Genomic DNA, 121,896 nt, shown 5'->3' with positions numbered 1-121,896 from the left:
GAAGATTTGAGAATAATAGTCAACTGCTCTAGGACTTTTCCAGAGTATCTCATTTCCTCTCTCTTTTTGTTTTTTCAATCAATCAAACAAGCAAGCAAGCAAGCAACCACCTGTGTTTGAAGCTTCTCCACTGTGCTAGCACTATAAAGTAATATGGACAAATGAGGCAGAGAAATAAAATACTGTCCTTTTCATGGGAGAACTTAACACTCTTAGGAGACAAGATGTCTTAGGGAACAACCCAAGAAGAAACTGAGAGACAATAGCATCCTATGTTCTTGTGTCCCTCCATCCCCCATTGAGTCACCTGCCTCTGTGCCCTCAGAAGTCTCCGCTCTCATCTCTGCTTTAGCCTTTATCTCACAGAATTGCGGTTGTTCACTTAACTTTTCTGGTTTTCATTTTTGTTTTTATTTCTTTGCCACTTGGCAAGTCAGTGCCTCACAATTTTCTACTCACAAACTTCAGGATTTGAAGCTACTAAAAATATCAAAATGTCAGAAATTCAGAACACGTTAGCGTAAAGAAGTAAAGAAACAGCTTACACAACTCAATACATTCTAAAACACTTCTCCCATCCTGGCCTCTCTCCTACCCTTTCCTTCTGTCTTAAATTTGTAATGACATTTTAATTTAAAAGTTGATAAAAATTATCCAGGAACATTTAACATTTGTAGATGGGGGCTGCATTTTTACTCAGATGGAACCTCCCAGCTTGAATGATTCATTTGTGGGAGTTGTACACAAGAGTTGCTTGCACAGAAAATCTTATGAGTAAATGATAAGTGAAGTCATCCTTTTCAGAAAATAAGAAGAGTTATAACTGGGGTGGAGAAGCACCTGCCCTCATCTCAAGAAGGGCCCTTATGCATGGCCACAGAAGAGTGAGGCCATAGCCCATGATTTTGGCAGTGATCATGCCCTCCCTGGGCATAGCAGGAGCCGTTAGGTCAATCCCAGCATTAACTTGTCTGTATTTGGATAAAACATGAGAATCGATCTTAAGTACTATTAGCGAGACCTGCCTATATTACCAGTAGCCAATGCAGCAGAAGCAGAAACAGCTGGAAAAAGCTACAAATCGGGGCCATGAGGGGCAGATGTAACTTGGCACTCAGGACTACAGAACATGTGGGGAGGGGCAGCAACAGCACCTCCTGTGATTTTTCTGCAAAGATTGAGGACGGACTCTGAGCTAGTATGTAAGTTTGTTACCCCTGTGATTTTCATCCATGCTCTTGATTTTTTTTTTTTTTGAGGTTATATGTCCAGGACACTCTTTTCTTCCATAAAAGAATGGAGCAAGAAAAGATGGGGCAGAAAGAAGGGAGAATGACCTGTTATTGGGAACATTCTGTCTATAGAAAGAACACTGTGATTGGTTAAAACAAAAGCAGCAACAATAAAATTACCAAACACCTCTGTGTTCTAGATAGTGTGCTGGACAGAAGGGACATAGAGACAGTGGGATGAAGTCATATAACTCTATTCGTATATTTATCTTAGCTCTTATATTACAATCATCTACTTGCCTGTCTTTCTAAAAAGACTGAGCTCCTCTAAGGCAAGGATACTGTCTTTTCTATCTTTGTGTCTCCAATGTATACTGTATCCTTGCTGGCTATGAAACTTGTTGTGCAAACTGAGACACTTGTGAGAATGAAATGGGTGCTATAAATGATTACTCCTGGGGGATAGACACAAGCCAGGACTTTCCCAGGCGAAAGGAAGAAGCACTGAACAGAACATGCATTTTCAAAGATAAATGCACCTTGGGCCAATTCTTTGAACTCAAGGCAAATCTTGAAACAGCCTCTGAGCTAGGCAGCGATTGACAACAGAGGGTATTTTGACTCTTTAGTTTTGTGTCAGTTGGGACATCTTACCATTGTGCATTATTGGGTTGTGACTGTGCAGAAACCCAATAAAAAAAAAAATAGGCATGTATGAGACTAGATGTTCCACAGTCATCCAAAGAATGACAAAACCTTTTCAAGAGGAACATGATAAGGTCTGTTGGCAAGGATCTTTCTTGGCATCCTGGGAACTTCTGGGGTGAATGTATGCACTGAGCTCAAATCAGAATATCTGCAGGAAAAAGAAAGGAAGCCAGACCAGGAAAGTAACAGGAAATGGATATCACTGCTGGAGACAATGACTAATTTAAGCAGAGTAGGAGAAAAAAATTTTCTTTTCCTTTGTGCCAGTTCCTTTTACACAACTTCAGAACATTCTATGACAACCCAGTGTGCAACTTGGCACTGTCAGAAGAGACCTGGGAAAGAAAGAAAATGCGGTAAGAAATGAAAACAGAATATTGTTGTTGAGAGCCTGGAGACCATTTCCAGAGTTTTTTACTCAGTGGGGAATAAGAAAATAGGAAAAACCTTTAAAAAAAAAAAAAAAAGAGTAAATGGTAAATTTCTCCCTCATCCCCATCTCTTTTCACTGGAGGCAACAAGGAAAAGAATGAATTTTCACGTTTGTCTTGGATTCTTCCTATGTAGAAAACAAAAAAATCTCAGTCAGATAAAACAAAACACTTTCCAAGACTCATCATGGAGGGGTGGCCTTAGTATGAAGTGATGATGCCCATCAATGGCAGAAAGCGTCTTTTCTTTCTCCCTCAGGTTTGGCCCCCAGTGCCCTTTGTTTGAGTCTCTTTTTTCTATCAACAGGAATTGAGTCTGTAGAGACTATATATAATGGTCTCCCCATGACTTCAGCATTTCTTTTTTCTTTTTTTCTTTTTTAACTTGAAGTTCCAAGTTACACGTGCAGAACGTGGAGCTTTGTTATATACATGTGCCATGGTGGTTTGCTGCACCTATTAATCCACCCTCTAGGTTCCCTCCCCTCACCCCCACCCCCAAAGGGCCCCAGTGTGTGTTGTTCCCCTCCCTGTGTCCGTGTATTTTCATTGTTCAGCTCCCATTTAAGAGTGAGAACATGTGGTGTTTGGTTTTCTGTTCCTGTGTTAGTTTGCTGAGGCTGATGGCTTCCAGCTTCATCCATGTCCCCACAAAGGACATGGTCTCATTCCTTTTTATGGCTGCATAGTATTCTATGGTGTATATGTACCACAGTTTCCTTATCCAGTCTATCATTAATGGGCATTTGCGTTGGTTCCCTGTCTTTGCTATTGTAAATAGTACTGCAATAAATATATGTGTGTATGTGTCTTTATAGTACAATGATTTATATTCAGCATTTCAAACAGCACATTTGAAGTAGACATGTGAGAGTTTCCAAGAGACCACTCATTTATTGCAAATAAAAAAAAGGGTGGGGGACAGTTTGAGTGTCTTTTCTTTTTTGTAACGGAATAGTAGTTCACTCCAGTTCAGTGCTGGACACCCAAGGGTATGCTCAGAGGGTTACAGTTTCTGCTCCCACAATGGTACTGTGGCTTGCACTGGCAAAGATTGAAGGTGAGCACATCTTGTTCTCATGCTTTTTTTCTTGGTTGCCTTCTCTTCTCTCTGCTTGATTAAACACGTGAGCTTGTAGCCTTTCCAAAACTAGTACACATCAGTCTCTTCCCTTCCTCCCATGCTTCTTGCTGGGACTATGGTATGTACATCCTTGGCTTGCTAGGCAATTCTACTCTGTGTGTGTGTGTGTGTGTACGTGTGTGTGTGTGTGTTATGTGGATGTTTTGTGCATACAAGTATATGGTGCATATATGCACATGTGTGTCCCATATATGCTATGTGTGTTATCTAGTGGGTGGATGTATATTGTATGTGTGTTTTACCTGTACTGGATGTGCTGTGTATGTAATGTATGTCTGATGTGCATATGATACATTGTATACATGGTTTATGCATGTTGTATGTGTGTAATATGCATGTATTGTATATGTGTTTGCGTGTTGTGTTGTGTGTGCTGTGTGCTCAATGTGTGTGTAATGCATATGTTGTATATGTGTTTTGTGTGTATTGTGTGTATGTGCATCATCGGAAATGTTGAACTACTTTCTTATGTTCATCACTTTTGTTGGACGTGCTGTAGCTCACCAATGTCTCTTTTCAGCTTTGGGCTGCTGGAACCACATTTCTTCAGCTATCTCTGAGTAGTGCACAAGATGTCAGGACTCCAGATTCACCGTTCCTCTGCAAACAACTGCTGACTTTCTGTAAGTTTATCAGCCATTTTGCATGCACAACGCTCTCCCTGGAGGCTTCATCCTCTCCCGGTTATCACTCACCAGTCTGCACTTTCTCATGGGGTTGTCAACTAATTCTCTCTGCATGCTCCTCCCTTCCCACTCATTCCTTAAACCACAGTGATGCAGCCTTCCTCTGCCATGACTCCACTGAAGATGGCCTCCCTGTGGTTAATGAAGAAGTTACTGCCAAATTCACTGGACATTTTTTAATCCTTATATTATAAAAATCAAACAATTGTAAGCATCGTCAAACTCTTCCTCCTATTTGAAATTCCTCTTGCTGAATTCGGCAGCGGCATATAGCAATTTCTCAAATAATGCTGTTTAATTCAACAATGTTTCATTATAATGTTTATGAAAAAAAATTTGATGCCCAGCTGGGGCCACTGTCTGTATGGAGTTTGCAAGTCCTCCCCAGGTCTGTGTCTGCATGTGTTTTCTCTGAGTACTCCAGTTTCTTCCACACGTCAAAACTGTGCACATTAGGTTTGTTGGTGCGTCTCAGTGGTCCCAGTCTGAAGGAGTGTGGATGTGGGCATGAATGTGCTCTGTGATGGGATGGCATCCTGGCCAGAGTTGGGTCCCACTTGGCTCCTGAGCTGCTGGGACAGGCTGCAGCCCCCCAAGACCCTGTACTAGAATAAATGAGTAAATGATTATCTAACTTGTTTTTATTCATTTTTCTTCAACACATGCATATCTCATATTTATGTCAACGTTTAATATTAGAAGTGTTTGGAGTTTCCATTTAGATGTATAATGATGTTTTTCTGACCAGAATATGGAGTACAAACTTAAGTCTTGTTAATATCAATTAGCCTGTGGAAAAATTGGTTTTGTCACACATCGTTTTGTTTGGAGTTGCCATTTTCAAAAGCCTAACGTTAAGTGAGATCTTTCTTCACTGTCACACTCCCCTTGCTTCTCTAGCAGTTCCTGAATCTTCTCCATCTCATTCTCTTCTTCAGTCCATTTTTTAAATATTAGTCCCAAGTATTCCATTGTAGTCTCCATATTTCAGTCTATACATTTTCCCTGACTGACCACATTCACACACTCAGTCTCATTTTCCTCCTCATGAATGACCCACAAGTGTCCAGGCTCAGCCAAGACCCCTTCCAGGTGCAGACCTGAGTTCTGCCTGCCTGCAGGACAACTCCCTCTGGGTATATCAGCAAGTAATCCCCCAGGATCTGCTCAGAGCCCATGAGTCCTCCTTTGTCTGTCATTGGCATCACTAAGCCTGTGGTCACTCAGGCCAGAAACCCAAGAGAGTCGCTTACCTTCTGGGAAGAGAGAATCCTATTTTCCTCAGAGGGTTGTTGTGGGACTAAAATGAGATAAGCAACACAAGTAAATTTAATATATTACCTAGCTTTTAGTAGGTATCCAGAATATGATTTTTCTTTCTTTTTCTCTCTTAAAACATTATCATGGAAGTTCATTGAGTCAGAGATTAGTTACAGATGGGAGTTTTCAGACACGACTTCAGTAAACAATCAAACAAAATTACAATATTTAAACAACAAATCATGAACAAGGACTGTCTCTGCAGCACATGAATTCACAAAGCGATTCTACAACACCTCCATTATTGATGCCTAGAAATCTGTGGGACTGGAGGACAGGAATTGTACTGTCTACTTTGTAGAAAAGGAAACTGTGCTTCTGATGGATTCAGTGACTTCACCAAAGTCACCCAGCAGGCCAGTGGCAGAGCTGGGAGAGAAATAATCAGAAAGATCAGAATCCAGTTTAAAGAGGTATTCACATAAAAAGCTGGGAATGGCCACCTGGAAAACACAGACATCAGAGAAGTGAAGTCAGTTCTTTGAAGTTAAAAGTTAAGATTTTGCCTATGAAGGAAGAAAACAAACAAAAAAATTTAACAGGATTACAACATTTTCTATACAAGGCTGGTTTATGAGTTACAACAATTTAATTAGTTATAGTTTTTCTTTTCTGTACAACCTGTTTTCATTTCCTTTCCAATTTAAAAGAGTATGTTTAACCTTCCAGTAGACCAGAGGTCCCCAAGACCTGGGCTACAGACCAGTGGTCCTGGGCTACTCAGCAGAAGGTGAGAGTGGTTGGGCAAGCATTACCCCCTGAGCTCTGCCTCCTATCAGATCAGCGGTGGCATTAGATTCTCATAGGAGTACGAGCCCTACTGTGAACTGTGCATGTGAGGGACCTATGTTGCATACTTCTTGTGGAACAGTTTCATCTCGAAACCATCCCTCCCACTCCCATGAAAAAATTATCTTTTGTGAAACTCGTCCCTAGTGTCAAAAAGGTTGGGACTGCTAGATTAGATAATTTGACAGCCGTGGTCTTTGTGTGAGAGAGGTAAGAGGGAAGTTACTGTATAACAAAAATCAACAATAAGAGGGTAGGGGGTCTTCCCTTCCCTGGTGCCCTTTAGTCATTTACATTTTACAAAACACTGTAGGTGAGGGAGGAGGCTAATCCATAGTAAGAAAAACAAAGTTTACAGCTGCCTATGTTGCAGCTGCCTGGCACCTGACTCAAGCCCTGTGATCTTATTCCTTTAAGGCGCAAAATAATTTAAAGTTCCAACAGCTTAGAGTTGGAATTACTTATTTTTACTCCTCCCAAGTGTGTGTTCCTTCTGTTTCTTGTGGCCTGCTAATAATCAGGTGGGTAGTGTCTCTCTACCAAGGTAGATATTACCCAATTGGACAGATTGACAGGCCACCATCCATCTCTGAGTTCAGTGGAGGGGGCAGTGGCTGAATTAAGAGGGTCTAATCACCATAAAAGTCATTGGTGAGGTTGAAGCTTATGATAGTTTTTAAGATAGGGATATAGATTTGGGGAGAGAAGTGTAAGGGGTTTGCTAAGCCTAAGATAGGGATATAGATTTGGGGAGAGAAGTGTAAGGGGTTTGCTAAGACGTGATACATAGAATGAGATAGATGAAGGAGTAGCTTCAGGAATATAAATCTGCCAGACACATGATGTAGATTATTTTGCCTGTCTATGGGTGATCATTTCTGGAAGAGTGAGTACAATGCAGTGCCAGGTGCCACGGCAATTCAAAAAAACTAACTAAGCTCACCATTTTATAGTCAGTGTAGTAGAATCATATACATGATCTGATGTGGACCTTGCAATCACCCTTTGATATTTTAGTTATCATTATTATTATTATTCCTCCTCTATAGGCCAGGACAGTGCAAATCTCAGAGTAGAGAATTTGTAAAAGGTCTTGTTCCAAGGTCAACTAGCAGAGAGACAATAGACAAAAATCTAAGGCTATAGACCTAAAATCTCTTTAACTTGTTTACCATGCTACATCTGGGTCTCAACCTTTGCTCTCATCTTGGGCAGAGGCCTGAACGTAAGCCTCTCACAAATGTAGATACTAATAACCACTCTACCTACCCCATGCCATTGTTTGTGAAATCCAGATTGATGACGTACATGGAAGGGCTCTGTAGAATCCAATGTAGTATTATAGACCTGGAGAGTATTGGTATCAATGGGTTTCCATTTCTGCTGCCTTTCTGCTCCATGACTTTCAGCTTTATCTCACGGAGGGAGCTACCATTTTCTTTGCTGGCAATACAAGGCTGGTCAAATCAATGAGCCGAGCCTTCCTCAGCCATCAGGACAATGTGTGTTCCATTCCTGCACAGGAGGCTCTGGGCTGTTTGCAGTGCTGCCCTCGTATCATGGATGTCAGAATGTCAGTGTGAGATGCCAGATCTCACAGGGTAAGCTCCTCTTTCTGCAAAGGAGTGGACACAGGACTGCAGTGGTGAAGTACAACATGCCCAAGGTCACACAGATGGTTAATGGAAAAGCCATTTCTAATAAACCATCTGTGATTTTCTTTTTGAGACCTTTAGCCTCTCTTTAGGCCCTTTCTATCCACATCACTGTATTCAAACAAAGAAAATAAAAGGCCTTCTCAGCCCCCGTGTTCTACTTTCTGCCTTGTGGTCTAGTTCCAGGAAGTGGGTGGTGGGGAGGGAACACAAATTCATCCTACTACTTTTTGGAGAGTGAGCTGGCTAAGAGGTGATTTTGTTTTGTTGGTATCAGCACTTTAGCAAATGTAACAGGCTTCTGATTGTTTCTGTGAAAGAAGAAGACTAACGGGAGGAAAAAGAAAAGAGGTGAGCAACAAGGTGCTGATGCTTTAAAGGAATAGGTGAAAGTGACAACAGCAATAATAACAATGGTAACTAACATTTGTTGAGCACTCAGTGTGTGCCTAGATGTGTGCTTACAACATTTTCATTAATCTTTGTGAAAACACTATGAGGCAGTTATTATTGTTATATTTACAAAAAAAAAAAAAGGCTAAGTCTACGTGAGGTTCAGTGACTTTGGATAGCATGACAAAATAGTAAAAGGATAGGTGGAACGTGAACTCTGACCATCCAGTGGCAGAGGTTTTATGCCAGGGCATTATGTCACATTGAGGGTAAGACAGTGAGAAGCATTCCTGTTGGGGTGCCAGGATTTTCAGATGACCAATATATCCATGCTGTCTGGGTAGTCTACCCCTAACAGGTAGTACATTCCCCCAGGGTACTACTAACAAGTACTACAGGTACTACCTGTTAGGGATAAAGGTAGCCTTATAGAGAATGATTCAGAGGCCTCAGTCATGGGCTCATTCATTCACTTTTTTTTTTTTTTTTTTTTTCTGTTCAACAGGTGTTATCCTATTGGATTAGAGATTTTAAGCAAGTGAAATAGTGCTCCCACCTATACTTGACATTTCTTGTTCTTTGGCCTTTGGTGTGGCAGGCAGAATTCTAAGATGACCTCATTGACTCTCACCCTTTTCTTATTCTCTCCCCTTAGAGTATGAGTAGAACTTGAAAATGTGATGAATGTGAGACTAGAGAGTGAACAGAGTTGCTTCTGAGTATGCTTAAGATTCTTGATTGTGAAAAGATGGGTAGAGAAAGGGTGATCGCTGGGAGTGGGGACACCAGATACATGATATGTCTAGAGATACAGAAGAGAGAAGGAATTTCGTGAAACAAAATCCCATAAAAATAGCAGATGAGGTGGTTACCATGGGATGGGAGTAAAGAAGAGATTACCCATGAACAGAAGTCTTACTGCCTTGTCTGTATCTTTCTAATAAGTAGGAGTGAAACGAGGGAGAATCTCATCTGCCTAAAGAGAATGGGACATTGTAAGCTTTGTAATAAAATCTGAGGGTTTAATGTTGATGCACATATTCATATACCTGCCACTCATTAGCCTCTAATGTAACCTTAACTTGATGGTATGTGCCTAGTAGACATTCAAATTCCTCAAAGTATTACAGTTTCTGGGTTTTTTTTCTAGGCATCTTGTAAAATTGTACTTCTCTCTTCCCTTGCAGTTAGGCATGGCTGTAGGAGTTGCTTTACCAACCACTTTCGGGAAAACACCTTAGAACCAGTTCTCAATTACTATCTTGTCTTCTCTGCCACAACAATCTGCAGTTATTTTGAGTGGGCTGTTCTTCCAACCTGGGCACTGAAGAGAGAAACAGTACAGCTTCTAGTTTATCCATAATGAGCATTTCAGGACAGTAAGAAACACACATTTCTTGTTTTAATGTATTGGGGTTTGGGAATTGATTGTTACTGTAGCATGATCTAGATCATCCTGACAAAAGCAACACATAAGGAAAAAACACTTGGCTCCCCATTATTGAGATATTCCCCAAATGTATGAATGACACCATGCCATGTGCCGAGGACCATTAGAGCAACAACCAAAAATGGCAACACAACAACAACAGCAGCAGCAAACACAATTGTGTCTCCATGCGTAGCCCTCTGGGCTTCCATGGCAATTATAGTCACTGGGAGGATTGCACTGACTTTTCTAAGAATTCACTGCTCTCTCGAAGCAGGGACTCTATATCCACATTTCCCATATCATTTCTCCACAGCTTGTCCTTAGGGTGAAAGAACAAGGGCTTTTATAACACATTCCATTGGCTGGGTTTATGATGCTCTGCCTCACTCCCTCTGCCCCGAAGTAAAGCTGAATTATAAAATAGGGCCAGTCTTATCTTGGGCAGCCATGCAACAATGGTTTCTGGAGGTGAGTGTTGAAATATATCTTGGGGCTTTGGGAAATGTTTTCAATTCAACATTCTGTGATCCTTGTCCAAAGATCCTTGATAGCATCCTTTAGGCGTCACTGAATACAATCAGCACACACACACAAAAAAACAACAAAATTTTTGCATTCAGATGCCTTAAACTAACAAGTAAAGAAGCTAATATCTAGAAAATATTTTGTAGACTAAGTAAAAATATGACTATAATTACATGTATATATATAAATAATAATAATGTAGTCACGTACATTCATAGATAGTCATATATATTAGGGTTCAGAGTCTTTGAGAAGAATATTGCCCAGGTGTCAGAAGATTTGGGTTTTAGTCCAAGCTTATCATTAAACAAGAAACCTAAAACAAATGGCTTTCCTTACATTTCCTATTTATACAATAAAAACATTGAATATATAAACTAATTGTTCTCTGAGGGCTCTTAAAACTCTGATATTCTAGGATTTTAGTTATTATTATGCCACAGCCTCATCTAATCATAGTAACAATAGCTAACATTTCAGTTCCAACAACTATGGAGGATTGTTGGCAAAGATAGTGACAATTATTCCCTTCCCTTTGTCGTATGAACTTATAGTTCTATCAAGTGGTAGAGTCTAGGCTGGCCTTGTGGTTTTCTTTGACCAATAAAACAAGGCAGAAGTGGTGTTGTGCCAGTTAGAAGCCTAGGTGTCAAGAGTCTTGCATGCTTCCTCTTTTTCTTTTGGAATACTGCTGCTACCTTATGGACAAGTTCAAGGTAGGCTACTGAAAGATCTGAGACATGTGGCCCATGCAAATTCTATCACCCCAACCAACAGTTACCCAACTGCCAGAAAATGTAAATGAGACCACCTAGAGAAACCAACCCCCAGCCAATCCACCAGCTGACCTCAGACTCCTGAGCCAGTCCCGCTGAGATCTACCAATACTAGTTCAGATCAGCAGAGCCATCCAGATTACCTGTAGACTCATAAGCAAAAAGACATTGTTGTTTTAAGCCACTAAGTTTGAGGGTTGTTTGTTACATAGATGTAGTAATAGATAATTTATGCAACATGTCAAAAATTAACTCATTTGATCCTTACAACAAACCAATAAAGAGGTATTATTATTATTATTATTATTATTCTACTCATTCTACAGAGGAAGAAACAGAGACAATTTACTTGCCCTACTAGTGAGCAGATGAGCTGGAATTTTACCTCAGGTTGTCCTGCTCTAGAACCTCCATTTTTCCTATGATAAACACAAACTAGTAAATAATTTCTGCTAATTGTAAGAAATATCTGCCACCCATATACGTCTGTCTGCCAACCCACACTTTCACGTTAAAGTGAAATAAAACACATATAAAAATTTCACAGTTATAACTACCAATGCAATCCCTCCCCACTCCCCCCTCCCCATGATAGGCCCCGGTGTGTGATGTTCCCCTTCCTGAGTCCAAGTGATCTCATTGTTCAGTTCCCACCTATGAGTGAGAACATGCGGTGTTTGGTTTTCTGTTCTTGTGATAGTTTGCTAAGAATGATGGTTTCCAGCTGCATCCATGTCCCTACAGAGGACACAAACTCATCCTTTTTTATGGCTGCATAGTATTCCATGGTGTATATGTGCCACATTTTCTTAATCCAGTCTGTCACTGATGGACATTTGGGTTGATTCCAAGTCTTTGCTATTGTGAATAGTGCCGCAATAAACATACGTAATGACGAGTTGATGGGTGCTGACGAGTTGATGGGTGCAGCACAGCAACATGGCACAAGTATACATATGTAACAAACCTGCACGTTATGCACATGTACCCTAGAAGTTAAAGTATAATAATAATAAAAAATAAATTTAAAAAAATTTCACAGTTTACATTCACATTACACATCTTCATCCACTTTGTCTTTGAGTTATGGATGCCAATAATAATTTCACTTATTATCTCCAAAGACAGTCTTTACAAATCTCCCTTACTTTCATTTATTTCAAAAAAATTATTGAGAAAGAGCAGCAGAAATAAACTCCTTCCCACCCAGAGAAGTTTTTTTCCTGCAGATCTGGAATCTGAGGAGTCACACTTTCAATGGAACACCCATTCACTTACCCTCACCTAATTAAATGTTGCTCTTCTTAAGGATGTTTCATAGACATTTCCACCAACTGCTGCTAATGGCAGAGACAAGGGAGAGACTATTTTAGTGGGTGTTTCTGACCACAGCCCAAAGTGATCCCTTGGGTATGTTGCATTGCATAACAGATTACCACAATAACAAACCTATATTATCTCATCGTTTCCATGGGGCTGAAATCCCGGTACACCTTATCTGGGGTCACTGGATCTCTTACAATCAAAGGGTCAGCCAGTGTTGCAATCATTTCAAGACTCAAATACGGAAGAATATGCTTGCAAGTTCATGCATCTAGTCATTGGCAGGGTTCAGTCCTTGTGGGTGGTCTGACTGAGGGCTTTAGTTCTTTGCTGGCTGTTTCTGACCAGGTGGTCATCTCAGTAGGGCAGCTGACAGCATGAAAACTGGCTTCATCGGTGGGATTAAATGAGAGGAAAGAGAGAGAGAGTGAGAGTTTCTCGTTTTTTTTCTAACCCAAACTTGTAAATTTATTTCTATTAATTTTGCTGTATTCTATTATATTCCCTTTTTAAAAAAATATATACATTCATGGGGTGTAAGTGCAATTTGGTACATTGATATATTTCGTTGTGGTGAAGTCAAAGCTTGCACTGGAGCAATGCACATTGAACTCACCAAGTGACCTCCCATCATGACCCCCCTCCCACCCCAGCACCCCTCTAGGTTTTTATTGTCCATCATTTTACTCTTTGTTTCCATGTTTACACATTCTTTAGCTCCCACTTACAAGCAAGAATGTTTGGTATTTTTCTTTCTGTGTCAGAGTTGTTTCACTTAAGATAATGGCTTTCAGTTCCATGCATGTCGCTGTAAAAGACATTCTTTTTTATGAATGAATAGTATTTCACTGGGTATATATACCTCATTTAATCTAATTTTCCATTGTTGTATACTTAGGTTGATTCTGTATCTTTGTTATTGTGAATTGTGCTAAGAAAAATATACCAGTGCAGGTATCTTTTTATGATTTTTTCCTGCCTTTGGATTGATATTCAGTAGTAGAATTGCTAGATTCTATAATAGTTCTATTTTTGGTTGTTTAAGAACTAGCCATGCTATTTTCCATAGAGATTGTACTAATTTACATTCCCACCAACAGTGTATAAGAGCTCCTTTTTCTCCAAAATTTTGACAAATCTATTATTTTTTGTCTTTTTAGTAATAGCCATTCTGATTTGTGTAAAATGGTATCTCATTGTGATTTTAATTTGCATTTCTCAGATAATTAGTGATGTTGAACATCTTTTCGTGTGCTCGTTGGCCATTTGTATTCTTTTAAAAAGTGTCTATTAATGTCTTTAGCCCACTTTTAATGAGATTACTTGGGGTTTTTTGTTGAGTTGTTTGAGTTTTTTGTAAATTCTGGATATAAGACCTATATTAGTCCATTCTCACATTTCTATAAAGAAATACCTGAGACTGGGTAATTTATAAAGCAAAGAGGTTTAATGAGCTCACGGTTTGGCGGCTGTAAAGGAAGCACTATGCTGGCATCTCCTTGGCTTCTGGGGTGACCTCAAGAAACTTTCAAACATGGCTGGATCAGAAGGAAGAGACAGAGTGGGGTGTTACACACTTTAAAAATGACAAGATCTCATGATAACTCACTCACTATCATGAGGACAGTACAAAGGGAATGGTATTAAACCATTCATGAGAAACCATCTCCATGAACAAATCACCTTCCATCAGGCCCCACCTCCAACTTTGGGGATTACACTGTGACATGAGGTTTGGGCGAGACACAGGTCCAAACCATATCAAGACCCTCATTGTATGTATAGATTGCAAATATTTTCTCCCATCCTGCAGGTTGTCTGTTCACTCTACTAATTATTTCTTTTTCTGTGACTAGGGTTAGCATATACTCAAGGGACAGGAAATGCAAAAGGATGTATATGCCAGGAGGTGTAAATCATTGAGGGCCATCTTAGAAGTCTGTCTATTATACCTTGCAAGCGAGATACGTCTTTGAAGCTTTGTGTTTCATCTTTAAAATGTATGAATATTTCCATTATATGCAAAAGTCATTATGTCTACATTTATTTCAACCGAAGGATAGTATCTGAATTATTTCTTATCAGGAGATGACACCTATTTTCTATTCTGTGACTTTCAGTATGACAGTTTGCAGGCATAAGCTCTGTTTGGAGAAGCATTGCCTGGGTCATTTTCTTATCTTTTCAATTCAAATCAATCTTGTCATTTGTATAAAGGAGAAAAATAAGACCCAAATGGGACAGTGAAGGTCACCACTCTCCAAGGCAATGACAAAGTTGAAACTATATCCTGGGACTCTGGGGTTGGGGCCAGAATAGTTCTTTCAAGACCTTGCTTTAGTTGTGTCTCAAGCACACCTACTAGCATTTAGCACATACTTAATTTGACTTTTCCTAACAGTGCATGGCATGTGTGCCTTGTTCTCCCTGTGATGCTATAAGGTGTTAAACTCAAGAACCAAGTCACATTTGTTCCTGGCACATTGATAGTCACATAAGACATGTTCAGAGTCCATTCCATTTATTCTTTTTTTCTTAATGTGGGAAGTCTTGATAATCAGGATTCTGTTATCTGTCAGAAAACTTTTTTTTAATTAAAATATCTTAGGGTAATCGCTCACTCTCCCCTCATGGCTTTTCTCAGGCCCTCATTTTGCTCTCCTGATTCATGATGACAAACTGCAAACAAGTCCTCTGACACCAAGTTCTTCTTTATTTCTATACATTCTCCTCCCTTTAGCTTCTATAGGGTTTTGAAAGCAGATCTCTTTTTCCTGCTAAAAACCCACCAGTCCTCACATTTTCTTCAAATATATGTCCAATTCCTTAGGTAGACCAAGTAGGGTCTTCATGTCAGGACCCTGGCTTAGCCTACAATTTCATCTCATCCCTCTCTTTGTCATCGGTCCTACTCTTCATCCAAACCATACTCCTTAGATATTCCCTAAAAGGCAGAGTTGTTTGTGCCTCCATGCCAATATCCACGTTGTGTCCTCAGCTTTGAATCACCTTTCCTCAAGCCTCTTCTCTCTCTTACTCATTCTTCAAGATTTATTTTAAGCATCTCCAGCATTGGAAGCTTTTTATGTGTCCTCCTCTCCCAGTCTGTACTTCTTACGAAAGCTCTCAGACATTCACTTCAGCTATTATCATTCCTCCTCTTTACATCTTCAATATCACACCCAAGCACCAATAACTACAAGATTCACAACAAAAACCACACAGCAATGAGCTATTTTCACATCATTTACTAAGCTCTTCTGACACATCAAACACTGTACTATGTTTAGTGTATGTTATCCTCTTTCTCTTATAGTAACTTTAAGAGATCAGTGTGTATGAGCTTTATGAGTAAAGTTATCTCAGAGAAGTTAAGATACACATGGTCAAAAATAGATCTCGGATGCCAGTCTAGGTCTGTCTTGTGTTCTGTTACTATACTTCTCAGATTTATATTATTGAGGCAAATTATCAGGTAAAACTGAATCAGCATGACCTTTAGGGCATTGTCTCCGCAATACTCTTGTGAATACCCTTGTGATCGATCAAATTTGTGCAACATTTGCTAAAAATCAGCAACCTTTGCTTTTCCTAATTGAATTTGAGAATTAGCTTGAAATGGGTCCAGGGGTGTGGCTACTGGCAGCATGGTATTGGTATCACACAGAACTGTTCTCCTGCTTGACTCCGTAAAGTGCTTTTCATTGCTTTTGAAGCCCTCAATGATCTAGTCCCTGCATCTGGATTTTGGGTATCAGATGTTCACAGCAGTGGTTTTTAACCATTAGCATGAACTTGTAGTGCTTGATAAAATACAGATTACTGAACCCCACCCCCAGGGCTTCTAATTCAGCGTTCCGAGGTGGCCCTGAGAATTTGCATGTCTAACATGTTCCCAGATGACGTGGGTGCTGCTGGTTTAGGGACCATGGATCATCTATTGAAAATGATGAGTTTACAAAAATTGTCTGGGAATGCTAGGGGAAGGGAGGCTATGGTCACACTCCACAGAATGCTTAGGCTGGTTACTGTTCCACCCACTTAGAGAAGGTAGCAACCACTCTGCATTCCCTCATGACAGCCGGCCTGCTTTCCTAGCAACTGAGAGTGAGTTTTTATGGTCATTTTCAGATATTTCGATTCACTGTTTCACATTATTATTAAACAAATCTGGATACATTTCTTCTTAAATGAGATAATAATATCTTTATTGTTTAATCTTTATTGTTTACTTAGGACATCTATTATTTGCAGTCTAATGCATCCCAAGTGACATGGCCCTTTTATATGAGCTTCTAAAAAGCACCATCTCACCCTCCAAGCCCCACTCCCTGGAGGTGTGATTATATCTTTCTTTTTTCCTTCTTTTTTTTTTTTTTTATGAGACAGAGTCTAGGTCTGTCGCCCAGGCTAGAGTGCAGTGGCGCGATCTCGCTCACTGCAACCTCCGCCTCCCGGGTTCACGCCATTCTCCTGCCTCAGCCTCCCAAATAGCTGGGACTACAGGCACCTGCCATCATGCCCGGCTAATTTTTTGTATTTTTAGTAGAGATGGGGTTTCACCGTGTTAGCCAGGATGGTCTCGATCTCCTGACATCGTGATCCACCCGCCTTGGTCTCCCAAAGTGCTGGGATTACAGGCGTGAGCCACCATGCCTGGTCAAGGTCTCCTTCTACCTAAGAGTTTTGGTTCAATTTCTTCCGGTCTTGAGGTCCTTATTTCATCATTGAATCATTTTAACACGTGTTCCATCAGCTTCCCCCTCTTTATCTTGCCCTCTTTGGCATATAAACATGCTCAAGTTTTCTACTCTTAATGTAAAATGCTGAGGATGCTATTCTTTACCAATTCAACTTTAAGACTAAAGACACATTTTGGCAAAGAGATTCTTTACAGCCCAGGTATTGTTGACGTTTCTGATAAGAGGTGTAGTTATTGTGAAGAGCCCTAGTGAAGCTCTGCAATGAGATTTCAGACACAGCAATATTGACCTGTGTCTCCTGGAAAGAAACAGAAGAAGTGTCAGAGTCACTAATGTTGGGGAAAGAGAAAGAAACATGCTACTGTTTACATGAGCTGTAGTTTGTAGCTGTACACAGACCACACTTAAAGATATTGCCAGGGACTTCAAGAAGAGGAAGAGAGAGGTCTATGCATGTTCAGTTTTCCACTGTAGAATTTATTCAAGAAAGTCTCACTTGTTTAAATCAGAAAGGTTTTTTTGCTTTAAAAGCAAATAAATGAACAAGTAAACACATTTCTTTAGAGTTTGATTGAAGCCAGGCATTGCTTTTACATTTTACAAGTATGGAATGATAAGGTACTTCTTGAAGGAAATGCGATGGAATGTGAATTAAAATTCAATTGCCTTGATCCACTGAGTCATGTCAATCGTAATTCTCATCTCTCTCTCCCTTTCAGAAAGATTTGACAATGCAGTGTCTCCAGTTTTGATGTCCAATTTCAAATTTGCTGCAATACATTCTCAGTCCACAAAGGCAGCACTGACAGCCTTGGGACAATTCAGAAATTACTTCTTAACTGTCGAATTCAGTAGACTTACATCAGTTCCTCATTTCACCTAATTTATCTGCTTCATTTGACACTATTGACGTCTCTTCTAGAGAAAACGTTATTTGCCCTTTTCTGTTCCTCTTTTCCTTTGGCCTTGAAACTTGTTTTCTTTCTGTTTCCAGTCTTTTCATGCTGTTTCTTACCGTTTCCTATTTATTAAATGTTTGTATTTCACTTGACCTTGTCCCTGGTCTTTTATTACTCTTTCTGAACTTCCTGGGCAATCTTGCCCACTGTGTGGCTTTCACTCCACCAATTAGCTGCCTCCCATTCCTGGATACTTTCTAGGGCAATAATTCCCCCAATGGGGCATTTTGAAAATCTGAGGAGGTGCTTTTTTATTATGATGATGAAGGACAGAAGGGGACTACTGGTGTTTAGAGGGCAGGGCTTCGGTAGGCTAGCTGTCCTATAATACATTATATAGTCCCTCCCACAAAATAGAGAATTATCCCCTGCCCCACATGATTTTGAATGGCCAGCCTGACACTCATGTAAGTAAAAGACCTGATTATAATAGCATGGGCCTAGAACATATGTCTAGTTTTTATAAAATGCCAAAGTATTTTTTTGCTTATTTTTATTATATGCTTGAATTCCAGAAATGTAATGAAGGTACAAATCAGTAAGCAATTGTTGTTTAAGTTTTTCAGAACTTCACTAGAAGTAGTTGATCCATAAGGCAATATTGGATGTGGTGGTTTCCGGACACCCACCTGTGACACTGCGGTGACCAGTCTCCTGTCTGGCCTGAAGTGGATCTGGACCCCACACAGTCCCCATGTACAGCTGATACCAGGCTAAAATGGATCAGGTGGCTGAGGAACTAAGCCAGTGTCAGGTGGCACACCAGGCTGCCAAAGTAAGAGGCTCTACACATACATGGCCTTTCTTCCCTTCTGATGCGCTTGGGTGAAATATGTGGATATACAACAGATATAGATCACATAGATATGATCAGTGCAGCTGACAGTTTATGAGATCTGACCACCTCAGGCAACACCAAAGGATTCATCAGCAGATGCCAAGATCTTCAGATGCATAGGCTGAGGATGAAGAGATGGATGGTCCTCCTTCTCCTCGTCTTTAGGTCAGTCTCTTCTCATTTTGGCTTTTCTACCCAGATCACATCTGTCTCTGACCAGCTTGTCTCTTTGGTAGGTGGAGGCTTGGATGAACACAGGAAGATTATGGAGCAATACTTGAAGCCCAAATGAAGCTCAGGACCCAGAGACTTCTCAAAACTTGTCTTCAATGCTCGAACTCTTCTGTAGCCACCTGTTTCTACTGGAGTTTAGCCAGGTAGGAAGGTGGGGCAGAGTAGAGATTGGGAGCTTCATTGAAAAGCTCTTTATTTCATGTCCCTCTCAAGCTTAAAACCCTTTAGCGACTTCTTTGCCTGCTACATAAAATTCAAGTTCTTTATCTTGGCCTTCCACAGTTTCCACAGCCAGGCAGCACTCAAATCCTAAATTTACCACTTAATAACCATGTGACCTTGGGAAAGATCTTTGATCACTATGCCTTGTGTTCTCTTCCAGAAAATGAGAAAACCAATGTTGGACTGTACTGGACAGGATATATGTACTATATCAGGTCCTCCCTGGCACTCGCTGGCCATATGCATAGAGTCTGTGTCTCTTCCCACCACTTTAAAGACATGGATAAAATACCCTACCACAGGGCATGAGATCTGACATCCCAATTTGCCGCCAGCAAACCTAGAAGTGTGGGAGAGTTAATACTTATGGGGTAAAATTTGACTAATGGAAAATGGGAGACAGCTAACTGCGAGGCAGATAAATTCCCCCTTCTTTCCTTCCTTCCATGAATTGCTGCAAAGTTCCATTTCTCCAAAATAGCACAGTCTATGGGAAGACTTCCCAAGTATCAGGTGGACACAACTGCTGTGCCTCCTCAAGGCTTGTCATGAAGCAGTGCCCAGCCTGGTAATACATCATCTTGTATTACTTCCCATTATTTCTTCTCTTGCTTCTCACTCCTAATGTCTTGAGTTTTTACCTCCCCAAATAAAACATCAGTATTTAGTTTTTTGGCTCTGTTTTCTAGGTGACTTTGATGGTGGAGGGAAAGGAGAACCTTAGACTAGGGCAGAAAAGAATGAATTCTACTCTAACTTCTCCTCCTGCTCTCACCTTTCTCAGCTATCTGGAGTACCAAGTACCAGATATTAAGGGAGTCTATCCTGCCCTGCTGTCTCCTGAGGTTGAGGGGATAATGACTATCCTGGCAACTCTGCCAGATAGTTTAGACCTCATTTCCAGGCTGAGTAGGCTGTTTTAACCCAGAAAACTAATAGGGAGAAAGGAACTTGGCTATGCTATCAAGTGCAGGGCTGGAATCCCAATCAGGATCAGTCTGCTTCAGTGGTTGTCTCTCTCCTAAGAGATAATGTCTTCTGTAGGTGTTTCCTGAACCCACACTGGTGCCAAGCATGGCCGCATGATGGCTACAGAGAGATGAGTCAAATCTGGTTTCTGTGCTTAAGGTACCATCGTGATCTTGGGGCAGAGAGGTCCTCCTAGGTACAGTAGCCATGGAGAAGATGAACCCTAAAGGAAAGAGTCAGAAAGGCCTTCTGAAGGAAATGACCCTTGAGTCCAGTAAAAGAGTGTAACATCTAGTAATCCCTCAAATGTTGAAATAAACTGAACGGGTAAATGAAGAGGAAAGAGGATTCCAGGCAGAGAGCACTGGACCTAGCAACTGTTCAGGAGAGAGTCAGCCTGCAAGTGTCTATTCATTCAGCAGATGTCTTTTGAGCCCACAATACAAGAGCACCAAGGCTATGCGGTCCCATGGTGAAGAGCACCAAAACAACTAAGAAATGTGTCAAGGAATAAAGGCTTCTCAACGAAGTACCTGAGTAAGACCTGAAGGACTCACAGGGGCTGGACGCATCACTCACCCATTTCTTGGACATATGCCCTTGGTCGTGCTCTGTGCTGGACACAAGAATTCAGAGGAGCATGAAGGTACCCTTCCTCTATTGTGGAGCAGAAAGATCATGGACAATAATTGTAAACATATTCAGTGCTGCCAAGGAAAAGAGCCAGACTTCAGCAGGATCAAACGTATTCGGCTCTCTGGAGAAGCTCCACAGCCTTGGCCATGCCTGCTCCTGCCCTCCCACCCCTACCCTGACTTTATCTTGCTTGGCCACCTTTGTCTGTGTCACTAGTAGCCCCAGCATACTTGGGGTGGACGTCAGATGCCTTCCACCTCTCCAGGTGAGAGGAGTGGATATGATTGAAAGAATAGGGGCAGAAGGGACTAATTTGTGACCTGTTCACTGGCTCCAGAGATTGAGGTCGTGGGTGTCCAAAGTCACTTTGATTTCTACCTGGGCACCAGGTCCCTTCCATGGAGCAGGCTATCTTGAGTTCCATGGGCCAGGGCTGATCTCTGTTCCCCAGCCCACCTGTCTCACACACAGTCCTGTGGGTAGGGTCAGCAGACCAGATTGCTTATTGTTGGAATGTAAGATGAGAGATCTGGTTGGTGACCTACCATTTTCACTGAGAGATGGACATGGAGAGTACCAGAGTGAGCAAGGGTGTATGATGTGCACTGTGATGGTGGGCAAAAGAGGCTCCTACCCTTGTGGAGGTCACAATCCAGTGGAGGAGGGATGTTACTAGAAATGTACAAAGTGCTGGGAGGACAAACAGTGGAGACTTGCTGCAATGGGGCCAGGGGCTTAGGAAGGCATTTCTTGGAAATTGTGGTTTGAGGTCAGAGTTAAGGAAAACTAAGCAGACAAAGAAGGTGAGATAGTGATTCAAGGAGAAATAAATCTGTCCTTTATCCAGAGATTACCCTGTGTGAGGCAGTGACTAAGCCTTTCCCAATATCACCCAAAGTCCTGCCTCTGCTGTTTCCTGGCTGTGCGGCTTTGGGCAATTTACTTGTCACTCTGTTGCTTCTGATAGCAAAGGGGATGGAGAGAGAGACAAGTTGAAGAGAGGTAAGGTTTAAAGCGTTTCCTTTGGCTGCTATCCGGAGATTGGATTAGAGCAGGGGTTTAAGAGACAGGAGGGACTTCAGTATTTTTGGTGACAGTCAAGGTGGCTTGGGTCTGATTGTGATAGTGAAGGTAGAGAGAAGTAGAATGTGACAATTAATTAGATTTGCTTGGTGAGGGAGTGGTCAAGAATGACTCCCAGCTTTCTGGTTTGTGTTATTATAAGTAACACATAAAAAGAATGGATGAACTTCATTAATTTATTTTCTATTTATTGTGATATCTAGCATACTTGAAAAACATATTTTCTGCATATTCAATTTAAAGAATAATAATACTACTTATTTACTCCTTAGGTCCCTTGGGGGAAAAAATTTACCAATACACTTAAAGCCTTTGAGTCCCCCATTCTTCTCCCCAGGGGTAACAGCAATCCTGAATTTTTGTTAATCTTGTCTTTCCTGCTTATTGTTTTTATTCATATATAATATATATATTTCTAAATGATATAGTGATTGGTTTTGTATGATTTTGAATTTTACATTTACTCAATTTGGGGTTCATTGAACTTTTTCCAATTCAAAGGTTTATAGTCTTAATAAAATGTGGAAAAAAGTAATCACAATGTTATGTAATTTGAGTCACCAATTTAACATAACTGCATCAGTTTGCATTCAAAGGGATTCTGCTTATTTACACCAATGTGTTGCGTTCTCTTATTTCGAAATGAAAAACAATTTTTAAAAAACCCATTAAGCTGAAAATCAAATGCTGTTAAGTTTTTTTACTCCAAACTGTTACATGCTTGCTTCTCTGCACATTGCTAGCCTTAGACAATAGGGGAGGAATGATACATAATTAAAATTAATAAATATTAGAAACCCCTAAATAGCATTCATTAATTGCCAGGCACTATTTTAAGGATCCGGCATATTATAACTCGATCCTCGCACTAACCCTAAAGAGATTACTATTGTGCCTGTTTACCTACAGCACAGAGGTTGAGTTATTTGCCTACAACACAGAGGTTAAGAAGTGTCCCAAGGACAAATAGCTTGCTGGTGAACCAGAGTCTACACTCTTAAATCACCATTTCACATTAACTCTCGGGAAGGCAGCATCATCAGGAAAGAGCTTTGAGTGTGAGAGATTAATGAAATGTGGGAGACGATGAATATTCGCATTCCAGAAAATCCTAGAGAGACACATCACATTAAAGTATGGCCTTTAAAACCAGTTTGTGCCAGTTGCAAGTGGACATGTACACTAAGAGCCAGGAAATTAGTAACTATTATGAAAAGCTTAAGTCCAAGTTCTTGCCACACAGCCAAGAGCACAGTCTAACATGAAACGTGCCTGTTGCTATGTTTTGCCTACTCCAGGAGTCTCTCCAGGTTCTGTTAATCTGTATATTATCCTTAAATTTTCCCATGACTTGGACTATCCTTCCTAGTTATTAAGGATTGATAACTTGGCTCCCTGTTTATCTAAAGATGGGTTCGGTTTTTCTCGTGGGTTCTACCCAATGGAAGGTCCCTATATTTAACCCACTGTAGTCCATGGTCCTTGCCTGCCCATCCCAGACTTCCAGGACCCCAGCCAAGTTGCAGATCTTCAGATTTCCTTTTAGCTAAGATGAGACAAGAATGCCACCAGATTTTATTCTATATACAACAGAATACAAAGTGCTGGAGTGGGTGTCTCTAAAGATTCTTTCTTGCTCTAATGATGAACACTTTGTTTTTTCTTTTAGTGTGCAAATGGTTCCATAATTTAAGTTAACAGTGTTTATGACAATATGTAATAAATACCATAAAAAGTATAAGTCATTCTGGATGTGTTAGCTCGTTAAAACAAATGCTTGGTAGATTCCATAGTAAGCTTTAGAAACACGGTGCTAACTCATGTAAATTGCCATGACAAATGTGCTTTAGGACCAATAAAGTGTGTACTGACTCATTAATAGTCAAACCCAACATCTCCCTGTTGGTTCCCAAGAAAAGTCAAGTGGAGATCGGTGGAAGAGAAATTGCTGCCTGAATTCTGCCAACCTTCAGGCATTCTGATTAGCATGTGTGATTTGGCGCCTGTCTCTTGTGACACTGTGCACTTGCTATATCACCCTTGTGTTTTTGATCCTGCAAGGTCTAGAAAAGCCTCATAGCTCAACACATTCTTCCTGCCAGTGCCTGATGTGGAGTCTTTGGATTTATGTAGACTCCCCAGGCTCCTTCTGTATCAAAAAAAAAAAAAAAAAAAAAAAAAAAAAAAAAGCTTTAAGGGGCTCAGAAGGGGGTTCTCAGATTAAACTCCACACAGGTGAGTGGAAATGGAACCAGTCCAAATGGTAAACAAGCATGTCTCCTGCCTCAGAAGCACCCAGGAACTACAGGCATAAATATGCAATAAAGCTGCACTGAGGGGAGGCAAGCTCATGTTTTATAATGCATTTCTATCTTACACAACATCTGAGATTCCAGGAACAGTCCAGATCATGGCTGTTTGGGTTTTGCTAGGAAGAAAGCATCTTTTTTGTTACGTAGTAAAAGTATGATTGGGAGTTACAGGAATGACTGTGGAAGAGGTTGAGTATGTTGAAAAATACCTTTGTTGTTCCTTTTGCTGTCAAGCTTTGCTATTTAATTTCACATTATACAAACTGCTTAAAAACAAAGGGTTAAAAGGTTCATTCAACAGAGTCCTATGGTCATGAAGTTCACAGGTCTCTAAACCTCAGTTGTCTGTGGATGGTCTCTAACCTTTTATGCTTTTACAGTTTACAGAGTTGACCTTCTCTATTGCATCCGATGTGGATGATGTGGTTATTGTCTCATATCTGCAAAGCACATTAAAGTTTAATGCACACGTTCATGAGATTTCTTTGATTGAATCCTCACCACTGGGAAAACACTGAGAAAGCATATTTCCCCTTTTACAAGTGAGAAAATATGAGACTCTGGGTAGCTAAGAAAATTGCCCAGTATCTTATAGCAAGGAAGTGACAGACATGGACACTAAATTCATTCCTTCTAATTTTAAAGTCTTATGCTTGACTTACTCCATTAAAGTAAGTGGTAGGAAGAGGGAAGTTTCCTCTTTCCTTTAGTACTTCCACCTCCTGTACCCTCACCTTTTCTTGGGAGTAGATCTTGATGATCAGAATCTGCTCACATTGCCTCTGGTTCATGTAACTTTGTCTTTGCATCAGACAGATACATGCCAAATGACAGTACACAAACAACCAACTTTGATGCCTATTGGATGCAGAATTTACCAGGTATCTGGGAGAAGAAAGGATATATAAAATTGAATTAGTCAGTCAAAATAGTTTATCAAGTGCCTATTACATGCTAGACATATGGTATCTGTCTTTTAGAATGTTTGGAGAAAACAGACTTTTATAAATGTATTGATCCACTCATCTTTCCATTCAATCATCAATTAGCTTAAATCGTTTAATTGCTAAATCATATAGTAGCCCCCTCCAAAACCAGATAAATAAAAGAAGAAGATAAAAAAAACCTCACCAAAGGAAACAAATAAAAACCCTCTGGACCAAATTTATTCAAATTAGGACTAAAGATTGTCTATTTGAAAGCATATCAGCTCCCTTTACATTTTCTCCATCGCAGCAGGAATCAACTACTCACTCAGACATTTATATCCACAATGTAATGTTAAGTTTGTATAATGACCAGAGCTAGAATTGCCTTGGTTTATTGGACTGCTTTCCTTGCATGCTTTTCTCCGATATTTCATGCCAATGAGTATAACTTCCCTGCAGTATATTTCAATTTTTCTTTTCATTCCTAACGTGCACAATCTCGACAAACAGGAAAAGCTTTGACAGTAACTCTGAAAGGTTTTTTTTTTTTTAAAAAAAAAGCTTTTTAAAATTTACTGTTATTTCCAGGTATAGCTATCAGCCTGTACTAGTATACCTATTTGATGTAATTGAATTCTTAGAAAAAATAAAATATACTTCATAAAATGCTGGTGTAAAATCAACTGCAGCAAGCAGTTAAAAAACATCCACCAAAATTTACTAGCATGGAATTTTAAAAAATTTATTCCGTTTTTTATTAGATTTATATTTCAATTTTATGCTTTAATTTCTTATTAAGAGACTGCATAAAAATAAGTATGCAAAGGTCTTAGTTAAACAAATAGTGAACACAACTGTGTGAATGCATTATTGTAAAAATGAAATATTTGCCGAAAATCTAGGAGACAAATAGAAAGAGCTAACATTTACTGAGACCTTACTAATAACCAGACATAAAATACACATGCATTACTAATCCTCTTACCTTCCCAACATTTTTGTTGTTTTGTTTTGAGATGGAGTTTTGCTCTTGTTGCCCAGGCTGGAATGTAATGGCATGGTCTCAGTTCAGTGCAACCTCTGCCTCCTGGCAGTTCTCCTGCCTCAGCCTCCCGAGTAGCTGGGATAACAGGCCCCTGCCCCTACACCCAGCTAATTTTTGTATTTTTAGTAGAGATGGGGTTTCATCATGTTGGCCAGGCTAGTTTCGAACTCCTGACCTCAGATTATCCGCCCACCTTGGCCTCCCAAAGTGCTGGGATTACAGGCGTGAGCCACTGTGCCCAGCCCAACTATTCTTTAAGACAGGCAGCACTGTTACCTCATTTTACAGTCTGACCATTTTGGCATATGGAAATTATGGAATTCCTGCAAGGGCACTGAGCTAGTCCGTGCCAGAGCAGAGATTTGGGAATTCAAAGCCAGCTTGTCTGAATCTGGCTGTTACTATTGTTATCAAGCAGTCTTGGGTCTGTTGAGATTCACCAATCACCTAATTTGGAAAAGGCACTTTCATTTCCCCTTCCCCTAGCTTCTTTCTTCAACAAAGAATGAAACATTTAGGGACTATTTAAAACACATTAGATACAAAACTAAGCTACTAGCTTCCTTGTATCTACGAAAGTATTGAAACAGGTTTTTCAAGAAGGAGTGAGTGAAATGTGAGAGTTGATGGGACCCCTACACATGGCCAAGTTTAAAGACAAATAGAACAAAGTCAATTATTGGGCACAGAAGCAGCATATCTGTGCCCAAGTTAAATTAAAGTAATAAGGGATAGTGGAAAGTAGATGAAGTTTGAATTGAGGTACAGGTGGACTACAAAAGTAGTGTAGAAAGATAAACAGAAAAAAGAAAAAAGACAGGTGGGTGAAGACAACTGCACATATTGAAGAAGCTGAAAACAGTGGGTTAGTGGGCGTAAGGATTACTTTCCTCTAGAAAGAATTGGACTAAGGGAGAAAGTTGTTAACAGATAACCTTCTAATCCCCAATAGGAACTGGATTTCAACTCACCGTGACTTGGCTTCCATTATTTGATGCAGCAGGCCCCCTAAGAGCGGGTTCTCTCCTCCAGCATCTATCATTTTAAATTTCCTAAGAAATTATTTCCTGACTTCATTACTTGGCAGGTGTATTAGTTTCATATTGCTCCTGTAACAAAGTATCACAAAATTTGTGGCCTAAAACAGTCTAAATTTATTGTTTCCCAGTTCTGGAGTCCAGAAGTCCAAGATCAAGGTGTTGGGAGGGCTGATTTCTTCTGGAGATTCTGAAGGAGAATCTGTTCCTGGCCTCTCTCCTAGTCTCTGGTGGCTGTAGATGAACGGCCTTTGGTATTCCTTGGTTTGTAGATGTATCACTCCAATCTCTGGCTCTATCTTCACATGGCCTTCCCTCATTGTGTCTATATGTCTTTGTATATTCACATGATAGTATTCCTGTGTTTCTGTGTCTGTGTTCAAATTTTTCCCTTGTTAGGACACTAGTCATATTAAATTAATGCACAATGTAATGACCTCATATTAATTTAATCAAATCTGCAAAAACCCTACGTCCAAAGAAGATCACCTGTTGCAGGTACTGTGGGTTAGGACTTCAACACGTGTTTTTGGGAGGACACGATTTGACTCCGGACAGTGGGGTGAGATCTGTTGTTTCACTACCTGCTAGTTTTTCATATTTTACATCTGACAAAACCAAGTCTTAAGATATTCAAACATCAGGTTTTATTGGCATGATTTGATCCCAGGCCCAAGTCCTAATGAAATTTTTCTTAGTATACCATTCTGGAAAACTTCTTTTTAGCTAATGCTCATGGGGTCCCCTAAAAAGCCATGGTAAAAGATGTGGTTTAGGGAATGGGGCTAAGGAAGGTGACAGTTGGGGTAACAATTATCTCTATTGGTATCAATGGTACTTTACACCACCTGGTACTGAGTAGACACCCAATATCTGTTTCATCAATGCAGAAAATCACACAAAGCATCAAGGACACTGATAGCAATGAAGGACTGCTTTTGATAATTCAAATATCTCACCAATAATTTTTGCACTCTCCTCCTGGTACACTGTATAGCACACTTATCTGAAAATTGGCTTCCAGATTCAATTTCTCACTAGAGGTCTGCCTTCACTTCACCACTTAATAGAAAGCTCTACAGGATGCCTTACTTTTCTGTTCTAAAGCACTATCTTTAGAACAGAAGCTACAGAATAAAAGAGATCTGGTGTCAAACCCCAGCCCATTTCCTTGCTGGCTTTGTGATCTTGTGTAACATATATTAATCTTTCTTAACCTTGGCTTCTTCATCTATAAAGTAAAGACAAAGATAGCACCTGTGAGGATTAAATGAGCAAATCTAATGTAAAGTGTTAAAGAATAAAACCTGGTCAACAGAATGTGGTATGTTATCATAAGTATTCCATGTACTTGACTTGATACATTGTATGTGATTTTACACATAATGTTCATAACATTTTTGAGGTAGGTGCTACTTTTATCCCCATTTTGCAGACAGGAACTGACACAGAGGGGCTGAGGACCTAGGTTAAGCATTGATGGCTTCAGAGGAGTAGTGAAAGGGACGGGACAGGTCGGGCTTAGGCCTGTCTGACTCTAAAGACTTGTTTTTGAACCTCCTTATCCTAATATGTTGTATTATTTTAGGAAACCCAAAGAAATATGTTTTGGTTTAACACCAGACAGAAAACAGTCTGAATTTAACTTCACAGTGTTTGTTCAGATATTGACTTCTCAGACACAAGTAGAATAAAAACTAATAAATAAGCAAACAAACAAACAAGCCTGCTTTTCCTTAGTGGGAAGTGAACATGGCTAGAAACCATCTGCATCTCACTCCTACCTCAGCTCAACCCCTTCCCCATGACACTGTCAGGACTCTCATCGCCTCTCCTGGGTAAAACAATGGCCCTTTGGGTAACCACCAGCATGCAGGAACAGCAAGGTTCCAAATGGGATCCTGGCTAGTTTCAGTTACAAGGAGATTTTAAGCAATTCAACAAAGCATGATATACATACAGGGACCAAAAACAAGTGGGAAAAGTAGGGTGAAGAATCACTGGCAAACGAGTTACCAAATATGAACACAAGGGATATGTAAAAACGGTTATCCAAATCCAAAAGGAGCTGCAGAAACAAGGAGGGAACTCTGGAGGAAACCATTTGTGAATGGCTTTGATTTAGTTCCCCTGGTGTCCCCTCTGCAGCTCTGTAAAGTAGCAGACCTCAGAGTTTAGAATCAGATATCAATGCGTCAAGGGCATTCACAGGAACCTCAGTTCCAATAGCCAGCTGCTATGGTCTGAATGTCCCCCAAAACGTCTGTGTTGGAAACTTATTCCCAATGCAACAGCATTGGGAGTTGGGTCCTAATAAGAAGTCTTTATGTCATGAGGCTTCCTTCCTCATGAATAGATATTGCCACAGTAGAAAGTGTTCATGGGAGTGGGTTCACTCTCTTCTACTCTTCTGCCATACAAGGACATAACTTTGGTCTCTGCCTGTCTTTGGTCTCTGCCAGCACGTAAGCAGGCAGCAAGAAGGCCCTCACCAGACACCAGACACCACAGATGCTGGTGCCTTGATCTTGGACTTTCCAGACTCCAGAACTGTGACAGATAAATCCCTTTTCTTTATAAAGTTACGCAGTCCCCAGTCATCTGTTATGGCAGCCCAAAGCACACTATGACACCAGCTCTTCCCTACTCACTTGTCTGACCACCTCAGAGGGACAATCAACATGAGGTCAAATGCATTTACCTTGAGGATGCTACAAAACATAAACACTACATACTGACATAGAATGTGTGAACCTACCTTCCCATAAGAAATTAAAGCATTTTGGTCTGCACTAAAAGTAGAATTCAATTATTATATGAAGACCTATGATGAAGGAAGAAAAGAAGAGGTATGTAATGAATACGAGTCACAAGAGTACATTGGTGAACTTGGTTTCAATTATCCCAAGCATCAAGAGAGTTAGGGCTCTGAATTTTGTAAAAACTAGTTTATTGCACATTTTAATGGAGAAGGTGATAAAGGCTGTAAATGTTCTGCATACTTAGTACTACTTACTTTAAAAAAACTTGAAATATAATTTTGTGTATTTAATATAGGTGGATGATTAAGTCAGGAAAAAATTTGAAAGAGGTTCTTTGATCTGCTTTTTCAGATTAAAGAATTTGGTAAATCAGATGACTAAACAACCAACAACTTTAAACCCTCAACTAAAATTTTATACTGTTATGACAGAGATATGGATTCACCAAACTTGAGGCTGTAAAATGACAACATATATTTCAATTCTGCTGATTGGTTTCAGAAAGTAAAGCCACTCAGGAGAAAGCTGGACATGAGGATTGAACAGATGGTGACTTGAGACTGCAGCCAATTCCCATTGCTAAACTACCCTGAAGTCAATGGAATCACAGCTGTCAAAGAATTGTAGAGCTATTCAGTGGAAATGAAAACCTAATTGCATAAACAATTCATAGGTTTGATGGGCATGAATCACACCTTATATTTTTGTGTCTGCCTTTAGGTTCCAACTCTATGGGTATATCTCAGTCATTTAGCATCTGCTCCATCTTTGAGACTGAGTTTCCAGAAGACCTGATTCAACCAGAAGCAAAAGACAGTGGCCAAGAAGATGGCACAGCATAAGAATTTGGGAAATGGATAAAAACATCCCAGAGACACACAACAATTAGTAACCATGTGAACAGATTCTGTAATATTGGGTCTGTTGGGCTCTGCGGGAAGGTATTCCCTTTGGAAATGACTGAAATGGAGATTTTGAACCACTTTCAATGATACAAGTTTGGGGTTAACATGGAGAAGGTGCTTCACAGAATATACCACGTTTCAATAACTGTATTCTTATTGAATTGTTCAAAATTGGCCAGTGACTAATATTAGGCCTCTAAGAACAAAATTCATTAGGTTTATTTAGCCTGTTTTTGTATTACTACTACAAAATCCAATAGCTTAAATAGCTAGCTGAATACTTTTGATGTTAAAGAGCAAAATTCCATGAAGATTTTAGAGCAAGAGAGCTACCGCTGAGAATAAACAATGCAGATTTGTGGTAAAGTGCAATGAATTTGTTGAACTGCCAAGGCTTCTGATCATCACTGTTGAAACAGTAATGCTGACTGCTATCTGAGCTTTCTCATTGCCAACTATTGAGAATGTCTGGATTATCCAGATGTTGCAACACAGTTGCGTTTTTGGATTCACCACTCCCTCTGAGCTGTGATTCTGTTTTTTCTTATTGTTGATGTTCTTCGTTTTTAATATGAGGAATATTTGTGTATTATACTTCAGTTTTAGTTTCCTTAATCACAGACTAGACAAAAGAAAATTGGCTTCGTTTCCATTAGGAAACCACTTAGAAGCCGTTTTCAGAATTGTAGACATTACTGTGAACTATGTCCAGGTGTTGTCATGAACGTATGACATCCTAGAGTGGAAAAGCAACCTGGGTTTCAGAGACTGTTTTACTCCTTTATCTGGAATGTTGTTTTAGCTGCTATGGCTCCAACAGGGCAAGCATAGCATTTTATTTAATCTAAATATCTTTCTTCTTTTTTTTTCTAAGTTATGAAAAGTCAATGACCACATTTCATCTCTAGCCTCTCGTGAGGTTTAAATTATACAAGGAAGAAATATTTACAACGTCAAAAGCTGAAGATTGTTGGGAGTCAGAAGTGATTGTTCAGAATCAGTTTTAATGACAAGTCAGAAATTAGATGAAGAGATGAAATGCTAAGCCCCCAATGTGTTCTGAAAAGTTAAATAACCATCTTACATCAGTTGGTACCTTTTTGAAAGGATCCAGGATGCATAAGTGATAAATTAATAAAAAGCACTTTTAAAAATCAACAAAAACATGGCAGGAAATGGAAGAAAAGAGAAGCAAGGGATTCATTCTAATACATATTAAGAACAAGCCAAAGTGCAGTATTGGCTTTAGGGTTTTACTGTTCATTGTGTCAAAACTGTCACAAATTTTAGATTTTTTTTTTTTTAAATTGGGAATGTGAATGAGGCAGGTAGATAAGTAGAAAAAGTTGTGTGAAACTCTTTAGTACTGAAAATAAATAGTTGTACTTCTCTGTGACTGCAGTTAAAATTATTCAAAGCTCAGTATCCTAGTGGAAGAGTGGAAGTGAACCTCACATAGTTGTTCAACTGTCCTTTGAGTAGGCAAAAATTTCCACACATCATGTTTATTGATCATGATTTTTCTTTTCTTGAACTGTTATTTTAAGATCAGTACACACTTTGCCTCTTACTGCTACAAAAAAGTGTAGGATCTCATGGTCCTGTGTATGTGCTCTATAAAGTCCATGATGAAGGAACCTTGTCTGTCTTTTGTTATACAGCCCAATAGAGAATAGAACCTGACACAGTGGAGTCGCAAAAAGCATGCGTCAAATGAATGAATAAAGAATCAACTCGCTTTATTCTATTTTTTCTAACTTTTTATTCTTCTCTTCTGTTTTTCTACTTACTAGTATTTTATCTTGTTTGTTTTATATGTAATTTTGAAATCCACCTCAAATCAAAAGGACAGGGAAGGAAATTTCAGATTTCAGGTAGCTATAAGTAATACTCCCAAGAACCATTGAGGGTAAGATGCAGGAGAAAGTCTGGGGTAGAATATGACTTTAGGTTTATCATCAAATAGACTTGCTTGTATTTTACCCCCAAATTACACAGACTTATAAACCTAGCCATTGCCATAAATAGGCAGCCACAAGTTCCTCCTGGAAAGAGCTGAGCTGATCCTTTTTAATTACTTCTCACATGTTCACCTCTTAAATAAGCTACTTCTCTTCTGCTGGTGTAATGGCTAATTTTATGTGTCAACTTGACTGGGCTAAGGGATGGCCAGAAAGCTGATTAAACATTATTTCTGGGTACATCTGTGCAGGTGTTTCTGGAGAATGTTAGCATCTGAATCAGTAGATTGAGTAAAGAAGATCACCCTCTCCAATGTGGGTGGGCATCATTCAATTTCTTGAGGATCTAAATATCATAAATTCACTCTCTCTCTCTGAGCTGGGACATCTATCTTCTTCTGCTCTCGCACCTCAGTGCTCCTGGTTCTTGGGCCTTCAGACTCAGACTGAATTATACCACTGGCTTTCATGTTTCCCCAACTTGCAGATAACAGATCATGGAAGTCTTAGTCTTCCTAATCTTGCAAGTGAATTCCTATAATAAGTCTTCTCTTACAGTTACATTTAATAAAATATTCTCTTATAGATATATGTGGAGTATTAATAACAAAAAGGATTCAGACTGATGGGAACACAGGACAGCAAAAAGATAAAGGAGATAAGATATAAATCTATCTTTTTCATGGTCCAGGACTTAGAGCCCTCCCACACAAATAACTCACAATCCTCCTGCACCTGACTTATCACCAGTCCCTCGGCTGATAGAAAAATACAAGGTAGCTCCCTCAACCTTGACATTATCAGTACTGCATATAGCCCTCTCCAGCACAAGCACCATCCTATAAAATTCCCAGCAAGCCTTTGTCTCCTTGCAGTCAGCTCCTCTCTTTCCTCCCTTGCTAGCCTGCCCCTTGCATCCTTGCAATGTATTTTCTCTATTGTTTTTATTTTTATTTTATTATTATTATTATTTTATTATTATACTTTAAGTTCTAGGGTACATGTGCATAATGTGCAGGTTTCTTACATATGTATACTTGTGCCATGTTGGTGTGCTGCACGCATCAACTCGTCAGCACCTATCAACTCGTCATTTACATCAGGTATAACTCCCAATGCAATCCTTCCCCCAACCCCCCTCCCCATAATAGGCCTCAGTGTGTGATGTTCCCCTTCCTGAGTCCAAGTGATCTCATTGTTCAGTTCCCACCTATGAGTGAGAACATGTGGTGTTTGGTTTTCTGTTCTTGCGATAGTTTGCTGAGAATGATGGTTTCCAGCTGCATCCATATCCCTACAAAGGACACAAACTCATCCTTTTTTATGGCTGCATAGTATTCCATGGTGCATATGTACCACATTTTCTTAATCCAGTCTGTCACTGATGGACATTTGGGTTGATTCCAAGTCTTTGCTATTGTGAATAGTGCTGCAATAAACATACGTGTGCATGTGTCTTTATAGCAGCATGATTTATAATCCTTTGGGTATATACACAGTAATGGAACGGCTGGGTCATATGGTGCATCTAGTTCTAGATCCTTGAGGAATCGCCATACTGTTTTCCATAATGGTTGAACTAGTTTACAGTCCCACCAACAGTGTAAAAGTGTTTCTGTTTCTCCACATCCTCTCCAGCACCTGTTGTTTCCTGACTTTTTAATGATTGCCATTCTAACTGGTGTGAGATGGTATCTCATTGTGGTTTTGATTTGCATTTCTCTGGTGGCCAGTGATGATGAGCATTTTTTCATGTGCCTGTTGGCTGTATGCATGTCTTCTTTTGAGAAATGTCTGTTCATATCCTTTGCCCACTTTTTGATGGGGTTGTTTGTTTTTTTCTTGTAAATTTGTTTGAGTTCTTTGTAGGTTCAGGATATTAGCCCTTTGTCAGATGAGTAGATTGCAAAAATTTTCTCCCATTCTGTAGGTTGCCTATTCACTCTGATGGTAGTTTCTTTTGCTGTGCAGAAGGTCTTTAGTTTAATGAGATCCCATTTGTCAATTTTGGCTTTTGTTGCCATTGCTTTTGGTGTTTTAGACATGAAGTCCTTGCCCATGCCTATGTCCTGAATGGTATTACCTAGGTTTTCTTCTAGGGTTTTTATGGTATTAGGTTTAACGTTTAAGTCTCTAATCCATCTTGAATTAATTTTCATATAAGGAGTAAGGAAAGGATCCAGTTTCAGCTTTCTACTTATGGCTAGCCAATTTTCCCAGCACCATTTATTAAATAGGGAATCCTTTCCCCATTTGTTGTTTTTCTCAGGTTTGTCAAAGATCAGATGGCTGTAGATGTGTGGTATTATTTCTGAGGACTCTGTTCTGTTCCATTGGTCTATATCTCTGTTTTGGTACCAGTACCATGCTGTTTTGGTTACTGTAGCCTTGTAGTATAGTTTGAAGTCAGGTAGCGTGATGCCTCCAGCTTTGTTCTTTTGACTTAGGATTGTCTTGGCGATGCAGGCTCTTTTTTGGTTCCATATGAACTTTAAAGCAGTGTTTTCCAATTCTGTGAAGAAACTCATTGGTAGCTTGATGGGGATGGCATTGAATCTATAAATTACCTTGGGCAGTATGGCCATTTTCACGATATTGATTCTTCCTATCCATGAGCATGGTATGTTCTTCCATTTCTTTGTATCCTCTTTCATTTCACTGAGCAGTGGTTTGTAGCTCTCCTTGAAGAGGTCCTTTACATCCCTGGTAAGTTGGATTCCTAAGTATTTTATTCTCTTTGAAGCAATTGTGAATGGAAGTTCATTCATGTTTTGGCTCTCTGTTTGTCTGTTACTGGTGTATAAGAATGCTTGTGATTTTTGCACATTGATTTTGTATCCTGAGACTTTGCTGAAGTTGCTTATCAGCTTAAGGAGATTTTGGGCTGAGATGATGGGGTTTTCTAAATATACAATCATGTCATCTACAAAGAGGGACAATTTGACTTCTTCTTTTCCTAACTGAATACCCTTTATTTCTTTCTCTTACCTGATTGCCCTAGCCAGAACTTCCAACCCTATGTTAAATAAGAGTGGTGAGAGAGGGCATCCTTGTCTTGTGCCAGTTTTCAAAGGGAATGCTTCCAGTTTTTGCCCATTCAGTATGATATTGGCTGTGGGTTTGTCATAAATAGCTCTTATTATTACGTTCCATCAATACCGAATTTACTGAGAGTTTTTAGCACGAAGGGCTGTTGAATTTTGTCAAAGGCCTTTTCTGCATCTATTGAGATAATCATGTGGTTTTTGTCTTTGGTTCTGTTTATATGCTGGATTACATTTATTGATTTGCATATGTTGAACCAGCCTTGCATCCCAGGGATGAAGCCCACTTGATCATGGTGGATAAGCCTTTTGATTTGCTGCTGGATTCAGTTTGCCAGTATTTTATTGAGGATTTTTGCATCGATGTTCATCTTTATTTTTATTTTTGAGATGGAGTCTCTCTCTGTCACCCAGGCTGGAGTGCAATGGTGTGATCTTGTCTCATTGCAAACTTCGCCTCCTGGGTTCAAGCGAGTCTCCTATCTCAGCCTCCCAAGTAACTGGGCTTACAGGTGCCCACCACCACACCTGATCAAATTTGTGTGTGTATTTTTTTCTTTTCAGTAGAGACAAGGTTTTGTCATGTTGACCAGGCTGGCCTTGAACTCTTGACCTCATGTGAGCTGGCCACCTTGGTCTCCCAAAGTGCTGGGATAACAGGCGTGAGCCATCAGGCCTGGCCCTTGTAATGTATTTTCACAATTTCTCCAAAAAAAAATCTGTCTTTTTTTTTTTTTTAATCTGCAACTGTCTTGGTAAATTCCTTTACTGCCCATGCCACAGGCTCCAGTTTGTTGCTACCTATGGCAATGTATTTATAAGAGAAAACTTTGTTTCGCTGGAGAAGGTTAAAGAAAGTTATTCTTCTCTCTAACTTCTCTATATTCATCAGAGAACCCTGATGAATATACCTGGGAAGCAGGGAGAGCTAAAAGAGGTCAACCTTCTTTGGCTAGTATAAGTCCCTTCTTTTGGAAACCAAAGCTTTCATGGGAGTGAAAATTCTTCCAAAACAGGTATACAGAAAGAAATGGAGGAAGAGAGGGAAGAAAGAGAAAATCTTCCAGAAAATAAAAAGACAAAATCAAGTAATGATCTGATTATTCCATCAAGGTAGCTAGCATAAATGGCAAGCCCCTGCCCCTTCCCTAATTCCATTTCAGCAACTCCTTTCTTTCCCACAGGGACTTTGGGTTTCTGTCCCAGTGTCTTTATATTCTTTTCCTCTTCCTAGGACAAGTGACATTTAAAAATTATACCAAAAAGTGACAAGGATATCAAGTCTATCTATCATTTGCAGTTCAAACATTCATTATTCCAATATAGACATAATAACTAAACATCTTCAAGGTCATCAAGGTCAGATAAAATCTATGGTTATCACCGGGAATCTATTCTTGTGCACAAGCAAATTCTAAAACCTTTTTCTTTCTTTCAGATGCTTAAGGTGGGAATAGAAGCTGGAAACCTAGAATTATTTCAACTCAATCACCAGCCATTCACTGACTTTTTACCATGTATAAATCCTGATTGACCTCAAAAGGAGTAATATTAAGTTTGATTCTTACATGTTTTTAAAAAAAGATATCCAAGATACAACTATCAAAAGATGGCCCAGGATCAACTGCCAGATTAGCTATATGTCCCACAGATAATGATAGAGGAGGGAACTTAAAAAACTACTTTCTTGTGCAAAACTTATACCTGTCACAAAATAAAGATAAGCCGGAGCACTAGAATTTATGAGACATTAAAAAGAGCTCATTATTTTCTAAAGCCTAAAAGTTTTTTTAAATTTTTTTATTTTTCTGAAAGATAAAAGAAAGTGAACATGTAAGGGTTAATCAAGAACCTGAGCAAACATTCAACAGATAGTATTCTTTACCAACTTCAAAGTTCATAAGAATATGTTTTTGCTAAGTAGTGAGAGGAGAAAATAAGAATTCAGTTAAACAACGAATAAAGATAACTGTAAGGTAGGAATAAACATACCAGAGGATACAAGAGTATTATGCTTCTTCAAATTTTGCTTCCAAGGTTTTCATTTTTCTGAAAATATAAACCAAGTTCAAGTAAATTAATATTTTTACAATTTTAATATTATTTTTCTTTTAAAAACTGATATTGAGTACTGAATTCCCTGAGACCTAGCAGTCCACACCTGGAAATTAGTTACTACTTAAAGCAAGAACTAATGGCTCCTAGGAGAAAATGCAGACAATAATGTCAACCGGCCTCTAGAGGGCTTACTACAAATCAAATCTAGTTAATGAAGACATACCACACATCACTCCAGGAAGCACTTGTTTTTAAAGGTGATATACAGGTATTTAAGAGATTTTATTTGGAGAGACTCATGCCTGACTTGCTTTTCCAAATGACAAATGAGTCTTCACTAATCTTCAGACATAATTTGACATTTACAAGTCCGTCTTTCTTTCTTTCTTTCTTTCTTTCTTTCTTTCTTTCTTTCTTTCTTTCTTTCTTTCTTTCTTTCTTTCTTTCTTGCTTCTCTCTTTTTGAAAAAATATCTATTGAGTGCTAGGTATTTCCAAATCTTAACTGGGGTTATTTACCATCTCTGGTGCCAACCAAGCTGTGAGTTCCTTGTGTGCCCATTATACCCAGCAACAGACACACAGTCTGGCATAGAAGCAGGCGACCAGGAAATGTGTGTTGCTTTGAATTGATCCTCTCTTTTAGTTCCAATGGTGTTAGAAAATCTTCTCAGTACAGGATGAGGCTGACAATAATAAAAACTCATTTGACTTTTTTTGTAGCTTACAATAATTAACACACACTTTCATGCACATTATCTTAATGAAACCTTAAAACATTAGTGAGTGAGGCTTTATTATCATTTACACTGATGAGATGACTGAATCTAAGGGACTTAATGTATTAAAGTAGAGATTCAAATTTAGTTCTTTTGATTTCAATCTCAATGACCTTTTCATTGACTCATTGCTGCTTCTGATTATACAGATAATGAAGTGAAAAATTAGTAACCTTTTAATAGTTGTCCCTCAGTGTGTAGAATTGTAGAACCTGAGACAGGGAAAAGGCATCAGACATGATTGCAGCTAATTAGTCAAAACGTTGGAAACTAGTTGACTTATGAAGGGAACTGGGAGGTGAGGCCTTAATGTATCAGCTCCTGGAGAGCTCCTTAAGCCAAATTGTTAAACTAATCAGGTGCCAGGAACAGAGATAAGACCCAAAAAGGAGAGCCATCTTCTTGGCTGACAAACTAAGAGAGGTGAAAAGACCACTAGGATGGTACCCAAGACACCGGATGAACCACGTTAGAGCTGAGCATAGAGTTTGATGCGAGAAACCATCATGGAGAAGCACAAGAGGAAGTGAACAAGATGGGATCTGGTAGACATGGAGTTAGCTCCAGTTGACTGGGTCTAACTGCAGAGGCCTAGTTTATTCCACACATACTGTTTCCATCTTGGTGCACTGGTCAAGACTTGTCCTCACTCTCATTCAAATGAGACAGGAGGAGAAAGAGGGAATATAAATTATTAACCTAAAAAATGATTCATTTTCTTTCTACTAATCAGCAGATGCATGGCAGTTAACATGGGAATCATGCCCTAGTAAATGTATGCTTTGATAAATGACCTATCTTCCTATTTGGAAATAAGCATAGGTTGGTGTGGCTATGTAGTGTTTTCCAGAGAAACAGAACCAAAAAGGATGTGTGTGTGTGTTTGTTTATTTATATACATGAACACATTTATTACAAGGAATTGACTCACATAATTATAGAGGCTAAGACCTAGTAAAGCTGATGATGTAGTTTCAGTCTGAGTCTGAGTCTGAAGGCAAGAGATGACCAATAGCCCAGGTCAAAGATAGTGAGGACTTTTATTCTATTTAAGTCTTCAACAGATTGGAGGGGGCCAACTCCCATTGAGAAGGGCAATCTACTCAAGTCTACTGATTTGAATGTTAATCTCATCCAGAAGCATCCACAGACATACCCAAATAATCTTTAACCAATGTCTGGGCACTTCGTGGCTCAGTCAAATGACACATAAAATTAACCATCACATGCTGTTTCTAGACAAAGCAGTGAGGGTGGTATTAAAGGCTGAAATGGATGAATGGTCACAGAGAGGAGAGGATGAGGCCCTGAAGGTGGGTGCCGGTATCTTGCAATTTTGCACTGGGGTTAGAGCTGGTGTTGAGAGCACTGGGAGGGCAATAAAACAGTGGTTAAGAACACGGACTGCCTGGGTTTGACTCTTGTTTCTAATACTCACAAGCTGCATGTTCTGAAAACCTTTTCTAACCCAATTTTTTCTTTTTTCTTTGTAAAGTTGTGATAATGTAGTACCTGCTTCCTGGGTTGTAAGTTTTAAAATATTTAAATAATATATATGATTCACTTAGAGTTGTAAATCTCCAATAAATTTTGAATTTTTTATGGGAGAAGGATTTGGGGGGGAAAAGGCATTCTGGGAAAGTATAGTAACTTGCATCAATATAAAACTAGATTGAATATCACGTCTCTTAGGGCAAGTGTATTTCTTCAGGGGATACTGGAAAAGTCTAAACTATACAATACATGAGTGAATTTTTGATAGGCATCACTTGTTTACCTCTTCAACTTACTATTCCAAAGGAAGGAAGGTACCTGTTCTAATTTATCTATTAATTCAACAAATAGCTATTGAGCATCGACCCTATGCCATGGGATGTTCCAGGCATCAAGATACTGTAAGTTCCTGCCCACAGGGAGTGTCCATTCCAGTAAGACTCGCTTCAGTAGTTGTTAATGTTTATCTCTGTGCTTCCTGGTTGTTGTACTTCTTTCACCGATGATTAGGAGGTAGAAATCCAGGCTAGGTAAGAACCCTGCAGAGATGACAGGAAAATGGCTAATTGGTTTCATTTGCTCTCTGCCTAGGTGGAAAGATCTTAGGGCTTTCCACACACTTGTTCCTTTCGACATTTTTCTTTTTTGAAAAACTGAGTTCTATTCTGGTTCTGACCGCACATCTAGAAACCAGCGGGGATGGATACCTGAGGAGGACCAGTACACTCCACCAGTGAGCTGAGTCCAACCTTCTCTTAGTTGGAGTACACTTAGAGTAGGGCTGAGTCCTACTCTTTGTTTCTGGTGTCCTGTCCTGAGAGCTCCCACTAGTCATAACATAAAATGGGACACTGCCTCCTCTGTCCCCATCAAATCTGTCCACTCCAACCCAGCTGTGCTCTTCTAGAATAACTGTCTCCTTGGGCTCCTTATGGGACATCAGCAGAATGTTCTATTCTTTAATAGTCATGTCTTTCTCCAACGGTTTTTGCCTTTCTTATTTTCTTGCTATATGCCATGCCTGGCACATTAGCAAAGACCTAATAAATATTTGTCAAATGAATTTGGGTGGTGTTCAAGATGATCTTAGAAAGTACGTGGTAAACAACTTATATTTCCATATATCAATATTAACTTTAATGTTGTAGGAAAGATATATAACTGGAATCAATAGATTAATGTCTTTTTAAAGACACTAAACATATAAACTGAAAGTATTAATATATATATGTTCATCTGTAATGATCACAAAGTTTTCTTCTCTAGCATAGTGAAATCTAATACATCTTTTATTATTAAACATTTAAAATTTTTAACTATTACGTAAAAACCTCAGGTAACATTATGGTAGCTACATCTTTTTAAACATCTTATTTATTTCAAATGATTTAATAAAAATGGAATTTTAAGGAAATAAATAAAGACATTTACAGTGGTATGAAACTGACCAAAGTTTGGGAAACATTGACCCAGTGACTAATCACACAACCTCTGTAGTTTACCAGGATGGGTTTTAATCCTGGTTTTGACATAAACCAATTGAATGGCTGTAGGAAAGGATTTGACTCCTCTGGGCCTCAGTTTCCTCAGTTTAAAATGGGGCTATAATAGTATCTACCCCATAGAGTTGTTGTGATGAGTAAATGAAATACATAATCCATGCAAAATGCTAAACCCTCCGGCAATCAACTGAGACTTTTCAGTAAATGGCAATTATTATTAATCATTGCTCTAATAACATAACTAACATCTTCTCAATTCCTACTTGGCATTCTAAATGCTGTTGAATGGAAGGCTCAGGATGCTGTTTCATTCTCAAGGACTTGCACAAGAATTGGGGTAGGCCTGGATGTGGAGGTGGATCCCACCAGGACATAAGCTTAGAGGAAGGAGAGGCCATAGACTGAGAAGAAACCAAGAGAAACTGAGGTCTGGGCAGAGGTCCCAAGGCTTAGCTAATGAGCACATCTCCTAGGCTGTTGAATGGGAAGACCAGAACCTCTTCTGAGATTCCCCCATGACTACTTTACTTTGGTAATTTATTTCAGTTGGTACACTTGATTCCTTAAGAAAAAATGACCCTGCTTTTCTGAATGTTAAGTAGATGAGAGTTCAGTCCATATTCAATGCTAAGAAGCAGAAATTTTGCAGAGCAATAAAGAGACCACATACATAAATAAGATGAAATTTTGTTTAACCGTAAAACCTGCAGTTGGTTAGTCATTACATTGTAATCTAACCTGATCTAAACAAGGCAGTGCACAGATGCCTTATAAGCTTTTTCTCTTCTACAAATATCTCATTACCATCCACAGGAGCAGTTAAATATAGATATTTTGTTTTTATGGCCTTTATTTCTGAAACATAAAAGGTTTCATGTTTCTAATTCCTAGACAATTTTTCATGGTATTTCTGTTTATCTTGCATTCTATTTTCAAACTCTGTTTGGGAAAAAAAAATCAATGATTTCTGGAAAGTCTAAAGTGTTTTTCAATTATATTGTGGGAATTCTGGAACTAAGCGAGTCCTTTTCTGCCTCTGGTCTTAGACAATTGCTTTTCTCAACAGGAGTTAGTCTAGTTGGGATTTTAGTCTCCTGGTCTCTTTAAAAGTCTCTCTGGTTGCTCTTATTTCCTTTTGTTTCACTATTGTTTATTGCACTGAGTTTTAATAAAGTTTACTTAGACTGGCTTTGGCAGCAATAAAGTCTTATTTAGTTGAAAGTTCCAACATAAGAGTTTTATGTTGCAGAGAAATAACATCCCTGCAGACCTTCTGATGACCTTCAGACAGATTTGAACAAAAGACTCTGAGAGAGAAAAACAGCAGAGGCAAACTTCGTGCACATCCATCCACAGGCAGAGTGACTTTGTCCCACAGGCTCTCACACTTACAAGGGTTCTTGCTTAGTTTAATGCCCTGCTGTCCCTATTTTGAAATTCTCAATGATGTTTTCATGATCCCTTATGAAGCCATGGGCTGCCCCAGCCCCAAGCTTGTTGCCACACTATGCTCCACCTGCTTGGAAAGTCACCACCTACATTTTCCCTTCCTGATCAACTCCTCACAGCTCATGGGTAACTCTCTGTAAAACTTACTCTCCCTTCATTAGGCCAAGTTTGTCACTCCACATCTCCGTGTTCCCATGACAACACATGCACCCTTTTAGAGATACACTGTTTATTCTATACTATATGTGCACATGTGATTGCTATCCGTCCCAAGTATGAACTCTAGGCCAAAGAGTAGGTCTGCATTTATCTTTGTGTTTCTCTGGAATAGTGCCTGCTTCTTGTAAGATTCCTTAAATGTACCATAACGAGAAAAGTTTCAATAAGCATTCACAATCGGCTCCAGCCAGATGAAGCTTCTTCTTGCCTTGGTACACTTCTCTATCTACAGATTTTTTTTTATAAATGTGGAACTCTTACTCCTCTTTTAACAGACAACTAAAAGGTCCTTTTTCTGAGAAGTTTTCTTTGAATGTAAAAGAAAGAAGGAATCACTTCCTCCTGTGTGGTCTCTCTGCACTTACCCCATTGCACTGTGAGTATTTGAAAATGTCTGTTTCCCCCACTTGACTAAGAGATCCTTGAAGCTCATGTTTTATTCATCTTTGTATCCCAAGCTCTGGCATGGTACCCAGCACAAAAAAAGCAGAATGAAGCAAGCAAGCAAGAAAAGGCAAAGGCAAAGAAACAAATCACACAGTTGCATGATCCCAAGACAATGACGTGATAGATGAAAATTCCAATTGAGCAATTCAGTTTTATTAGCTGACATGTCATGAGTTGCTAAGTACCTTTTTCTTTATACTCTATCAGTTGAAAGAGAAGTAGGGGTCCTCTAAGCTGGTTGATTGTTAGCACAAACTAGAATTTGCTGGCCATAGTAGTTTCATGAGTCCAGCTAGATAAGAATCCACATCTATTTCCAAGTACAAAAGAGAAGTCTTATACTTTAAGGTAAACATGCGGTTTCCTTAAAGGCTTACAGGCATACTGATTGCTATAGTTAACAAGATAAACAACACAACATATTAATCTTACTGTTTCCCCAGTGTGATTTCCAAACCCAGCTCTTCACAGACCTTCTTTTTTTGCAATTTCTTTTCCTTCAGCTCTTCTAGGTAAGTTAGTTTGCCCTGGGATGCTCCCTTTAATCCTAGCTGATGACATTTATGCAGCCCAAAGATTCTTCGGGCATCTGGGTTTTTACATGGTGGAAACAAGAAAAATTGTTCTCTGTAGTCCTGGGTCCTGTTTTGTGATTTCATTTCCCATTTCATGCCATCACTTCTCTCAGTGGATTTACCTGACTTTAACCTTCAGTGGCACCAAAGTGAATTAGAATCTGACATGAAATGCCCCGTGGATCCCTACTCTTGTGTTCCCCATGCACTGTCACCTCAGTACATGTGACTCCCTTCCTTTGTCTTAGGTTCCTCCTCTTAAAGAAAAGAAAATTTGATTAGCCCGGAGTTCACCAAGCTATGTTTCAGAATTTAGAATCTAAAAGCTCAGGTTTAGAATTGGCTGTGGCAGGTGTTAGGTAAAAATGGAGATCCACAGCATCATTTCAGACCAACGGACTGAGAATCTCCAGCACTGGGGCCCTGTACTATCCACCTCTAATAAGCTCCAGGCAGATCTCTGTGCAGTGCTGTCTAGGAGCCACTAAACAGGAATATCTCTAAATCTTTACATCTCTGTTACAAAGTTCTCTCTGACGTGTGAACTGAATTCATGGATAAAATGATGAACGGGTCTCCATGTAGGAGCCCCGCTATTCATGTTATTGTTTTTCATTTTACAAATAATACTGCTATCGTATAGTCACACGATTTTAAATAGTTTGATCTTTGTGACATTCTTGAGAAGAAGAGAGGAAGGTCTGCACTCATCAGGCAATCTTTGTAGAAAAATAAAGCCTTTGGGAGATTGAGCAATTTGATCAAAATCACATGGAGCTAGGTTCAAACTCCAAGTTCTTAATAGAGTTGAAAGAGTGGATTGTAAGGGATCCAAGAAGTGGAAGTTCCATTGAATAAAAGAGTCTAGAAAGAATTCTGTTTCATTTTTAGGCTGCCTTCCTGTCCATTGGTAGAAGAAGGTAGCAGCAAGGTTTGCCTCTGTGTGTGGGTTTGGGTGATTTGCCAACACATGGGTACGGAATCCAAATTAGCACATACTTTACACTCCAGGCATGTCTGAAAAACTAATATTAAAGACTGGTTGTGGACTGGTAAGTTCATATGTGCCAGGTCTTGGGTTGGGTGGTGTGGGTATAGAGCTAAGGCCTCACAGCCAAGATTGTAATGATTCTCAAACTGTGGCCTTTGCCCATGTGCATCAAAATGCTGATTCGTAGGTACTACCCTGACTGTAGAATATCTGGGAATGCTTCCTAAGAAATTGCATTTTCTACAGCTCCACCTAGTGAGTCTATAATCTCTGTTACAGTGAGGAAAAGAGAATATTACTAAAAATGTCTGAAGTGTTCACTCATTCATCAAATATTTTTTGAACATTTATTAGTGTTCACTCATTCATCAAACAAATATTTTTTGAACATTTATTATGTGCCAAGTCCTGTCCTGGAGGACATCAAGGAATAAAACAATAAAAATTTTTTTTTTTTGTAGCTTACTTTTTTCTTGTGAAAGACAGGAACAACATCAAATAACTAATAAAGAATAAACTATGTAATAAATTAATAATAAGTAAAATAAGTTCTACAGTTTGTTAACAGTAAATGAGACAAGGAAAATAACACAGGGAAAGAAGATAAAGGGGGCGGTGGTGCAAAATTCGGTTTGAAATTTTAAATTGGGTTGCCTGCATGTGTTTTATTGGGTCATTTGAGCAAATTCTGCAAAAAGTGAAGGACTGTTCCTGTAGATACCCAGGAGATGGCCTTCAGGGTAGAAGGAATAGCTGGTGTAAAGGTATAACACCAGGTCTCACTGTGAATTCAGAAGCATCACTTCATTAACTTCCCCCAATAATGCTATTTGGTAGACACTCCCATTTCCATTATCCGGGTAAGAAAACCGAGTTTGGAAAAGCTGAAACTTTTGCTCCATGTGATTCCACTGAAAAACCAGGTTAGAACAAAACAAATCCTGCTCTCCCCAGTGCACAATTTTGTGGGGGTTTTTGGTGATGATTTAGGGGTCGGATGTTATTTATATTAAAAGGTTGAAGTCATTTCATTTTAAAAATTCAGAAGGTGGAAACCCATTCTCTGTTAACGGGTGCCAACTAATTCCAATAATGATCCTTTACAAGCCTCTGCTTGCTACAGAGTGTTAACTGTTTAGTAGCAGTCGTTTTTAACAAGCCCATAACATTGCCATTACATGAATTATACATGGCTTATAAAATGATTATTTAGTCAGTGGAAAATTAAATTCGTCAGTGTTTTCCAAATCTGAGCTAGGACATTCATCAGAAAAACTGTTAAATTTTTAATCAACTGTACTGTGGTTGATGTAGCTATCAGCCTAAATTGCTCTTTCTCTGTCATTCCCCTTGTTGCAGAATATAGTGTAGAATTACCAGCTCTACAATGCTAATTGATTTTTTTCTTGCAAAGATTTAAGACACAGCAGCATCCCATCTAACACTAAAATAAAAAAGTTGCGTGAGCTTCAAGGCACATTTCACATATAATGAGTGGCAATTTAATATTTTAGGATTTTAAAAAATGTCATTCCTATATAGTATTCCATGGTGTGTATGTGCCACATTTTCTTAATCCAGTCTATCATTGATGGACACTTGGGTTGGTTCCAGGTCTTTGCTATTGTGAATAGTGCCGCAATAAACTGGCACATGTATACATATGTAACAAACCTGCACCTTGTGCACGTGTACCCTAGAATTTAAAGTATAATTTAAAAAAGTCTTCCCTCTGACCTAACGCTTCAGACTGGAGCCCACCTCACTCTGATTTCACATTGAAAATATTCAGATCCAAACATTAAAATTAGGAAATTATAAAGTGTGTTAAAAGACGGTAAGTTTAATGAAAAAAAATTGTTTAGATGGGGTTTCTACCTGTACATCAATAACACAGCCTAATGAAAGAGTGGATTCTCCAAGTGCACAACAGTGACTAAAACTCCATATGAATAGATAACTCACTGGGTATTTCTTGCAGACATTAAGTGATTTAGACATTTCTCACTTTCTTCATATATCTATTCCTTTCAGTGTACAATCTTCTGAGACGAGAGAAAAACTTATATTTTTCTTCAAGGAAATTCATTTATTTATTAGTATAGCCTTTTAAACTTGAGTTTGCATCTCTTTAACCAAGTATGTTCTCAGGTGGACACAGGCAGGGCCCTGAGAACACTTGTTGGCCCACATCTCTGTGTCAGAAGCACAGCTGGTAATGGGGAAAAAAAAATCCATTGTCCATCTTTGCCCCTGACACACCACAGCTCATCCCCCTACAGCACACTGTGGGTTTCTGCACATTTCCAATCCATTCTGGCTTTCTCAGGCAGGATTTAGCGTTGGCAAGGACAAGCTTATCTAGACCGGTGTTTTTCACACTCAGACATGCATGCAACTCACCTGGGAAAGCTTGTTAACATGTAGATGCTGGTTTAATTGTTCCAGAGTCGATCCTGAGATTCAGCATTTCTAATGTACTCCCAGCTTATGCCAATATTGCTGTTCGGTGAGCCACATTTTGAGGAGCAAGGATCTTCAACAAGCTTCTGGAGGGGAGCTAATGATGATGGTATCAGTCCTGGGACCCCAGACTAGGTCTAGATTACTATTGCATACATGGGATAGATAGTGATTCTATGAGGTAAGTTTCAGTATGGATTCCAGCAGACTGAGAAAATGCCCTGAATGGGCCCTGGGAGAAGGCGGGAGGGTGAGGTTGGGGTGGGGATAGGTAAGTGAAATTAGAGACTGCTGCACTGTATTCTCGATGGGGCTCTGACTGAGATCAGGAAGAAAGGCAGAACTGATTATCATTACTGCTTTTCCTTCCCATGTACTCTAGTTTGGGGCCCCATCCACCTGGAGAAAGTGGTGCCTTTTGCTTATTAGCATGGTGGGAGACAGCCTATGGGAAAGGGATGCACCTGCTCCAGGCCCCTCACCGTCTGCTCCTGACATTTTTGATCCCACCACAATCTGGAGATAAACTGTTACTGTTTCCTATGCACACTCTGTACTTAAGAGATGTCTGTACATTTGCAATCACTGTCCCCTCTAACTAAAGCACCCTTCATCTTTTCTCTGCCTGATGAAATGCCATTGAATTTTCTAGAAAGATCTCAAATGAGAAGTACATCCTGTTCCCTTCCTGGAGACTGCCCACCCAGGCAGAAATAACACTCCTTCTACTGCCCTGGTGTTACCGTGGCAGCCCGTTTATGGTTCTTCCCGCTTCTGTACTCAGTCCCTTCCCACCTTGTAATCAATTCTGAATCCTAAAACATGTAAATAATATTATAAAATTCCTCCACTTAACATCTCCACCCTGCCAGTGGCCACTCAAATACCTTCATAAAAGCCAAACTCCCAGCCAGGTATAGTGGCTCATGCCTATAATCCCAGCACTTTGGGAGGCCAAAGTGGGTGGATTGCCTGAGGTCAGAAGTTCGAGATCAGCCTGGACAATATGATGAAACCCTGTCTTTACTGAAAAAAACAAAAAAACAAAAAATTAGCCAGGCGTGGTGTCGGGCACCTGTATTTACAGCTACTTGGGAGGTTGAAGAAGAAGAATCACTTGAACACAGGAGGCGGAGGTTGCAATGAGCCAAGATCATGCCACTGCACTCCAGTCTGGGCAACAAGAGTGAAACTCTATCTCAAACAACAACAGCAACAACAAAAAAAGTCAATCTCCCTATCCTGGTCTACAGTGCCCACGCGACATGGCCCTGCCTGATTTGGGGACTTCTTTCCCTACTGTATTGCCCTTCCTCACCCAGGCTCTGGTCCCACCAGCCTTTCACCTGAACCTGGAAGCAGATGAGCTTGTTCTCACTTAAGCCGTGAGCTGTTTCCTCTGCCTAGAATGTTCTTCCCAAAGAGCCTCACTTGCCAGACCTCTTCTCATTCTGATCTCAGCTCATTCCTCCAAACTGAAAGTCAAAGCAGTCACAGGGCTCTCTCCGTGTGTTGTCCCATCTCGCCAGCTTCATTATTACCTACCATTTTCTTCTTTGTCATATGTCCTCTTCCACCATAATTACTAGTCCAGAGAGACAGAGAAAGAGAGAGAGAGAGAGAGAGAGAGAGAGAGAGAACACTGCCTCCTCTGTGGAATGCTATGTTCCCAGAGCCTAAAGCCAGGTATGATGCTTGGAAGGCTTTTTGTAAATATTGGTTGGATAGACAAATGCTGCAAGTATTCAACAAAATGATCCTACCTTTAAAGAAACAGATCTGGGATAGAGAGCCATTTCTGTCACTTACTAGCTATTTACATTCCCTAAGCCTCGGTTTTCTCATTTGTAAGATGGGAATAATAAATTCCACCATCTGGATCTGTTTCTGAGAAATAACATCAGATAATGCACATAACATGTTTAGTACAGCATGCTGTAAGGAGCAGGCTCAGTAAATAGACCTGTGATTTTCATTATCATTATCCACTCCTTTATTTACACATGAGGGACAGAGGGCATTGGGAGGAGGTGGAAAAAGTGGGTGTGAGGGCTCATCCTAGGAGCCAACATGGGAAACATGGCCTTCTCCCTGGCTGCAGGAAATATCACAGATCAGAGAATGTTTATTTAGAGAATCAGCCAGAAAGTTAGTAATTATCTGATTAATGGCCATCCCACAAAGGGCTTCTGTTCCAGGATGGTGGGTTTAAGTGTATCTGGACTCAAGGGGAAGATTCTAACCTGCTGCTATCTGAATGGTGAGATATTTAAAATGGGATGTGTGGATTGGGGAGGTAATTATGTGTGTGGCAAACATATGGCAGAGGCTATATTTCTCCTGCTGAAAGAAACAAGTCCAAATATGTAACATACACACATTTTCCCTCCTATAAATACACAGATTGGAGGATGCTGTGGCAACATTTTGTTAAGTACCACAGTCCCAGAGAAATCACTGGAAGCATGTTATCGGAGGAACAGATGGTCAGTGTCCCTCCTGGTCTGAAGGTATTTCTGGCTGTCATGTGGGTATTCTATAAATAAACCCCACTGAGAGGCAATGGAAGTTAAGCAATCAGTTGCACTCTCCAACTTTACAAAAAAAAAAAAAGTACTGGAACAAAATTAAAGGCCGACTAGTTTTAAGATGATTCTAGCATTGAACATTAGGGCTAGAAAGGGTCTTGGAAAATCATCAAGACCATCTGCTCCTTCTAGGTGAAACCTCATTTGATTAGGTTCAATTTGACTTTTAAAGACCTTCAGAGGCTGACACCACAATTCAGTCATGACATCTGTGGCACTGTTCGAACACATTGTGTGGATTCTGCCCATCTGAATCCTCATTCCTTTAGCTGCTTCCTCCCATTGCCTCCCTCAACTCTGGACTTGTTCCTGTTCTGCGTTCGAAGTTGAGGTAACCCAAAGTCAGTGTTTCTGATGATCCTTCTCTGACCTCAGGAAGGGACACATGAAGAGAGATGATGTTAATTCAGGGTCCACTAACTCCCCAGTCGATTTGCATGCAATATGCTTCTTACATTGTTTTTCCTCACAACTGTACCATGAGGCATGTTTTATTATTCTGATCTTATGGATGAGGACTTGAAGTTCAAGACACTTGCTATTCAACCAAGATCACACAGGTAGTCACTGAAAATGAGATGGGGCGCTGTGCCCCAGGTTCTCTACCTCCTTGTCACTCCATCAGAGCTGTGCAACATGCTTATCTTTTCTAATTTCTGATGCTTTATTGCTCCATGGAAGGCTTCTTCCTGAAACTGAAGGGACAGCTATTTATTCTCTAAAGCACAACATGAAACTCGCCCATACATGAACAAGGAACAGCTGTAGAATGAGAATCTCTATGTCTCTCCATTTATTCATCTAGTTATTCATTTACTCATTCATTAATTTTTAAAAATTTTCAACAGGACAATGAGAATGAAGGACCTACTGGATATTTGCTGAAGTCGGAAGCCTCTTGCCATCACATCCTTTTGCTAACTACATCTGCTCCTATTTACTTATTTCAGCTTTCTGAACCATAGTTTCCAGGTCTGTAAAAAAATAGGAAATCACCTGCCTGAGAGGGTGGTTGTGATGATGACAAAGGACTCTCTGTGAAGTGCTTAGCAAAATGCCAGGCTCTTCAGTCAACATCAATACTCCTTCCCTTTGGGTGCAGAATAAAGTAGAGTGAGGGCTCTTCTCACACTTGCCACAACAACTCCTTCAATATGGGAAAAAATGTGTCTTTTCTCCAAATTCCTAGGACTGGATCTGGAGAGATTTTTTATAGTTTAAGCACTGTTGATCTAATTCATTTATGTATGCCCAGAACCTAGAACGGAAATGGAGCTTGTCCAAAAGAAACGCTTAATAGGTCTTTGTCAAACACACATATTGAAAATGGAACCTAAAAGCTAAATAACTATTTTTCAAAACAATTATGCTCATTTTACTTCTTATAAAATAGACTGTTCTTCACACCTGAGCAATAGCTACTTTCAAAGTGAAATTTTCATATCAGATTTTTAGCATGTGATGGAAATAGTCTCAGAAATTTCTAAAGAAATCCAGGATATTCAAGCTGCTAGAATTTTTATTTTTATTTTTAACATTCTTTGTTATTACATTCAAAGAATAATTAAGATCTCTAACTTGAAGAATCTCAATAAAATAATAGCCTTTTAATTTTGTATTTAACTTTAGAAATAGTTTCTTAAGATTATTTTGTAACTTGAGTTTGGGGAAATAAAACAACCCTATGTAAATGAGAGTGCATTGGGGACTTTTAAAAGTCTTTGAAGATTACTGCATTACTGTGTTACTTACAACTATGATTTATGTTATTTGGAAAGAATTTCCATCAATAGAAAAAATGACATATTGAACAATTATGCTAGAATTTGATAAGTAGAGACAGTTCATTTGGAATGCTTTTGGTTACCAACTTAGTTTTTGAAAATACATTTCTGAAATATTAACTATATCTTTTTATTTACTTTGTGCATATTTCTTTGGCCCTGCCATTCAGATTTCTGTAGTAACATGGACTCGGTGAGGAGAAAAATGCTAGGATTCCATCAGAGTTAAGGGTGTCACAGTCCCAGTGGATGGAGCCCCTGTACAGATGGCAGTAGTCCTGGCCCTGCCATGGAGTTGCCGGACAACTTGAGCCAAGATATTTGAGCCCTCTGAGCCTTGGTTTCCTCATGTGTAAACTGTTTAAGCTGGACAAATAATTCCTAAATTTTTCTCTAACACACTTAAAACATGCCCTTATTTTTCCTAACTAAAAATAATATATGTTCATAGTAGAAAAATTAAAAGTTTCACAAATTAAGACAAATTAAAATCTCTTCTGAAATCATCACCTTTCTATAAATATATGCGCACATGTGTAAGTGTACGTCCACACACACACATCTGTCCCCATAAAAGCAAGTGTGCTTTCTTGGAAATGCCTTAGGATCCCTTAGACTAATCACAATAAACATCTTAATCCAGTCCTTAAAACTACTTGCTACCTTTGCCATTCTATTGTTCTTTAACTTTAAAAAATGTATAGATTTCCAGAAAGTTGCAAAGATAATGCAGAGAGACACCATGATCCATCACCCAGTTCTCTAGCTGCAAGAAATCTGATTCTTATCACAAACATTTAATTATTTTAAGGATTATCTTACAATCCTACTAAACTCATAGTTGTTTCTGAATTGTTAACCCACATCCAAATGAGAAACAAATGAACTAACTCCATTACAGCATTTGTGTACAGTTCTTATTGTTTTTCTCTTTACAAACTACTTTGTCCAGAAAAAAATAAAATTTTCAAAGTTTCTTGGGTTAGTTCTTTTCATCGCCACCCACTTCAGTGTGATTTTGTTATTCCTCTCCATGCAACTACATTCATTTAGCATTATGTCTATGGCATTTCAGATTCCCTTGAATTACAGATGATTTTAGTTATTTAACTTGGAGGTTTGCATATTATCCTGTGATTCTAAGAGTTAGAGATACACAAAAGTTCCACTTAGAGAAGCATCTCTCTTTATCCCTACAACCTGTTCTAATTCCCTGCTGCTTTCCAGCCTCTTCTTACCCATATCCTGCATGTAACTCATCTTAGTTTTTGGTTTATCTTTCCTGTATGTCTTTTGTACAAATTATGTGTATGTGTGTTTTCTTATATTTCTTCCTTTCTAACATAAAGGGATAGATAGACCTTTGTAATTTTCTTTTTCCACTTAACAATTACCATGAACATCACTGCATATTAGGTAATAAAGATCTTCCTTTATGTCTTGTTATAGCTACAAATGACTGTACTGTTTAGATGTACCATCTTTTTTTCACTAACTCTTCTAGGTATGGGTATTGAGGTAGTTCCTGATATCTTCTAATAACAAAAAATCCTCAGTGCATACCCTTGTGCATATATGCATTTTCATACTGTACGTTCCTAGAAGTAGAACTGTGCAGTTAAAAAATAAGTGCATCAGTAGTTTTTTGCTGGCCATGCACTCAGAAAATGTTCTGCTTGAAGAAATGTTTGAAGAAGCCTGTTTCCTTGCAACTTTGATAACCAGATGTGTTGTCCTGCATTTTAAAAAATATACACACTTCATTTTTAGAGCAATTTTAAGTTCACAGCAAAATGAAACGAAGAATACAGAGTTCCCATATTTCCTCTGCCCCCAACAAGCACAGCCTTCCTCACTACCAACATCACAACCCAGAGCGGTTCATTCGTTACAATCAATGAGCCTACACTGGCACATTATTACTACTCCAACCCACAGTTTCCACCTTAGTGTTGTACCTTGCCTGTGTTTTGACAAATGTATAATGACATGTATCTACCTCTACCATTATTGTATCATGCAGAACAGTTTACTGCCCTAAAATCCTCTGTGTTCTGCCTTTTCATCTCTCTCTCCCCACTAATTCCTGGCAATCACTGGTCTTTTTACAATCTCCATAGTTTTGCCTTTTCTAAAATGTCATATAGCTGGAATCATACAGTATATATCCTTTGCTGAATAGCTTATTTCACTTCATAATATGCATTTAGTTTTCCTCTATGACTTAGGTAGTTATGGATGAGGACTTGAAGTTCAAGATACTTGCTATTCAACCAAGATCACACAGGTTGTCATTGCAAATTAGGTGGGGACTATGCCCCAGGTTCTCTACCTCCTTGTCATTCCATCAGAGTTTACTTAGTCTTTCATCAGACAGTACTTAGGTTCCCTCTATGACTTTTCATGTCTTGATAGCTCATTTCTACTTAGCGATGTATCATATTCTATTGTCTGGATGCACCAGAATCTACTGGTGGTGCATTTACACATTCACCTACTGAAGGACATCTTGGTTACTTTCAACTTCTGGCACTTATGAATAATGCTGCTATAAATATCTTTGTGTAGCTTTTCGTGTGGACGTAAGTTTTCATCTCCTTTGACTAGATATCAAGGAGCATAAGTAAGCAGATACTTAGTTTTGTAAGAAACTGCCAAATTGTCTTCCAAAGTGGCTGTACCACGTTGCATTCTCATCAGCAATGAATGAGTTTCTTTTACTCCACATTCTCACTAGGATTTGGTGGTGTCAGTGTTTCAGATTTCAGCCATTTTAATAGGGGTATAGTGGTATCTCACTTGGTTTTAATTTTCAATCCCCTAATGACATATGATGTGGAGCGTCTTTTCATATGGTTATTTATAATCTAATCTATCTTTTTTTTTTTTTTTTTTTTTGATGAGATGTCTGTTAAGGTCTTTGGTCCAATTTTAAAATCAGCATGTTTACTTTCTAATCGTTGAGTTTTAAAAGTTCTTTGTATATTTTGATAAACAGTCCTTTATTCCATATATCTTTTGCGAATGTTTCATCGAGTGTGTGGTTTCTCTTCTCATTCACTTGTCAGTGTCTTTTGGACATTAGAAGCTTTGAATGATAATGAAGTCCAGGTTATCAATTTTTCTTTCATGGATTATGGCTGTGGTGTTTTATCTAAAAAAGCATCAACACACTCAAGTTTGTGTAAATTTTCTCCTATCTCCTAGGTGTTTCACAGTTGTGCATTTTACATTTAGATCTATGATCTATTTTGAGTAAATTTTTGTGACAGGTACAATGTCTGCATCTAGATTCACGTTTTTTTCCCCTGTGAATGTACAGCTGTTCTACTACCATTTGCTGTCCTACATTTCAGTCTTTGTAAGTCTAAAAGGTGAGAGAGTGTACCTCAGTGTTGTTATAACTTGGATTTCTTTAATTATGAGTCAGCTTGAGCTTTTAAATCTATTTGAAGTTCATTTTTATATTTTTGTGAGTTAATTTTGATTATTTGTCCCTCAATTTTTAAGAATTCTTTATGTCTCGAGAAACTTTAACCTTGTATATGGTATCTATTACAAATATTGTCTCATTTTTTTTCAGTTGTCTATTAATTTTGTGTATGGTGACTCTTGCCATGCATTTAAATGATATTTTTCCACAGTCAAATTTATCAATCTTTTCATTTCTTGTTGCCTTTGGATTTTGTGTCATGGTTAGATATTCTTTCCCTATCTTGAATTTAAAGAGGAATTCACTGTGTAATACTTGTACGGTTCCATTTTTTTATATTTAGATTCCTAATCCATTTGGAGTTTATCCTTGTGTAGGGTGTAAGATATGAATTTTATTTTATTTTTTCCAAATGGTTACCCAACTATACTAGCATCATGTATTTTAAAGTCCATCTTTTCCTGGGGTTTGTCTTGATTGCTGTGTCATCTATGATCAAGCAGATTCTGGAATTTCTGCTCTCTATTTCAGGATATTTATTATTAATAAAAGTGAGATGTTAAACTTCCCTCTTTTATTTTTGCTTAAAAAATACTGTTTAAGGCCGGGCGCGGTGGCTCAAGCCTGTAATCCCAGCACTTTGGGAGGCCGAGGCGGGCGGATCACAAGGTCAGGAGATCGAGACCATCCTGGCTAACACGGTGAAACCCCGTCTCTACTAAAAAATACAAAAAACTAGCCGGGCGAGGTGGCGGGCGCCTGTAGTCCCAGCTACTCGGGAGGCTGAGGTAGGAGAATGGCGTGAACCCGGGAGGCGGAGGCTGCAGTGAGCTGAGATCCGGCCACTGCACTCCAGCCTGGGTGACAGAGCAAGACTCCGTCTCAAAAAAAAAAAAAAAAAAAAATACTGTTTAAGTACAGAGCTTTTTCAACTTAATCATCAATGAACTCATGCTTCTTAACATGCCACATAAAATAACAGCTTACCTATTGGACTTGTCAACAGGAACTGCTGTAGGATATTGCAACTCTTTCACCTTACTATTCTGTAACTACAAGTTGGGGTGATGGGGATTGATGACTTAAATACCCTTTTTCATGAAGTCCTTTACTGTTCATAGTAGAGATTGAGATTCCCATACTAGGAAGCCAAGTCTCTTCCTACAGAACATTTACCAAACAGTAGCCTTTTGATTATAAGCTATGGAAGAGAGAAATATTGTCTGCCTTGATAACTAGTATATCTTCAGGATGTAGTAAAGTGCTTTGAACACAGTGGACCGTAAATTAAATCATTGTTTAATGACTATGAAATTGAAAGAATAAATGAATGAATGGTGTATAACTGTCAAATTTCAAGCCCCGTATGGAACAGCTATAACAGGTTACTAGTCATTAAACACCTATATATCAACCATATTTAAATATGAAAAATGGTGTTTTTGAGTATATGTTCTCCTAAGGGTCAGCTATTTGTGGGTGTTCTACTATGGGTTAGGCATTATACAAGGGCATTTAACTATTTACTCACTGATTCTTATCATAACCCTATGAAGTTGATATTATTAACCTGCCTAATAACGATTCAGTAATTTGTGCAAGGTGACACAGCTACAAAGGGAAGCTGGGTCTCTGGATTTCAAGTCCACTAATCTTTCTCAACAGCTTGCTGAGAAGTGTTAAGATTTCATTATTCCAAAAATGCAGATCCTACAAGAGTATAATGATGGTTACTACTGTTCATAACTCAACCCTTGCAATGGCTGATGTGCAATAATTTACTGATGTTTACAAACTATGTCTTGAGAGGGTGTCAGAACTTCACTGCTTCTTACAATATTATTAACATACCCTGATCTGTAGCAGGTAATAAATAATTCAGACTGAATTTGGCAAGAGCAAATGTTTGTCCTTTCCCACTTTGTATTAACTTGGGAAGAAATTATTTTCCCTCTTCAATTGTTTACTGAACAAAAATGCATTTATATTGTTTTCTAAGCCAGTTTCGTGACTGGGCTTATTTTCCCCCCTGCTTTGATGAATAAATTGTGCAAAATCTACTTGCTGTAGTAACAGGAGATCTTACTAAGAAAACATTCAGTTAGACTCTTACAATAAACCACACCATCCCATGTCTGGGTCAGATTTAAAAATCGATTTTCCCCTACTTCCAACAAAGTTATTTTATGCTGGAAGACAAACTATCATGGTGCAGCTTGGGAAATGAAAAATCTTTATGTAGAACCGCTCTGGGTTTTCTGACTGGTAAATAGTTATATTTAATATATGTAAAGATAGATCAAAGGCAGTTGCAAATAATGATGACATTTTCTTAGTCAGGGATTACTGAGATGCTCCTGATAACAACATGATAAAAATACTATGCATTTGTCAAGAATATTTTATTGTCAGCAAAATGTGGGCCTGGATTTGGCAGTGGCTGTGATGTGGGGAAAGGGAAACTAAAAATGAGTTGGACATTCTTGGTTTAATTTTCAGTAGGATGGCTTGTTCACTACATGATTTTAACTAAGTGTCTTACCCTCTCTGTATCTGTAAAATGTGGACATGTAAATGGGATTTGTATATAAAACCTTTCTATAAGATCAAAAGCAATATGAAAATGTAACTTTTTATACTTATCACTTTTTTCCCATGAAAGATAATAACACTTATATCTGCACAGCAACTTACTTGAGATATGAACAGAGCGAACCATCTAGATATGTCCATTTTTCAAGGGAACAACTGCAGTTGGAAAACAAGGGAAATCAAGTCTCTCTGGTCAATCTTTCAGCAATTTTTTAATGCATGTGACTCTGTGCCAGGTCCTTTTCTCGGTGCTAGGAAGAGATTGCAGGAGACTGTGCCCTTACTTACCACAACTGAGGTGCTACATAAGGTTTTGGGGCTATTTAAAAAAAAAAAAAAACTTAGTCCTAATTTTTTGACTCAAGGTGCTCATAGGACTTTGGGAAAGAAAGGCTAATGTACAACCAGATAGTTGTGACTGATTTGAACAACTTTATAGGAAAAGTATTCAGAACCGAGGACATTATATTTCTCTTGTTTTTCAGATTCTTGGCCAAAGTCTCATTTGCTTCAATTTGCTGTAAGATCAAATACGCTCTTGAGTCCTTCTTTTCTCTCCACTAACTTGCCAAGAATTCTGGGATCAACTCTATTTCCATAAAACAGGAAGAGAGAAAAGAAAAATTATAAGGCCCCTTCAGGTCACCAGCATGTGGCTATAGTGCGTCTTCTACTGGTCTCTGGTATCATTTTCACTAATCTTTGTGTCCTTGACATATAGCCTGTAACATTTCACCATTTCATAGTCACAGTTCTCTGTATTACACACAAATACATGCCACAGTTCTGACACAGACACCTTGTGAGAGTCACTGGTAAAATAACATTTCCAGTCGTTTCCCCATGAATATCTAGGCCTGCATTGTCCAATATGGTGACCACTTAAGGACTAGAATACTTGCAATATGGCTAAACCAAATTGAGATATACTGTAAATATAACATACACTGGATATGAGAGATTTAATACACAATAATATAAAATGATTTATCAATAGTTTTTTTATATTAGTTATTTTTTGAGATGATATTTTGGATATACTAGGTTAAATAAAATGTAGTGTTAAAATTAATTTCATTTTTTTGATTTTGACTTTTTAAAATGCAATTACTACTAAATTCAAGATTGCATAACATTTTTATTGGACATTGCTATTTTAGTCTTTGATGTTTTCAGATTACTTGTGTAGACTACATCTTTCCACATGATAATTTCCCCTCTGGTGAACTTGTTCTTTATTGCTAACACCCTTCAGTTTTGACCATCCTAATTCATCAGAGACATTCAAATATTGACTCCCAAAAGCAAAAGGAGTCAGAATCTAGGTTCTTTTTATCTCAGGAGGTTTCTTGGCTCCTATGCAAATTTACTCAGCCTTGCCTTATCAACCAACTACGCATATCAATGGGAATTGGGAGTTCACTTTCTTGTTCATTATACATGCATCCCTGTGTCTTCCACTGAAATTTGAATCTGTTCTAGTGATTTTTTTTCTCCAAGCAGAGACAATGTGTTGTCCCCACTCAGAGAAAGGTAATGTTCAAAGCTACATAATTTACCATGCAACATGTTTCACAATCTGTAAAATGGGCAAAGAGCTCCATGGCCATTTGCCTAAGTCCAGAAGGTGGCTAAAATTGGGACCAATAATAACAACAAAAAATAACCAGGAGGAGATGAAACAGTTAAGTGTGTTTAAATGGCACCCTCAGCTCATCTAAGAAAGAGGAACAGAAAGAATAAACTCATGGGGATCAAAGATGTGGCTAAAGACATGGCACTCCCAGAAGCATGTGAGAGCTTCAGGCATAACCTGTGCATAACAGAGTTGAAGAGCTGACACGGTGCTTACTACTTCATCAGACAGCAGAAGTGCCCTGGTGATTCTATGCCAGACCACCATTCCCCAGGAAAATGTTCTCCACTGGGACAAGTTCTTGAAGTTTTAGAATGGCCTCATGGATTACAGCAAACATCTCAGCACGTCTTTCTCAGCAAGGATCTCAAAGCAGCATTGGGATGGCCTTCTGAATAGATCCCTTACTACAACTCGGAAAAGTTAGAGAGGCACTCAGAATCTTCCTAAAATATGAAATGTTGAAATCTAGATTCCTTTTTACCATGACAGCAAAATGTAAGCCACTACTTGGGCTCACCTGTTTGAATCAGATCTCTTCTACTTTGCCATTTTGGTGATATCACTCCCAGGTACGTTTTTTTCTTTTTTTTTTTCATTTTCTTTTTCTTGAGACAGAGTTTTGCTCTTTTTGCCCAGGCTGGAGTGCAATGGCACAATCTTGGCTCACCACAACCTCCACCTCCCCAGTTCAAGCTATTCTCCTGCCTCAGCCTCCCTAGTAGCTGAGATTACAGGAGCCCGCCACCACGCCCAGCTAAATTTTGGTATTTTTAGTAGAGATGGGGTTTCACCATGTTGGCCAGGCTGGTCTTGAACTCCTGACCTCAAGTTATCTGCCCGCATAGGCCTCCCAAAGTGCTCACTCCCAGGTAAGTTTTTGAAGTAACTACTCTGAAAATGCCAGGCAACTTTTTAATCTATTCAGTAACGCTGCCTCCAGCGGCCTTCCTTACTAGCTGCAAAATGTTGAGATATTAAAAGAAGTCCTAATTTTTGAAATGAGAGTGGAAATGAGGAAGAGACCTTGACTTTATTATACTGCTTGGCTGTCATATCCCAAGAAACATAGAATTCGGCGTATGGCTACAATGCATAGTCAAGGTTGGAGATGGGTAATAGTGGGATGGTTTGAAGTCCTAGACTGAGACAATCAATGGACCAACGATGAAGAAAAGGCTCTTCTGCTCAGAATAATCTTCTCCCCACTGAAGTCTCTTCTAAAGAGGATCATCAAAGCAAATCTGTGACTAACAATTCTAAACTTGAAGTGAAGACAGATGTTCACAAATATGTATAAGAACATTTAGCTAAAAATAGCTAAAATAAGACAAAATGTCTTATTTTCAGTAGCTAAAACTAAACTAAATGCTCACCAACAGTTATGGGCACAAAAGGGTGGCATCCTGATTCAGTGGAATACTGTTTAGCAATGAAAAGTAACATACTATTCAAACATAACCAAATGGACAAATCTCAAAAATGTTATATTTAGTTAAAAGAAACCAGAACAAAGAATTATATATTGTATGATTCCATTTATATGATGTTCTAGAATAGGTAAAACAATTATGATGACAGATTATTATTATTTATTGAACAATTATGACAGATATTAGAGCAGTAATTGTCTCTAAGGCATGAGAATTGACTAGAATGAGGTACTAGAAGGGACCCCTATAGGATGTCAAAAATATTCTGTTACTTGAGGGTCTAGATGCATAAATTTGCTATGCATTTGTTAAAGCTCATCAAAATGTACAGAAAATCTGCTTTTTATTATATTGTGTCCCTATTTAAAAAAATGGTAAAAGAAAAATGCTTCATACCATTTCCCAAATTTAAATGGAATTTCCTTTTATAATAACCATCAAGAGTCTATAGATTCAACCTGATGTTAAGAGCTTATCTGGCCGGGCGCGGTGGCTCAAGCCTGTAATCCCAGCACTATGGGAGGCCGAGGCGGGCGGATCACAAGGTCAGGAGATCGAGACCACAGTGAAACCCCGTCTCTACTAAAAATACAAAAAATTAGCCGGGCGCGGTGGCGGGCGCCTGTAGTCCCAGCTACTCAGGAGGCTGAGGCAGGAGAATGGCCGGAACCCGGGAGGCGGAGCTTGCAGTGAGCCGCAGTGAGCCGAGATCGCGCCACTGCACTCCAGCCTGGGCAACAGCGTGAGACACCGTCTCAAAAAAAAAAAAAAAAAAAAAAAAAAAAGAGCTTATCAATTTTATCAATCTTATTGCCTTCTCTTCTCCATGTATTTTTTAAAAAATTGTCTTTCACTGTTTTCCTAAGAAACGGGGAGAAATTGAAAAGTAACTGAGCACAAATGGGATTTTCTAACCAGAGAAAATGCCTGTCCAAGCATTGGCCTTTAAGAGAAGAGAGAACAATTCTCCCTTCATCAGATATCTAATTTCAGAGACTGTTTTAATGATAATTGGCCTTCAATGATTTCCTTAACAACTAGCAACTAACATCTGAAACAGAATTTAGAGTTTGAAAAAAAAAATCTCAGATTATTCCAGTTACTGTTTTAAAGGGACTGGCATCTGAAAAAAAAAAAAAAAAAAAAAAAAAGCATCTTCTTTTTAAAACAGCAATTAAATTAAAGATAACATGGCTTTAAAATAGAGAGATAAACTGGTTTTACTACATACTTTCACCATTTTCTTCATGGTTAGTCAGCAGTTTAATCTAGCCTTTGGTTCCTGTCTTCTAATTCATCACATTCACACAAAGTACATGATGACTAAGTAAATCTGAAAACAAAATACCCAAAGGCAGATTATTTGCCACATACCTTATAATATTTAAAATCCTGAGAAGGTAAGCAATCTTGTCTCAGTTGATGTAAAAGTGGTCTTAAACACACATCAACTATGAAATCCTACTAATGCTAATTGATAATAATATTGATGCTCCAATTTCCTGCTTTGTTGACGGCCAGTTTGGCTAGTTTTCTTTGACTTATAGTCATAAGATGGTGATGACTTTGATGATGGTGGTGGAAAAGCTTATGAAAATTTTGGCTATTAAGAAGATTGTGAGCAGTGAATTTATTTCCTACAGCAATTTTACACTAAAACTTTCATATTGTGACTCGATTTCTCTGCATTCTTTTGCTCATATTCTCCTATAACATCAGGATTATGTTCCATGCCTAACAAGTCCATTCAGTATTGTCTTCCACAGTTTTTAGACAAGCTCCTTTCCCATTAGTGAAACTTTTCTTCTTCCCATCACATGATAAATATATGATTATTCTGATTATAATATGAACATTCCAGCTGGCACGAAAAGTAACTCTCTAATTGTAAAAGAACCGTTTATTACCTTTATATGCATTTTTTTTAGTGTTCATTGAGTATTTATGTGGCATAAGGCACTATGGTTGACAGATATAAAAGCACATACCCGTTAACTAATTACTGATGCATTAATATATGTATTGATATGCATAGAGATGGAGATGATAAAGCTATAGAAAAACTATGAAATCATGAGCAACTGAATTTGCTGAAATGGCTGTATTATTGGACATTGGTTTTCAAAAGTTCAAACGACTGCAGTGCAAGTTTTTATTTTAAGAGCAATCATTGAAAGAATCAACTGACCTTGCTCTTCTCTGTCTCAAGTCAGAAAATAAACAGTGAAAGTGTATCTTAGTGGTTTGCAAGTGATTCAGAGCAGGATGCTCAGCTATTAGAAAGTCATCGATTGGGCTGGAGGAAATGAGTTGGCTGCAGCACGAGATATAAGCCAATGCCCAGGATTGTGAGGTCAGGGCAGGATGCCAAGATGGACTACGTTTCCTGGCAGGAATTCAAGCTCATTGCCAAAGGCCTGCTGTTATTCTGAATCCAGGTTTTCTAACCTTTTCAAAACTCTTACCTTGATATTCAGTATTTTTCATTCAACCTTTCGATTTTTCAAGATGCAAGATATTGGTATGACATTGGTATAAATTTAAATGCAATCTAAAAATCCACATTTTTAGGTTAAAATCCATTCACTGCTTTCAGGTAATTTTTTCTTTTTTTTTTTTTTTTAGGGTAACAATCCACATTGTCCAGTAACTTTATTTTCAGACATATCTCTCACCCTGCAAAATAAGCAAGCTTGCCAAGAATGTTACTCAGAAAAAAAAATTAATGATTCAAGAATATTAAAGCCATTAGGCACTGCTGGCCAGACTGCTTCAAATAAGGTATACTGGGAAGCGTCATGGCTGGATGGGAAACCAGCAGACATCAGTTCTATTCTGGGCTTGGTTTCCATGTGACCGTGAGCAATTCACTCAGTTTTTCTGTGGTTCAGTTTGCTCAGGTTTCAAAAAATTGGAATGATAATACCAGGATGTTGTGGGGAGTCATCAGATTAGCAAGAAGCTTTGGACTCTTGAGAGACAGCTAATGTAGAAATAGATGATATCCAAGACTTGCCTCAGAACAATACATCTTGTATTCTATGTACTGTATTCTCCCTTTTTCTTCTCTCATTGCTTTAAAGCCCTATGAATTATTCCTTTCAGAAACTACATTGTTGTATTTGAATTGTTGCTCGGTAACAAATGATGAGATAAATGTATACTCTACTAAAATCAGTTCATTTCAATTCAGTACAACAAACATTGATGGAGTACTTATAGAAAGTAGGTTATTTGATGATAATCCATAATCCCCTAATATTAAAATAATCTTCTAGCTTCCGTCTGTTTTTTTCCAACCAAAAAAAAGGAAAAAAAAAAAAAACCCAAAGGTTGGTTTACTAACAACATTGAATATTTGCTAAGTGCTTACTGGCTGCTAGGCATTTTTGCTAAGCACTTTGCTTGCCTTACCTCATTTAGTTTTCAGAACCCCAAGAGGAGTGTTTTATTAGTATTCTCATTTTGCAGACTGGAAAACTGAATGAGATTCAACAAAGACTTAGTCACTCAAGCAGTTAGGAGCGTAACTGTTGTTCAATCTTTGAGTTTTTTGATTCTAGCCACTGACTTATATTTCCTCTAAATTAGTAATTGCCAAATGTAAGTAAGCTTGTGACGTATTTGACATACTTGTTAAGGATGCAGATTCCTGCCTCTGTGTGTATACACATAGTCCTAATACTATGGCTTATTTATGGCATATTATAAACACATCCACGGATTGAGTTGCTCATCTGCTGTGAACTCACTGAGGACTGAGGGTCAGAAACAAGACTTTTTGGAAATCTAATGGGGTACCCCCCTGTCCCAAGGTTGAGATAATTAGATGAGTACAACAAACCTTATGCCTTCGAGGTATTGATTGGTTATGAAAGGACACAAAAACACAAAGACATACCCACCCCCCCTTGCTCCCTATGGTTACACCCTTTGTTCTGCCTCTGCTTTCTTATCTCTGCACGTACCAGAGGTTTCGAAAGTTCTGTAAGTACCTGTTTTTCTTCCTGGGGGCTAGGTCACAAGACATGTTTAAGTAAGATAAACTCATGTTGCCATAAACCGGTTGTGCAACCTGACGCAATATAATTAACTGCCTTTGTGTAGAAACTGCTCTTCCGTCTCGAATGTTGAACTGAGATACCAGAAATGGCGGGAACCAATCATAGTTAGCCAAATCGCCTTGTTTAAATACCAGCCAATCATACATTTGATCTGTATAATGATTCGATGACCACTTTTCTTAGACTATATAACACTGTTTAATACTCTGTGGGGGAACTCTCTCTCTTTTGACCCTCTCATGCCGAGAGCGAGTGAGAGTTCCGGGTTCGAACCTGTAATAAAGATCCTTGCTGCTTAGCTTCGACTCTGGACTCTGGTGGTCTTCTCCAGGGAATAAACGGACTGGGCATAACAGTTAAACAAGTGTGACTGAAGAAATTGACAAAATGCAATTTTGCTTATGTTTCTCAAGAACAAGTGTTTCTTTAAGTACCCTTTAGCTACCACCCAACTCTTATTCCCATTAGCCAGTGAACTGCTATGGGAAACTGCAATGAGAGAGTCATTCTAAGTCAGGGTTTCTCAACCTCAGCACATTGGTATTTTATGCCGGAGAAGTCATTTTTTTGTGGGGCTGTTCTGTACGTTGTATGATGTTTAGCAGTATCCATCACGGCTAACTACTAGAAGCTAGTAGCACATCCTCCCTAGTTGTAAAATTAAAAAAAAAAAAAAAAATTAGCTGACTTTGTCAAATGTCCGTTCAGGGGCAAATAATCCCTGTTTGAGAACTACTGCTATAGGATACATTGGGAAACCGAGGACACTGGAGAGGTCATCAGTGGAAGTTGTTGTTCCACATAACGTCTCTTACTTTAAAAGGATCTGTAAAGAATACAGAATATCATATTTGCAAATACAAACATTGATTTTTGTAAAAGAGGTTTCCAAGGGCCATGTGAATTCAATGGCAGATCCTCATCTCAGACTCCTTGAAAGCCTTGCATTTAGGGACTTGGGGTAGAAAAACAACCCAATCAAGAAGGGAGAGAAGACCATTCAGAAATGTAGGCTGAGACTCACAGCTTAGAATAGCCGTGCTGGTAAGGGAGGAATTTTAGGGACATAACTCCCAAAAGAGAGAAGGAAGAGGATATGGGCCAGCCATGGCCCCAGGAGAAGCAACCATTATTGACTAGGATCAGAGGCTCAAACTGAGGAGGTGGCAGGCTGACCTCTGAGAGTAAAGAGGGATGGAAGGTGAATCAGTGCAGCAGGAGAGAAAACCAATTTGGGGAAGCTTTGCTTAGAAAGGAATGAAAGTTATGGCCTGATGGGTAAAGTAGAAGAAAGCAAAATTTAAATGAAGTCTTCACAGAATGATGCCAGAACTTGACAGGTCAGATTATAGCACAATTAAAGGTGTAAAAAGTGATGTGGCTAAAGGAAGTTCACCACTTTGAAGTTTATCCATTACACAAAGAAAAGAGAGGAGGTAATTGGCCAGAACTCTAGTTTTGGTTGTTTTAGAGCATGGAAAGAAAAACAGTCACAGGATGGATCTTCCTTTCTTGCTGGCACTTCTTTGAGAAATCGCAAGAAAGAAGAGGCCTTTCTAAGGCTTTGCAGAGCCAGGTGGTTCTTTAAACATGGACTTTCCTCAGGCCTTTAGTTGGGGAAGGCCTGTGCTAGTAAAAATTTAACAACTGACTTTCTGGGACAAAACAAAACACTCTAATTTGTGATGTTTACTGCTCTCCATGGTGTAAATACTCTCACATGGCTCATTTCTAGCTAACACCAAGAAGTCATTGAACAAGGAATTGGCAAGAGTTGCATTCAATTGGTCTTGCTTGCCTGTGTGAGCCAGTGTGAGCTGGTTTTAGCACACCAGTGTAGTCTTGGTCTCCTCTTGTCATTTTTTTTCTGAATGCCATCTTTCCAGTATGTAGGCTTTGACTAAGGGCAGAACTGAAACATTCAAATTAACAGCATTTCAGGTACCCACTGGTCTTAAGGTGGTAGTTTCTATCTTTGTGACTTGCCATCCATACCAGTCCTTTGGATGTACACTCTTTCTAGCAGCAGAAAGCCAGCATGAAACTTCTGGGACAAATGTGGTCCACCAAAATTTTTTAGAACAACAAAAAATAAACTAGTAGGGAAAAAGTGGTCTAAATAAATGGGTCATGCAAGTAGAATTAAAATTGGTAATTTTCACTATTTGGTGATTTGGAGAAGACTTAGGTTTTATGCATTGTGACAGAGTAGCAGCTGTTGTTAGCTCTGTGACCAGGGTGTCAGAAGTAAAATGTCAAAGGTAGAGGCATTTCCTGCCTAGTTAGTTATCTGCATTTCCTGGTGAAGGCCCAAGAGGAAATGGTTTCTATTCCTTAAGAAAGAAGCAAGGGAGGGGCAAGGCAGGAGTCCTGACTGAATTCACTGTATCTAAAAGTCTTTCATTCTGCTGAATTTACATCATGAGACTGAGGCCTTGTAAAAGCTTCCTAACATAAGAAAAATGGTCTTGGATAAAACTTTCATGTTCCTTTGACTTTCGTGTTTTTGTTTATTACTAAGATTTCAGGAGTAAAACTTCATACACCAGTGTTATTAATTTAAGAATCCAAGTGGCCACACACATCATATACTCTGATTGTCCACTTCTTAAAACCTTTTGGGAGTATTTTTAAAATGATACATTTCAAGTACCCACTTGTCTCAAGATAGTAGTTTCCATCTTTGTGTCTTTCTATAAATAATGCCCCTTAGAATGTACAGAAATGGCACACTCCAGCAGCAGGTAGCCAACTTGAAACACCTGGGCCACATGTAGTCTATCAAATATTTTTAGAACAGAAAAACAAACTCATAGGAATTAGTTTATTCCTATACTATCAAAATATATTTAAAAATTAACAGTGAATCATGAAGAGGCAAAAACCTATAACATGAGACACACCTAAAGAATTTTGTTTTTTTCATTCTGGCATTTTTCCTATTACTTTTTTCTACTATATCATTTTATCCCCCAAGTGTTTAGAACAGTGAAATGTGTTTCCAGTTTATATGGTCTTTGTGAAAAACAGCATTAACGAATAGATGCCGATGAGAAAAATAAATATTAATATACCCTCTCTTTTTACTTCTCTGTTCCCAACTCCGTAAATCAAAGATTTGAGTACAGTCTGGTACAAGAAGTGAGAGTATTTAATTCCTTAATTTGAACTCAGATAAAGGTGTGTGGGCTGGAGTGCTCTTCGGAAAGTAGGAGCAGACCTTTTTGTTTGTTTAATAACTGGATGATGTGGAGTTACCTCATTAGGCCCATGCAGGTTTAATGATGCTTTACAGAGAATGCATTGGTAGGTCCCTGCAGAGGGCAAAAAATGATTTTCCTTGAAGATTTCTAAGACATTTGTAACCTCTTCTCCATAATTATCCCATTTGGTTTTGACTCTCTTGATAACACAGGCATTTTCCTAAACACTTGCATTTTTATTCGTTATTAATCCTCTTGCACAACGCTCAGTGATTTTTCTTGTTGGAGATCCTATTGCCAGTTTTCACTGGCTCTCACTCATAGAGAGCTGGGGGTCATGAGATTTTCATCTTTTACCGCTTATAGCATCTCTCCCAGTTGCTAAGAATGGCACTGATAGCTGGCATTTTCAGGATTTGACAATCTACCTTGCCCTTTCACAAACATTTGCTAAGTTGTTGTTCATCACCTCCCTGGGGAAGAAACAGGAGAGAATTTTATTAGGTAGGGTGATACAAGGGGAACCCACACATTGGGAACAATATTGAGTCACCAGGTTGAAGGTAAAGGTCAATCAGCTGTTGTTTTAAAGCTTTCCTTGTATTGTGCTTGCTATTCCCACTCCTTTTGTTTATCTGAAAATATTCATTATCTACTCAGACAGTGTAATTCACTGGGATGAAGTTCAACACAGAGAATCCTGCATGCCCTTTTCTCATAGAACATTTTAAAATTATCTTTGTAGTTGTGGTTTAGCAGGACAAAACTGGAACCATTTTCCATGTGTCACCTATGTCATCTTGGTTCTCCCCTTGCCTGTTGCTTCTAGAAAATGGGTCAGGTATTTATGGCTCAACATAGCATCCCTGGTGCCGGGATGATCCAGTTGGCCTAAGGCAGAAGGAAGCTCAAACAAAAAGGCAACATCACCAGATTGGTTCCATGGGAGCATAAGCCTCTGAATTTGAGGTTCAGGTCACATTTCTTGGCATGATTTTCCAGTCTTGTGTGCTAGCAGCAAGCAAGTGGGTTGTTAGAGTACTAGGAATGCAGTGGGCTAAAATAAAATTGGATTATGAAAATTCCAATGGTCAATGACACTTACACATTTTCATGAAATAAAACAAACAACTTTCTCCTTTGAACTGAGGTAGAAACATTTCAACATCCATGGATCCATGATCCATCCACACATAAATATGTCAATTTTTTTCATATTCCACAAGACACTCACTATCTTATCATTGGCAAATTCAGAGAGCCTTTACTAAAAGCTATGTCTACTAGGGAGGCAGGGTGAGGGTGGGGGTGTTGAGGGATTCTGGTAATAGTAATGATGTTATTATCCCACCTCAACCGAGCCTCAGAGTGACTTTCCTCACGTTCACAATTGGTCAAGAGTGAAGATAGAATTTGGATCCAATTCTTTCAATATCAGGTTTCCTAACTTTGAATCCAATTTTCTGTCCTCTATAGAACTGTTGTTGCCTGCATGTAGAGTGTTCAATAAAGGTTTGCTGAACTGGATTGAATAAAACTGCAGGCCAAAAGGAGTTTTAGACCTGCTTTTCCAATGAAAGCAATTTCCTATTGACCAGATTCTCAGTTTTCTGTGTTGCCTCTGAGTTCATTTGATAAGAGACTTGATTTGGGCTTGTTTTAGCAGATAAGTTGAGTTAATATTTATTTTAGGAAAGTGGGATTAGTGAAGATAGGTAGGGAATGAATTATACATTCTCTGAGCAACTGAAGGTCATTAGGAAAACATGCGGCTGCCAGAGATTTCCGGGTAAGGCTTGCACAGTGAGGGCTGGAGGTGATTTCCAAGTGTTGTGGTTTCTATTTATTGGAGTCACTTTGGAAGTGGTAAGCTGGGACAATTAGGCTGTTAATTCAAATAAAGGGGAACTTTTTAAAAGAGAGAGTGACAAATCTCTATGTAAATATGGAGAATGCAGCTCCCAAGACTGGCAAACAGTGCAAGGTGTGGGGATGGGCGAATCATAGGATTTGAGTGTTTTGCTGAGACAGTATGATTCAGAAACCAAAAGAGGGGCATGAGGTGAGAGAACCAACTCAACTAGCAAAAGAGACCTGGCAAGGGAAGCCATTCTAATGCAGAGTCCAAAAAGTGTACACAACTCCGGCAGCATTTAGAATAACATTAGCCCTAGAAATTGTTTTTGTTTTGTTTTGTTTGAGAAGCAAAAAATACTGTGTAGACAGAAACTAGAGGTTGTTATAAGGCAATAATAACAGCTAGTAGATCATTCTTCAGCCTCACATCTCATGTACTAGGCACCATGCTATGTACTTTGTATTAATCTGCACATTAAATCCTCGCAGCAGGATGAGCGTGGTGACTCATGCCTGTAATCCCAGCACTTTAGGAGGCTGAGGCAGGCGGATCACAAGGTCAAGAGACTGAGACCATCCTGGCCAACATGGTGAAACCCCGTCTCTACTAAAAATACAAAAATTAGCTGGGCATGGTGGCGCACACCTGTAGTCCCAGCTACTTGAGAGGCTGAGCAGGAGAATCGCTTGAACCCAGGATGTCAATTATTTTTGTGGTTGTCATGTGTAAGAGCGCTTCAGAGCACATGGTGTGCCTCTTTGGAAAGGAAAACCAGAGAGGAAGCGTGAGTCTTGTTTTGAGTGTCCCACAGGGAAAATAATTTGAAACACTACAATTTTCTGGTTTTACAGGTTTCTAGAGTCCTTTTCTGTGTTAGGGAAATCTTCGTTTTTGTCAGAAGAAATATCTAGCCCTTATCAGCTGATATGGCGGAGATTTAGGAACTTTTCTTTATCTGTTGAAGATTGATGTAGAAACAGCAAATATGGACAGAACAGGTGAGCAGGATTGACCAGATGTTCCAGTGAGAGAGCTAGTGACAACAAAGGGAGGATGAAGCTGGTGTGGGTGCTGTACATTGTCCACTTGACAGATGTTTGTTGAGTGCCTGCCATTTTCTAGGCAATGTCTTAGGCACCAGAACACAACACATGTAGCAGGGAACTTAGCCACAGGGTAAAAGGAGCAGAAGCTTTGGTAGTAGGCAAGTCCCAGCACAGTCACTAACTGGCTAAGTGGCTTTTGGGCATATGACTTAGCCCCTCCAAGCCTCCATTTTCTCATCTCAGAGATATAATGAAGCCCAGTCTGAGGGTCACTGTGAAGAATAATGTACATAAAATGCCTGGCCCATAGTAGACACACAATTAAGCAGTAATATTAACCCTATTCATTGTTAAGGGTTTAATTCATCTTGGAAAGCTCATGCCCGGTTTCTTCACAGTGCAATACAATGCCAGCTTCCTCTGTGAGTCCTTGCAGGTCTTCTACAGAATCTAGATGTTTCACCGTGTTTCCTGGAGGATGCTAAGTATCAGTGGATTCCCAGAATGTTAAATTCTACATTTCTGTACTCTACACACCTTCTGCCCTCCTCTTTCCTCCCATGTGGTACGGTTGATGTGATGGTTAATTCTGTGTGTCAACTTGGCTGGACCGCAGGGTACTCAGATGTTTGCTCAAACATTGTTCTTGATGTGGCATGGAATGGAATACTACGTGGGAATTCACAGGCTGAGTAAAGCACATTGTCCTTCTTAATGTGTCGGGGCCCTCAGCTAACTAGTTGAAGACCTGATTAGAATAAAAAGCCTCACCTTCCTGAGTATGAGGGAATTTCTTCTGACTGACTGCCTTGAGCTGGGACTTGTTTGCCTCCCTTCAGACTTGAACTGAAACCCTGGCTCTTCCTGGGTCTTGACTCCACTGACTTTCAGGCTGGAACTTACACCATTGGGTTCTCAGGCCACTAAGCTTACACTGGAACTGCACCATCGGCTCCTCTAGCTTTCCCTCTTGCCAACTACATATTTGGAACTTGTCACCCTCTGTAATTGTATGAGTCAATTCCTCATAATACACACACACACAGACACACACACATACACACACATATTAGTTCTGTCTTCCTGGAGAACTCTCTCTTAAACAAATGAGGGTACTGAAAAACAGAGATGGAAGCTTCCCAAAGTTATGCTGGTGCCCAAGGAAGATGAAAGGATAGTTCCCAACTCTCTCGGTTCTCAGTTCAGAGCTGTTTCTGTGTAATTCTTCCTGCTGCCTCACTTAATAAATACTACTTCTGGCTAACACGGTGAAACCCCGTCTCTACTAAAAAAAATACAAAAAAAACTACTCGAGCATGGTGGCGGGTGCCTGTAGTCCCAGCTACTTGGGAGGCTGAGGCAGGAGAATGGTGTAAACCCAGGAGGCAGAGCTTGCAGTGAGTTCAGATCCAGCCACTGCTCTCCAGCCTGGGCGACAGAGCGAGACTCTGTCTCAAAAAAATAAATAAATAAAAATAAATAAATAAATACTGCTTCATAATTAAAGAGGAAAGAATGCAGATTAGATATCTCCTTCACAAAACAACATGAAACCTAAATTAGGCAGCGATAACCAAAGACAGGCCCCAATATGCAGGACAGGGAAGTGGCCTACCCTGTATTCAACACAGACTGTGTACCCTGCGTGCTCAGCTATATCTCTTTTAATCCACACAAAAAATATACTCTTGTCTCCATTTTTAAATGAGGACAGTGAAACTCAGAAGATAACATAATCGAGGCCACAGACCTGGTAAGTTATAAGGGCCACTTCTGCCTAAATCCAGAGCTCATATTCTCTCCATAATAACAAACTGACTCTTTAACACTGGGCCAAGGCATGGATAAGACAGACTCCTAGAGGGAGAGAGTTTAAGAAGCCCGAGGATGTATGAGATGGCTGGGTTCTGTGTATGACCCTGATTTGGAGCTCCCAGCTCCTGTCTGTTCCTCATTATCATTAACCACATATGTCTGCATGTTACACATGAGTCTGGGAAGATGCCGGGGCCTGGCGAGCAATGCTTGTTTTACAGCCAAGCACATCTGCTTCCTGCAGCCTTCCAAACCCTTTAGCTACTGACTGTTGGGCTGGTGAATTATCTCCCTTCAGACCCCGTGCTGCCTGCATCCCCTTTCCAGGGAAGAGAGAACTATTTCTCTCTCTCTATCTCTTTCTCCCCACTTGCCGATCCCCCCCTTGTTTCTTCCTCTCTTCTTCTCTCCCTCCCTTTTCTCTTTCTTTTAGTTTAGACTTTGCTCTCATTTTACGAAGATAAAAAACATAAACATGCTGTTTTGAGTGCTTTTTGCTGAAACCTGTATACCAGGCTCGTTTTATTCAAAAGTCCTACGTCTCTCTCTGACCTCCATGTTTTACCCTAAATTTGGGTAAAGTGTTTTACCCACTTTCCTTTGCTGCTTTTTATTCCTGCAGAATTTTTACCAGGTCCTACGCACTAATGTGTGTTCTGACTATGCTCTGTTGTTTGTCACGCAAATAGGATTTCACTCTGAATATGGTTTTAATTTGATGGATGTTCAGGTTGTTTGTCATGCAAACAAGATCTCATTGACAGAATATCTTTTTTATTAGCCAACTCTGGTAACTTACCACATTCCCACAGTCACTCTGGTAACTTAGTCGTATTATGGTTCAGGATTTTGGGGAATTAAAAGCACTTAGATAATAATCACTAAATTTGTATGCCATAACATTTTCACACACCCATATGAATGTGTCTTTTTCAGGGAATTTTAAATGGTAAAAAATAGAAATCTGTGGGGGTATTTATATATATATATACACACACACATATATATACATACACACACATATATATACACACACATATATTTTTACAAACAGATTCCATATATACAAAGTACATCTATGCAATTTTTTTTTCTTTTGAGACAGAGTCTTGCTTTGTCATCCAGGCTGGATTGCAGTGGTGCAGTCATGGCTCAATGCAACCTCTGTCTTCTGAGCTCAAGGCGTCCTCCCTTGTAAGCCTCCCAAGTAGCTGGGGTTACAGGTGCACACCACTAGGCCTAGCTAATTTTTGTATTTTTTGAAGACACAGGTTTTTGCTATGTTGCTCAGGTTTGTCTTGAACTCTTGGCTCAAGTGATCTGCCTGCCTTGGCCTCCCATAGTGCTGTGATTATAGGCATGAACCTCTGTGCCTGGCCTATGCACATAGTTCAGTGCTATGCACCTGCAAGTTCTTTTTGTTCTTATTCATATTCATGAAAATAATAATATTTTTTGTTCATAAAGAGCTAGGGAGAAAGAAATTTAGTTCCTAGTGCCAGGTTTCCTTTCCGAAGTTGAGAGCAAGATCAATAGTAAAGGTCTGGGTTTTTTAGGATGCTATTAGCCTGGATGGTAAGGTTTAAGATGCTAAGATGTAACACCTTAGTAGTCCATGAACAGAGGTAATATATGGTCTAGAGGAGCAGTAGAAATAAAGATATGCTGGGGAAGCAGGAGATTACCTCGGGGAGGAGGAGAGGGGCACCTCATTATCTCAGGATAATTTCATACAAGAAAAGGCTATTTAAAAGGAACAACCCACAAAAATGGAGATACCTATTTAGAAAAAATAGTAAAAGCAAGTTTGACTGAGAAAATGCATGATAAATCAAATTAACAATTATAAGTTTATCTTATCTTATTTAAAAATGTAAGTTGCAAATGCAATCTTGATCTGATTCTTAGAATAAGCAAAGAATGGATCAAGTAGACTTTACTGTTTTGAAGATGAGTAAATAATTTTTGTTATACACGTATGAGATCAGGATAAAATGTCCTTCATTTTCCAACATTACCTTAAACATTACCTTAAAGAAAGTACTGTTTTCAAAAGTACTTAGTACTTCATTCATTTTTTGAAGGTCTCTTCTTAATCTTTTAACAGTCACATTATGTCCCTGGAGATACTTTTAGGTTATCTTTGTAATTTGTCTCTTCCTCAATTGTTTTCTGGTTTAACCCTTCCATCTTGTTATCAACCAATGATTTTATGAGGTCTAGGGCCTTCTCTAAGATCATTTTTATTACGTTCATCAACTTTACAAAATCTCTGGTAAAATTCTCAATTCTTTTACAATTACTTTGTATTATATTCCTCAAGTTAGAAATATCATCTCTAAACAACAGATACATTTATAACACCTGGCAATCATTGAGAGTCTAACCAACAAGATCTTGATACAATAGATCAGGAAACATGCTAATGTTAGAAGAAAAGTGTATGTGAGGAGTTACTCACTTTATATATGATTATTTCATTAATGAATTTTAAAAATTAATTTGACTTTTGCTTTCATAGAAACTGCATGACAGGGGTAACAAGTACAGGGAGAATTGAATAAAATATGACTTTTTTGCCAAGAATCATTTCTAAGAGTTGCATTATAGACTGGAAGCAAGAGGGAGGTGTTCAAGATTCAGAGATACAGCAAACAGACCAGAAAGCAGAAAAACAGATAAATGGCTTATTCCACATTTCCTGAATGACACTTAGACTTTCTGTAGTTTGTTCCTGCTGGGGGCTGATGTAGAGGTGATGGACATTTTGAATTATAATAATGTGGTAGATTAGGTTCCCAAGGAAATGCAATAGGTAAAGACTAGTGATTCAGGCTCATCAGAAGCCTCAGCCAACCCTCTGGGGGGCACTAAGACTGGGTGATCTTTCAGCATTGTCTCGAGTTAAGAATCAGAAATCCAAGTCTAGTTTCTATCCTTATATTGAGTAGCTATGAAGTGCAGACTGTCCAAGGAAGAGGACGTGAGTTTGGACAGAAGCTGTATTTAGTGAAGGCAATCTCTATAAGATGCTGATGTGTGAGGCTATCCATTGGATTACCCCTCAGAGCTCAGGATAAAAATAGTGATAATGATAAATCATATTTATTGAAAACTTACTATGCATATGTGTAGTCACTATTCAAAGTACTTCACCTGAAGTTTTCAAAAATTGTTATAGTAAACTTATAAGAAAGCTTCAATTATTATTCCTACTTTAGAGATGAAAAAATTGCAGTTTCATTAGTAAGTGGAAGAACACTAAGGTTGCTGTTTATAGTCCAATGTTCTGTCCAACCACCACCATTTATCAACGAGTCCTTCTTACCAAAGCCAACAACACAACCTACCCTTCTTCAAGTCACAAAAGTCTTCTAACATAGCATTGTCAATACCTTCCTTTTCTTTTATTAGGTAAGCCTTTTCACTTTTATTATTTCACTTTTATTATTTCTTATAATGAAGAAATAATATTTCTCTATAATAAAGAAATAATATTTCTTTATTATAAGCACATTTCACTTTTATTATTTCTTATAAGGAAGAAATAACTATTATTCCACATTACAGAGGAGAAGCATAAATGTTATATATTCACTCATTTACTACATCAAAAAGCAGCTAATCAGCATTATTATATTTTAGAAATGGTGCAAGGTTGGGGGAAATCAGTAACAAATAAGTCGGATGATAGACGTTAGGTAACTTTCCCCTAAAGTCATAGACTTAGTGATGGGCAAAATCAGGGCCGACACTGGGGCCATCTGATTCCAGAATCTTTGTCCTACATGACCTGAATCTTGGGTCTTTATTATAACCTTCTCTCACCTGAATACAAAGGGAGAGAAAATATGTCATACAAATTTCCCTGGGGCCCCTCAGTCCTACATTGAAGGCCCTAAAGGAGAGGTGACTCCCTCGTCAGCTTTCCTGACTTGATGCTTATCTTCTTACCTTAATGCTTAACACATTTCCACTTCATGCTTTTAATTGTCAGCCAACAAAAACAACAATCAAACAAAGGCCAACTGAAAATTATCTTGTTTATAATCAGCCTAAAATAATATGATTTGGATTTTGGCTAGACAATTTCAGTGCAGCACCTGCTCCCAGGCAGGAGAGTGAATCAACATATCTTTAGTAGTTCTATCCCACCCTGTGTGGGTATTCTCTCCTTCAGAAAATAGAGGACTCACTGAAACGGAAAAAATCCCAAGGCTGAATATAGGTGATACAGGTTTATAAAGAACCTGAAACAAGTTAATACAGAATTGTTATCTAAACAATGGATTTGCATAGGTAATTTCTGTTTAAGAGGATGCCCAAAAAGTAAGGCCCAAAAAGTTAAAGTTTTTCTTCGAGATTTTGGGCTTTTGTGTGTGTGTGTGTGAGTGTGTGTGTGTGTGTAAGTGGTTCTACAAGTAGCTTCCTTCATCTCTGTGAATACATTTTAGTTAGATGATGGTATAAATCTTTCTTCTTAAACCATCTGAACTAAATATATAAGAAACTATCAATACTTACATAGCAAATGCAATGATATAGACATCCTGGGTCAGGAAGAAAGGAAGTAACCACTAATCCAATACATTGTATAATTGTGGTTCTATCACCATTTATGAATGCCTTGTTTTAATACCTTATATTAATTTCTTTCGTATATATCAGGCAATTCTAAAATAATCACAGACAGGATGAGTTCTACCATTTATTTTTATTGGTTTCCACTGTGTTCCAAAAGCTGTGCAAAATATCTTATATACATTATTTTATTTACTCTTTTCAATCTAAACTCAAGTCCATGTTGCTCAAGAACACTGAGATTTTAGAGGCAGAACCAGAATTTGAATACAGGTATGTGTGTGTGAAAGATTGCTATTTTCGGCCAGGTGCAGTGGCTCACGTCTGTAATCTAGCACTTTGGGAGGCCGAGGAGGGTGGATCACCTGAGGTCTGGAGTTTGAGATCAGCCTGGCCAATGTGGAGAAACCCTGTCTCTACTAAAAATACAAAAAATTAGCCAGGCATGGTGGCGGACGCCTGTAATCCCAGCTACACGGGAGGCTGAGGCAGAAGAATCACTTGAACCCTGGAGGCGGGGGCTGTAGTGAGCTGAGATCACACCATTGCACTCCAACCTGGGCAGCAAGAGCAAAACCGTCTCAAAAAAAATAAAATAAAATTGGTATTTTCATTGATCACACTGGCTTGCCATAATTCTTGTAAGTATACAGATGGCTAAAACATTACTATTAATATATGTGTCTTCATACATAGACCTTCTTGAGCCTGGAAGAGGGTTCTCAAAGACTCTTTGGCTTCTCAAACTCATACCATTACCAGGCATTGAATTTGGTTCTGTAAGAATGAACGGGTAAAACAAATATAGATTCTACCTGAAAGGGGTTCATAATTCATAAAGAAAAAGTAGTTTACCACTTACAGTGCTATGGTTTAAATTGCTAAATTTAATCATACCAACTATCTGGCAAGGTAGAAAAGAGTAGGAATTGATTAATCTATTTTGAAGTTCCAGTTTCTTCATCTCTAAAATGGATTTCCATTTGATATAGTATCTGATACAGGATTTCCAAGTGCTATAGTAAATTGAATAAGTTATTTCTTGACAATGTAATTTCATGTGCATACTTGCAAAAATTATTATCATGAAGCTAAAATTACAAAGAAAAAGTATAGCTGAAGTGCTATTTAGGTTGAAAGTAAGTTAGGGAAGGAAAGGATGAAGGAACCATATAAAATTGTATTACATATCTTCTATGTTTAAAACATTTAATCTGGCTTTGCAGAGAGAAAAAGAGGCAAAGAGAAGTAAACTGTTTTGCTCAAGATTCCACAGTTAGTCAGTGATACAGCAAGGAATGAAATTCAAGCCTTTTAAACCCTCAATCCTGGGTTCATTCTACCACATCACATGTTCATCCCCAGAAAAGGGTATTTATTGGAAGAGGAGGCTATTTCTGGGACTCAGAGAGTACTCCAGTGTCAGCTCTTGAGATAAAGACTAAATTTCTCTTTTCTTTGTAAATGCCTGTCATCATGCAGATTGATGAGAAGCAGTAGTGAATATCAAGGGATTGGTTTTCTGTAATTATAGAAGCTTTGGTCCTTTTGGGTTCTGCTAATATTAATAATTGGAACAGACTCTATGAAATAGAATAGAGTTGATAGAATAGACTCTATAGAATAGAATATTTTCTCTAGACTAGAAAATAAAGACAACTGTCCTAGCAGAGATGCTATATATTTTCTTGCTAAATATATATTAACAAAGAAAAATCACTTTCTTTCATTCAGGAAATCAGTGTTTGCCAGACAAAAGCTTTAATACAAAACAAAGAATACATTTATTTATAGGTAAAAATGGAATGTTCACAGAAGTGAAACATAGAAGTTGTAGTAGCCTCAAATTCTGCTTAATGGATATTTCTTTCTTCTTTTTGAGCCCATGGCAGAATAGAACTTCTGATGCCTTTGAAATTAGTCGAGGTTGTGTGAATATTTCTAATCAGAAGATTGTGAGAAGACGTGATAAGAGACAAACTCTTAATCACTCGATTGAGACTCTACAGTTCTCTCATTCTCTGTGGTATGTTTACTGCCAATGTTTGAGACAGTGAATGCTCCATCAGGCCAGTTTCTGAGTGGCAGAAAAAGCCACTTTTTAATGTGAAAATCCCCATCGCTTTCCCCGTCCCTCTGCTCACCTGCTTAGACGTGTGGCATGAATAAGAACTATGTGTTTGTTATTTTAAGCATTGAGATTGTGGAGCCATTTTTTCTTGCAATCTATCTTAGTCTTATTATATTAGAGTAGTCATGGAATATACTCAGTGCAAATGTTGGTATTCTTTCCCACAATCCTCTTTAACATTGGCCTTTTTTGTGAATTCTTTCTTTTTAAAATTACACTTTTTCTGGGATACATGTGCAGAATGTGCGAGTTTGTTACATAGGTATACATGTGCCATGGTGGTTTGCTGCACCCATCAACCTGTCATCTACATTAGTTATTTCTTCTAATGCTATCCCTCCCCTAGCCCCCAATCCCCCAACAGGCTCTGGTGTGTGATGTTCCCTTCCCTTCCTGTGTACGTGTGTTCTCATTATTCAACTCCCACTCATGAGTGAGAACATGCAGTGCTTGGTTTTCTGTTCATGTGTTAGTTTGTTGAGAATGATGGTTTCAGCTTCTTCCATGTCCCAGCAAAGGACATGAACTCATCCTTTTTATGGCTGCATAGTATTCTATGGTGTATATGTGCCACATTTTCTTTATCCAGTCTATCATTGATGGGCATTTGGGTTGGTTCCAAGTCTTTGCTATTGTGAGCAGTGCTGCAATAAAAATACATGTGCATGTGTCTTTATAGCAGCATGATTGATAATCCTTTAGGTATATACCTACTAATGAGATTGCTGGGTCAAATGGTATTTTTGGTTCTAGATCCTTGGGGAATTGCCACACTGTCTTCCACGATGGTTGAACAATTTTATATTCCCACCAACAGTGTAAAGGCATTCCTATTTCTCCACATCCTCTCTGCTTCTTGAACTCACAAATAGCAGTCTTCGCAGCTGAAGAGTAGCCTCTGTTTTTTTGTTAGATAGACTTTATATCTGTCTAACATCTTGGCTCATTAGGTGGGGAAGACAAATAATTCAAAGCCATTTCCAGAAGTTTCTCTTTCCCTCACTTCTAAACACAATCAGATTTCATATTCTTCCATTGCATGTCATACATCACTCACTGACACATCTTATTTTGTCCATCACATCAGACATTTCATTAATTTATGCATTAGTCATGACAGTACTCTCCAAATATTCTTTGTACCTGCAGTATCTCTGCTAATATTAGTCTCTTCACCAGTGTTGTTGTGATGCAAAATTGGCAATTAGTATCAGATACACTGTACGATATACATATATATGTGCTTGTGTCTGGGTATGTTCATTTTATGTATTTATTTCTCTGCACATGTTTATACATTTTATGTTAACTAATTAATTAATGGTATGCATTTCTTTATTTTATTTTATTTTTTGAGATAGGCTCTGTCTCTGTCACCAAGGCTGGAGTGCAATGGCACAATCTCAGTTCACTGCAACATCTGCCTCACGGGCTCAAGCTATCCTCCCACCTCAACCTCCTGAGTAGTTGGGACTACAGGTGCACACCATCACACCCAGCTAATTTTTGTATTTTTTTTTAAATAGAGATGGGGTTTCGCCATGTTGCCCAGGTTGGTCTCAAACTCCTGGGCTCAAGCAATTCACCAGCCTCAGCCTCCCAAAGTGCTGAGATTATGGGCAAGAATCACCACACCAAGACAACGGTATGCATTTTGTTCCACATGTAGGATCTCATGTGGCTAATGTCACAAGGAAGTATTTTGTGTGTGCATGTATGAAAGACCTGAAGAGTTTCAGACAGATGATACAAGACTATTCAGATAGACTATTCAGATAATCTGACATGTGAATAAAACTGAATAAAAATTCTGATACCCAGAGTAAATGAACCTAGAAAATTGAAGACTATATAGGACTCTGCCTGCACAAGAGGTATTTTCACTTGAATTGATAATCTCTGCCTTTGAAAACTGTACAACTTCATTGGTTGTTCTGTGAAAAAAGGAAAAGAAGAAAAACATCTGAAAAAGTTTTCCCATAATGCACGGAAGTAATTAATTCTGTCTTATTTTTTATTCTGTATTATCAAACGTTCTCTTGCCTGTGGTTTTCTAAAACATTACTGTTAGATATTTCATGCTTACATATATGTTGACTACATTATGTTATGCAGTTAACTTCAATTCATTGATTACTGTTCTATTGGAAAATTTTCTGAAAAAGAATTCTACTTGGTTTCAATGTAATATGTCACAGTGAAAAAACAAAGAGTCAGAAATATCAGGACATAGAATCTCATGAAGTTTATCCTGCCCTACCATAGATAAAAGAATGCATGTCTACTATTATATCCTGCTCAGTCTAGAAGTTAGAAGCTTAGACACTTCCAGAAGTGGGGCTCCAACTGCCTAAAGTGGCAACATACTTCCTTATTGGTGAGCTCTGATGATACGGTTGGTGATAGGTCAAAAGTCCATGGACATCAGTCAGTGGAATTACTACAAACTCCTGACTTACAGATATTGTTGAGTAACTTGTTTACTCTGTTTTGAGTTTTCCTTAGAAGTATAATAAATCATGATGTACTGATCTTACACTCACTTTTTGATATGTATGAAAATAGACTACCAAATGATGGTTTTGCATGATTTAAAACCAATCATTCAGAGTTGAGAGGAATAGTTACTTAAAACAAAAACCATCTCCAAGCAATTCAGCTTAAGAAAAAAATCAGCATTCAGGAGAACATTATTTTTTATCACACATACCTCATAAATAAAGAGAAAAAAATTTTGTCATAAACAACTGCTAAGTCTATGCAAGTAAACCTCAGAAATATCTATCTGTGCATCAACTACATAGCTGTTAACAAAACAGAGGTAATATTCAGTAGTGATTGAAAAGCTAGATTCAGAACCCTTCTGAAAAATGAAATCCTAGGTTAATGACTCACATGAGAAGTAATTCTTTAAAAAGAAGCCTTGGCAAACTTCAGGATTTGAAAATAACTTTTCTTAGATCAAAGAGAGCAATATTGAAGACTAATGTTAAACTAACAAAACCCTACATGCACAAAATAATCACTTGACTAAAGTAAAATGCCTGATTTTTTTTCCTAAGGTTATCTTTTCACTACCATCTATCTGCAGACAATTTCAGACAGGCAATTTCTTAGAACGCACAATCACATGTATAAATAGTGTCTCACACACAGACACACACACATACACACACATTTTGATTCTTCCTTACTTGACTTTTTATTTTGACATCTATTTCTTTTTAAAATTTATATTTATTATTATATGCCATGTTTTATTGTATCCATTATTATAAACTGCTTCAATTTACCTTCTTAAAAAATAATTTTTGTTTTCCTGTTCAATTTTTATGTACATGAACTCAGTCTTTTTGCGTATAGAATGCACACAGACACACTTTTAAAAGGATATGTACATGTAGATTCAGCCCTCAATAATTTATAATAATTTTTCTTTATACTTTGAATGCCTTTTTATATCGTAGTATTAATTTCCTAATTTTTGCACTTTTTCCTAATATCACTTGTAAATTATTGGTTATAAAAATGCTGGTTACAAATAAAAACCATCAGGAGACCTCAGACAATAATTCCCTTTACTGGCCCAAGTAGGCATCTTGAGACCAAAATCACTTTTTAAACAACCTGATTGTGTTTTTTGACTTATGCTGAACTTGAAGTTTCTGCACACTTATTTTTCTTCATTCACAAATGGAAATAGTAGTAATGCCCAGCTCACAATTTCACAATTTTAATCAGGTGGCTGAAAGACTAAACTTCCAAATATTGGTTATCATAATCATTGTTACCATAATCCTCCTTCTCCTGATACTCGTCCACCAACTCCTTCTTGTCCTCTTCAGTATCATTTATACATCATTGGCTCCTTCATTTTATTCAGGCTCTTGGTTACATACACACACACACACACACACACACACACACAGAATAAACATGCTTTATCAAAGAAGCCTTTCCTAGTCATCACAGAAAAGCGTTTGTCATGCGTGGAAGCTTACTGGTCTATTACTATTACTATGGTTTATTATTTTCATAGTATTTTTTACTATCTAAAATTAGTTCATTAATTTATTTTTTCCATTTACACTAAGATTTTGTACCACTCTTGACTAAAAATGTGGCTTTATGAAGGCAAGTGTTTTTACTATTCTGTTCACTGTCGCAGTGCCTAGAAAAGTTCTAGCAAATGTTTGCTGAGTGAATGTGCGATGACTTGAAAACCAAATCTTTTAATACCATGGTACATGCTGTCTTCTAGTCTACAATATTCTATAATTGCCTGCTATAATTATCTGGACTATCTAAGAACTATGACAGTGACATTATCAAAAATAAAAGAAATAATTCTTGCTGGTACATTCCATGCTAACTTTTTGACTGGGCCTTTGAAAATGACCAGAGTTTTATCCAGGAAAAACAAAAAACAAAACAAAACAAAACAAAACAAAAAAACAGAAAAAAAAAGAGACATCCTGAGTGGAGAAAATAGCATCAACCAAAACCTGGAAACATAAAAAGCATGGCATGTTTTTGGAACAGTAAGTGGACTACAATAGTTTTATGAGGGTAGTGAGTTATAAGAAGAAAAGTATTAATCTTGGTCAAATAAATATGGAGTTTATCTTCATTGTAAAGAATGTAGCCCATATCCAATACAGACGTAATTTTATATATTTGGAAATGCCTAGCAGAAAACAATTTTAACGGAAAGAAGACTTGACTATGACTTCTAGCTTTGTTGTTGGCAGTTAATGATAATAGGTATTAAAAGCACATGAAGGAAAGAGATAATTTATTGCTAATAACTCTCACATTAGTATCAGACATAGGATAAAGAAAAAAAGGCAGGGTCTCCTATATGTTCCCCCCAACACAATAAATTATAGATTTAAAAGGAATTATAATAGTCAAGAGTATAATCAAATTATCATACTAATACAAATTAATAATACATATTTCAAAATATAAGTCATAATTTAATTCTTCAAAAAGAAAAATGGAGCATTTAAAAAGTCAATATTTCTTTGTCAAGAAAAAAAAACCTGTTTTTATTGGTGATGTAACTTCAGTCTTTGCATTGTGAAAAGTTGTTTTTCTAAAACAGTAGCACTTTATGTCCTTGTCTTATAGATTGCTTGTTCTATGTTACTTTGAAATTCTAATAATATTATATTTTGGTTCCTGTCTTGGTAATTTTGGATTTCATAATGTGCTCAAATAATGATCTTTTTAAAAATACTTGTTTCCCTCAACATCGTAGAACAACATAGATATCACCAACAACCTCTACCCATTTTCTTTATTTAGAGTTTTCTCTGTTGTCTGCATTTATGATTTCTCCACGTGTCTGGTTAGGAAAATCAGAGAGAGACTGGATGGACTATCAACTTCCCCAAGATTAAGAAACTTGTCAGCACCGTGGACAGCACCACGGAGCGCACCGGTGCCACAGCTTTTCATTGTATTAGACCAATTCTCTTCTCTCTCCTTCTTCCGTTCCCGTTCCCTCTGCTTAGTGTTATTTACTTCTCGCAAAAATTCTAGGTGTTTACTCCTCGAAGCTTGCCTCATTGAAACCACAAAATATAATTTAATGTAATGTCATATCAATTTAACTGCCCGTTTAGTTTTATTTTTTATTTTATAATTTTAAACACTTAGTTGGTTTGGATCGTGCATAACACTTGACAGAAAATGCTAAACAAGTGGATTTTGAGAAAGGTTATTTAATTCACCTAATAGACATCATTGAGCCCTTAACTTGTGGTACATTCTAAGGATAGATACTAAGGAAAGAGAAAAAGATAGAGAGGATAGAGGGAGAGAGAGAATCTCCACTGACATCAAGGACCCTTATAAAGAGAAGATCAACATATGCAGAACCGTCTATCACACTAAAAAATCTGTGATTAGCGCTACATTAGAAAACCATTAAAATAAATATAAATCATTTGCAATTATATATTATTTAAAAATCGATAGATTATTTCCACATGTACTTAAAACTCATTTTAATTCTTCATAACATCTCTGTAAGATTGACATTCTAGATAATATACACTATTTTACAAATAAAGGAAGTTAACAGTAAAATTAAGCAACTTTCCTCAAGTCCAAGAGTTAGTAAATGAAAGATTTATTTTTTAAATATAGATTTTACTATCAATATTTCCCACTGTCTTCTTTTTTATTAAACTTTTCTCCTATAATATTTTATTCATATTTTGACTTCAAATGTATGCTGTTTATTTTATCATAAGCAGAGTCCTTGTTCCTTCCTAAGAACGTATAAAGAGTGCTGGTGTTGGTTTGTGAACATTGATGTAATAAAACCTGTATAAACAACCAAACAAACAAACAAACAAACAAAAGTTTATCTTTTGAGACCATACATACTTACATTGAACAGACACTTAATGAGGTCTACAATGTGCCAGGCACTATGATAAGCACTAAGAACACTGACTTGAAGGAGGTATAGATCCTCATCTTTAAGAGCTCAAATTAATATGAGGACATAATGTACATTGTTAATCTAGTATTATAGAAGTATCCATAGGAGGTCCCTAAGGAAAGATACAGCAGGGACTCCAATTCAGCACAGATGGCACTGTGAACTTCTATGACTCTAAAAGGGAGTGACTTCTTAAATTTTGTGTCCTAAGAGTCTCATATGCCTCACCCTAGTTGCAATTCTAGTGGCAGTGGTGCCAATTCTGTTATATTGCCACCAGGGATGTAAATGTTAGACATCGGCAGCAGTATTCAAAAAATGGTAGCTTAGAGGTAAGAGGGGTAGAATAAATAATGCAATACCTTAGGTTATGCATAGATAAACATATTGGTAATCAAAACTTCATTTTCCTACTACTTAGTCTAATTTCCTTCTCTTTTCCCTTAACCCCTTCAATAGCGTTCCTTTTTTTTTGTTAGTGACCCACATATGTATACCAAATATTCTCTCTTTATTGGGTTGCCATAATCTTTCATTGACCAGGACTATTGGCAAGAGAGTATTGTTACTCTAATAATTTCCCTGTGTTCCAACCATATTTCTTATTTTTTGCATTGATTAGAAGCAACTAAATTTCTCTCCAGTAAATGAAATCAAGCCCCTTATGTTAAGCACTTTTTATGTCTGTCAGTTCAGTGGCATGAGGAGCCCAAATGTCCAGGGTATTTACTGGGCTTCTAAGTTAATAGAAACTTGGCTATGACCCCTAAGGTAAACATTCCTTTCTTAAGAAATTCAATCACTGAAATTCAAATGTTCTCTGAGTTATTGAGTGTAATATAGTAAGGATGGCCCATTTTACTTCCATTACTTGGTTCCCAGGCCTGTGTATTTTGATCTTGGGGAAAATAACACCACATGATGCTTATTGGTTTAAATCAAATATTATATTATGTAAGATAGCATTTATACTGGAATATGTTTTCTTACAGGTCATTCTATGAATAAACTTTAAATAGTATCCTTGACAACAGGGAAGGAGGCTATGCATAAGCTTCAGTTTTTGTCAGGTCAAATGTTTATGGTTAAATAATTAGACACTATAAGACAAGCAAATTGCTTAAACAAAAGCCTTGTTTTACTCATTTTTGTGGTATAATGAGTTATTTAGTTGAAAGAGATGTTATGTTGGATATGCTATGGATTAAATACGTTATGTCTTCCCAACATTTATATATGGAATGATGATATTTGGAAGGGAGGCTTCAGAGGTATCTGAGTATAAATGAGGTCATGTGGTCCTCATAAGATTAATCCCCTTATTAGAAGAAACTTGATAGAGTTTACTTCCTTTATCTTATCTCTGCCATATAAGGATACAAGGAGAAGACAGTCATTTGCACACTAGAAAGAAGGTCCTCACTGGCCAGCATGGTGGCTAACACCTGTAATCCCAGCTCTTTGGGAGGCTGAGGCAGGTGGATCACGAGGTCAGGAGATCGAGAACATACTGGCCAACATGGTGAAACCTGTCTCTACTAAATATACAAAAATTAGCTGGGTGTGGTAGCGCATGTCTGTAATCCCAGCTACTTGGGAGGCTGAGGCAGGAAAATCACTTGAACCAAGGAGTCGGAGATTGCAGTGAGCTGATATCATGCCACTGCACTCCAGCTTGGTGACAGAGTGAGACTCTCAAAAAAAAAAAAGAAAAAGGTCCTTATTAGACATCAGGTCTACTAGCCCCTTCATCTTAGAATTCTGAGCCTCTAGAACTATGAGAAATAAATGTTTGTCTGTCGTCACCCAGTTTATGGTAATCTGTTATTGCAGCCCAAGGTGATGAGAATGGCATTGTGCCAGTCCAAAAATAGTGATGCTGACAGAGCATGATAGGCACAAAAAGTCCTTATTCAGAATAGGTATCTACTCCCAAGAATACAAATTACTACAACCTCAATGATGGAAGAGATCCAATATTATCAACTGGTCAATAGGTGACTGGCTAGTTATCTCAGGAAATGGTGTTATATCTGGTCTCCAATATTAGCATCCATTCTTGACTAGACATTCTGCTATGACCGTATCTGGATCAGCCTTATAGCCAAGGATACTTTGTACATTGGCCTACAAAACAAATATCAATAGAGCTCAAGAAAGATGCTGATGTCCACAGTATGAATTATCTTGTCCTAGTGAAAACTTTTCCACAGCAGATGTCCTCTCTGGGCATTTATATAGTATAGAATATGTACTATATACATCTGGGCTAAAAAAATTAGAGGAAAAAAAACAGATTTTTTTTCATAATTTTGCCTACTAAGAGGATTTCCATTCCTCATTAACTTCATATCCACTTACATTAGATGCTTCTTATCATTCTTCTCATGGCCTCTTGGCCACATCTATTTCTAGGACTCTTCGCTTTTTGCTTTACTTAAAAACTTATGGCAAATGATTTGTATAGGCATGGCCTAAAATCATACAACCTCATGATGGCATTGTACTCTTTGCATCTTCTGATCTCAGGTTTCCCTGTTCCTGCTGAGGTGAGAGAGAGAGCTCCATTCCCATACAACCTGGAAGTGCAGGACAATTGAAATTCTGTGCCTGTAACTTTGAGTAATGGAAGTCAATGGAGAGTGACAAAGGCTAACATCAACCAAGGCAACAGAAAATTATAGCCTCTCATCCAACTTGAAGATTGAAGTTGGTTCACAAATCCAAAGCCAATTGATTAAAAGCAGAGGCCAGAGCCCTTTCAGGAAAGACCGTGTAATACCATCACAAATATATAATAAATATACTTCTAATAACTTCACATAAAAACCTTCAACGGCCAGCAAAACAGTGCTGGGAGTTACTCATAGTTTAGAGACTGTTGAAAACAGAGTTTGCATACCAGTGCCCACATAATCTGGAAGTGTCCCCATGGTCCTGTGATTAGACTGGGAACTTATGGAGGCCAAGTCCACTTTCTATTGTGTCTAATTAATCTATAAACCTAGACTGCTGGTTCTATTTTTTGGTATCTGAATTTATAAGAGCAGTATATTTAGCAGATAACAAAAGCCTCATATTAGTTCATTGTTTTGTAAAGTGAGAATTAGCATTGTATATATGCATATTGGTTCCTAATATTGATACATGACATAGCTAATGAGACAGGAGACTAGATGGAATAAGAATATAAGGTTAGAGACAAAATGTCCTAGGGAAGTGATATGTATGTGAAAAAATGGGAATATCTCCTAATATTGGTTCCTAATAATGATACATGACATGGCTGATCAGACAGGAGACTGGATGGAATAAAAATATAAGATTGGAAACAATGAGTAGGGAAGTGATACATGTGTGAACAAATGGGAATATCTCACGTTGACGTTCATCAGAGAGAATTTATCATAGAAGAGATTCTCTACAACATGGTGAAAAGATTCAAGCTTTTGTTGTTTTTAAGAAATATACATTTATCCTTGGTTCTAAATGATACCAATAAAATGTGCTAAAATTATTAAAATTTGGGCATTTATAATACATTTTGGTCTTTAATCCATCAGGAGTTGATTTTAGCATAATGTATAAGTCAGGGATAGTTTTTTCTAAGGATATATTTTATCCAACTGTGACTACTGAACAGTCTTTTCATTCACCACTAATGTGGCACATCACTGCTGTCACATACTAAATTTTCATATATTAATAAGGATCTGTTTCTGGATCCTCCAGTTTATTCCATTGGTCATTTTTCTATTCTCTACCTACATAAATATTAATACTATACACTCTCTCAATCTCAGCTGTATAGCAAGTACTGATGTGTTACATGTCCCCTATCTTAGTCTACTCTCCGTCTTGTGATTTTATTTGATTTTTGAATCTGTGAATCAATTTGTATTTAATTACTTCTTTGGGGTTTAATCTTCCTTAGCATTAACATGCATGTGTATCAGTTGGGTTCAATCAATAGAGAGAAATGACACAGTGAATTACACATTACTAAAAGTTTTTACAAAGTTTTCATTTAAAGACTCTGAAAGAAAGTGAAAATCGAAGTTACCTAATGAGAGAAGGTAGAAATTTTTTTTACAATCACAAGGTATTAGTATCAAAATTATACAATAAGAACATACATAACCCAACTGAAAAATGTATAAGAGACATAAAGATGCATTTTATAAAAGATAAAACAGCTGCATCTTGTATATGTTTCAAATGAACATATCTGGTGCATAAGTGAAAGAGAAAGCAAATGGCTACCTTTATTAGCAAATCAATACCACAATGACGTATCATTCTGCACGTATTGGATTAGCACAGTTAAAATAAAAATGACAATAAAAACTGTTGATGAGGATGTGGATTCACAGCATCCTTTCTGATGGACATTTAAGAGAGTAGAATTGTTCTTGAAAATGGCTCAACATTATTTACTAAAGTTAAATGTTGTCATACTTCTGACCCAGAAAACCCACTTCTGGAGTAATACTAAAGGAGAAACCTTCACTCATGTATAGCAAAAGACATGCACAAATGTTTTCCAACAATGCTATAATGAATACTATGATAAATGCAATAATGATAAGCTGGTACCACACTTGCCACACTTGTCTATAATCGGGGAGTAGATGAATAGACTATGGAATAGTCACACATAGAGTATTATATAAGGATCAAAGTGATAAAAATAATATGAATGAATTTTTAGTGTCATAATGTAAATAAAAAAGTAACCTTCAAAAGTTACATACTCTTGGCTGGGCATGGTGGCTCAATGCCTATAATCCCAGGAATTTGGGAGGCTGAGACTGGTAGGTTGGTGGAGCTCAGGAGTTCGAGACCAGCCTGGGCAGCATGGTGAAGCCCTGTCTCTACAAAAAAATACAAAAATTAGTCAGGTACACTGGCACATGTTTGTGGCTTCAGCTACTCAAGAGGCTGTGGTGGGAGGATTGCTTTAGCCTAGGAGGTCAAAGCTGTAGTGAACTTTCAGAGATGGTGCCATTGCACTCCAGCTGGGTGAGAGAGCAAGACCCCATCTCAAACAAAAAACATATTATTTATAAATTTTTTAACAAGTGCAATTGTGCATGTTTTGCATTTCATGTTTAGAAATCCAAAGAGATGGCAGTGCATAGAAATGAAAGCAAGGGAATGATAAATACAGTATTCTAGTATTTACAGTATTTACAGTATTTGTACCCTGTTAGTAAAAGCAGAGGTCTGAGCTGTTGAAGAAACTTCGTAGTGAGATGTAAGTTATTGCAAAGTTTCCAGTTTGGTTTTTCCAACTTAAGTTTCTATCTGTTTATTATATTATTTAAAATAGCCAAACACATACCTAAATCAAATTGCAGTAAATAAAAGAATGAGCACCAAATCTAGCAAAGAAATCAGGGAAAGCTTTAAGTCATAAATATATTCTAAGCTCACATTCACAGGATTGTGATAAAATGTCATACATAGTATGGTATTTAAGAGCATAGGATCTAACGTATTCAAAGCTTTAAGTTACCACCCACTTACTTCGGTAAATCACCTAACTTCTCTTGGACTTAGTTATTTCATAGGTAATATTTTCTACCATTAATGGGAATAATACCGGTGTCAAAATTTATAGGGTTGTTGAAAGGATTACATAAATTAATACTCATAAAGTACTTGATAAATTCTCACAGTAAGATTATAGTGAAACAATACAAAGTAAGTGTTCAATAATTATTTTCCATGTTTTCCTTTGTTATTTCATTTAAACATCACAATATATCTGCAAAGTACTCCCGTTTTATTTATGACACTTATGACGGGTTAAGATAGTTTTTTCAAGGCCTCTTGGTTTAGGATTTGAACTCAGGTCTATTGAACTTTAATGAATCCTTTGAATTTTTAAAATATCTTTCTAATATGTTAATTTGTGATGATCATCAGAGCTGATTGGGCACGGGAAAGATAAAGACCACATTTAAAGGGATTTAGTTGTAGATGCAAAATAATATCTAATATTTTTTTCAGCTGGGACTGTACTATTGAAAATACCAGGGTCACACTGAACAGATTTTATATGGTTGTGACATTTGATGTAGGAGGAGTCAGCTATACTTGTCCCAAAGAAGCTCAGCATGGAGGAGTAAGTTATTTCATTGATAGAGTGTAGGACTAAACCTTTAAGATTTTGCTCAAATTCCCAGCACTTTTGGTTGTAAGCCATGTTGCCTGAGAACACTTTCCAAAGATTTGCAATTGGCTGAGACTTTTCTCCATGCCCTGCTGAGTTCTGAGAAACATGAATCAATAGTCAATTGTTCACAGTAATAAAATTCTACCTAAAAATGTTGTAAAATACAACTCAATGTGAAATGTTATATCTTGTAGAATGGAACAATTTTTAGATTTAATCTTTTTATTACCTATTGAACTGGGAGCACATAAGCACTTACATGTACCTTCACTCAGAGCAGCAGAAGTCAACATTTTCCCAGTCAACAGACTTCACTTTCAACAACCGATAGAAGAAAATGCCAGATTCACTCAGTCTCGTGAGCACCAAGATTAGTTTTTATAAAACTCTGTAATATCTACTTTTTTTGAAATTAGAAAAAAAATGGCCACTGCAATGGAACAAACAAAAAGCAATTTGTTTCTTTAATAGACTGGAGAGTTTTAGAATCAAGAATTTCTGACCCATCCTAAGCCTGCAACCATCATGCCTGATGAGAAGACTGAATTAGGCATGCTACTCAGATGAAAATGCATATGTGGTATTTGGAGTCTCATAGATCATCAAAAAATCTATTGTAGATGTTAGCTTACATAAAAGTAAACTTACTTCCTAAATGCAAAACTATAGGGAGAAAAAAGGCTTTGCAGTTTGGTTCCTGGAAATTAACCATAGAATTCTTCCTTCCAATATCTTCATTATGCAAAAGACCAGAAGGTGGGAAATTTCTCAAACTCCTGGAATCAGTGTATGGCAGAATCAGATCTTCTGAATCAGAATACAGTGACGCTTCCATTTCACCAAAGTGGTTGCAAAGACTATGAACTTTCATTATTTTCTAGCCCTTGGGATTGCAGTCTGTGTTGTCACTTCACTTCCTACTTCCTGACAAGTGCTCCACATGGAGGAAATTGTCTACAAATCCAATTGGCACCTTCAGAGATGTAGTTCTTGACCCCTCTCACTCTGTAGCATATTCAGCATGTTCCTCTTTATTGACTTACTGACTTTAGTTCACATATATGTTCAGTTTTTCTTTTTCCTTAAATACAAACTTCTATGGGCTCTATTTCTTTCTGGTAGAGTCAGCATATCTCCCATTTCTTTTCCTTCCTTCCTTCCTTCCTTCCTTCCTTCCTTCCTTCCTTCCTTCCTTCCTTCCTTCCTTCCTTCCTTCCTTCCTTTCTCTCTCTCTCTCTCTTTCTTTCTTTCTTTCTTTCTTTCTTTCTTTCTTTCTTTCTTTCTTTCTTTCTTTCTTTCTTTCTTTCTTTCTTTCTTTCTTTCTCTCTTTCTTTCCTTCTTTCTTTCTCTCTCTCTCTCTCTCTTCCTTCCTTTCTTTTTTTTGAAGTGGAGTTTTACTCTTTTTGCCCAGACTGGAGTGCAATGGCGCAATCTCAGCTCACTGCAACCTCTACCTCTTGGGTTCAAGCGATTTTCCTGCCTCAGCCTCCTGAGTAGCTGGGATTACAGGCATGAGCCACCACGCCCAGCTAATTTTGTATTTTTAGTAGAGATGGGGTTTCTCCATGTTGGTCAGGCTGGTCTCCAACTCCTGACTTCAGGTGATCCACCACCTTGGCCTCACAAAGTGTTGGGATTACAGGTGTGAGCCATTGCACCTGGCCCCCATATCTCCCTTTTTTTTTTCACTTTCGACTACTCAAGTTTCCTCTTCCTTGGTTGCCAGCCATCCACCTGTCATTGCTTTTTTGACTGCTGGACTTTCTTGTTTGTTTTTGTTTTGTTAGCCCACTTGCTTGTTTTCCCCTCAGATTTCGAGCTATGTCACAGGTGATTCCATTCTTCAGTAGTAATTTTGCCTCGATATTTCCAGCCTCACCTTCTTGAAAATGTTCCCTGAGCACATTCCCTCCTGCTAGGCTTGGATAGGAGCTGCCTCCACATCCACTACTGTCTCTAGTGTTGAAAATATTCTGTAATCACTTAACCACTTACCCATCTCCCCCATTATACTGTGAATTCCTTCAAGACAGGAATAGGATCGGTTTTCTTTACTATTGTATTGCCTGCAAAGTTCCTGGTGCATACAGATGTGTTTTCTGAATGAACCAGTTAATTTCTTTCCCTATGGAGCAGCTGGACTGGACATTTGATAGCTATGACGACTTCTTCATTTCTTTCCTAAAGATAAGAGCACAGCCAGGCGTATTCAGCTAGACCCTTGTCATGGTGTCTTTCCTGAATCATACCTGGCCGAGCTCCTCTCCCAGATGAGGTGGGTTAAAGAAAGGGTGCTGAGTTACATATGGAATGAAGTATCTTGGACCCTGGGTTAGGATGGGTAGAGCACATTGATTTCAGCAATCTGTAGAAGTGTCCTGATAGGTGATCTCTTAGTGACATAATGGCTCAGAAGTCAGGTAGACTATCTAAAGAAATCCTTAACTAACAAGCATTAAAGAGGGAAACAGACGAAAATGCAGTGAGGTAGAAACTAGGAATGCCGTTATAGGCTAAGAGTTTGAAACTGATCAATGGGAAATAATTATCTGCCACTGCGTATTTTACAGAATCTGAAGTTCTGGGTGTGGCAGGAGTTCTGGGTGTGGCAGCAGAGGGTCTTTAAGTCTCTGGCAAGGTTAGATGGCTACTTTCATTCTCTCAGTTCTTGAGTATGAAAAGTAGTTCCAATAAAATATTCCATCAGCCCCTGCTCTTCGGCTAATGTTTAATTTGGTTTTTCTCCTTTAAGGGTCACTCCTCAATTGGCAGAAGAAACATAAAAGTATGAAGAGATAACACTGGCATTATGTAATTTTTTTGTTCCTCCCAACCCCTATTCTTCAATTCTTCATTTCAGCCTCTCCTGTATTTTCACAGGAAGATAGAGGGTAGATACGTTTCCCATTCTCTAACCTGGGATACGTCATCACTGTTCTTCGAGAGGTCTTCGGTGTCTCACAGAGCTCTTCCTTTGTAAGAATAGTAAAGATCCAATAACTGACACTGCTCTTTTCAAGAGATAGAACTGTGTGTTCCATGCCTCTTCCATAGCAAAATCTAACAACTAATCGTTTTTTTCTGTCTTCTTTATTCGTGGGTCTTGAAACAAATCTCTTATATCTATAATTTCTAAAACCAATGGACTTTTCAAAATATTCATCATATGTTGTCTCTTCACAAGTTAACATTGAATCAGCACAGAATCTGACACATAGTAGGGATCTGAAAAGACAGAGGCTCTTTCTTCCCTTGGATTCCAGGACATGGAACCTATATTGAGTCTCTTCTTACTCATCAAAGGTTTCTTTTCCATCATTTTCTCTCATTTCAACCCCTAAATGTATGACTTAAGTCCCACCTTTACCAGTTATGAGACATACAGAGTCTTGCTGTCAATCTTATTTCTTCTCATTGACAAGCAGATGACTACATTTCCAGGCTTTCAATGAAAGTAGTATGAGGACAGACATACGGCAAGGCTCTGGCCAATAGACTGTAGGTAAAGTTATCTGGACTTTTTCAGTTTTAGCTAAAAACTCCCAGCTAGATTGTCCTCTTTTCCTTCTCACCCTTTTCCATGCATGACCGTGTAGAACGAGTTTTTTAAATGGTAACATCACACAATGGAGAAACCCGAATTCCCAAGTCTTTTCTTACAAAACAGTCACCCAAAATTTCTGCCCAACCGATACTGAGTATAAACTATGCAAAAAACAAAATTGTGTTGTGTTAAGATACTAATATTTGGGAATTGTTTGTTATATTCCCTAGTTAATTTATTTGAGCTTGAACCAATTTTTTATATCTGTATTTAAATTTCCTAAAATAAATGGTGGAGGCATTCATATAAATTCTATATATACTATTATAGTAAGGATGTAAAGAGAAAAAATATATACGGCAGGCAAGTGCAGTGAGTTTTCAAACAGTAATAATTGTATTCATACCCACTTTATATTAAATGAGGTAAAAATGCTAGTACTTTCTGAGATCCACTGTTGACTCCACTGTGTCAGGTCCTTTCAGTACTTGCTCAATGACTCCACATCACAATCTCAGGAGGTGGAGACTACTATCCTGATTTAACTGAAGAGGAAGCTGAGCCTGCAAGAATTTAAGTAATTTGCAAAGTCACATATCTGGAAAGTGCTGCAGCCTAGATTCGAGTGAAGCCAAGGCTTATTTGCATGACTATAAACTCTATGCCCTAAATACGATATTATGTACTTCATATGTGGCAGTTATCATTGTGGCACTTATCTTGGCTTTCTTCTATTTCTACACACTCCTTTCAGTGACTTCACTTTCAAGCTACAGTTTTAATTAACACGTTAACAAGAATGGCTCTTGCGGTTGTATTCTTATTTTAAAGTTCTTTCCCAATTCATAAACCTCACCACTAGCGTTAGGCTGGACATGTCCCTCTATAATCCCAAGCCAGTGGCTTAAACTCAATATGTCCAAAGGAATCTCATCTTACTTTCTATTTCCTTTCCTATTTTTTTAAATACTAAAGTTTCTCATTTCTTTAAATGCCGTTGAAGTTTTTCCAGATTCTTAGACCCAAAACCTTAAAAGGCTCTCTGATTTCTTGTATTGTTTTGCCTTTTGCTATTCATTCTCCAAATTTTATTGCATCCAATCTTGCATCTCTCCACTTGTTTCCACCCCATTAACACCAAGAGAATGCAAAACACTTTAAAATTCAGCTTATACTACTGCAAGAACCTCACAACTAGCAGTAGTCTCCTCATTCCTTACCCTTCTCTCTCCTTAATATCACGCATACTGTTATCTGTGGATCAGCTCACCTTCCTGCCTTCACAGTGTAGTAAATAAGTCCTATGCCACTAACCTGATTTATTATATGCTGGAAATTTAGACATATGAGAAGGATTTGAGCTTGGTAGAACAAAAATGTCTACGGAGGAAGTTTAATTGTAATGCTGTTCAGTTGGCTGCAACACGGGGAGCCAGTGAAGAATGGAGACACACTAACAGGTGACAGGCTGTTTTTAAAACAGGCAGGCAGTCTATTGACATAACTAATCAGAGAGGCTTATTATGGAGAGGGTAGCAGATATGAGGGAATGGGGTGGAAATATAATGTAATGGTTACAGTTAGGGTTCTTGAATCAGAGCTGGGGTAGAATCGCCATTTAAAGAAGAATGTCTAGAATGAAAATCTTGATCCATTTCTTCTGCTGCAAAGCCGTTATTGCACCTACCAATCAAATTAGGATCCATTAACTCAATATCCAAGGCCCCTCATGCTCTGAGCCTCTCTGCTTCATTGACATCTAGCTATGCCCCCCTACACCTCACCCCAACCGCCAGCCTTTATTTCAGTCATACTGAACCTTTGGTAGTTCCCTGAACACAGTTTGCTGTTTAAACTTGATTCATTTGTTCATTCACTTAATCATTTATTCACGAGAAACAGTATAACATTCAGGCTAAGAGCACAAACTCTCTAGTCAGACCACCTGGTTTTAATTCTAGCTCTGCTATTTACCACTATGCAAACTTGAACAAGTTACTTAACCTCTCTGTACTTTAATTTCCTCCCCTATAAAATGGAGGTAACATCAGCATCTCTTTCATACGCATCCTGAGATGAATAACTGAGGCAACAAATTTTAAAACCATTAGAACAGTGTCTAGCAGATAGTAGGTGCCTAGTGAACACTAATTGTAAATAAGTTTACTCACGCTTATGAAAATTTTTTAAATGGTGATAGAAATGGTTAAACCTTGAATGTAATCACTCATTCAAAAGACTGTAGTGAGTGGTGATTATGTGCTAAGTACTCTATAAGGCATTGGGTGTTTAGTAGAAAGGAAAACAAAAATGATCCCTATTCTCAGGAGCTTACAGTCCAATGGGGGAGACAGACATTAAAACTTTCGCCCCTAAGTAAATCTATCCTTAAAATTTGTGTAAAGACCTTCAATAAAAATGAATTGTTCTATGAGAAAAATAATTGGAGCAGGAGTGGCTACTTTAGACTGGGGGCAGACGGAGAAATCCTCTTTGTAAAAATTATAGTTAAGGTCAAGTGTGAAGAATGAGATGTGAAGCCATATGGAAAAGGGGGTGGGAATATTTCTGGTGGGGGGACCAGCATTTCTGCATGCTAAAGGCTGCAGAAGAAGTAAGCATGTTAAGGAAGTAGAAAAATTGGAAAGTAGAAAGTAAGTTTGACAATGGAGTGAAAGGATTCCTTTTCACATTACCTCAGTCTTCCCTACAATGATGCCTCCTTACTGCTATCCTCTGCTCCTATACAAATCAAGGATCACTTTGGAATAAATACACTGACATCCTTTCTCCCTAAATGAATTTATTTATTTCGTTTTATTTTTATTTTTGGAGACAGAGGATACCTCTGTCTCCTAGGTTGGAGTGCAGTGGCGCCATCTCGGCTCACTGCATTTAAGCGATTCTCCTGCCTCAGCCTCCCGAGTAGATGGGACTACTGGCACGTGCCACCATGCATGGCTAATTTTTGTATTTTTCTTTAGTAGAGACAGGGTTTCATCATGTCAGCCAGGCTGGTCTTGAACTGCTGACCTCAGGTAATCTGCCCACCTAAATAAATTTAAAAGATTCTTTTGCATGGTGTCCTATAATACTGGGTCCAACCATACCACATCTGTTCAATTTTATTTATTGTTATTGATTGATTAAATTTCATCCTCCACCAGACAGTGAACTTCAGAGCCCTATTTAATCTTCAGTGCCTACTGAATTCCAGAATATGGGTGTTTATTGAGAGACAGGATAGCTTCTTGAAAAATCTTATAGAAACACACAGACCTTGTAGACAAAAACTGCTATCTTCTCACTGGTTCTGCCACTGTGTCATTGAAGAGCCAATTCATCTCTGCAGGTTTCATATTCCTCACTCACTGGAATGAGAGGCAAAAAATGTTCTCTTCACTTTCGATTAATCAAGAATCATGTGATTTCAGATACGCCACTGGAATGCAAAATGTGGCCCTGAAATCATACACCCAGAGAGCTCACCTTCCGGAATTTACACTACAAGCTGAAGGCAGATGCAGCATTAGCATCTGAGCCCTCACACCCCCAGATTGAACCTGTTTCAACCTGGTGCTAGCCTCTCACTAGCTTGCTTGATTCAGTAACATGTTAACATGTCAGAATACATTCTTGAACTATTTTGAATAATGTTTCTAAACAGCAAGGTAATTTCAAGGTATTAGAGTTACACATCAATCTATTAATTTCCTTATTTATTAATATTTAATTATTAACTGCTCTGTAAGTCCTGGGCACTAGGTTAGTTGCAGGAAATATAGTAAAAGAGTAAGACAAGGCCTTTATCTATTTCTAAGGAGCTTAGAATCTGGGGACAGTGAAGACAGAATAAACAAATAACGTGATAATACAGTATTCACTGTGGTGAGTATTATTTTGGAGTACTAAGGGCAAAGCCATGGGGAGGAAGGTGGAGCACACTCTAATATGGGAATAAATGAAGGCTTCTCTGAAGAGTGGGCCAGATAAAGTGAGAGTGGGGATTTACCAAAATGAAGTTATATGGCTAACACTTGAAGACTTGCTCAAAATTAATCATTCTTGCTTGGAAGAGAGTTGTAAAAAAACCAGATCTCGTTCAATCTCGTCCCTCTTGGAAGTTCAGAATCAACTGAGACACATTCATAGGAGTCAAATAGGGATCAAAGTATTGGCTTTATTCTTGGTGCAGGTGGATTAGAAAACGTGGCCAGGATCTGAAGCCCATTACTGAGGTACTGAGCACAGTATCCAAAATTAGTTTTTCCACCTCCCCCACAATAGTTCCCACTGTCCGTTGTTGTCATTTTTATGTTTGTGACATAAAATTCGTGACATATGTTCTACATATAAGTTCTACATATAACTCAATGTTTAGCTTCTACTTATATGTGAGTACGTGTGATACTTGGTTTTCTGTTTCTGCGCTAATTTTCTTAGGATAATGGTCTCCAGCTGTATCCATGTTGTTGCAAAGAATATGATTTCATTTTTTTTTATGGTCACGTAGTAGTCCATGGTGTATATGTACCATATTTTCTTTATCCAATCTACCATTGATGGGTGCCTAGGTTGATTCCATGTCCTTGTTATTGTGAATAGTACATGCTATAGGGCATGTGTCATTTTGGCAGAACAATTTGTTTTCTTTGGGGAATATATGAAGTAATGGGATTGCTGGGTTGAATGGTAGTTCTGTTTTAAGTTCTTTGAGAAATCTCCAAACTCAAATTGCAATTACTTTAATTATATCACATATCAATAGTTAAATTTAAATTGTTTAAATAAAGCTGAATATCTTATTTGGTTCTTTGTAAATTTAATTAAATCTTACTCATTTTTTTTAGCAATAATTCTATCCAGTATTCAAGCATGTAATGTCCATCTAGTTACTAATGTAAAGAACTGGAATTATTCTTTGTGCCCATTTCATCTACATACAAACATATACAACTTTAAGAGCAATATGAATTGCTTAGTATCAGACAGCGTTTCTTAGCTACCCTGGGAAACAGATGTGAATACCTCACCAGCTCATCCTTAGCTCTAGAATCATAAGATGGAATCTAAATACAAGCAAAAAATGGATGCTTTGCACCACTTTTTCATGCACAAGTCTTTTGCATTTTTACTGGTTATAAGGCAAGATTTCACAAGTTAATTAATGTGTCTATTCTCTTGCTGAAGGTGCTCCTGCTGCTCCCGTCCCAGTAGCATTCATCTCTGACACCGAGAGTGACACACCTGCTGACCTTCATGGCATTTGGATGCACTGACCTTTCCTTTTGAGGATATAGGGCAAGAGGTGTGGAGAAGCATATCCCTGTGGCTTGAACTCACGTAAGGGAGGAGGTTTGGGGTTAGGGATCATGCTGTGTCAGAGCAGAGAGCTGGATGCTAAAAAGCAGAGGTGATAGTATATTCTTTGATGAATATATTTTCTGATTGTTTTGTAGTATATAAATTAAAGCATGAGACTGAGGGTAGAAGCCCTTGTTGCCTAGATCTAAAGATAGGGCTACACAGTGACAGGTTAGACAGTGACTGCACTAGGTATGAAATGGAAGATGAGCCCTTGGAGTAAGGAGGTGAGGAAGAAAAGCTGTGGGAAGCCAATCTGCTTTGAGAAGTGGCTTCAGTGATATTTGATGTAACAAAAAGCCTTAGATTTATGACTTCCCTGGACTGAAATTTCTGCTTAAAATAATATCACAAAATTTACCCTATCCCACACACACACACACACACACACACACACACACAAAAGCACACACACATGCATGCACACACTCTGCAGGATTTACAGCCCTGCCTTTTCTGTGAATGGATTATAGTGCTCTGTATGAAGTACATTCCCTTTATTCCCTCGCACCCTGACCTGAGAGGAACATAAATGTGTCTTAAAAAGGCCCATCCAAAACAGATCACTAATAGAGTACCCCTGGAGACCGCTGGAGTCAGCAGTTTCTCAGGTCACCATATTTTACAGATATTCAGATTTTCATGGTGATTTACTGAGTCATTAAAGTAATTCTTGAATTGTTAAACAATGTATATTATTTGCCTTCTGCCCTGGAAAACTATCCTGTTAGATTTTGCAGGATGCTTCTAGCAAAGACTCTGGGTCCATAAATCTTTCACTGAAGACAACAGCCAATGTGTCTTCTGGCCCCAGGGACCTACCCCTGTCCATAACGTCAGTAGTCAATCGGTGGGGGCACTAACCATCTCAGCCCCAGTGATGTCTCTGATTCATTTATCACTGAACAAATATTTATTAACTTCTACAATGTGCCCAGTACATTTCTTGCTGCCAAGGACACAGTAGTGAACTGATCAAATGCCTGCCCTCATGGAGCTTACTTTGTTGAGACAGTAGACAATGAACAATTATTTGTATAAATCCATCACGTGTCAGATGATAAGGAAAACGAGGAAGGGTCAGGGTGATATGATGTGTGAGGGTGGTGCATGCTATTTATTTTAGGTCAATTGATCAGTGACGGCCTTCCTGCTTATGTGATATTGAAACAGAGATCTGAATGGAGTGAATGTACAGGTCACGAACAGACCTGGGGCGAGAGCATTCCTGGAGACAGAACTGGAAGTACACAGACTGTGACGTGCAGGCTGGCAAACATGTCAGAGGGGCAGCGCGAGAGGCCAGGGTGCAGAGACAGTGGGGATCAGGCTCAAAAGGTCATGGGGTCTGGTTCAGTGAGAAGGCTTTGCTTTCACTCTGAGCAACATGGTAATTCATCAGAGGGTTTTGTGCAAAGAGGGAAGTAATGTGATTTATTTATTGAAAGAATTACTTTGGGCACTTTGTGAAGAGACCAGGGGAGGAAGGGTGGGAGGAGAGAGAGTAGGTGAGAGACTACTGCAACAATCCAGATGAGAGATGATAATAATAGATACCATTTATTTAGCACTTATAATGTGCTAGGGTCTAGAAATCCTTTAAATTACTTTATGTACATTAATTTACAAGTACTCATAGCAGCTCTATGAGATAGGCTCTAAAATTGTGTCTATTTTACAGATGAAGAAACTAAAGCGTAGAGTATTTACATAATCTATTCAAAGTCACAGAAGTTATTGGTGTGTTGGACCAGAGTGGTGGACTTGGAGGCAGTTGGATGGAGGATGCACTCTGAAGATAGAGCCAACAAGATATGTTGATGGAATATTTTTAATATTTCAATAATAATAGCTCCCATTTGTCAAGCACTTATAATGTGACTGCTTCAGGGTTAAGATCTTTTTTAGTTAATTAATTATTTATTTATTTTTTTGAGACAAAGTCTTGGAGTGCAGTGGCGCAATCTCGGCTCACTGCAACCTCTGCCTCCTGGTTTCAAGCAATTCGCCTGCCTCAGCCTCCCGAGTAGCTGGGACTACAGGTGTGCACCACCCTGCCCGGCTAATTTTTTTTATTTTTAGTAGAGATGCGGTTTCGGCATGTTGGTCAGGCTGGTCTGAAATTCCTGACCTCAGGTGATCTGCCCGCCTCTGCCTCCAAAAGTGCTGAGATTACAGGCGTGAGCCACTGCGCCTGGCCACAGTTAAGATTTTTATGTAAATAATCTCATCCAACTTTCACACCTATCCTGTAAATAAGCTACAGTTATTCTCCACACTTTATAACTGTGGGAATCAATACTCAGAGGATTCAGGTGATTTGTTCATGGCCATATCTGGTAAGTGCCTGACTTCTGCCTGACTCCAGCCCATGAGCTGTGCAGCTGGACTCTCCTGCCTTTCTACTTGCTTCCTTATCAATTCCTATATGTAGTCAGGATCTTTTGCATCAATCTCTAGCTTCTGGCTTGCGTGCTTGTCTTTTGAACTCAACATCACACTTGACTTTAAATGTTACTTCCTCCATGGACCCTTCTCTGGCCTTTTCCTCTTTCAGTAGTTTTTAATCTTCTGTATCATATCATATCATATCATATCCAATTGTCTATGCTGTGGACTGAGTTGTGTCCCCCTACCCCACCACAACATGCATATGTTAATTATCTAACATCTCTACCCCCACTGAGATGGTATTTGGAGATGGGGCCTTTGGGAGATAATTAGATTCAGATGAGGGCACGAGGGCGGGGACCTCACTGAGACACCAAGGTGGGAGAGGGTCCCCAGAAAAACTCTAACCAGCCAGCCCACTGAAGTAGAGCCTTAGGAAGTTCCTGCCTTTTGCAGTGGAGAGGAGCCTGGCCCCACCTCTTCCTGTGTGAAATCTGGTATTCCAATGACGGGCGGGAAAGGCTTTAGCAGGGGACTCTGACCTTGTGGAAGACCCCTGTTTTCCCCTCTTCTTTTTTTTTCCTTTTCACCCAATAAAAACCTGCTTTACTCACACTTTAAACTATCTAGGAGCCTAAATTTTTGTGGCTGTGGGACGGACAAGAACCCCGTCTTTAGCTAAACTAAGGTAAAGTCCTGTAACATCATGTAAGATGTTACATGTAAGATGTAACATCTCTTACAAGAAGAGACACTAGAGAACTTGTTCTCTTTCTCTCTGCCTTGAGAAGACACAGCAAAAAGAACACTATCTGCCAGCAGAAGAGAGCTCTCACCAGAACCAAACCATGCTGGTACAAGGATCTGAGACTTCCAGACTCCAGAACTGTGAAAAAATATATTTCTGTCATATAGGTCACCGAGGCTATGGTATTTTACTATGGCAGCCTGAGTGGACTAAGATAAGATGTATCTTATGATATCACAAGTAATTATATATGCTATTATACACCATAATATGTTATATTCCATTGCATTGTATCAAGTAGTATGTTATATATTATATTATCTCTATTTTCTGCTAGCCTGTTTGCTCCATTTGTGTCTGCCTGGTTCATCACTTATCTCCAGAAACTTGCATATTACCTAGCACATAGTAGGCGTACTATAATATTTGAGAAGTGCAAAAATGAATGAATAAATAATTACATCCATCCTGAATAACTACCACTGCCAGTTGCAGGATTTCCCAGCCTGACTCCAGCCTGCTTGATCGGTGTTTCCAACGAGCCTACCTTTAGGCCTAGTGGAAGATCTGACCCATTAGCTTCTCAGCTCAACCAATTCATTCTGCCCAACATTTTCGGAGCTAACTCCAGTTCTGCGCTACCTCCCTGGGGGATGTTGGGTAAGTCATCTCTCCTCCTTGTTCTTCAGGTGTCTTATCAAGACAGTGTAACTCTGGTCTCCAACAGCTCTGACAAAAGAGTATTCAGATCATCATCTAAGACAAAACGAAAATTGTGGAGGGAAGAATATATCAGGAAATCTTTCAAGTCAGCAATTCATTCTGAGAATAAAGGAGCAATTCTCTGAGTCCAGAGCTGTGGGTGGTGGGGACAGAGAGGGCCACCTAATTGCCCCCAGCTGCCAGCTTCAAGTCTGGGAAACTTGTCAAACCAGGCGCTGTGTTTTGTAATCTCTTTCAACAGGCTGCACACAGAGGCATTGTGGGTCGATTTGTGGTGCTAAAGTACGCACGCCCTTTCCGGAGGGGCAGTGCCTTTGAATATTTGACAAGGCAGGTAATTGTCCTAAATGAAGGTGGAATTGAGTTTGGTGGTTTGGATCAGCCATAGTCTAAATTATAAAGCTAAAAAGAGGATGGACAATTTTTATTGATTTGAGTCCAGTTTTTTCTTTATTTGTTGCTTTAAATCTACGTACTTTTTTCCCAGCAGCTTCCCGTCTGGATAATAGAAAACTCTTTCTGTAAGTGGTTGACAGGCTTTCATTTGTACCTGGGCTGCCAGGAGCCACTTGTAACTTCCATTCTGCATGTTTACACTTCTCTGTATATCTGGGATTTGTTTGTTTATTTATTCATTCATTCATTCAACCAGCTTTGATTGAATTCCTACTATGTGTATGTGAGGGAAAAAAATGCTTTTTTTTTGCAAAAAAAAAAAAAAAAAAAAAAGGAGTAAAAATGTTTCAGCTCTCAAGAAGCTCCTGGTCTAGCAGAACAGGCGTGTAAATCAGGATACATTGGCGATGTAATGGGTGATGTGTTATGAAGAGGAAAGTGTAGAGTCCCCTAGAAGAAATAGACACAATCCATCCTGGCTTGGATTGGCCGTCAGATAAGATATTTCAGCAGATGTTCCTCTGACTTGGTCTTCACTGATTTTATGTCAACACTTAATATTCAAGTTGGCAAACCATTAAACATCTGGTGGATTCTGCTTTCCAAGCTGAGTTGGTGAGACTAGGTTTTAATGGGTTTCCTGGCATTCCTATAAAACTCTCCTAAAAGTCTAGGTTTTTCTTGCTTGGGAAATAGTGTAACAGAGATGCTAAGAGATTCATCTTTGAAATCAGACAGCGTGGATCCAATTCTGGTTTCACTCCTCATTTGCTCTATCCCATAGGAAACATATTTAAATTCCATGGCCCTACATTTCCTATCTATAAAATGATGTGAATAACAGCGACCCCTTCGTAGAGTTTCTGGAAAATAGCATTTAATTAATATCATCTGTGACAGTGAAAAAATATTAGTAACTCCATGAAAACATATTGCATTTATAAGAAGAGGTCATTGGCATATATAAAATATACTGGTCAAAATATGGAATTAGGTCAATGGCTCTCAACCGTGGGTGATTTTGCCCCACAAGGGTCATTTAGCAACATCAGAGGACACTTTCAGATTTCAGAATTTGGGAAGAAAGAGGGTGCTAGTGATCCGGTAGATAGAATCAAGAAATGCTGATGAACAGCCTACAAAACACAAGACGGTCACCATGACAAAGAATCATCTGGCCCAAAAACGTTAAGAGTTAAGCTTAATTAGCAGGGTGTGGTGGCACACGCCAGTAGTCTCAGTGACTTGGGGGCCTGAGGTGGCAGAATTGGTTGAGCCTAGGAGGTGGAGGTTGCAGTGAGCTGAGATTGTACCACTGCACTCCAACCTGGGTGACAGAATGAGATTCTGTTTCTAAATAAATAAATAAGTAAAAGAGTTGCGTTTGAGAACCCCTGGATTAGCTCCAGGCATCTGTTTAGGATGATATGAAGCATATCAACAACAAGAGTTACTCTGATTGCCTCAAGGCATAGTTGATAAATGTTTATGCATTGATCCAGAACTTACCTATTCATTAATAAAAATTAGAGTACATCCTCCTGACCTTGCCCTGGGCACTCAGGAAACTGATCCTGCAGCATGTGTGAAACGGACTTGTGCACCAGAGATTAGGAGGGAGATTGAACATTATGTCTTTGAATTGTTTCAAGGAAAAAAATATGCAGACCTAGTTGGGGGACAAAGAGGATTCCATGAAAGACTGAGAAAAGCTGTGAGTGTATATGACAAAAGGACAGGTTAGGATCAGAGACTCTTATGGTCATTGTGATGTGGGAGAAGCGTCTGTGACTTACTATATCTCTAGGTTTAATAGGTTCAATGGCTCCTATATCCAGCCTTGCCCCAATAAATGCATAATAAAATAAACTTATTCTCCAATTCTCCCAATACACTGGGGACTTTGCTCATGCTGCACCCTCCCTCTGCAGCCCCTTATACCACTCTGGACTACCAAACTAGAGTGAAGCATTTTTTAACATATGGCTTATGTAACATCTTCTCTGAGTCCTGAGGAGAGAGAATTCATGACTTATTCTTCCCTCTATTATGCCCTGTGTATTAGTCTGCTCTCATGCTGCTGATAAAGACCTACCCCAGAGTGGCAATTTATAAGGGCAAGAGATTTAACTAACTCACATTCCCACGTGGCTGTGGAGGCCTCACAATTATGGCAGAGAGCAAAGTCATGTCTTACAAGGTGGCAGGCAAGAGAGCTTGTGTAGGGGAACTCCCACTTATAAAACCATCAGATCTCGTGAGAGTTAATCACTATCATGAGAACTGCATGAGAAAGAGCCACCCCCATGATTCAATTACCTCCCTTGGGTCCCTCCCATGACACACGGGAATTATTGGAGCAACAATTCAAGATGAGATTTGGGTGGGGATACAGTCAAACCATATCAACCTGCATGGGCATCCAGCATGGTTCTGTTGTTATTACTGGGTCATTAGACCTGCCTGCCTGTTCTTCACTGTGCTGTGAGCCACTGAAGAACAAGCCTTGTTCTTTGTCATCTTTGTTTCTCAGGTACCTTACATAGTTCCTGGCATAAACTGGGTGCTCTGTCAATACTGGCCCAATGAATCAGTTATTGGATCCATTTCTGCTTCAAAAACCTTGGCCAGCTTGAAAGAACTATCCTGGTCTGGAAGAAGAGATGAAAAAAGAATTAACTAAAATGGATGTGGCTTTATATTTATGTGTCCACTCATCCCATGGAGACTATTTTCCTCATTACATGGATAATTTCCCTGGCTGCTGTGGTGGCTGTTAGGGTCGCACAGGTTTGACGAAAAAGTTGAGATACACTCACATAACCACATTCATTCATTCGTCTGATATTTATTGACTTCTATTTTGTGCAGAAACTGTGCTGGTGATTAGGATATTATACTCTAAGAAATAGATATCGCACTTGCCCTCAGAGAGCACACAGTTTTCTGGGGAAGATGGATATAAGTGCATGAGTGATTTGATTTTGTAAGAAGTGCAATTAAAGCAAGGGACAGAGAGCGGTGACGTGGTGGCTTTGTGAAAGATCAGCTTGGCTAACCTGTACTCCCCAGAATTCTCTTTCTGTTGTGTTTGTTTCCAGTTAGGTTTTTGCTACAAAGATTTTTTTTTTTTCCAGATTAGAGAGCAGGAAGGGAGCCTTCAGCCATGTTGTAACAACACACATCTTTTCCCGGTTAATCAAATGCTAGCCTCAGTGCTTCGGTAAAGGAATTTTACCAATGTAATATAAAGTTCCAAATTAATTGAACTTTTTTGTTGATCAAGAGAGATTTATTCTGGATGAGTGTGGCTTCACAAAGAGACTTAAAAAATCATCTTCATAATCAGATACTCCAAGCATTATCTGTGCCTGTAATTGCTTTCCTTTCCCCTTGGATCTTCCCTTCCTAACTGCCTGTCCTGTCAAGCTAGCTTAGTCCGCCCCCACAATTGTGTAAAGCAACTCCCTATAATAAATCCATCCCCACATACACATGAATATATGCATACCCATGATATGCATGACACATATACACATGTGCATGTTTGTATATACATGTGTGTGTATATAAATATGTATGTGTATACATACCACATGTGTCGAATTCAGCTGCTCTGGTTGAAGCTTGCCTAATACCTATGAACATGTAATGCAGCTCAATGCTTCAGAGAAGGCCTCTTAGAGGAAGTAAGAAATATGGAGGATGAATAGGAATAAAAATGAGCTAGCAGGGACCTGTGTGATATCTGTCGCCAGAGTAGGTGTGGCTGTAGATAGAATGGGAAGAGGTGATGCTGGGGAGTTAGTCAGGGGCCAAACCCTGAGAATCCATGTAGACATGGTGAAAGATTATTGTGGTTTTTATTTTTTTATTTGTTTGTTTTGATACAGCTGTAAAGGAATTCAGAAAGACCTAAAATAGTTCCAGCAACAATGCAATAGTTGTCCAGAGAACTGGGTATCACTATTCAGAATACAGCTGAGGTTCTAATAGTTTAACATACATCTAATTTAATTTCTTCACTTCTGCCGCTGGTTGCCTGCTATCTCTTCCTGTTATGCTACTCATTAGCTTCTTTGAAACACAAGACTTCTGTTTACTGCCTTTCTTTGGATGTTCTCTACAACTTCTTGTTTGCATCATAGAGATTGACAGGTGACATAATTTCTGGACATGGGTTTATGAAAATCTGGGTTTTAAGGCTATTTGGGATAAGACCCTATCTTTTTTTAACTATCTCTCTTGCATCTCACCGTTGTTATGCAAGCAATCTTGCTGAAAGTACTAGAGACAAAGTTAACCTGAAGAACATTGTAGATGAAGTTCGCCAACGGGCATAGCCAGGTCTCTCCTTGCTCAGTATGGGCTCATTGCCAAAACCCAGACTCAGCCTTACTAAATTGCAGATGCTTGGTCAAAACTTGCCTCTTTCCAGACTTTTAGATTGTATCCGACATGTAAACAAGAACATATTCTTGGTACTGATATGTCAACCATTATTCTATGTCCATTCTTGTTGGACTACCATTTAGCGGTAATAAAACCTTTAAAAAGAAACCATGGGCTATTTATAAGGCTTTATTAATTCTGGGCTTATTAGTAACAGATTAACTCACAGAGTTACTCACTTCAGATAACTGCTGATAATGAAATCTTTGGATGAATGAAGGCCCAATATACTTTTCTTGAAAAAGTAGGTACACTAGAAAGAAAATGTTACTACATTTCCTATGTGATCAGCTTAGTCATCAATATGTAATCAATATATAATCATTAGAGTTAACAAATAGAAACTTCTGATTCTTTCTTAGAAACTGGTAAAACCACTTTACCTAGGTTTTTCTCTGTGTTGCCATATTCTGCACTTCTCTTCTTGGGAGGAGCGGTGCAGGGGACTGAATGTTTGTGTCCTCCCCAAATTCATATGCTGAAACCTTAATTCCAATGTAATAGCATCTGCAGATGGGGTCACTGGTACATGGTAGGTAATGATATCATGAGGTAGAGCCCTCATGAAGGGGATTAGTGCCCTTATAAGAAAAGGCCAGAGAGCCAGCAGGACTTTTCTGCTTTGTGAGCACACAACAAGAATTCCGCAAAACAGAAGAGGACCCTCACCAGGACCTGACCATCCTGGAACTTTGATTTTGAACTTCCAGCCTCCAGATCTGTGAGAAATAAATTTTTGTCAGTCCATGGTATGTTGTTACAGCAGCCCAAGATGACTAAGACAAGGAATAAGGGTTCAACTCTATTTCATGTATTTCTTGTACTTGAGCACTTAATCCTTACTACTTTCGTGCAGAATACTCTAATTCCTCGATGATTGAAATGTTTCCTGCAACCATGTCTCTTCCAATTGCCCCAGTAAATCCTGGATTTCTGTTTTACTAACTCTTCTGAAACTGGTGCCTCTCCTTGTTTGTTCAGACCTGGCTCTGTGGTCTCCTCCTAGATACTGGGAGGGGATAGAAGTTTTAAAGCCCTTTGAGAAAGATTTATGTTCTTATCGGGGTCCATGCGAAAACACAGATTTCATTGTCCTTGCTTTGTAACACCATTACATAGCCTCTGAGGCTATAGAAAATCTGGATTTTTGTTTGTTACATCTATATTGTATACTTTTACTAGAGAAAATAGAAATAGACCAGTGTGGACATTGGCCCAAAGAAATAGAATTTGCATAGGCCCAGCTTCAACGTTCAAGAATTACTATAAAAGAGTTTGGTTAAGCAACTATGAAGCTATTTCTCCCCAGTGTCTTGTCAATAATAAAGCCAATAGAGGAATTATTACCACTGCAAACATCATACGGGGTTGCTTCAGTCACATCCTTGAGGACCCAGCAGAGCTCCAGTGTGAATGAATAAAACATTTTTCTCTCAACAGGGTTCTGATAGTGTTTTTACCACATATATCCTATATACTGCAAAAGCAGTCTCAAATAATAATATCATCTTGCTTAATATAAATAGAAGAACATTTCTCTAAGTAAAGTGTGAAGTAGAAGGCTATGATACAAGATTCAGAATTTTGCTCCTTTTAAGTCTTTATAGCTTTTTGCTCAAAGGTACTAGCTTTGAGACTGATCAGCTTTTGAGTTTATACTCTGTTAAAGAATTTACACTCTTCCCAAGGCATGTTTGTCTGTACCAAACTAAAATGTGTATCATTATTTTAGCTCCACTTTCTCCATGGTAAGAAAGTGATATTTAGATCATGCTCTCTACTTTCCACTTGTGTAATAAGAGGTTGAACTAAAGGATGGTGAGGATTCTTCCAGCTCTAACATTCATAACAATCCCGAGCACACTAGGGTCGCCCTGGTTTATGAGGTAAACCTTTGAAACTTTAATTATTTATCTTTCTTTAGAAACAAAACAATACCTAAAAATGCAATGAAAAACAACAAAAAAGCCCGCTGTTATCACTGACTCCCAATAGAAAGCCATATATATGTAGATATATGTAATATGTAGATATACACATATATGTAATCATGTAGAGATATATACATAATAAATAAAAATATATATGTACACACATAATTATCAACAGCTAAAATTTTATTGTGTGCTTCCTATATACCAGGCACTGAAATAAGCTCCTTATATTTACACATTCATTTAGTTCCCAAAGTAGCCCTGGAGAATATGATTCCCAATTGACAGCTGAGTCAACGGAGGCTCACGGGTATAACTTGTCTGAGGTAATATGGCTAGAAAGTGTAAGAATTTAGACTGAAACCCAGACTCAGACACAAATCCTTTGCTCTATACCAATATTATCTACAGCCTCTTTGCCTTTGATTTCCCCTAAACCAGAGTATCCTGTGGCTGCGTAATACCTGCATAAAATTAAGACCATTTGGCACTTTCTTATAGAAATGAAAAGTCTGCGGCCAGGGGTGGTGGCTCACGCTTGTAATCTCAGCACTGTGGGAGGCCAAGGTGAGCAGATCACGAGGTCAGGAGATCAAGACCATCCTGGCTAACACGGTGAAACCCCGTCTCTACTAAAAATACCAAAAAAAAAAAAAAAAGAAAGAAAAAAGAAAAAAAAATTAGCCGGGCGTGGTGGCAAGTGCCTGTAGTCCAGGTACTTGGGAGGTTGAGGCAGGAGAATTGCATGAACCCGGGAGGCAGAGCTTGCAGTGAGCCAAGGTAGCTCCACTGCACTCCAGCCTGGGCAACAGAGTGAGACTCTGTGAAAAAAAAAAAGAAAGAAAAAAGAAAAATAAAAAGAAAATATAAAAGAAAAGTTTGTAACAGTATGGAATGCTGTGTCTGGAGGCACCCGAAAGTCCTTTTATTTGCCATCTTGTCTCAACTCATTTCTGTGTCTGTAGCACTTGTAAACAGCAATACTGAGCAGTTGTAGAAAGGCAATGGCTTGAGCTTCTTAGCACAGAAATTCCTCCTAACATCTTTTTATAGTTTGTTTAAAAGTCTCTGTGTCCCCTGTGGAAATGGTGGGTAAAGACATAATGTATACACTCTGATCTGTGTAACTCCATTATGAGTGTATCCCAGGGCCATGAAGAGCCGTTCAATTGTTTATTTTGCCTCACTTTGTCAATATTTGATGCTCATAGCCGGTGCAAGATTGCTGGAACCCACCTTTGTAATGACTAACCACAGAAACAAACCACATGTCAGTGAAGCAATGAAACCTGTGTGTCTGGATGTAAGTGCTGATTTTGTGGACAAGGGATTGTGGAAATAAAAGAAACACTAGTTATGTTCTAGACCATTAAGTGGTCCCTATTTAAAGTCTTTGAGGATGCAAATAAAATAAAATAAAATAAAATAAAATAAAATAAAATAAAATAAACAGATGAAGAACCACTGACACAGGCTCTGAAGGCCCTGGTCCTTTTAGGGTTGTTAGAATAACATGGAGATTTTACTGTTGCCACTGAAGCATTGGTTCTGCCTCATATGTAAGCCAAATCATGGCTCTCAAGACTTTACCCCACTTACTTTCACAGAGATTTGTTATCAACAGCCCCTAGAAACTATAAGCAAATATGACCATACTATTGTAATGTGGAAAACAAAATTATCCCTCAACTCGAAGAAGTGAAGTAACTTCCTCACCACTTTGTATGTAGGAACTTGAGAAAATTATTTGACCTGCGTAAGCCTTGAAATTCTCTTGTGTAAAATGGGAATACAAATACCTGTTTTGAAGGCTTAGTATAAAGATTAAGGGAAATCATGCAGGTAAGTAAAATTTATGTTTTGGACGATGTATTTAAAAGGAGTAGTGGTAGCTCAGAGCCTGACTCCTTGCATGAACCATGTCCCTTATTTTCTGTATCTGATGGTTTGACATCTAGGCCTTGCTCCCTCTGAAAGGCCTGCCCCTCCCAGGGTTAGCTAACGCCTAGAGATAGTAAACTACTGCCTGCTGAGCACTCTGTTCAGATGCAAAGCAACAGATCTAGAGTACACTACCCAGCCAACTCCTTTACTGGGCTCTCACATTCTGGGCCACTACGGAGCCACCTGACCTAAATCACTCCAGGGCCAAATATCAGACCATAGGAACAGTCCCTATGTCCCAGAGCCCTAAAATTATTTATTCAAATTAGCCAATTCTAAACCAAATTGCTTTGCTTGTTTCTTGATTCCAGTGAATCCACAATAAAGGCTCTTATCCAGTTCCCCCTCTCCCTCTACCTTCTAACCAACCCCTGTGCTTCCTGTGTGCCCCCGCCCCATGCTGTATGTAGTATATCCCCTCTACTTGGGATCTATGAGTACAACAAACTATCTTTTTAATAGTGTCCTCTCAGCTGGGTGCAGTAGCTCACACCTGTAATCCCAGCACTTTGGGAGGCCAAGGCGGGCGGATCACCTGAGGTCAGAAGTTCAAGACCAGCCTGACCCACATGGAGACACCCCGTCTCTACTAAAATACAAAAAAATTAGCTGGGTGTGGTGGTGCATCCCTGTAATCCCAGCTACTCGGGAGGCTGAAGCAGGAGAATTGCTTGAACCTGGGAGGCAGAGGTTGTGGTGAGCCGAGATCGCGCTGAGCCGAGATCGCGCCATTGCACTCCAGCCTGGGCAACTAGAGTGAAACTCTGACAAAATGATAATAATAATAATAATGGCATCCTCTCTTGATTCCCCGACCTTATCATACCTATTAAAAATAGAGTGAAACCTATATTGAAACATTGTTCAGATCATTTGCATCTTAACCCCACCATCACAGAACCATAACAAGAGTGTAGCATGCTGGGCAGAGGCAAGGACACTCTCAGGTCCAGAAAAGGGAAGATTTTTCTCTCCTGACTTGCTATAATAGAATCATGATAACTAATGAAATCTCTCTTCACCTTTCTCTTTATTCATGCTATTATTCCCAATGAGTTTCTACTAGACAAACCAACACATCTCAGTATAAAATGATTTTTTGGTCATTTCATTCTGTCCCTCTATGTGTGCCAATGCAAACCTTAAAAGAATATGTTATAGAGGCAGACTCCTCACTTACTATGAGGTACTGCTAGCCAAAGTGATCCCTACAGATACCTCTTCTGAAAGGAGCTCATTCCATCCAAGACTGCAAGCCTAACTCTACAGTCCAGAGGAACATGGCAATGAGTTGCTGGCAGGACTTGTGTAGCAAGGATTTAGCTTTGTTGAACTTCTATATTAGTTTTTTCCTCTCTTTTCCCTGGAATATACTATTTTAGAAAAAAAAAAAAGCCAACATTCATTCATTTTAATGTCATGCTTCTGTGCCAGGCACTGCATCCAGTACTGAAGATACAAATGCAAATGAATGATAACTATTGCTCTTCAGACTGGTTGCTCTAATTGTTTGTCAAATGAATAGCCACGTACACAAACATTTCCCTATTCAATTCCCAAATACCAATACCTGCATTTGGCACTGCATGGGATGAGAGTTGGACCATACAAAAGTCAACCACTGCTTGTTAAGGGGAAGAGGAGTACACAGCATATGATAAGAGGTAGGAGATAAGTGCTATGAGAAACATAAAAGCTAAGTATAATGGATATTTGAAGGAAGATGGTATATTTTGTTGAGAGGCAGAGGATATTAAGAACAAAATGACTCACAGCCCTCAGAAGGAAAAAACCCTGCAGCCACCTTGATTGAAAACTCCTGACCTCCAGAACTGTGGAAAAATAAATTACTTTTGTTTAAATCCCCCAGTTTGTGGGACTTGGTTATGGCAGCTCTAGCAAAGTGATACACTTGGAGACTGGAATGTGTATAGATTGGGAGGAGGCAGGTGGAACCTGGAGCATAGACAGAGGAGAATGTGGACTAACGCTGAAGAGCCAGGTTGGGGCCATACTGGGAATTCCAGAGAGGGGAAATTTAGATTTAATTTGATGAGCAGATGGTATTTATAGAGAATATTTGAGCAGGAAAGAAGCATGGTAGAAAATGGTTCCAATTTTAGAAACCACTAGCACCACTTGAAACTACTACTCAAAGTTCTTATTGCAAGTGTAAGAGGACACAAACAAATGGAAGAACATACCATGCTCATGGATAGGAAGAATCAATATCGTGAAAATGGCCATACTGCCCAAGGTTATTTATAGATTCAATGCCATCCCCATCAAGCTACCAATGAGTTTCTTCACAGAATTGGAAAAAACTGCTTTAAAGTTCATATGGAACCAAAAAAGAGCCCGCATCTCCAAGACAATCCTAAGTCAAAAGAACAAAGCTGGAGGCATCATGCTACCTGACTTCAAACTATACTACAAGGCTACAGTAACCAAAACAGCATGGTACTGGTACCAAAACAGAGATATAGACCAATGGAACAGAACAGAGTTCTCAGAAATAATACCACACATCTACAGCCATTTGATCTTTGACAAATCTGAGAGAAACAAGAAATGGGGAAAGGATTCCCCATTTAATAAATGGTGCTGGGAAAATTGGCTAGCCATAAGTAGAAAGCTGAAACTGGATCCTTCCCTTACTCCTTATACAAAAATTAATTCAAGATGGATTAGAGACTTAAATGTTAGACCTAATACCATAAAAACCCTAGAGGAAAACCTAGGTAGTACCATTCAGGACATAGGCATGGGCAAGGACTTCATGTCTAAAACACCAAAAGCAACGGCAGCAAAAGCCAAAATTGACAAATGAGATCTAATTAAACTAAAGAGCTTCTGCACAGCAAAAGAAACTACCATCAGAGTGAACAGGCAACCTACAGAATGGGAGAAAATTTTTGCAATCTACTCATCTGACAAAGGGCTAATATCCAGAACCTACAAAGAACTCAAACAAATTTACAAGAAAAAAACAAACAACCCCATCAAAAAGTGGGCAAAGGATATGAACAGACATTTCTCAAAAGAAGACATTCATACTGCCAACAGACACATGAAAAAATGCTCATCATCACTGGCCATCAGAGAAATGCAAATCAAAACCACAATGAGATACCATCTCACACCAGTTAGAATGGCGATCATTAAAAAGTCAGGAAACAACAGGTGCTGGAGAGGATGTGGAGAAATAGGAACACTTTTACACTGTTGGTGGGATTGTAAACTAGTTCAACCATTATGGAAAACAGTATGGCGATTCCTCAAGGATCTAGAACTAGATGTACCATATGACCCAGCCATCCCATTACTGGGTATATACCCAAAGGATTATAAATTATGCTGCTATAAAGACACATGCACACGTATGTTTATTGCGGCACTATTCACAATAGCAAATACTTGGAATCAACCCAAATGTCCATCAGTGACAGACTGGATTAAGAAAATGTGGCACATATACACCATGGAATACTATGCAGCCATAAAAAAGGATGAGTTTGTGTCCTTTGTAGGGACATGGATGCAGCTGGAAACCATCATTCTTAGCGAACTATCACAAGAACAGAAAACCAAACACCGCATGTTCTCACTCATAGGTGGGAACTGAACAATGAGATCACTTGGACTCGGGAAGGGGAACATCACACACTGGGGCCTATCATGGGGAGGGGGGAGGAGGGAGGGATGGCATTGGGAGTTATACCTGTTGTAAATGACTAGTTGATGAGTGCTGACGAGTTGATGGGTGCAGCACACCAACATGGCACAAGTATACTTATGTAACAAACCTGCACATTATGCACATGTACCCTAAAACTTAAAGTATAATAATAATAAAAAATAAATAAAAAAAAGAGGTTTATTGAGGAGTCCATACTTTGCTATGTGTAACATGAAGTGGTATTATATTTTTCCTATCATGGATTTAATTGTACTATATTAAACATGCATTCCTTTTTTTTGAGGACATTTTTGGTGTTTTATAAAATTTGTGGTTATTTTTCAGTGATAACATTAAAACTCAGCCCATTCTAAGTTAAAACTGTAATGGCATATCCAATGAAAGCTTTCTTTTACATCACAGGCTGCTGGTTGGTGGAATAGGACTGAGTCAAGGGTTAAAAGATGGCTGCAATTTGTTTTTTCAGTTCTGCTTTTTTTCTCTCTCTCTCTTTATATTGGAAGGAGGACATCTAAGGAATGACTTGGTGTCATAGTCTATTTTAGGCTGCTATAACGGAATACCACAGACTAGGTAATTTGTAATGAACACACATTTATTTGGCTGATGGTTCTGGAGACTGGGAAATCCAGGATTAAAGAGTCACAGCTGGTGAGTGGCATCTTGCTGCAACATCCCATGGTGGAGGTGAGAGGTTGTGAGAGGGCAAAAGAAAGTGATGAGGAGAGGACTGAACTCTTTTATAACAAATCCACTTTTGCTATAATGATTCTACTCTTGTGACAGTGACATTAATCCATTCATCGCCTCTTGAAGGTCCCACCTCTCAACACTGTTTCATTGGGGATTTGGTTTTGAACACAAGAGCTGTGGGGGACACATTCAAACCATAGCACTTGGGATTGTCTGATGTAACTGACTCTATGTCAGTGGTAGGACGGTATCTGGTGATTGACTTCTTCTGTCTTTGGCTTACAGGGTTACATCTGAAGCTGAAAAACTTTGCCAATGTTCAGGTCAATGTGTAGATGTTGGATATATTTAGAGCAGTGTTTAGTCTTACCCAGTCCTCTCTGTCTAACCCTAACCCCAACTCTGGTAGTAACCCTCCATCACTGAGGACTCATTATCTTTTATAGAAACAGAGGTGCTTTAAGTTTCTAGAACTGTCATTACCAAGTACTGCTAAAATGGTTGACCTAAACAATAGAAATCTATTTTCTCACATTTCTGAAGTTAGAAGTCCAAGATTAAGGTATTTGCAGGTTTGGTTCCTTCTGAAAGCCATCTACTCAGCTTGTAGATAGCTGCCTTCTTGCTGTGTCTTTCCCGTGTATGTATGCTCCTGGTGTATCCAAATGTTCTCTTGTTATAAGCACACCAGTCAGACTGATTTAGGGCCCACACCCATTGTACCAGCCTATTCACACTTAGTCACTTTATTAAAGGCCTCATTTCCAAATACACTCTCATTCTGAGGTAGTGATGGTTAGGGCTTTAACATATGAATTTGGCGGGGTCACAGTTCAACCCAAAGAGCAGGTCTGTAGATTAGGTTTCTGTCTGATGGTGATAGAGTTTATTCCCCTATCTCCTTGTAAGGTCTGGAGATGCTGTCATCTTACCCAGTTGCCGGTAGCCCTGTTTGGAATTTGGAATTATTAATGCTTCTTGTTTTCCTCTATGGGTTCCACTGACTAATTGTGGAGCATCTGGAACATCCTTACTTGAAATTCTTTGAAGAAATATTGTGAAAATTGTGAAGAGCATGGCATTCAGGAAGAGAAAGTAGGTAGCCAGAGTCACAGCCATTGGTCTGTGGGCACTACTGCTGTGTCTTTGTATGGCAGAGGCAGCGACCACCAAATTCCTGCTATAGTTGCCTGTTGGGCTCCATGTTCCTTGCAGGTAGGTGGAGCCATGTGGCTGAATTTTAGTCAAAGGAATTTGAGCAAAGGAGACGTAAGGCACTTCTAGACATAGCCCTTAAACAATCTCTGTGATCCTCTCCAATTCTGCTCATCTACTGGCCAGATGTAGAAGATTAAGTGGAAGACTTTGAGGTGCCATAGTACTAGCATGTCCCCCCAGATGCATATGTTGAAGTCCTAACCTCCCATATAATGCAGAATCTAACTGCATTTAGAGATAGGGACTTTAAAGACATAATTAAATGAAAATGAGGCCTTTGGAGTGGGTCCTAATCCAATCAGAACAATGTCCTTTTAAGGAAAATAAATTAGGGTGCAGACATATACAGAAACACAGGAAAAAGATACCTATTTACAAGCTAAGGAGAAAGGCAACAGGAGAAACCAACCCTCCCAACACCTTTATCTTGGGTTTTTATCCTCCAGAACTGTAAGGAAACAAATTTTTGTTGTTTAAGTCACACAGTCTATGGGACTCTGTTATGAAAGCTTTAGCAAACTTACACATGGGCAGTGGCTGGATCACTAGTTGAAATGAACTTCAGTCCCTGAATGACTTTGTGGAGCAAAGCCCCCACTTCTGGCTCACTCAGGGGTGTCCAATCTTCTGGCTTCCCAGGGCCACACTGGAAGAAGAATTGTCTTGGGTCACAAATAAAATACACTAACACAAACAATAACTGATGAGCTTCAAAAATCAAACAAAACAAAACAAAACAAAACAAAACTTTTTTTTTTTTTTTTGAGACTGAGTCTTGCTCTGTCATCCAGGTTAGAGTGCAGTGGCACAATCTCTGCTCATTGCAACCTCTGCCTCCCAGGTTCAAGTTATTCTCCTGCCTCAGCCTCCCAAGTAGCTGAGACTACAGTCATGCACCACCACACTTGGCTAATTTTTGTATTTTCAGTAGAAACAGGGTTTCTCCATGTTGGCCAGGCTGATATCAAACTCCTGACCTCAGGTGATCCGCCCACCTTGGCCTCCCAAAGCATTAGGATTACAGGCATGAACCACCTCGCCCGGCCTCAAAGTGTTTTCAGAAAGTTTGCAAATTTGTGTTGGGCTGCATTCGAAGTCATCCGGACTGCATGTGGCTGGCAGGCGGCAGATTGGACAAGCTTGCTTAGATAGTGGTGTTACATCTGTAATAGTAACTGTATTAGTCCATTCTCATGCTGCTATAAAGAACTGCTCAAGACTGGGTAATTGGTAAAGGAAAGAGTCTTAATTGACTCACAGTTCCACATGGCTTGGGAAGCCTCAGGAAACTTGCAATCATGGTGGAAGGCACCTCTTCACAGGGTGGCAGGAGAGAGAATGAGTGCCAAGCAAAGGGGGAAGCCTCTTATTAATCCATCAGATCTTGTTAGAACTCACTATCACCAGAACAGCATATGGGAAACCGTGCCTCCATGATTCAATTCTCTCCATATGGTCCCACCCTTGTCATGTGGGGATTATTCCAATTCAAGGTGAGACTTGGGTGGGAACATAGAGCCAAACCATTTAAGTAACTAAGTCGATACTGACTAATACAGCTCAGTAATTCTGCTTAAAACACTGAAGTTATTAGACATTGGGTACTCTTCCTACCCCTAGGGCCATGCAACTTGTAGACACTACATTTCTGCTCCTCTGGTCACTGTCTCTGGTGCTAAAATGAATTCTCCACTGTCCCTGAATCTTTGCAAAATGAAGTATAGATTCAAAGACTGGTGTGTGATTCGATGACACACCTTCCATGTTCTTGTTGCCAACGGGACTGTGAAAATAAAAATGTGGACTTCTCTGTTTTCTCTTGAGAAATGATCTGTTTTTAGATTATTCCATAGGGTAAGGGTTTCTCCAAACAGAAGAAAAAAAAATAACAATTGTCATTTATAGATATGTTGCTCTACTATTAATTAGCTATGAAAACTTGGACAAATAATTTAACC

General features: G+C 38.7%; 2 long non-coding RNA genes across 2 annotated transcripts; both read left to right on the top strand.

Annotated features, from left to right (window-relative positions):
* The first annotated feature begins 3,858 nt into the window (after nt 1-3,858).
* On the top strand, nt 3,859-32,857 carry LOC105487921 (uncharacterized). The gene is made up of 3 exons (XR_011620669.1): nt 3,859-4,138; nt 19,151-19,291; nt 30,864-32,857. It is a non-coding gene; the product is annotated as an uncharacterized lncRNA (long non-coding RNA).
* A 7,326-nt stretch (nt 32,858-40,183) lies between these two features.
* On the top strand, nt 40,184-81,602 carry LOC139362232 (uncharacterized). Its single transcript, XR_011620668.1, has 3 exons — nt 40,184-40,202; nt 43,829-43,929; nt 81,555-81,602. It is a non-coding gene; the product is annotated as an uncharacterized lncRNA (long non-coding RNA).
* Nucleotides 81,603-121,896: the final 40,294 nt, after the last annotated feature.

Source organism: Macaca nemestrina, chromosome 3 (assembly GCF_043159975.1).
Source record: "Macaca nemestrina isolate mMacNem1 chromosome 3, mMacNem.hap1, whole genome shotgun sequence".
In the NCBI taxonomy this organism is placed as follows: Eukaryota; Metazoa; Chordata; class Mammalia; order Primates; family Cercopithecidae; genus Macaca; species Macaca nemestrina.
Note: the sequence above shows the minus strand (reverse complement) of the source record. Positions and strands in the feature narration are given on the sequence as shown.